The sequence below is a fragment of the Dermacentor variabilis genome, chromosome 8, assembly GCF_050947875.1.
Source record: "Dermacentor variabilis isolate Ectoservices chromosome 8, ASM5094787v1, whole genome shotgun sequence".
Lineage (NCBI taxonomy): Eukaryota > Metazoa > Arthropoda > Arachnida > Ixodida > Ixodidae > Dermacentor > Dermacentor variabilis.
Window position 1 is genome coordinate 72739597 of NC_134575.1, and position 144179 is coordinate 72883775.

General features: G+C 45.8%; 3 protein-coding genes across 4 annotated transcripts; all 3 read left to right on the forward strand.

Annotated features, from left to right (window-relative positions):
- Positions 1-844: 844 nt before the first annotated feature.
- Positions 845-24909, forward strand: LOC142591441 (arylsulfatase B-like). Its single transcript, XM_075703769.1, is given in 10 exon segments — positions 845-919; positions 1484-1692; positions 4031-4203; positions 5607-5719; positions 12264-12374; positions 15024-15143; positions 17158-17284; positions 21947-22240; positions 24433-24866; positions 24868-24909. Coding segments are annotated over 10 exon segments (1698 nt in total).
- A 21866-nt stretch (positions 24910-46775) lies between these two features.
- LOC142591101 (arylsulfatase B-like) lies at positions 46776-95520 on the forward strand. Its single transcript, XM_075703487.1, has 10 exons — positions 46776-46908; positions 61941-62052; positions 64815-64974; positions 70517-70629; positions 77940-78050; positions 82595-82714; positions 86314-86440; positions 89019-89312; positions 92988-93433; positions 95140-95520. The coding sequence occupies exons 1-10, from the start codon at positions 46868-46870 to the stop codon at positions 95272-95274; spliced, it is 1659 nt and encodes a 552-aa protein (XP_075559602.1). The 5' UTR covers positions 46776-46867; the 3' UTR covers positions 95275-95520.
- A 9433-nt stretch (positions 95521-104953) lies between these two features.
- Positions 104954-130910, forward strand: LOC142591102 (uncharacterized). Of its 2 annotated transcripts, XM_075703488.1 has the most exons (6): positions 104954-105262; positions 110780-110886; positions 113036-113098; positions 120781-120849; positions 126160-126213; positions 130741-130910. In XM_075703488.1, exons 1-6 carry the CDS (start codon positions 105130-105132, stop codon positions 130825-130827), a joined length of 513 nt encoding a protein of 170 aa, XP_075559603.1. In that variant the 5' UTR covers positions 104954-105129; the 3' UTR covers positions 130828-130910. The 2 variants fall into 2 exon arrangements, with proteins under 2 accessions (XP_075559603.1, XP_075559604.1); XM_075703489.1 differs by lacking the exon at positions 120781-120849.
- The last annotated feature ends 13269 nt before the right edge of the window (positions 130911-144179 follow it).

Genomic DNA, 144179 nt, shown 5'->3' on the forward strand with positions numbered 1-144179 from the left:
GCTTCCCAACCATCGAACTCCTCCTCTTAGAATATTGGCAGATTTCTGTCGATGACCTGTACGCCAAAAAGACCGCAATTGTTACACCCGACCATCCTTTCCAATATGAAGTTATGCCATTTGGCTTATATAATGATCGTGCCACGTTCGAAAGGATGATGGCCACTCTGCTTCGTGGCTACAAATGGTCGACGTACCTAGGTCATCTGGACGTTGTAATCGTTTTTAACAAGACAGCGTTGTGCGCCGGGGTACACCTTCAATTTCCGGTAACGGATGTGACGTCGGCGTGAACTCGTAAAATACGCTCTATCTTAACAAAGATGACACCGCCATCTAAGAGTGTTGAAACGAAGTACTGCATCATGATACTAACGAGCGCCGATAGTGAGCGCTTCGGTAGTCTCAGCGCGGCGGAGGCTTCAACGCGGCGTAGTCTAGTGCAGGAGGTGTCGGCTTTCTGTTGAGGTGACGACGCTTTCCGCACGTGGTTTGTCTTTCGCGTCAGATTAGTCAGTGACGCCTCGTCGGCTACGGAGCGCAGCTTTAACATGCATCAGCAGGGCTTACATGCCGCCTACTGCTTCGCTAGCTACGGCGCCAACTAGGAAACTGCTGCGCTAAGCCGCAGAGAAAGGCAACGACGTCGACGGGCGAATCTCGAACGCCAGCCTGAAACAGAATGCCTTCGCGCGTTCGCGGCGTACGCTGCGAACTCTAACACTCGCATTCGTGAAGCTGAGCGCGTCGCAAATCAGCCGGCTATCCAAGACAGTTACGGAGGCGGACCAAAATGCTCGTACTTTCGCCGAAGCGACTCAGCCGCAGGACGCCGCACGCCAACATGACGCCGCGCACTATGCAAAGCTGGAACACGGTCGCCGACTGGCAAATCATGTGCCTTTCGCTGCAGTGGATCGTGAGTTCACGAAGCGATTTACTAGCAACCCGTTCGGTTTCGCTCGTAGGATTAGCAAACGCCTGTAGTTTATGGCTGTCGTAAAATTCCTGCCCTGTGCCAACGTCTGAGTTCTCGTGCCGTCCAACTTGATCCCGAGAAAATTCGTGTCGTGAAACATTTTATTTCTCTTTACCGCATTGAAACAAATGCTTCCGCAGCTTTGTTTGCTTCTGTTCTTATTTCCGTCGTTTTGTCAAGAACTTCGCCAACATTGCCCGCTCACTAACACAGCTCCTGACAAAAGAAATCGCATTTTTATGATATCTTGAACAAGGCGATGCATTCCATACGCTCACCAGATTGCTTTCTACTCCTACCATGTTGGCTCACTTTGATGCCATAGCGCCTACACAAGCACGAACTGACGGCAGTGGACACGGCATAGGCGTTGTCCTCGCGCACCGGCAACAAGGCCGCGTCATCGCGTACGCCAGCCACCTCTCCTGCCCTTCAGAGTGAAAGTTCGTTATCACTGAACGCGAATGCCTTGCTCTAGTTTTGACTGTCTTAAAATTTCGACAGTACTTCTTTGGCCGCACCTTTTCAGTCATCACGGATCACCATGCGCTGTGCTGGCTGTCGTCCCTCAAAGACCCGACTGCATTACTTGGTCACTGGCTGCTAAAGCTTCAAGAATACATCTTTGATATCCTTCACAAGTTCGACGCCATGCTCCAGGGCGCCGACTGCCGGTCACGCCACCCCGTGGATTCCTGCCGATTCCACTACCAGTGATTCCGACAGCTGCGTCCTTGCCGTCTCTGACTTGAGTGATATACGCAAGCAACAGCTCAGCGATGCAAACATGTGATCCAACATCCACTGCCTTCGCTCTAACTACTCCCACGCCACCCTACACCTGTTCGTACTCCCTGGCAATATTTTATGCCGTGGCAATACCATCTCTGACGGTCCTGAGCTTCTGCTCATAGTACCTGTGACCCAGCTTTCTACTCTTCTCCGCGAGCTCCACGATGCCCCAACAGCCGGCCACCACGGAGTATCCCATGCTTACGACCGCGTGCGGCCTCAGTTCTTCTGCCAGGGCTTTACGTTTCAATGCGCCAGGGCGTTTCTGGTTGCGAGTCCTGCCAACGCAGCAAGTGTTTGTCCTTGCAGCCTGCCGGCACACTTCAGCCTATAGGCGTTCCAACTACTCCGTTCTTCATCATCGGCCTGGAAATCATTTGGCCATTTCCGGCTTTTCTTTCGGGGAACAAGTGGATTGCGGTAGCTACTGACTACGCGATATGACACGCCATCACAGGGGCACTGCCGACCAGTTGCAGCACGGACGTTGCAGACTTCCCGCTTCACGACGTCGTCCTCTACTGTGGGACTCACGGCAGCTACTGATAGATTGCGGTCGGTCTTTTCTTTAACAACTTGTCGACGCTATTCTACGCCCATGTTTCACACGTCGCAAGCTAACCACCGCCCACCATCCGCAAACTAACGGAATTACAGGACGCCTCAGCCGCACGCTCATCCCAACACTATTTATGTACGTTTCAGCAGATCACCGTGATTGGGACAAAAGTTTGCCTTATGTGACATTCGTACACAATTCGTGCCGCCACGATACTGCCCCCTTATTCCCCATTTATCTCCTATTTGTACGCCACCCCACGTTGCCCTTCGAGGCACTACTTCCATTATCTCCGCACGCTGCTACAGAATATGCCCGCGATGCTGTTGCTCGTGCTCAAATGACTCGTAGCATTCCACGGATCATCTCTCGGCCTTGCAGCTGACTCCAAAGGCGTTTTACTATAGCCGCCACAGAACCGCTCACTTAGAACCAGGCTCCTTGGTTCTTCTTTGGACCCCTTGCCACCATCACGTTGGCCTGTCTTCGAAACTTCTTTCCGGTTACTCTGGAGCCCTACAAGGTTTCCCGCCAGCTCACCGAGATCACCGAGCTGTATGGCGCTCGTCATCTTCAGTGCCCCCTAACAAAGTCATCCATGTGTCCCGTCTCAAACCATACGTTTCAGCCTACAGCACTTTCCTTGTACGGCGTTCCGACCACCGGAGATCACATGCCCCTCTTGAGTCAACATATGCCAATCAGTGTACCTTGTGAGGGGCATCGATTGGCATATCTCGTTGGCCAGATGCACAGAAAAATGCAAAACAACGCTGAGTAGCTAATTCAAAGGAAATCAAATAAGTCCAAGACCCAGGTAAATATAATTCGCCATTCCACTAACAAAGCAGTGTGCCTTAGAGAGGCCTGTGAGCCGACATTCTTTGTTCATGCTTTATGTGAGAAGGTAATATAATAACTATTCTATTATACCTGCATACTTGGTCAGCATACGAGGGTTGTTTAATTCCCATATCCTCGGCATACATGTCTCCAAATATTTCGGCAGAGACAGCGATAAACCCGTCAACACGGAGCAGTCACGCAGCCACACAGCCACACAGCTACGTGATCCTTGGAAACTAGGCAAGGAACGTTTGGTTTTAAAAAACCCCGCCACGTGACGTAGCTTATTGCGCAGAAAATTATAAAGTCATTTCTTTTCTTTATTTCGCTAACACAGAGCAGTCTCGCAATTATCTGGCTTAACTCGGCTTCCAGACTGGCGTGCTTTATGCAACAGCTTTGTCACATGAAGGAGTTTGTCTTTGCGTCCAGGCTTCCGCCTCTTAATGCGAAACTAGAGTTCTGGTTATCAAGCTTCTTTATTATCTCACGTCAAAACCACTCTAGGAGCATGAAACAGGATGAAGGTGTCTGCGAATGCGATTGTTTACGTTAGAGCGCAATGCATCCGTTACACCGTAGGTCTTAAATTACATCGCAATCAGGAAATAAAAAAAGCAAGTTTACGCTCACGATGTATTTTCGGGTTCTAGTTATATCAACGTTGTTTTCATTTCATTTTAAATTTTTATAAGTTTACGATTACTGCGCAAGAGCCGCTAACATGCGCTTTGCTAGACCCGTAGTAAATGAGATAACAAGGTTTCGAGAAGCAGCTCCCAAAGGCCTTATTGAGGGTTATGTAAACACGTATATTGTCGCTCGTCACTCATGTCATTATCAATTCTAAATAGGACATTTCCTCAGGGTTGGGATGACGTCAGCTTTCATGGGTCCTCGCAAATCCCCACATCCAACTTGGACGCCCTGGCGGCAGATGGCGTCATACTGAACAGCCTGTACGCCCAGCCCAGCTGCACGCCTTCGAGATCGGCTCTCATGTCTGGCCGTTATCCGATACGCACAGGTAATTCGTACTGAAATTATTTCAACGTTGCTCATACATTGGACAGAAACCATTGATGCGCCGCAGCGATATGCAAACATACGCGCGAGGACGCATTTCAATAGGAACTGGCGTACACCCGTGAGCAAAAGTATACGGACCAGGGATTGCACGATAAAACTCGATTTCTCCTCTGTCTGCGAATGCAGCTTGAAATTAAAGACTGCATTCAAAACTTGGCATTACGAATTGTCCAGCGCACTTGTCAGTTTCAGTTTATGCATGTTAATTACGATGAAATACAGTTTTTTTTCGGCGACCCTGTGGTCCGTATACTTTTGCTCACGGGTGTACGTTAGGAAGGACGTTTAGGCATGTTGGCTTTCTATATTTTGTTCAAAAGGGCAGAACCCTCGTGGTTTGTTTGTGTCGGTATGTTATTGTGCCGGTCTTTCCGTGCCTTACCTATATATGACACACGTATGAGCGAAGGGCTCACAGAAAACCTTAGAAAACACATAATTCAGACACAAAAGAAAGGAAAACAAAGAAAAAAGACATAATTTGCAAAATGAAATACTCTAAACCATGCACACGGATTTACTCTCTGCCGCTGTTTTTGACAAAGATATTTCAATATTGCTTTGTATGCGTGTTTTAAGGCGGTGAAATTAATGAGTGGTTGTGTTGTTGAAGCTTTTGTACAGGGACAATAATTTTTATTTTACTTTAGAAAATGCTGAAAGTTACGAAAATAGGTGCGGGCATAGACGACAGATTTCCCCTTAGGAGAGAAAACGGATCTTACGTTGGAAAAATGACTCTCGGCAGTATACGGAAAGTTGATAACAAAGCAAGACTTGATCGTGATTCAAGGAGTACAGCTCAGCACTGTGCAAGAACACCCACATTAGTTGTACGCACGGAATAGGCAAAAGGGCAAATAAAGAATGAATATTTGAAAAGGTTGTTGTGCCCATATAAGGGGCTAATTATTTAAAAAGAGCGGTTGAGATATATTTTCGAGAATATGAAATTTTGGAGTTTTTTGTGCCAGAACAACAATCTGAATATGGGGCACGCCATAGACTCCTAGTTAAATTTTAGTACCTTTGTCTTTTTTTTTACCATAAACACACGAGCGTTTTTCCACTTCGGCGCCATTGGAAAGCGGCCGCTACGGCGGCGGCCTATTCTTTGAACTCGAGTTGAGCAGCGCAGCGCCCTAGCCCCTAAGTCACTGCCGCACGTGATGGAAAACGTTCCACAAGATTCACAGCGACAGTCATGAATTTAGGACTGCTTGGCATTTAGTAACGAAAGCTTTCAGCGTAATGGACGGCGCCGTATAAATTAGTGAAACGTTTGAGAAAGGTGCTGTAAGAATGTCAAATGCCGTCTATCTTATTCTTTTTGTGCATCAGGCATGCAAGGGCTACCCCTCAATGCTGGAGAGCCGTGGGGCCTCCCCGAGGACGTGCGTATTCTGCCGCAGTACCTCAAACAACTCGGCTACGAAACTCACCTGGTTGGAAAGGTGCGTGTTGTCCATAGTCGTTGAAGGTGCACACAGTCACAGCCACTGACATTTATTTGAAATTGGGGCCACTATAGTGAGGCCACTTGTGACACCACGGGTGCTTTATAAAGTCTTGAGGCGCAGACGCAATCGAAGCAATTGCCGAAAAGCGTCGCGCGTCGTCTGCTATGGTTCCTACCCTTCGCCGCACGTGTTTGTATCTCGGTAACGCACACTCGCGGCTCTTAGTAATGAAGCGTGCAAGCAGGCGCACAAAATGGGGGGGGGGGGGGAACCGCAGCAGGTGACCAACCGGGCGCTCCGCCTACTCGCTGTGGATGGATGGATGGTATGAGCGTCTCCTTTGAAACGATGTGGTGGGCTGCGCCATCAAGACCTTGTTCTTATTTTGCCCAATATCCTACCTACCTTTCTTGGAAAAGATACATACAAAGAATTCTCAGTGTCAAACTTTCTTAATCACTATAGGGAAAATTGTTTCTGTATGCCTCCGTTCTTTGCGGTGTCCCTACTTTTCTGCCACCAAACCTTCAATCGCCCTCAATTGCTGAGGTGTTCACTTTCCCCCCTGCTATCTCTGAACCCAATGGCTTTAAGGAGGCCAGAGGATACTAGCTCCTTTCTACTGGTTCTCTTTCGTGCTCCTTTGTTTACTAGGAAGCTACCTCACGATTGCCCTTAATGGAATCGACTGTTATGTTTCGGATGCAATTTAATGCCGTGTTCCCTTCAAGTTTGCTTCCACCTTCGACTAAGATATGTCCTATTGTTTGAGGCTTCCTGCGTATTAAGGTAATGTGGTTCCAAAATATGGGTGCGGCCTTGTTTATTTCGCGTATTTCTGACAACCAACATTCACTTTCACCTTTAATCGTTGCTTGAACCAGCATTTCAACCACAGTTTCTTTCTCCCGGTATATTTTTCATTTTCTATTAACCTGATCCTAAGGCGACTGTGGATTTTTTTTGCCCCCCCCCCTTCATATGCTATCGTGATTCTTTCTGTCATTCGGTGATTGCTCCTCGTACTTTCACGTCCCACCAGCTTTTCGGTTTCCCTTTTCCATGTGAACAAGTGTGTTGTTTCTCTTTCCTCATTTATCTCGTCAGCAGTTGGCTCACTATATCCGCACTCATTGCTTGGCCATATTCCAAGTTCTTTTCGACTTTTGAGACTAAATTTGCTATTTGTTCAGCTTTCAAATTTGAACTGGTCATTCTTCACTCCTTTTTACATATTCTACATATTCCCTTTTCAAAATGATTCGTTCATGGTCACTATGTTGCTATAACCTTCCTCACCAATTAACATTTCTCACAATTTAACATAAATTCTTTCTGTCGTCAGAGAGTAATAACTAGTCGATTGCCTATTTTCGATTTTCGACTTCCCATGTGATCTAGCTATCACACTATTCACGATAACGAGGTTACATTGCTCACAAAGATCTAGCCTAACTTCCCCTTGCTGATATAAGTCTAGATCCGGTATGTGGGTATCCATCTTACCTAACAGGATAATTTCGGCATCATTCAAGAAATTGTTAATATTAGCGCTTAGGAATTCTACTCTTTCTTGATGCATTTATTTCCAGTTTTTCCCTTCCATAATTACGTTACGCCAGCCAAAGATGCTCTATACAATTTGGATTTACTCTGGCGCCATGATGTGTAAGCATTCCGACCCCCCTCCCTTTATTTTCGATTTATTTCTGTTTCACCCTCCTAAAACACAATTTTCAATCATTAGTAGCTCTTCCAAGTACTCAAGGTGTGTTTCTGTAACCGCATGCACACCTATTTGTTCTCCTCCATTTAACTTCTCCTCAATCTCTAACCAATTTTCCTATCTTCTACCGCTTTTCATGCTTAGTTATCCTGCTGCACGGCGAGCTCAATTTTTCTGCGTTTCCCCGTTTTTCTGTTAGTAACGGTGATGCTAGTCTGAGGTCCCCCTAAGGGGCATTTCTCTTCATGACTACTTACCCTGGCATCTACAGCACCTATGGAAGAGCAATCGTGCGACCAGCAAGTCGCCAGCCGACATCTAGGCCAACAGTGTGATTGAGCTACATTCCATCTTGTTGAAAACCACCATACCTTCTCACCTTCCTGTTTGCTTCGTCAACCTTGAAACCTTTCTCTCGGCTCACTCTCCATATAGCCTCATCCTTGGCCGCAACCGCTCTTTGTGCGTTAATTTGACGTACAGATACCTCCGGTAGCGTGCACACCACAATCTGTACCCGAGGGGATGTCTGGCGCAAGTAGTCTACTTTATTTAGCTTCTGAAAGCCCGACAGACGTTATCGCTTATATATTGTGAGGTGATACGATATACTGCAATTTTGTTTTAGTTAGCTTGCTCTTCTTTAATACATCTCTCCGTTGTTATTATGGACCGAGGGTCCCGTTGCAATCTTTGTCTTCGGGACCCTCATCTGTATATTGCATCTTACCAATGCATTGCATTTAAAGAATAATAAACTGAAAGTGAAACTGAATATGAGTCAAAGTGCGGAGTTGCCTTCGAAGGTTAAAAACAGTCAAGTATCGTACCTTACTGTCTGGTGCTTGTGCGTTGCGAGCACCTTTTCGGAGGCTCGCTACGCACAAGCACCTCCGCGTTTTGAACCTACGGCTTCCTTTGAAGGCTGATTATAGTAAAAAAAAAAAAAGGAATGATGCTGCTCCCAAGGCAAGCGCTGGATGTTTCAACGCATAGGGCCAAGATTTCCGTGTCAAATCCTTGATAGCGACAAAAATAAAGAAATCGGCAGCAAGGATTCTTTCGACTTTGACGAAACGCATCGATTCTACGCCACAAACGAGAAACTTGGGTACAGCACCAAGAGAAAGAGCCCCTGGGGGCCTAGATGTCGTAGCCGCCTGTGTTTATTTTGGACAGTGTTGCCAGCACAAGTAGCGGATTTGGAAGTTACCTATAGGCTGTTTCACGTACTTCGACTGGATAGAAAACATCGATGCAGCCGCACGCGGCACAGTGCGATATTTTGAGGGCCGATTTCATACGACTGCGATTTCAACAATGTGGCTGGCACCATGCACAGGGTTGCTTGCTGCCAGTTTTTGTGACACACGCCGCATGATTTTTTTTTCAGATCTAATAAGAATGCCTATGCGTTATGATGTAATTCATCTGTCTTTGATACGAGCAAATAATACGGGTGCTTTGCAATTTTACGATTTAATGTCTAAATTTGTTTCGGAGTGTGCAACAACGGTTTCGGAAGTTCAGTGCTAGAGGGCATGGCGGACGGTCACAGATGTTCGCAGCCGGTCGTTCGACGCAGCATGCTGTGTTATGTGCCTTCTATGTCCCGGTCCTTCTCCCTGCGCTGTAACTAATTACAAGATGACCTATCAACAAGCTCTTACTGCTACCCTCACCGCGTATGCATTATTCGGAATGACGCTGCAGCGAAGTCGTCGTGTCAGCGAAGCGAGATTCTCGCGCTACCCATGCTGACGTCAGGTGCCGAAGAAATGATATGTGTATATTGCTCGTAATTCCGCATGTCGGGGCCTGCTCCTAGTCATATTATTGCACTAAACGCTGCAGCAAGCACCAACCCGAAAGCTCTCGTCACGTCTGCCTCTAAAGGAAGCCGCAAATTAACTGTGCGATTACTGAATGTGGAATGGAAATTGTGCTGTGCACATCACACTTAGTGCTAAGCTGTTTCTTTCATCACAGTGCGTGCGGTTTAATTTTCTTTGCAAGCCCTCTCTGAATATTTTTAAAGGCGTAAACACAGACATCACAATCTGTTTAGGAGCTGCAGTCACTTCTAGCTTCGTAGCATGTTAACATACATGGGCGTTGTCCTCTTTCTCGTCTTCTGCCTCGCGCTGCTAGTATACTGTGAATCTGTACCAACAAGCCTAAGTCAAAGTTTGTAGCGTACAGCGGCGACGTAGCCTCATCATAAACATTAAATGCGTTCTTAGGGGTACATTAGTTTGTTTAATAACAACATAGCGCTCTAGAATATTGTACTTGTAGTGACAAGCGTAAAGTAGGAAGCTTTTGGAACTATCGACGAATCTCGTCGACATGCGTGTGTTTCTACCTTCTTCAGCAAAAAACCTATGCAACTGGAGCAGATGTTATGGCTCTTTCGCTAGAAATTAAAGCAAACAACCAAATTTGTTAATCTAGTCATGTACACAGCCCATATTAGACTAATGGGAGATCATGCCGATAGGTGCAATATACAGCTAGATTAATTGACCTAAGTAATAAAGTGCAAGGAAAGCCTCAAGGTACAATCTAATCTTATGTTCCGGTATTACGGTATTAGTAGTATTAGTATGGTATTATGTGACTCATTCAGAAAAAAATTCAAGGAGCACTGTTATCCCTACGTGGATGAATGTGAAACCATTGCTGCGGCGTCATCAGAAGCACGGTTACTTGGCACGGAGGCAGCAAACAGTGCGCACTCTGAACCGTACTGCTTATTTCCACAGGCCTTCTCGGAGCTATCGCTGGGCACCACCTCGGAATTTTCGTCACGGGCATCTTTGGCGCCTGCGTCCTGAGCGCAGCAGCACTGACAGTGCAGAAGCGGATCAGCGTACAACCACGTGACCCTGTCATCGTCGCTTGGATCCTGAATCAACGTACAACCCGTGACCTTGTCGTCACCACCTAGATCCCGTTAAAAGGACCGCCAGACGACCACCGCAGTCACTTGGCAGCGGAGGCAGCAAACAGTGCGCACTCTGAACCGTACTGCTTATTTCCACAGGCCTTCTCGGAGCTATCGCTGGGCACCACCTCGGAATTTTCGTCACGGGCATCTTTGGCGCCTGCGTCCTGAGCGCAGCAGCACTGACAGTGCAGAAGCGGATCAGCGTACAACCACGTGACCCTGTCATCGTCGCTTGGATCCTGAATCAACGTACAACCCGTGACCTTGTCGTCACCACCTAGATCCCGTTAAAAGGACCGCCAGACGACCACCGCAGTCACTTGGCAGCGGAGGCAGCAAACAGTGCGCACTCTGAACCGTACTGCTTATTTCCACAGGTTTGAAATTTTACGATTCTTTTCAAAGTGCATTATTACGTACCTTGCTGCCTCTGCTGCCTCGTTGTGTTGACTGTTTTTTGTCCTGATTTTGACATTTGCATTATGACCACTGAAATTGCTGACATGAAGCGCGAATTTCGCAAAGAATTAAGAGAGCTGAAGAACAGCATGGACTTTATAAACAAAGAATTCGAGGCTCTAAAGAAAGAATGCAGTAAAGTAAAAAACGAGAATGTGGCACTGAAAGAAACACAACAGGTGCTAGCGCAAGAAATTGAGGCGCTGAAAAAGAAAGTGCAGGAAAGCGCCGTGAAAATCATTGCACAAGATCAGTATGGCTGGAATCAGTATGGCTGGATCAGTATGGCTGGATCAGTCGGTCATGGCTGGAAGCGCGATACGGGTTCGAAGAGATGACGAAAAATCATTTTCACCGCCTTTGCCGGCTTTCTATGAAGACCTTTTGCGGACTACGCTAGGAATTACGAAGGTATGGCACTCACCTGCATGCCTTTTTTAAATGACATATTCTCTTTCCCTTTCATAGCGACTATTTATTTTTTATTTCCTCGTATCCGAATCCTGCGCTCTCGCACATCATATATCCGGATGTATATCCTACGGACAAATGCAAACCATGTGAATCCAGAGCCACTCTGGAGCATATGTTATGGGAATGCCGAGGGATAGATAAAAATAAAGAAAACGAGGCCTCTAGCAGCAGCCTTCGCACGCGCTGGGAAGCCGCGCTGCTCAGCCCCGCCCTCGAGGATCAACTATGGGCCGTCCAGCGGGCCGAGGATGCCGCCAGGACCCAGGAACTCCTGGCCGTCACCTAGGCGGGGCCTTTGGCCCTCCCCACCAACTCGCAGGGCACACCATAAAGCCACCCCGCTGTGTCTGACAGCCTCGGACGCAAGCAAAACTTTGGCCGATCACGTGAGGCCAAGGGAACGGATCGCCTGCCGAACCGTTATAATATTCGGCCCCAGTTGGTCGTAGTCGCAGAAGAGGAGGAGGAGAGCGGGGGGGGGGTTACGCCTGCTACTGCGATTTCCATAGCATGCGAACGAAGTCGCACTTCCGGCCTGATGACAACCCCGTCATGTGAAACAGGCTTATCGCTTCGATAGTGTCTGAGCCGCTAGAGTTCACAATGCATCGGTGGCCACACTCCAGGCAGCGCTACCACGGGCTCCCTTGTCTCCGCTAGAATTTCCGGCGCCTGTACATAATTCATAAGTGTAGTAACATATGTGCCGTACATATTTGTTCATGAACCTGCCATCACATTTCTTTCCTGCCAAAAGAGCTAGTTACATGGTTTGTAGCGTGGTTGTCCTTCGGTGTGCTTCTCCGCGTTCCATCATCCATCCAGTTGCAGTAAATGTTTGACATCATGCAGATGGGTGGTGCGAATAAAAGGAAGAACTTGCGTGCAATCGGATATTTGCAAGTGTCTCACTTCTATCCCTATTGCAGTGGCACCTCGGCTGCTACAAAACAAGCGTTACGCCGACTTACCGCGGTTTCGACAGCTTCTATGGCTACTACAACGGTGAGGAAGACTACTACACCCACAGCCTGACCTACGTAAGTGCACTCGATGCCACCATGTATTCCGTTCTGCCTCCACAGAAACTTCCATTAGTTGCTTCTTGTAGAGATGATTTTTCTCTACCTACACTTACCGAAGCAGGAGCCCTTTTTCGTAACTATTGCAAGAAATTGTCCCTGTAAAATGTTCCTAAGCTTAGTTCGTTACCTTTTGAGTGAAGAGGATAAAGGATTGAAATGAAATACACGGGCTTGGCTAGTACACTGTGCGCCAGGAGAATCAACTACTTCAATATTTATTGATAACGTCAGTAACTGGCTAGCTGAGTTCTTTTTTCTCTGTTTCTCTAATTTCCTATCCGTTTACGTCCCCCTTCTCCGGTTCGTAAGTGTAGGTTAGCAAAGTGAATGTTTCCTTCTTTTTAACCACCCTGCCTTTCTCACTCCTCCTCTCTCTATCGCATGAATTATGTCCGTTGTTGTGTAAAACAATCACCGCTGCGCATGCGAGCAATAGGGAATTTTCGTCCGAGCGGAGTACATCATTGTTAAAACAGATGGTAAGCTGACTCTGCAGCCTCCCACATCTTTAACTAAATTCTAAGAATTTTAAAGCGTGAACGAAGACGGGACGACAAGAAACACAGACAAGCGCTTACTTCGAACTGAGTTTAATGCGGAAAACGTGCTTTTGTTGGCAGTTTAGTAGTTTAGTAGTAGTTTAGCTTAGTTGGCTAGTTGGTATAGAATACCAACTAGCCAGAACTGCCACCTTTTTAACTATGTATCGCGCCAACATCGACCACTCCCTCAGCGCCTTATACGGCGGTGATCTGAGAGACTGACAGTACTACGCGCATGCGCACACAGCGCTTACCAGCGCAAGCGTCGCATATCACACTGTTTCCTTCAAGACGATGCATTCCTTTCCAAAGCAGAAGTTTCGTGACCTCACTACCTGTGACGACGCTTGCACTTGCAAGTACTTTGTGCGTCTACCCGCACTACTTCCAATGTGGCAGATTATCGCCGCCGTAAGGTGCTGATAAAGCGTCTGGTTGACGCTTGCGCTGTATAGTTAATTATGCGGGAATCTGTGCGTGCGTGTTACGCAAGTGAACCACCGAGACAGTTGACGGTTTTCACCCAACTTTTTGCGGCTCTATTTTTGCATCATACGCAGTTTGTTTTTCCTCTTGTGGGGCAGCGTGAAGTGGGAGTTCACATGAGTTTGGAACCCTCGCGCAACAGTTTTGAATGTTTTTTGAAGTCGCATTTCAATTTATAGCACACTTACATTTCTGGGAAGCGCTGGCGTCTATGGAAAACAACAAAGTGGTGTGAGAATTCCCCATTCCTACCGGGCCAATCGAAATTGCGCTCTCAAAAATTCACGTTAACCTTCATGTTTCCTTAAGACAGGCACGTAACGTCTGACACTATTCAGTAACACACGCAATACGCATCTGTCATCAGTGCATGTCCTGTAGCTGTTGTCTGTTAGCAATAAAAAGTTAGCAATAAAATTATGCTATCCTTCTGGACAAATCAGGATTTGTTTCACAAAAATTCGCTCAAAACTTGAGCTTTTTATTTGCAAGAACCACATGACTTTCCCGACATCACTCAGAAAAAGACGCATTATGCATGGGGCATATGTACATGTCCTGTAGCACTGGTGTTAGTAAAAAAAAGATAGCTATAAAATTCTCCATTCCTACTGTGCGAGTGAAATTCCTCTTGCCGAAATTCTCCTTTTAGCTTTTGCTATTTAAAAGTACCGAGAGCATTTTCAGACACCACTCGGTAAGAGACAAATTAGGCACCTGTCACATGCGCGTCTCCCATATAAACTAAGCGTTACATGTGATCGTGCTATCGATGCACATTGGTGAAAATCAAGCGAGACCATTACCGCGAACGCTGAGCTATTTGACAAATTGCCAGCCAATTGGTATAGAATAACTCCTCCTCAAAAACATGCACAGCATTTAATTTCAACGAAAAGTTCTTCAAATGCATAAAAAATCAACAGAAACTTAACTGAACTTTCATTCAATTTTTCGGGGACTGGAAGTAGTTATGACGCGTAGCAGCTTGACCCAAACTGTTTTTGACAGCTTTAGCATAACCTCATCTAACTGTCCAATAACACATGCCGATACTATAGCAACGACCACATCGGAACGTATTTTGAATCGGTACACACATAGTTGCGTGCTTCCGGATTCCGCATGACAATGACAAAAAGAACTGTTTTAACATCCCCATGGTTCTGAACTATTCAGCATATTTTTTTAGTCAACATCACCAATATCTGGAAGTATCAGCAACATATGAAGTAAACTCGTAGTAGTTCCTCGGAAAGAAAGCTTCGCAGCTGAAGGACAATTCTGGCATATCCTAGAATTTAACCAACCACTTTCCTAGGCCATCAGAAAGATATCCGATCTTTCGGGCCACGAAACTCCCTCCACCCTGCAGGTGTCAACCACGACATACGTGAATTTCTAGCATACTTCTTTCAATTTTCAGATGTTTAAACGTGCATCTCAATTTTGCAGTACATTATAACAGCCGCGTAATTACAAACTCCAGCAGGGTTTTTTTCACAGGCGTGCTAAGAGCATCTTAGACTCACTAACTTTTTGTCGCCTACATATCATGAATCAATTCGTGACGCAGCAAAACCACACCGGTCACGACTTCTGGTTCGGAACGGAGCCCCGGTGGTCGGATGATGGAAAATACTCCACAACGCTGTACACTCAACGGGCGCAGTACCTGATTCGCAACAGAAAAAAGGTGAGGCAACCTGAAGCTATAGGTGTTACTGGTGCTTCCTTTTTTGGTAGTTATATTTTAACCGATGGGCGGCAGCACTGTAGCAAGAAAAAACATTTAAAACCATGCTTAACAGGTACGTGTGTTCCAAGTGCAGAAGCTGCGACTTTGTTCTTGAGTTTGATGTGCACCCCACTTCTCCGAACGAGCTTAACCTTCAAGCCCCCAAGCCGGAGCTGTACTCGGTCGCTCCTAATAGGAGCTATATTTCGAATATGCAATGCAAAAAAGTGGGACACGGCGAGTGGCAAACATTAGAATCGGAGCTCTGCGTGCTTGTTTTCCACTCACCGAGTGACGTCTTTTGCACTGAACCCTTCAACAATGATGCCTGACCAAATAGATCGGATGCGGGCCTCAGCAGTTTGAACGAATATTACCAAGGCTCCGCTCGTCCACACCGCAGTTTCCATTGCTTTATAACCCATAGTGGAATCCACTGGCATGCCACATGTTTTTAACACCGTATTTCGAGTAAATTTTTTTATTAGGCGCTAGTTTAGACGTACGCTTGTCCTGTAGCGGCATTTTCAATGCATGTATGAGCCACCAAAGAATCAATGATGACGTCCCCACTTCTCGGCCTCTTTGAAATTTTGATCAAACCGATGGCTAGTAAAACGGCTACAAGTTGCAACGTCATTGAAGAGCAAGGATGGCCCAATCGATCGCGGTGCTGGCTAACTGCACAGAAAGCCTCTGTGGCAGAGAATAATATAAACGCTTTGAATCTCCAGACAAGGGTTAAACTGTTGGATATGGTATGGTATCGCAAAACTTTATTTAGGTCTTTCGGAACGCGCGTTAGCACGTATCGGGCCGCTCCCACGTCGTTCCAGAAAGGCCAGCCCCTCTGCTGCGTCGCGGGCCCAATGTACAGCCCACTACTGTGCTTCGAGATCGGGGCTGCTTAGGGCAGCCTCGTATCTGGACGGCGTGACGTCATCGCGGTCGCGTAACGCGGGGCACCGCCAGAGCATGTGTGCCAAGTTAGCTAGCTCGGAGCATAGTTCATGAATATTGGTCAGTTGTATCCCTGGATATATTCTGTGTAACAGTGCGTGGTTAGGGAATGCCCCGACTTGGAGTAACCTGAGTCTTATGAAATTAACAAATAGGTGAGCAAGTGCCCTCCCTCATAATCTCTGTCGTCAGTCATGTAGCAGAACATGCAAGGAAATGCAGCTGTGAACTTTCTTTAATATATGCAATACCTTAGAACGTTACAAAGAGGCGCGTCATTGGTAAATTAGTGCAACTTTTTGCCGCTGTGAAAAGAGCGAATCATATGTTACTGTGGCCTTCATTTCGAAGCACTGCAGTGGAGGTTGTGTGTGCAAACAGAGCAACAGCCTTTCCCCCCCTGTGAATTCTATGATACTATTTCGCTCATGCATTATGTTATATGAGTCGATGACCACATGCCGGTACACTTCTTCAAACTTAACAGGCTCGTCGTGTGCTTTTACAGGGAGAGCATTATATAGCATTCTACGCTCGTTATCTAAACATAAAAGCTCTCGGGAATGCCAACATTGCATATGCTGTCAGGTATTCAAGACATAATAGGTCTTTATTACGTCTGAGAAATGTTAGTGAAATATGTTTTTATCAAAGCTACCATGCACTCAAAAAAAGAAAATAGCTCGGCATGGCATCACTCGCTAAGTTTACCTGCACCAGAAAGGAACAATTTCCGTTGAAATTCCCCGAAAGTTGAAGCCGGGCGCAGATGTCATCGGTGCGAAGCTCCTGGCACGAAATCTTGGGGCATTTTTATTTTTGGCTTTACAAGTTAAAATAGACAACGAAATATTATTCGGTATAGATTAGCCCGATTCGGTAATTTTTTTTAACACTCCTTTAAACTGCCACGAAATGATCTTGATTGATTAGAGGAGACTACAACCGCATTATGCTGAACGTCTTCGACTGACGCCGGAGAGATGAGAAGTTCATTTATTTTCAATCGCAGCCACTCTTCCTTGTCCTGAGCCACCAGGCACCGCACGGGTCAGGAGGCCCTGAAGCCCTCCAGGCACCACAAGAAAACGTAGACAAGTTTTCCTACATTGGAGAGAAGAGGAGGACTCTCTTTGCTGGTAATTTAAAGGCCCAAAATATACACTTGCTTCTGCATTTCTTCTGTAGACAAAGTGCAACACAGAAAAATGCACGCCTGGATGACTATGAACGACTCATTGTTTAACGAGCCGAAGCCAAAGGAATCGTACATCAATAAACATAAAGCTTGATCATGCAAACACAATACTGAGGTGGAAACAGCCATGTCAGTAATATGTGCAAGCTGAGAGCAGTTTCACGCTTAGGCTATTAATTTTCGTGCCCCAATGTGACACTAGCTGATTTTTCGATAGAAATAGAATTTTGAAAAATTGTGGCGTCAACAATTGAAAGTGCGGAAGCATTTCTGAACTTTTTCGACGACGAGGTTCAACCAAGTCATAACGAATGATGTATAACTACTTCGGTTAAAAAGTTAGTATAATCGTTATAATTGCTCTTCTTATTAGTACCGCCACTCACCTTTAGATGCACATTGCTATGGCAAAATCATCTCCCAAAAGTAATCTCATCTCCCCAATCTTTAGCAAATTTGGAGCCCATTTGCGGCCTGAAGGAAAAATTGATTAGATGCGCCGTGGAATTAAATGACCAGCCCACGGATTACAAACAGATCGTTATGAACGATACGTCTGACCGGCCGCTCATGCAACTTCTTCACGAGCAAACACTGGTCACATTTCTTTAACAATAATATGGCCTATGACAAGCTGTGCTATTCAAAAAAAAAAAAACCTGAAAATGGTCACTGATACCTAGGGTGAGCAAGATGTATGTTGTTGGATTAAATGGCGCGAAAGAAGATTCGTGTACGTGATACGTGCACTTGGTCTCAGTATAGGCTGCAACACGGTGCCTTTGGTCGAAAGGGTTTCAAGGTTGTTAGGTGGCGCCGAAATGCAAGAAAATTCGTTTAAATAATAACAGTAACTTGAACGACGCATAAGTAAATTCGCCAATTTTACCATATCTCAGCGCACCATGTAGCCTTGGGGACTTTTCGACCACTCTCAACTGCGCCACTATATATAAAAATTTATTGTATTTCCTCTCATAAAGCTTAGGCAATATGACAATTACCTTCACCGCATGCCCGATCGGTTCTCCTTCGCAGCTATTGCCGGAATACATTATACCATGACAAATGCCATTAGCTGTGCAATGTAACTTAACACAAACACGTTTGATCTTGGCAAAAACCAAGCTCTCTACGTACTCTACCGAAACGGAGACAGTGCTAATGTTTCTTATATTGTCTGGCACTACATGACGTGTAGGCTAAATTCCTCCAAATTATTTCAGAGTTACTAGAAACTTTGTATGGCTACCTGCCAGCTGCTCTTTTATTTGGAATTTCATGTCCAGAAGCGTCTGTACTTAACTTCACAGGAGAGGTAATGACAAAGACGAGGCGCGCCTCAGGAGCGCCAACTGACAACTTAATTCTTCGTTCACAAACACGTTCACCAAGCATTCCATTCATGCATGCTCCGCCAGGACCGTCGCAGAACATAAAAAAAAGCATACGGCAGCTTTGTCATTCCAGTAAGTCATACATTGTATTTTGCCCACAAATTCATCTATACAGCGCAGAACGAAGAGTACTATCGCGCTCAATATGGTCTACTGTGCGCGGCCTGGTTGAAAGACGGTTTTGCCTCGTAGCTCATACTTGCGCGACTGTTAGCATAGATGAGGGGCCTGTCAAACGGCATTTTCGCAAGCATACGGGCGTCGACATCTCTGAGAAAGCGCACTGGTTCTGTGTTTCGGAAATTTGTTACGTGCTTGCGCCAGGCTAGTATTCCTGTCTGTTCTCTCGGCCGTATAGCTTCGACTTCTGCGTACTTTCTCTTTTGCATTGTTCATACGATTTTTGCATATAGATTTCCTGCACTTTCTTTTCTGTGGAAAATTGAGTTGCTGAGATTCAGAACTGGGTAATTTTCCCAAAACTTTCACACTCGTACTGCCTAAATTTCGTCTCATTTTTTAAATTTCTTTTCATCTTAACGATGGACAATAGTAAGTTCTAGTTATTTCTTAATTAGGTGTATGTGTACAAATTTGGAATGATCAAGTAAGGGCCTTGGTCGAGTCTGCGACTCATTTCACTAGAAGTAATCTTGCAACAGTTCTACCAAATCTGATTGATAGAATGACCGGTGATTAATAATTAGGTAACGTGTCAGTATAGTCATGCTTGTTTTACCTGATTGCAAGTTTTAGCGCCACTATAGAAACAAATGGCATTGCACAAATAAATGAAGACAAGCAATCACTTACGGCTGATACGTTTCGTGCCGAAAATGAACTGGAGTTTACGGTGAAATATAAGTGCTATTGATTGCCCTTTATTGTCGTTATATTAGTGCCGGCGTTCGTTTTTACCAGGTTATCGCTACTGTCATGTTGTCTCCAGAAGCAAGACGTGCCTACAGTATCCAGAATTTCTTAAGCATTGTCGAGAATTCTACGACAACAAGAAAGCGTGCTTAACCTGATTGTGGTGTGTCTCACCAATACTGTCGTATATATTCTAAGATGTACGCGATTGCTAGCGACAGCACTTTACTGTGCGGTGAGTAGTATAAGGGGTGATCTTTTTTTTTCAATATCGCCTGTGGCAGATGGCATAATAAGTAGTCCTTGAGCAATGGGTTCAGAAAGCTGGACATTACTTTCACGAGAAGCCGAAACACCGTTGACTCAGTGACAAGAAATCACTTACTTGTGAATATATTTATTTATTGCACGTATTGCAGTTTACGATTAGCAGCCAGTGAGCGTGGGGCACAAACTTTATAGATAGCATAAGTTTAAAAATACGCATAATCTAACTTCCGGCGAAAATGCACTGCTCCAGCTACTTTTTCAACTGAGCACTTTTCTAAACATTCAAGCCCAAAAGTGACTGGAACGCCCATGCATTTCGTTGCACCCTTTGACGATGAATACGTTCAAACTTATGTGATCCCAAAAAATGATTCTAGCCGATAAGCCTTACAAACTCACAGGCTACAATTCGTAAATGCAATATGGGCCATAAAGTAATCAATGAAGTGAATTAGTGAGCTTTTTTTTTGTTACTAGAATATGTGTTTTGATTTCTCGTGCAAGTATTGTCTGCTTCTTCGAATAATGCAGTTCGGGAACTATAATTATGCTATCTGCCACAGGCCTTCTTTAAAATTCTGTGAAGCCTAAAAATTATCATCTATAAGTATTGAACAAAGTTGACTTATAGGCCCATGCTTTGATGATTGCGCATGTCGCTCTCATATGGTTATAGCGCTGCTTTTCGGTTTCTATTGTCTGTGCGTGGTCACAAGATCACCTAACGAAGTATTAGATCTTTAACTTACGGTTATGATGGCGTTTCGCTCAAGTTTTTTTACTTAAATAATGGGGCTTGGGAAATTAAATTACGCGGTTTTACGTGCCAAGACCATAATCTGATTATGAAGCGCGCCTTAGAGGGGGGCTCCGGAATAATTTCGACTACCTGAGGTTCTTTAACGTGCGCTTATGACGTCATAATATACATTATGAAATACATCCAGAAGATGCAAACAATAAAATGACGAGTGCCAACAGCCGTTCAAGTAGCGGCATAAAAGTTATAATAGTAGCACACATCATCCCCATATAAATAAGTCTGTTTTTGTCAACAGCAGGACAAAGGCTCCTTTCGTCAATCTCGTTATCTGCGTCCTGAGTCACCTGACTAAACACTGAGCCTGAAAATATGGAAATGTCATGATTATGACTGTCTTCGATCCATTTCTCTTCAAACATGTAATTTTTGTACCTAATAAACGTCCTGTTATGTCATCTACTCATCACCAGAACTGCATTGCGGACTTTGTTTTTCTTAGTTTCAACTATTATATCGGATACTTACATTACCTCTTTAAAGGAAACTTTTAAAATTACCCTTGCCTTTGCCGTTCCATAACTCAAGGTACAGTTTCTAGCTGCTGCAAAGCTTTCTTGTAATTTAAATTTTACCTGCCGCACTGCCTGCTGCCTAACACGAAGTCATGGGCTCGAATACCAACCACGGCTACCGCATATCTATGGACAAGAAAAGCAAGAACGTCGGTGTTAAGTGCACGTCAAAGAACTCCGGAGCCTTGTACTATGCCGTCTCTGATAGACTCAGAATTTGCTTTGAGACGTTAATCCATGGAAATTATTCAATGAATCCTAAATTCTTATATTATTGTAGGTAGAATAAACTGACTCCTGCTCTTCACTTGACCGACATTCGTATGGTGGTGTTTATTTCTTTAGAATACATATCCTGTGCGCTTAACTTACTTGTATGGCGGTCAATTTTCTTTTTATGGTCCAGTCCAGCTCTGACTACTAGGCTTAGGCAGACGCACTCCTGAACAGCCTCAAGATGCTGACTACAAATTAGCAAATCCTGGTACCCTTGCTAGCCTACTGAACATTACATTACTTACCTGTATAATTGTTTTCGGTGTCTCACTTTGCGCGCGTTAAGTATAGTTTCAAGAATGATGGCAGATGCGTCGATGCCGCCGAGTATATAGCTATGCAGCCGCATGGCACCTAACTTCCTTCTATCAATCCGTCGGTGACGGAGATGGCACAGCCGTTTGCCTATAGAGCCTAACGGGCACACCGTACACGTCATCTGTTCGACGCAGGAATGATAGACGCGCTGGACCAGTCAGTCGGCGAAGTGTTCGAGACGCTCGGAGAAGCCGGCATGCTGGAGAACATCGTCGTGGTCTTCACCAGCGATAACGGGGGCACACCGTTCGGCGGCCATTCCAGCAGGAGCTTCAATTGGCCGCTGCGTGGAACCAAGACATCGGTTTGGGAAGGGTCGACCAGGGTACCCGCTTTTGTCTGGAGTCCTCTACTCAAGCGGAAACGTAGAGTGTCCAACCAACTGATGCACTTCACCGACTTGTTCACCACACTGTACAGTGTGGCAGGTTAGTTTTAGATTAGCGTTTTTTTCCACTTTCTCGAAACCCACAATGGTTATTACGACTGCGAAGCACGGTCTTCCAGAATAGTTCTGGTTTGTCGTACTGCTGATCGGTCAATCCCAATGTGACGTAATCTTCACTCGCTAATCCTCTACGTGAATGCTGAAGCCCCCTTTGATTTCGTTCCATCAAACAAGGCCGCCTTCAGGCAACCACGACAAAGCGCTTCGGCTGGAACCATCTGCGTGCAATAATCATGCATTCGAAATTCAATGCTTCTCACGGTAGTCATTGGAGCTGTAGCGCTCTTTAGCACGTGCTTATTTCTGAGTTCCTTAAGTTAAGATAAGGTGAAGCATTTCGCAGTGTGCCTTGTTGGCTAAAATTTCCAGCTTAAGGCGCTAAGCAGTTTAACGGCGAAGCTGTTGGCCTCTCGGTGGTAGGCATTGTTCGTGTCCGCGTCCATTAGCAAAGATGAAGGGCCAATCCCGGTGGTCGTGCTGGGAAGGAGCAGTGGCTCGTACCCCTGTAAGGCAGAGGATTCGAGCACTTACAAAAGTGAAGCGAAAAGTGCATACATTCTTTGGAATTTCGCCTACAACATGCCGAATGTCATTGGTTTTATTAAAGAACGAGCACAAAACAAGCATCCTAACCACATAATTGATAAGGTGCTCCTGATAACAATGCGAAGCAAGTAGCGCTCCCCGCATACGTTTCTCGGCAAAGATTACTGTTGCGTAAGCTTTCGCGGCGACGCCAGCTTGCGACATAAAGAGTGACGTCTCTAGCCTTTGGTATATAAAAGAACCAGCCTAGTAACTAATTTCATTGTTGTAGTAACGCTATGGGTATGCAACACATAGGACTGTCGAGAAGCAACGCGAATAAACGGAGCGGCAAAGGGAAAAAGCAACGGCAATACGACCAGCGGCGGCGTGCTGCCAAAATTACCATTACACTCATTGCTACCATTACTCTAAATTGCCATTACTATAGCATTACTCTAAAGCAATAAAGCATATTGCATACCCCTTTGAGCAGCTGTAGTGGTTGTTTTCAACAGCTTTGCTGACATCCACTTTCTGAGGGGCGGGATGCCGTGTCAATTTTTTCCATTGTCATACGAATGAGTCACCAAGAATAGAACAGAATGGCGTGTAGAGCTCAGAACACTAACTTATGCGCGGCAAACAGTTGCTAGAGACCAAAAAATTACGGATAACAAGCTGCAGCACTGCACAAATATAATGTACAGTGCAGACACTGTGAAAGTGCTCTGAAGATTCCCCTGAAATATCTACAAAGAGTAGAAGTAACTACGAGATTTTTCATGTTTAATGAGCTTTGTGACTTCGAGCAAAGAGTAGAGCGTCGAAGTTCCTCTTATTTCGCAATTGTTCTCAATTATTTGCTACAACAAAATATACATAGTTACTGCACTGGTTTTGTCATGTTTCTTGTGTAAACCTTGTATGCATAACATGGACCTCTGAGAGGTACAGCCATGAAATATTGCATATTCTGTCGCAAGCTATACTTAGCATTTCAACTGTTTTTTTATCATCTTGCTTCGCGCTTTTGTGCGCGTTTGTATAACCAAAGAAATGTGTGCACCAAGGTCTCGGAGGCAAGGGATGTCATTCATCGATTACGGGCACCATGGCGCCACAATACCTTCCAATGACAATGTTGCTCCCCAAGGCGTGTAATATGTGCGCCTTGGTGTCGGAAGTTCACCATTGACGCACATGAAGCAGACATTGATGTGCAAGGTCACGTAGGGCAGTGGCACAGGGGACAAGTGAGACTTGAACATGCTCTCGTCGGTCCTTTCAATCAATTTTGTATGCGACGAACCTCTAGTTTTTCGCTTTCGTTGTTTGTTTTGTTTCAATGCAGTAATTGGATGTTCCTTCATTCGTAACACAGAAATTACAAAATGCGCGTACACAGATGAGCATTCCAGAGTAGTGATACTGACAAGGAAAGCTTCGCTTAGAAGTTCTGCAAGGCAAATTACTATAGTAAGCAACGGAGCAGTGCACTAGCGGAATGAACTCGTGACGGAGAGAACACAATAATACCATAAGCGAGCGCAAATTAATTAACGAAGAACACTAACCCGCGAATTGTTAATCGCAAGCGCAACGCCTCTGTTTTCTCTATTTACATGGCGCACGTACTGGTTTCAGGCGGCGATGCCACTAGGCTAGGAGACATCGACGGAGTCGACATGTGGCAGCACCTCTCGTATGGATCGCATGCGCCACGTGGCGAGATGCTCTACAACATTGACCCCCTCTACCCGGCCGAGCTCTCGGTGGCGGCGATTCGCAACTCCCGGTATAAGTTGGTTGTCGACGCCACTGCTGTCAACAACGACCGCTACCAAACCCCGGGTGGCCGCCTTCCTTACGCGGACCTCTATCGACTTCTCGCCCAATCCAAAACTGCCCGCGTTCTGAGGAAGCTTTACAAGACGAAGAACTTGAGGTTTCCCCGACGATGGAGGCAGAGAGCGACACTTACGTGCGGGAGAGGAACTAAAAAGAACTTCTCGGCCAACGACACTGTCTTCCTGTTCGACATTGTGAAAGATCCGTGCGAGCTGAACAACTTGGCCAAAGAACTACCGGAAGTAAGTTTATCTGGGCAAGCACTTTTATTGATTAGAAATATAGCACCGCAGTTGTATCATAAACTTTTGTGAGAGCTGTATGCGTTAAAAGAAATTTTAGGAACATGACGGATTCAATTCCCAGCCCAATAGGAACGCGCCGGCAGTGAGCCAAGGCTGCTCGGCGGCTGGACTACGGCTTGATGAAGAAAATGGACGGGTGTTCACAGGAATGTTTTTTGCTAAATGTGTTCGTAAGAGCAATTGACAATCTAACGTAATACCGGACGTATTAGCGAAGCCGGCTCTGAAGACAAACGGCACTTACGAACCAAAGCAACACGCCGCGTTTGAAAACATCCCTTCAACAGTTTCTCAATCGCTACATTTTTGCGCAGATATCTTTTTTTCGTGGTTCTAAGTTGTGGTGCAAAACGGGAAATGTAATGCGAAGTGCACGTGGCGACCTTAGACAATCAAAGTTATTCCAGAGACCTACTTCGTTGCTCGTAACTCACTGTGCTCTTTTGGGACCTCAACATCCGCAAGTCAATTTATGTAAATATACTGCTAGCTTCTTTTCAGCGTTGTGATAGCTCTTAGCCATTTCCAACCGGAGCGCTCGCAAGAGTTACCCCTATCCGGAATCTTGTTCCAAGAAAAACGCCATAAGACATGGCAGGAATATTAAAAGCGAACAGCAAGGTGCAGAGTGATCCTCCCGACAGTGAACTAGTGACAACATTTTCTCTATGGTAGTGCTCACTGAAGGAGCGTAGCTTGCTTTCGTTAACTTTTTTCATTAAATCCTGAACAAAGACATCATGGTTCTTAGCATCATGCTTTATTTTACAGATCGTGTCTGCCTTCATGAAGCGTTTAGATGCATATCGCTCAGTCGCTGTGCCTGCCGGGAACATGCCGTTTGACCCAGCCAGCTCTCCTGAAAGCCACAACGGGACATGGTCTCCGTGGCTGGGCTGATCGTCAAAAAAAAAAAAAAAGAAAGCGTTGCTGGTATTTTTATCGTGACAATGATTAGAGCATCATGTTAACCTACGGTTCGAATAACGCGAATACATGGGCCCTATAACGTAAAACTATTCCAATATGTTTCTATTCGAATCTCCTGACGTCAAATTTGCGTAACCACCGGCGCAAGCACCGGGCGGTCACCCGCAAGGTTGTCTGAACAAACCAATCAAACGCTCTCCTCGCTCATAGGAGGTCACTTTTGTTTGCTTGAAAAATGAATAACATTGCCTAAACTGAGCGGCTTGTCGTATCTAATTGGCTGACAAGAGGCGAGGAGAACGCTCAAGTGGAAAGGGATTCACAGGGGCAGAGCCAGTGCACTGAAGGTCGATAACCGGATGAAGATGGTGGTGCCGGCGTCTGCGATTGGTCTGCTTTCCCTTACTTAGCTTGTGATGGCTGGTCGAAAATCATGGCGGCATGCAACGAAAGCTTAAAAATGACGCTAGAACTGACCCTCAGCAAGGAAGAGTTGGCAGAATGAGGTGGTAAACGTGCCGAAAGGGCTCGAAAACATTACACGGCAACGCAAGGAGTTTTATCACACGCAAATACCCCCATGCTCTCCGGCAGGTGCGAGTAGCCAGCGTCTTAGCGATCGGCGGCAGCCATCTTTTGTTCCTTTCGGAACGGGGCAGCCTGCGGCTATTCCGAAGAAAATTCAGTTTCATTCGGCATATTAATGCATCTTTATCGCGTACACGTCACTTTGACGAGGTGAGTTTGTGCAGTTTTGTGACGTCGCGTCACAGGCAGGTGTAGTGGGCGCAGCCCGGAAGCTTTTTACCAATAGCCGAGGGCTAATGGCGAAAAGGGGTCGAATCAGAAATAACTGTTTTTCTTTTTTCATTCAAATCATGCATAATCAGTGTGTACACATCATAGAAGATGGGGATGTGTCGCGGTTTTTGTGACGTCGCGTGACAGACAGAGGAAGTGGGCGTGGTCGAAAAAAGTTTTTGACCAATCGTGGAGGGCTGATAGCAGAATTGCAATAGAAAAGTTTGGAATAGTTTTACGTTATAGCGCTCCATGTCTCGTCTTCGTTGTCTCCTTGCCTTAACACACTGTTGTTTCAAGTGTGACCACATCGCTCGTAAGCCATATGTACTGTTTTAGTAGCATAGCCAGGAAATCCAGGAATTGTATGGTTTGGTCTGATGTATAGCTATAAACGGACTCACCGTAGTCCTACTAGAGAGGCTTGAGGCAGCACGCATTCGCATGTTCTATTTACCTGCAGAAAATTAATTTACTGAAGGAAATAAACGAGATCAATAAATATAGAAAATGACACTTCCGCAGGTCCAACATACATACCACAGAGAGCCCTAAGAACGACCCCCACAAGTCACTGTGCATAATAATGCCACAAATATTTTCAGCACATGCTGGTACTAATGAAGCCTTCCACTGCTATGAAAGCTGCCTTTTTCAAGTTTACTAACTGTATATCGTTGATGTGTTGCCACGACTGACAATGAAATGTTGCCCACCAGCCTAAAGCCATATTGTGTAACTGCTGCCTTTGTGCAGCGTTGAACACGTGCATCTAACGGTGTTGAAATCTTCGCATTCCAGTTCATGGGTTCTAGTCAAGCGATACAACATGGATCCCGTGTGGTAGGCCTAAAAGGAACGCATTTGCTTAGGAAACAGCGCGACAAATGCGGTGAAACATTTTCCCATTTCGTACTACGTTCATGAATATAAAAATTTTATATATTCTTCTGAGGAGTACATCGCATTTTTGGTGCGACTGAGTGCCATGAGTCGACACCTGCAAAGTATATACCAAGTACTTCTCACGAAAAGAATGTGTACGCGTTGCCACTGCCTGTGGTGTTCTAGTTATGTATTATTCCGAGTTTCGTTTTGGCGTCGTGCAGCGCTGGCTACTTTGGCTTTCTCACCTGCACGTTCTTCTGGCACATAATGACGTTTTTAGCAATGCCACCTTCAATGCCTGCATTTTCATTTGCTTACAGCATAGATACAAGCTGGTTCTGCCGAAAAGATAAAGGCGATATTTATGAAATGCCCAGTTATTTTGCCCTTTCTTTGCGTAGGTAAGAGGTTTACCTTGTAATTTGTGCTACAATATTTGCGGCGCCTTTTTTTTTACATTCATCCTTCCACGTGTGAACTGCCGCTCTGCAATTGCTTCACAGCGTACTTGTTACGATAACAATGCAGACGCTTAAATGGATGCAACCTCCTACTGCAGAGAGCCGTAACTCAGTACAATTTTGTATCTATAGCTTGTAGCAAGCCCATATATCAGCCCAGTGTTGAGCTGAGATCTAACATGTTGGGGCATACATGCTAAAAGGCCACGAGAAAACCATAAGACGCTGTGATGGAGGCAACAAATGATGAGTGGTTGAAACACGGTGAACCGGCTCGTACACGCCTGCAAATGTACTCTGGCATCTTGCCAATATTGCCACCACGACATCGTTACCTTGCACTGAGGTAGAAGCCAGCTGAACTTTGTCGCTATGTTTCGCGGGTGAACAAAAACAGCATTAGGAAAATTTCAAACTAGCTTCACGGCACGAGCATAGCGACAGCAGTTCCGAAGTGCACATAGACGCACACAATACATAAATACAAAAACATGTTCCTGAGCAGTTCAGGCCGCTTAAACGTTCATTGCATGCATGGGTTTTACGGTATTGTGATTTTCAGATTCTGTCGCGCGTACGAGGAGTCACTAGAAAATCTAGCGTTGTGTAGAGGGAACCAGCTTGATTTTACTGGCATTCAACGCATGGTTTTGGTTGAGTACACGAGGTTACATACACTTCGCTGTCGTTATTTCATGGGACAGTTAGGGCTTCATGCCGCAACGCGTTGTGGTTAATTTTTTGCCCTCTGTGGCGATCGCTGGAACTTGCGAGTGTGCGGGGCCTGATGTTCCGCCTCGCAACAATATGTTCTCAGCACTTGGTTCTCGTGCTTCTGCGCTATGATGATGCGCCATGATAGTGATGAAGCGCCGTAGAAACGATACCTCGTGTTTGTTGTTTACAGCTGAGATCCACTGAGCTAAAAAAGTTACCTGCGTAAGGAAATTCTTGCGAACAGGGCGATCGGCCGCACGAAATCCTGCTACCACAGGCTTTTGCACTACAGCGATGGTGACGCGCCGCATCGAGCATGACTTATACACGGAGTGTTCCATTATAATCTCATAGGATTGAATCAGTCGAGCGGAGAGCGCAGTAGAGCGAGGAAGAGCTTACAAAATGTGTTGAACAGGCATAATGAATGACCGGACATAGGTCCCTCAAGAACATGTTTTCAAAGCGCGCTCGTTACTCACTAAAAGAGGTATTGTGCTTGCCATCCTCGAACTGTTCGGAACTCGAATGTCATCGTACCCTGGGAGCCAGCTTGCACGTTAAAGTGGTCCGCACTATTTTCAGTGGCCTACCAGAACCGTATCCCGTCTAAAATCGTGGAGCAAGTGATGGACGAAATGCTGGCATGTGCGTCCTCCTATCGTTCAAATTCATTTAAATCATCGCTTCTTACGTGTACTCAGTGTATCACAGGTACCATGGCATGATAGTCTATTTTCATTGTAATATTGTACCTGATAGCGAACCGGAAAATATGGTTATACACACACCAAAAAGAAACTGGGCTCTTAACGCACGCTAAAACCAGGCATATAAATATGAAATGGCTACCCGCAAGTCTCTCCCACCGACTGCGACCACTTTTTAGCTTAGCTTGTGTAATGTCAAGGAGTGCTTACACACATGCGAGACTCTTCTTAGTCCGTGCGCTTTGGCCCACAGCGGCGAAGCCAGGGCGTCGCAGCTGCACTGCGCCCACAAGTTCTTCACTAGGGCAATAAAAACAGCAGGAACGAGAGAACCCTTACAATAATTACATCGGCCTAAGCACCGCTAAGCAGATTGGAAAACGTAACCACGCGTAGACCGCTCACAGTGACCATGATACCAACGCGCTTCGCTATGTCACCCGTAAGTTTTGCCTGAACGATGTAGGGTTCACGCACTATCTAAAAATATTGAAATGAAAATTTTCCCCCGCACCGCTGAAATTCAAGATCAAAATTTGGTGCCACAGCGTTGGTACGTGCGGAAACGCCTACATTTGTTTTGAGTTGTCAACAAGCCTGGTTCCTGTGCCATCCACGGAAAAGTGATCTGCAAATCACTAGTAAGTGCAAAAAGAAGTGTCACAATGTTCACTGAAGAACCATGTGGTCATGTATGTAACGCAAGTATATCTTGTCATGTGCGGTAAATTAGCAGTGTGCGAACAATCGATATTTCGAGAGCAACCTTGATCAGCCAAGGTGGAATGTAGTTTGTTTGCCCTGCGTCCATTAAGTCACAGTTGAAATTCAATGCTTATCTAGAGGGCACGTATTGCATTCGATGTTCTTTTAATAACTGGTTAAAGCAGCTCGCTTTCATCATCATCATCATCAGCCTAGTTACGCCCACAGCAGGGCAAAGGCCTCTCCCATACTTCTCCAACTACCCCGGTCATGTACTAATTGTGGCCATGTTGTCCCTGCAAACGTCTTAATTTCATCCGCCCACCTAACTTTCTGCCGCCCCCTGCTACGCTTCCCTTCCCTTGGAATCCAGTCCGTAACCCTTAATGACCATCGGTTATCTTCCCTCCTCATTACATGTCCTGCCCATGCCCATTTCTTTTTCTTGATTTCAACTAAGATGTCGTTTACCCGCGTTTGTTGCCTCACCCAATCTGCTCTTTTCTTATCCCTTAACGTTACACCCATCATTCTTCTTTCCATAGCTCGTTGCGTCGTCCTCAATTTCAGCAGAACCCTTTTCGTAAGCCTCCAGGTTTCTGCCCCATATGTGAGTACTGGTAACACACAGCTGTTATACACTTTCCTTTTGAGGGATAGTGGCAACCTGCTGTTCATGATTTGAGAATGCCTGCCAAACGCACCCCAGCCCATTCTTATTCTTCTGGTTATTTCAGTCTCATGATCCGGATCCGTGGTCACTACCTGCCCTAAGTAGATATATTCCCTTACCACTTCCAGTGCTTCGCTACCTATCGTAAACTGCTGTTCTCTTCCGAGACTGTTAACCAATACTTTAGTTTTCTGCAGATTAATTTTCAGACCCACCCTTCTGCTTTGCCTCTCCAGGTCAGTGAGCATGCATTGCAATTGGTCTCCTGAGTTACTAAGCAAGGCAATATCATCAGCGAATCGCAAGTTGCTAAGGTATTCTCCATCAACTTTTATCCCCAATTCTTCCCACTCCAGGCCTCTGAATACCTCCTGTAAACATGCTGTGAATAGCATTGGAGATATCGTATCTCCCTGTCTGACGCCTTTCTTTATAGGGATTTTGTTGCTTTCTTTGTGGAGGACTACGGTGGCTGTGGAGCCGCTATAGATATCTTCCAGTATTTTTAAATATGGCTCATCTACACCCTGATTCCGTAATGCCTCCATGACTGCTGAGGTTTCGACTGAATCAAACGCTTTCTCGTAATCAATGAAAGCTATATATAAGGGTTGGTTATATTCTGCACATTTCTCAATCACTTCATTGACAGTGTGAATATGGTCTATTGTTGAGTAGCCTTTACGGAATCATGCCTGGTCCTTTGGTTGACAGAAGTCTAAGGTGTTCCTGATTCTATTTGCGATTACCTTAGTAAATACTTTGTAGGCAACGGACAGTAAGCTGATCGGTCTATAATTTTTCAAGTCTTTGGCGTCCCCTTTCTTATGGATTAGGATTATGTTAGCGTTCTTCCAAGATTCCGGTACGCTCGAGGTTATGAGGCATTGCGTATACAGGGTGGCCAGTTTCTCTAGAACAATCTGACCACCATCCTTCAACAAATCTGCATTTACCTGATCCTTCCCAGCTGCCTTCCCCCTTTGCCTAGCTCCTACGGCTTTCTTTACTTCTTCTGGCGTTACCTGTGGGATTTCAAATTCCTCTAGGCTATTCTCTCTTCCACTATCGTCGTGGGTGCCACTGGTACTGTATAAATCTCTAAAGAACTCCTCAGCTACTTGAACTATCTCATCCATATTAGTAACGATATTGCCGGCTTTGTCTCTTAACGCACACATCTGATTCTTGCCTATTCCTAGTTTCTTCTTCACTGTTTTTAGGCTTCCTCCGTTCCTGAGAGCCTGTTCAATTCTATCCATATTATAGTTTCTGATGTCCGCTGTCTTACGCTTGTTGATTAACTTAGAAAGTTCTGCCAGTTCTATTCTAGCTGTAGGGTTAGAGGCTTTCATACATTGGCGTTTCTTGATCAGATCTTTCGTCTCCTGCGATAGCTTACTGGTTTCCTGTATAACTGCGTTACCACCGACTTCTATTGCGCACTCCTTAATGATGCCCATGAGATTGTCGTTCATTGCTGCAACACTAAGGTCCTCTTCCTGTTCCTGTTCCTCTTCCTGTTCTGTAGCTTGATCCGGAATTCCTCTAGTTTCCCTCTTACTGCTAACTCATTGATTGGCTTCTTGTGTACCAGTTTCTTCCGTTCCCTCCTCAAGTCTAGGCTAATTCGAGTTCTTACCATCCTATGGTCACTGCAGCGTACCTTGCCGAGCACGTCTACATCTTGTATGATGCCAGGGTTCGCGCAGAGTATGAAATCGATTTCATTTCTAGTCTCACCATTCGGGCTCCTCCACGTCCACTTTCGACTAGCCCGCTTGCGGAAAAAGGTGTTCATTATCCGCATATTATTTTGTTCTGCAAACTCTACTAATAATTCTCCTCTGCTATTCCTAGAGTCTATGCCGTATTCCCCCACTGACTTGTCTCCAGCCTGCTTCTTGCCTACCCTGGCATTGAAGTCGCCCATCAGTATAGTGTATTTTGTTTTGACTTTACCCATCGCCGATTCCACGTCTTCATAAAAGCTTTCGACTTCCTGGAAATCATGACTGCATGTAGGGGCATAGACTTGTACCACCTTCAATTTGTACCTCTTATTAAGTTTCACAACAAGACCTGCCACCCTCTCGTTAATGCTATAGAATTCCTGTATGTTACCAGCTATTTCCTTATTAATCAGGAATCCGACTCCTAGTTCTCGTCTCTCTGCTAAGCCCCGGTAACACAGTACATGCCCGCTTTTTAGCACTGTATATGCTTCTTTTGTCCTCCTAACCTCACTGAGCCCTATTATATCCCATTTACTACCCTCTAATTCCTCCAATAACGCTGCTAGACTCGCCTCACTAGATAGCGTTCTAACGTTAAACGTTGCCAGGTTCAGATTCCAATGGCGGCCTGTCCGGAGCCAGGTATTCTTAGCACCCTCTGCAGCGTCACAGATCTGACCGCCGCCGTGGTCAGTTGCTTCGCGGCTGCTGGGGACTGAGGGCCGGGGTTTGATTGTTGTATTCATATAGGAGGTTGTGGCCAAGTACTGCACCAGGGTGGCCAATCCTGCTCTGGTGAGAGAGTGCGTCACCGGTTCTGGTCACCGGGATCAGGCCGCACTCCAGGCCTGTTTGTGCAATTTTCTCAACACACGTTTTTTTTAATTTTCCGGTGGAGAATTGCGCGGCACCGGGATTTGAATCACGGTCCTCTTGCACTGGAGACGGATACTCTACCGTCCCCGCAGGAGTTAAATTAAAAATTGGATTATGGGGTTTTGCTTGACAAAACCACTTTCTGATTATGCACGCCGTAGTGGAGGACTCCGAAAATTTCGACCACCTGGGGTTCTTTAACGTGCACCAAATTCTAAGTACCCGGGTGTTTTCGCATTTCGCCCCCATCGAAATGCGGCCGCCGTGGCCGGGGTCCGATCCCGCGACCTCGTGCTCAGCAGTCTAACACCATAACCACTGAGCAACCACTGCGGGTCCCGCAGGAGTTGTACGCCTCATTTAACCTACAGTGGTGCCCTATTTGATCAGTCAAGGTGGGCCAATCTGAGCTCGGTTATACCGCATGGATGGCACTCGGCTAGAGAACCTGGTATTTATGACCTGCACATGTGTGGCCACACATAATTGAGGATGAATAATTTTTTTTAGGAGGGTTTCCGTACAGTGATAAAATGAAGGAAAAGACATTAAAAAGAAAGAAAAAAAAGGAACTTGTGATTTGAACTCTTGATCCTTCAATGTTGCCCGGAAAGGTAGCTCAGGCGGTTGGTTCGTCAAGCCAGCGGTTACTTTCAAGCGCCATAGCTCCGGCTCCGAGCCTCATACTTATGTGGAAAGGGACTGATGTTGTCCGCGGCAGTCGATTTTGCCGCGGTTGGAAGGCATAATTTCTTGGAAAAATGGCCGCCAGAGGAGCAGCGTGAACTCGAGCGGCTTTAGAGACTAGGAAAACTGCCTTAAAATATTTAGACTTGAGGGGAAGCTTCGTTACCAAACTATAACACTGCAATCAGCACTCGAATACGACGAGGGAAATTATTGAGACGTGGAAAATTCCCTTGAAATAAATCTGGTTTGCGAGACAAATGCTTGTATGTATTGAATCTCTTAAAAGATGAGGGGGGAAATATGCGCTCACTGAGAGGGCATCGTCAGCACGAGACCACCACCAGGCACCTTACTGAGATGTGGAGAGCTTCGCGGCCGGAACGAAGCCTCCCCTCTCCGCCGGCCAAGCGTGGAAAACGCGCTTTCCGATCGCTCAAGGTTGCGCAGGCATAGTGTAGCTCTAGCGTCTAGGAAAAGCTTAAACAGGTGCGAGGGCGGCACGCATAGCGTGGGAAGCTAGCCGCCGGAATAGCTATCTCAAGTACTGCTGCTGGCGAGGGCGAAATACCTTCGTGTAATTATAATAACCCTAATAGGACTTCTTTCAAAGAAAAAAAAAAGGAAACGGCTCAGAAGGCTATACTTCGAGAGCTGTGACTGATGCTTTTCTATATATATGTATTCATCTCATCTATGGGATCGCATGCGCGCGCTCTTGCTTTGTCTCTGCGTGTATTAGTTAAGAGGGCCAGTTTAAGGGCGGAGAAGAAGGAAGGAGAGGAAAGCAATATTGCAGCACCGTGGTTTTAAAGCGCACCGTGGTAGGGAAACGGAATGCGATATAGGCATGCGTGTCTCTGAAACGCACACAACAAACTGCCTTACAATATTCAGACTTGAGGGGAAGCTTCGTTAACAAACTATAACACGGCAATCAGCACTCGAATATAATTATAACCCTAATAATAATTGTAAATATTCATCTCATCTATAGGATCTAAAGCGCGCGCTGTTTTTTTTTTGTCTCTGCGTGTAGTAGTTAAGAGAGCCAGTTTAAGGGCGGAGAAGAGGGAAGGAAAGGAAAGTCTCTGAAGCAAACTTGCAGCGCCGTGGTTTTAAAGCGCAACCGTGGTACAGCACTTTAAATTTTTTATCTTGTCATCTAAACAAGTACTAGCCAGTCAATCAAGCAAAAACTGAGCTTCATATCAAATAAACCAATTCAAGAAATGCCTACAAAATATATTTAACAATACTACATGCGGCTTGAACTAGTGGAATACCTAAAATACGTAAAGGTAGTTTGGGATGTGATGATGGTAGTCGGGGGTCCGAGGCAGCGCCCCTCGATGGTTCCGGTTCACGAAGGCGCTACGAAGAATGAGCCAACGTCAGGTAGAAAATAGCGTTTATTTCTCCAATAGTAAAATCATCTGTGGTGTTGCGCCTACACAACTGCCCCGTTCTCTACTCGAGCACCCGTTTTTAAAGGCTTGGGACCCTATAACGTAAAACTATTCTAATATGTTTTTATTCCAATCTCCTGACGTCGAATTTGCGTAACCGCAGACGCAAGGATGGGGAGGTCACCCGCAGGGTTGTAGGAACAGACCAATCAAATGCTCTCCTCTTTCATAAAAGGTCAATTTTGTTTGCCTGAAAAACGAACAACATTGCCTACACTGGGCGGCTTGTCTTATCTAATTGGCTCACAAGAGGCGAGGAGAATGCCCAAGTGGACAAGATTCGATGGGGCCGAGCCACTGCACTGAAAATAGATAACCGGATGTGAAGCGGGCGGTACCGGCGTCTGCGATTGGTCCGCTTTCTCTTACATTGCTTACGGTGGCTCGTCGACAACTGCGGTGGCATGCAACAGAACCTTAAGAATGACGCTAAACGGGATTCTCAGCAAAGAAGAGTTGGCAGAACAAGGTCGTAAACGGGCCGAAACTGCTCGAAAATGTTACACGGCCACGCAAAAAGCTTTATTACATGCAAGAAAAAAACCATTATCTCCGGCAGGTGCGAGTATAGCCGGTGCCTGAGCGATGGGTGGCAGCCATCTTTTATTCTTTTCGGAACGGGGCAGCCTGCGGCTGTTCAGAAGAAAATTAAGTTTTATTCGGCATATAATGCATCTTTAATGCGTACACGTCACTTCGACGAGGTGCGTTTCTGCGGTTTTGTGACGCTGCGTGACAGGCAGGTGAAGTGGGTGCAGCCCGAAAACCAATAGCCGAGGGCTAATGGCGAAAAGGCGTCGAATCGGAAATAACTATTTTTCTTTTGCTCCCACAGATCATGCATGGTCAGTGTGTACACGTTGTATCAGATGGGGAGCAATCGGGGTTTTCGTGACGTCGCGGGACAGACAGGTGAAGTGGGCGTGGTCGAAAAAAGTTTTTGACCAATCGTAGAGGGCTGATAGCAGAAGTGGAATAGAAAAGTTTGGAATAGTTTTACGTTATAGGGCTCTTGGTCTGATTCCCCTGAGTCAATGACCACACCCTTCAGCAGAATTACAGAACAACCGCAGCAAAACAACTAAGCATGTGTCCTTTGACCATGCTTGTTTTCCCCGTAACGATAGGAGTCACACAACATTTCGCCACACATCGCAAGCATTTCTAGTTGTGCATTTCAAGTTGCGCGAGCTCAAGCTTTGCCTTGCTAGTAGTAACCGTTCATCATGCGCCTGCTCAATCAATTCTGCACCGTCAATCCTCTGCAGCAGCACAGAGTGAAACGTGGCACCCAACGGGAATTCATTTCCCCCTGAACAGCACCCCTTGGCCGTGGTTCACCTCTACCAAGCACACTAGTGACGAGTGTTCGGTGCTGTATATGTAGAGTGTCTTAGGAAGTGCGGTCACGGCCTGTAACGCCATTTGCTTGACAACGCCTGTGCACGTTTCTGAATGACTTCGGCGTCGCTGCAGCTGCACCCAGAGCAACGAACCTTCTTCCACAACAGGAAAACATGGCGAACCGTCTAAACTGGCCCTTCCCTTAAGCTCTCAAGCAGACTGAGAAGGAGTTATGACATTCAATTGGACAATTAGAAGCCTTTACTTTCAAGGTCACAGTTCCTAGTAACTTCAATTTCGGCAATCACAGCGCTCTAAGCTACAACCCCAAAGATCTAAAGTAATCGCTCACGGTACGCATTACTGCCTACGGAACATTTAGGTTACCGTTATTTGCCGGCCTAAAGTTCCCTTGTAAGAAGATAAAGAAAATGTTTGGAAAAGGTAGGTTTGTGTTCAGTACATTTTCAGTACAGTTCAGAATACACAAGCGATCGTTGACGAATGTGCGGGAAGATCATGGAACAGAGCGCTACGGAGGTAATAAATGAAGAACATTCTTTTTATTCGTAAGACAAGCTTTTCCAACAGCCACTCAGATGGTAAATATGTTTTATATGCTAGCTCCCATATTTCATAACAGCAACCCGTTTGCTACAAAATAAATATAAATATGAGCACTGAAGCAAACCACGAGAAAAACGTATGAGGGCACTGGCAAGTGTGTAGCAGCGAAAATCCAGTTTCCTTTAAGCAATATTAATTGATGCTCGCCAGTGCAATTGACAGCCTAAAGCAACCATTGAATATTTAAATGTGCACCAACCCGATCCAGGGTTGACATCTCTGGAGGTTTTTATATTTGTTTCGTTTTATCAGTACTTAGTGCAAATGTCTTTTCCTGCAACCATTTAGCTACCATTAGCAATTCACCAGTAATGAGGTCCTGCAGTAATGAGCGTGAATCGCCTAAGTAAACAAGGGCTGCATATCAGCATAACTCAAGATATTTCAAAACGCAAGTGCATGCAGCAAATTATTTTTAACGAGTGTTTCCTTTTTTGCACTCTACAGAATGTTTTAAATTTCATTGGGGCAGATTGCGTAACTTTAATCTTTGAACTTGATTAGTCGAACAGGAGGACATTTCCACAAGCCAAATATATAATAGAAGAATGACAAATATAGCGATAAACGAGTTTTCACTACTTGGCTTCATGGCACATATTGCAATTTACGAATTCTAGCTCGCGAGTTCGTAAGACGTATCGAGTTGGAACAAATTCTCATGGACCGCGCCAATTCTAGGATAATATTTTTTATGTGTGTGACAAAAATCATTGCCGTTGCGGTTACTTTCGTGCCTTCAGGCAAAAAGATTTGTTTTCTTAACAAATGTAAGTGGAACAACAGTGCATTTTTACCGCAAGAATGAGGGGTCGTATCACTAAAATGGTGTCGTCCTCAGAGTTCGTTTCCAGTTCATATGCCTTATCACCTCACCGACTACAATTCGTAAATTGTCACATGTACGACGAAGTAATTAGCAAAGAAGTTAATTAGTTATTTTTATTACTCGATTAAGCAATCAGATTTGTTGTCCTGTCTACTTTCGCAGCTAATGCACTTGAAACATTAAAATCGTGATATCTCAACACGCAGTCTTTTTTTCATAATTCTGTATAACCCAACAATACATCTTTACAGAGTTAAAACTGTAAACGGAGTTTCGAGATAAGCGAAACCGGTGAAAATAGAAACCCTCTGGTCGGACGAAGGCCTAAAACAAAGCCTTGTGGTACACCGCATATCATGTTGGTAAACATGGTTTTTGATTAGTAGTTGCCTTGTGCGTGAACGTAGCTGTAGATTATGTTAAACGGATTTCAAACATCACTCAGAAATTGTACCTCTTATAATGGCATTGTGTGGCAAATTGTTTGGAACGCCTTTTTTATAAGGAAAATGGACACAACAATATTGTGCTTGTTAAGCACGAGGTTCAGTAACTGCGAAACTGTAAAAACTACTGTGGATAAGGATCTCCCTGTGACAATGTTAGATTGTTTTATCATGCTAATATTAACAAAACATGAGGTCCGTTGCAGTAAAATTAGCTTTTGAAATAGTGCGTTTTGAAAAAGATAGAAATTTGTCTGTAACTTCTCAGGTTACTCGGGTCACCAGTTTTGTGCACGTAGATGACCTTTGCTACTTTCACTGCTTTAGGGTAAAGGTTATCGTTTAATGCATCGTAAAACACGTGACAAAAGGGTAATAATAAGACATCGTTATTGGTTTTATTTTGAATACATCAAGACCAAATGCCATCTTAGCCGATAATTGATCCCCGATAGATTCCGTTTCATGAAGTACTGATTCGTGAAAACAATAAAAAACATCTCTCCAGATTTCTCTGTTCTCTGGTAGCGGTAGCTTTAAATACACTCTGTTTTTGCATACTTTCGCTAGCTTTTGAGAAGTAATCGTTAATGTTCTTGACTGACTGATGTTAAAGATAAAACGGAGTAACGCATTTATTTTGTTTTATCCCTACTACTTCTCTTCATGTTATCACATTTGCCTTCCATCGCAGTTTGGCCGAATAATAAGTTAGTACAATAGGCTGTGCTAGATTTCCCAATTTATATAGTTGGTTTGCCATAGAAAACTTTAGAGCGGCTTTTGAAGTTGTTAGTAGTTTCGCTCTGCTTTAGCATATTATATCACTAGTATTTCCTTTTTGTTAGAGGAAGAATAATCTCATCTATCCACGGTCATAAGGTGTTGACATCGTATTGCCGACAATCATATCGCTATTTTTCACGCGCATAGGTGATGCAATCAGCAATGTTTACATTCCGCCTGAACGAAATAGTCGACATTTGCTAGAACATCAACATATTCTTTCTAGCAGAGACCTAAGAGAACTTCAATGAATGGCATGGGTCACATGAGAACATGCACAGTGAAGCGGAATGGCGGCCTCGTGTGGCAAATTATTCGGAGCTGCAGGTTGCTTTTATACTTGTCTCGCGAGTCAGTTGCTACTTTTGCGGCTGTGATGTTTGATGGACAGGTGCACATGTGACCCTGTCTCTTGTAGAGGCTCCGTATAGCTCATTTATTTGTTTAATTAACAAATTCGGTCATTAGATAACATGACGAAGGCTGCATTTTTCATCCACACAATAGCAACTGAGTGCATCTTTCTCATCGCCCCACGTGATAACGTTTTTGCACACTTACCCAAGAGATTTAAGTTATAGCTTGCAAAAGGAAGAGTTGATTCAACGAAGATATGCTCAGTGATGCGAATTTAATATTTAGGCCGCCGCTGATTATTCGATCCATGAAACTGTCCAGAGAAATGTTGCCAGTTCTCTGACTAGAGGCATGTAATTTACTACAACAAAGAAATCCCCAAAGATACTTGCTCCCAAAGAATCAGTTTCGCTTCCTTACAGTAAATTAGCATCACTGTGAGGTGTCATCAAATAAATCTAAACGGACAACTAATTTGAGTGCCAAACACCCCGTTCTGAGAATGCTGTCATGAGAGGAATTCACCGTGTATTCATGTTGTTGTGCCTCAAGTACACTGCACCAAACTCGACCTGCATTCAAACCGCAAGAATACTACCACGACAGAATTTTACCCTCAATTAATGTTGCCCTGTCTTATATGCACTCTACAAAGCTGGAGCCAGAAAAGGAAAAAAAAAAACTGATTATACGATCTGCTCAGGTCACTTCAGCCTAAACATTTCATAAAGGCTTTATAACGTTGGGAAGTGGTATGGGGGTGTGTGAAAAATAATAGCCGTCATATCACTGGCGAGAAAGCACCCCATTTGTTGCTGTCGCAGGTGAGCAGCGTTCCCTTTACGTTCTTTCCTTCCAGTAAATTGGAGCTCTGCACAAATGAGGTCTGCGCAGCACCTGTTCTCTGAAAGGTGTCAGTATTCTTCACAGGAAGGCCCTCACATGTTATTTCCAAATAAGGCAGAGCTCCGTCACTGCGTCTATGAAGAGGTCCTTGTTCCTATGCTGGTCGACGAGTCTGAAAGGACCCATTCACAACAGAAGAGCATGCAAAGCTTAGTTGAAATGATATAGACTGCTCAAAGCCACTGAACAAGCGGTCAGTCGTATGATCAAAGATTTTGTGTTGTGTAAACTGAAGGGATGTGAGAAACTCCAAATTTTCAACCAATATAAGTGACGCAAACATTGATAGGTTACCAGCTTTTCGTAGTCTTGGACAACCTTCCTGTCCATTTACAGCACTTTTCCCCTGTATTAGGTGAGCGCATAAATGAATGAACGAATGACTTAATACATAATCAAAGAATAGTTAACTAATGAAAGGACGAATTGGTTCATAAGGTTTTAAAGTTCTTTTGGAAGCCGAGTGTAGGGACGGCTATAAATGGAACCATAGCAACTGAGTGCCTGTCACGTGAAACATTTCTATAGTGTCACGAATGACCTGCATCTATTATTTAAGAGAAGACTGCTGTTTCCGAAATGTTTAATAAAACTGGCGGGAGGGGACGTGGTCGATTCCAAGCTATCTTCATTTCTATTTCACTACACCGAATTTGTCATAATTGAGGAACAGTTACACTGACATATACATTTTGGGCATTTCATGTTTGTTTATTAACTTCCAGTACTGCCAGAATCTTAAGGTACGTAGCATATGAAGGGCGGGTAAATACACGAAACCACTTTTGTTTTGAACGGTACGATCCATTGCATCCATTGAAGGTGGTATGATTCATTGAACTTTTTGCCTGCTTACTTAATACACAATTATTAGGCGAAATATTTCCCGAAGCCTCGGCTTCATTCACTTTTACGCGATGCGGTAGCGTAGCAGACTTAGAACATATGCTCTGGAAGTGCTCCGAGTTACGGAGCCACAAGGACAACACCAAAGAGCGTTGGGACACGGCTCTCCGTAGTCCCGAACTAGAAGAACGGGCATGGCCAGTCCATCGAGCCCGCGATGCGGCCGAGAACACTGGGCCCTTCGGTCACGACGTGGGAGTGGCCCGCTTCGGGCTAGGAAACTAGGGCAACCTGAACGGCTTGAATAAAATTTTTCATACGATACCATGTGGGAGTATGAGCCATAGTTTACGCGGGTGTCAGTTATGACATTCTTGCTTGCTTGAGGGGGTATGTGCCGTTGCTGAGGATGACAGATGTTTGTTTTGAGCTTGTCCTGTAATGAAACGTACGTTGCTCTGCACTTCGTATACATGATTCCAATGAATGTATGCACTGTTCGCTTCACTTTGCTGAGTGTTTGCAGCCTCTGCATTATGAGGGGTATGAGCCATTGAAGTTTTTCTTGCTTAAGGGCAAACCTTATCGCAATAAAAAAAAAAAAAAAAAAAGTACGAGCGATTGCTGCTGATGATAATTTTACACGCATAATTTTTTAAGGAATGCATGCTAATACATACTTCACGGACATACTTTAAACGAATGAGATGACACAAGAAATACCACTATATACAAAAGTTTGCGGCTTGTGTGTCATATATCGTTCTTTCTTGTGTATGCGTCCTTTATGCACAGCTCTGCACATACTTAATGCAAGAGTGAGGTGACTTAGGACGCAGTGCTTGTCAGCTGTTTTCAGCATCGTCCAATTAGAGCAAGATTTGCCCATAAACAGATGCGAATGTGTAAACTATCTTTCTTGGTATCCACTTGAAACACTAGGTTTACTGCATTAAAAAGGTAAAATAGGAACATTTTAGGACATTTTTAACACTGCATAAATTATCTTTAAAAGTTACCGACGGTCAGAAAATTATTGAAAACCGAACTCGGCAATATAACGTAACGCGCGCAATACTGAAAAGTGCATTGCTTGAGACATCAAAACTTCAGGAAGTTTGCCAGCGATGCATTTCTCACAATTATACAAATGTTTTTGACGAGGCCGTTTTCAAAAGTTATGCAAGAAATGTAGCGAGCCACATATGTTTTAAACTAATAAATTATGTAACACCTCTTTTGCTGATCTAAACAGTAGCATACAGAATTGTGATAACGGCTTTTGAAACAAGTTACGCTTCGTGGTACATTTTTTGTTGAAACCGACAAATTATTCAGCTGTCCTAGCGTTAAGTACATTGATAAGTGAAATCAACCTTAAGCTCCTGCAGTCAGCAAAGCTAATATTTCTTCCCTAAAGCAACAACATTCATTTGAAGTGTTTAAGCGTTTTTGTGATGGCAGGATTACTACATTTGTTATGTGTTCGAATAGGATAATCGCAAATAAACCTTAACTATAGCTTCTTACTCATTAGCTACCGCTGTAACCTAACAGACAGAGCCACTCTGCAATCGAAAGCAAAAACAAAACAAACATTATACGATATTTATCTTGCTCGTGCATGCAAGAAGAATATGCATGCACTTGTGCCACCAGTCGCAAATACATTAAAAAGAAATTTACTCCGTATAATCACGTATGAAACGATTGTGCTTTAACTCCTAAGCAAAAACACATCATTCAACGGAAGAAAAAAAAAACATATTGTCCGCCCTCATTTTCGTCCACGGAGAGCACGTGCGTACAAAAAAGGAAACGAAATGTTTTTGAGCTAGAGCCGAACTTGTAGAGCAAATAACTAATTAGTAATTGAATATGAGCCATCCACAACTGGGTAAAAGTTCTCTCCAGCTTGTCAATGGTGCTACATTATGTTTACGCTAGCTTGCCGTACTTCAATGATAATTTCGAGGTATAAATTCCGCGTATCAGGAATGAGACATTGAGATCTGTGGGGTTTCATCGGTACGAAAGCTTCGCATGAGGTTCCCTGGGTCTAGGCGAGAGCGTCGTAGTCCCCGGCGTGCACAAGAAGGTTGCTGAGGGCATCATCACCCCATTGATATGAATATGCTTCTGCGCAAAGTCCAAAGCTGTTGCGCACCTATTTCGCTAACACGGATAAACGTTTGAGTCACATGTGTCGTTTCAGTGCCCAGTTCATGCCCATAGAAGAGCCTGTGGTTGTGCTCCCGTTCCCATTGACCCACAAAGACACCCATCAATGAGCAACTGTTCCTAGTGCATCGGGTAGCTGTGCAGTAGCTAAAACCAGGACGCCCTTTGCAGGCCATCATTTAGACTGAAATGTCACGGAGGAAGCAGGAACTTCAAACGCTCACGCGATTTGATGAGCTTGACATCGGACGTGGAAGCTCCTAGCGCGCACCACAGCTAAAGCTTAAACATACGCGTTACACACCAGGAATTATCGTGTAACACCGAACACATATTTTCCACCAAAGACATAGATTGGCATGCAATAGGATAGGCATGGCCTTTCTGTTTATGTTCGAATTCAACATACAATGGCTACAGGTCGTTACCTTTTGACTGTGATAGTAAACTGTATTGTTTATTGTAATTTGGTACTGTGATAGCGAAATGTCACACGTGTACTCACTGTAGTATATATCGAAGCATGGCGATACCGCAGCGTGCCTCAGCACTAAGCCCATGCTTGGCGACGTTTATGTGGGTCGCGGGATCTAATCCCGGCCACGGCGGCCGCATTTCGATGGAGGTGAAATACGAAAACACCCTTGTACTGGCACGTTAAAGAACCCCAGGTCGTCAAAATTTCCGCTGTTCCCCACTACGGCGCACCTCAAAATCACATCGTGGTTTTTCGCACGCAAACCCAATAATGTTCTTTCTTAATTTAGCGTTGACGTGTGCGGACGTAGAGTGGTCACGCAATTCGTGATCGCTCGCAGTACTGTAGGCCCTGCCTGCGCCTAAAATTGTTTTTAAATTGATGACGTTACTCAACTAGCAAGAAAATAGAAAAATAAAGTGCGATGACAGAGCACGAAGCTGTAACATAACGTGTTGATTTAAGCGACGCGTGCACTTATACTCGGGACATGCGCATGTCACTTTGAATTCACTATCACGAGGTATTCTTTAAAGATGACCGCTAAAAAAGATCCGAGGACACCGTGAATGCGAAAGCATTATTGTCCAATGTAACGCCGCGGAGCGGTATTTCGAGTTCTGCTCATCGAGTAATGTGCCATAGCAGCACGCAGCAAGCAGGAACAGCCGGGTATCATCGAGTAATGTGCCGAGCCAGCAAGCAGGAACAGCCTGCGGACCCAAAGCCGCATGCCACCGACGCCCTGCGCGATGAGAGACCGAGGAAGCAGCAGCGGCCACCAAGACTGGCAGGCGCGCGCAGCAGCTATAAGCACAGCGGCGGTGAGAGAGAGAGAGATAGAGAGAGATACGGACCGCGCGCCGGCTTCCGAGAGCGACACGTGACCATCGCTCTCGTAATAGCCCGCCGTGGTACGGAGTACGTCAGTGGCTGTCTGGTTATGCACTCCGCTGCTGAGCGAGAGATCGCGGGGGCGATTCCGGCTGCGGTGAGCGCATTGCGATGGGGAGGCATTGAAAAAAAAAAGCGTCTCGTACTGCGTATTCGATGATTGGTAATTGAATTCTGGAGTATCACGTGCCGAAACCACCATTTGAATATGAGGCACGCCATAGTAGGGGGACTCCGGCTTAGTTTTGACCGCTGGCCGATATTTAACGTGCCACTAATGCACGTGACACGGGCGTTTTTCTTGCATTTCGCCCCCATCGAAAAGCGGCCGCCGTGGCCTCGACGTCTGATCCGCAACATCGTGTTTAGCAGCGTAACGCCGTACCCGCTAAGCCACCACGGAAGGCCGATGCTTGGTAAAGAGCTACAAGAAGTGAAACTTAATTCAGAGCAACCCAGTACTCCGTGCCTCATAATCAGACTGTGGTTCTGTAACTTCATGCCTCAGACTTAATTTTTGCTTTTATTTTCAGCGTAATTAATACAGATTGCGTTCATTTGAGTGCAAGTGACGCATGTGAGTGAGTGAGTGAGTGAGTGAGTGAGTGAGTGAGTGAGTGAGTGAGTGAGTGAGTGAGTGAGTGAGTGAGTGAGTGAGTGAGTGAGTGAGTGAGCGAGTGAGTGAGTGAGTGAGTGAGTAAACATTTGTTGGGTCCAGCAAGCCGTGATAAAATGTGCACCCGGCTAATACCATGACGGGACTGACAGATCTAGCCTGCCGGCCCGATCGCAGGCGCGCTGGACGGCTAGGATTTGGCCCTCCAAGACCGGACTTCGCAGGAGCGGGTCCCTCACATTTAGAAGAACTTCCTGCTGGGCGAGTTGGTGCATAGGTACGTTAGGAAGAGTTGCGCCTAAGAAAGAAAGAAAAATGGGAAAATAACAAGGCAGGCGGCACGCATAGACCTTCTTGAACGAGCAGTCAAAGGGTTATCCCTCTTCTGGCATACTAGTTGATCTATGCGCGCGCACCTGCGCGCAAAGTGTACGCGGTTTGAATGACAGGAAACGTTTCGTTCTGTTCAGTGTAACCGGATGTAGAAGGGAATTTCACTCAGGGTTGCTTTAATTGAATTCTTCGGGACACCGTAACTAATAACGTTAGGATGCATTTCACCCCCGAAGCCCACAGCTGCTGTAACGTGGCCTCCCAGATAAGGAAATGTCGCCAACGCTTGTTGCCTGAGATTAATTTAATTCCGCACCAGCGATAAGTTTCCTGGCCGTCCCTTCACAACAGCGGAATAGCAGCGACGCTTGCGGAGTTTGACGTCCTGCTCCATTTACGGGGCAATTTAAAGACATATGAGCGCGAGGGCACGTAGGTTTTTTTGTTTTTCGATTAGCAAAATGCCAAATCTCAGTGATAAATAGAAGCGTTCGCACTCGCAGAGATGCCAAGCGAGTCGACGAAGGTGCTGCTGCTACGTAGTCAGGCTTACATCGTTTAGTGACGACCGTTCGTATTACGGGGTTTTTTGTGCGAGTGGACGCCGACGCCGGTAGTGGGAACGTGACTATGTGCAATCATGCTTTGGTAGCAGCCTTCAGTTCAAAACGGTGAGTGGTGCGTTGGGAAAATGTTGCCGTTTCGCCCGTAATGAGAAGCAGTGAGGCAGTAGCTGGTGCAATACTACGCGCAGTGTGGCGCGCACACTTTATTGCGGTATCCGCAGGAAAAACATTTGCAATGCGTGAGAAATCTTCTTTCGAGAAGTTTAAGGAATATTTCGGTAGATTTACTGATTGGTCATTCAATGATTACCGCCTGTGTGAGATACGTAAAACTACTCAACATTGTTTCATAATGCCATTTCAGTTTGCCATGTACTTCAACGAACCCTTCAGGACGACTTTGGTGCTCATTCCGTGCAATATGTGGTGCCAACTAGGGGTGACTTTGTACCATGTTACAGGTTTGCAGTTACAGAATGCATACCCCATGGAAGAAAGGAAAGCTGGAGCAAAACGCCGGACCCATAACTTATCCTGCAAGAAACGTCAGTCAAATGATCCTCGAAGCAAATATGTCGCCATGTATCATTTATCGGACCCTTATGGAGCATTACATAACCGGGGGGTGTTGTACACAAAATATAACAAGTTTATGTGAGCGAACGAAACAAATCACAGCACGCAGGCCATTACTGTAAAATTAAAAATGAAGCATACATGACAATGTAGATGATGTATATATATATATATATATATATATATATATATATATATATATATATATATATATATATATATATATACTAGGACACATAAATACCCAAGAAAGTGGATGGGGAAACAGCGCCGCGGTAGCTCAATTGATAGAGCATCGCACGCGAAATGCGAAGGTTGTGGGTTCGGTTGCCACAGGCGGCAAGTTGTTAGCACATGACTCCGGTCATGTGCTAATTGTGGCCATGTTGTTCCTGTGAACTTCTTCATCTCATCCGCCCACCGAACGTCCTGCCGTCGTCCGCTGCTACGCATCCCTTCCCTTGGGATCCAGTCCGTAACCCTTAATGACCATTGGTTATCTTCCCTCCTCATTACATGTCCTGCCCATGCTCATTTCTTTTTCTTGATTTCAACTAAGATGTCATTAACTCGCGTTTGTTCCCTCACCCAATCTGCTCTTTTCTTATCCCTTAACGTTACACCTATCATTCTTCTTTCCATAGCTCGTTGCGTAGTAGAACCTTTTTCGTAAGCCTCCAAGTTTCTTCCCCCTACGTGAGTACTGGTAAGACAGCTGTTATAAACATTTCTCTTGGGGGATAAAGGCAACCTGCTGTTCATGATCTGAGAATGCCTGCCAAACGCACCCCAGCCCATTCTTATTCTTCTGACTATTTCAGTCTCATGATCCGGATCCGCGGTCGCTACCTGTCCTAAGTATATGTATTCCCTTACCACTTCCAGTGCCTCGCTACCTATCGTAATCTGCAGTTCTCTTCCGAGACTGTTAAAGATTACCTTAGATTTCTGCAGATTAATTTTTAGACCCACCCTTCTGCTCTGCCTCTCCAGGTCAGTGAGCATGCATTGCAATTGGTCCCCTGAGGTACTAAGCAAGGCAATATCATCAGCCAATCGCAAGCTACTGAAGTATTCTCCATTAACTCTTAGCCCCAATTCTTCCCAATCCAGGTCTCTGAATACCTCCTGTAGACACGCCGTGAATAGCACCGGAGATATCGCATCTCCCTAAGTATGGACAGCTGGGCTAGTTGGTTATGATTATAATGCTCATAATGCTAATCATAAACCGGCGTTCGTGTTGTCTTTATCTTCCCGTCCGTGTTCAATTGTGCGCTGGAACGATGTTTCATAACGCATCTCCCTGCTCGACGCCTTTCTTTATGGAGGACTACGGTGGCTGTGGAGCCGCTATAGATATCTTTCAGTATTTTTACATACGGCTCGTCTACACCCTGATTCGGTAATGCCTCTATGACTGCTGAGGTTTCGACTGAATCAAACGCTTTCTCGTAATCAATGAAAACTATACATAAGGGTTGGTTATATTCCGCACATTTCTCTATCACCTGATTAATAGTGTGAATATGGTCTAGTGTTGAGTAGCCTTTACGGAATCCTGTCTGGTCCTTTGCTTGACAGAAATCTAAGGTGTTCCTGATTCTATTTGCAATTACCTTAGTAAATACTTTGTAGGCAACGAACAGTAAACTGATCGGTCTATAATTTTTCAATTCTGTGGCGTCCCCTTTCTTATGGATTAGGATTATGTTAGTGTTCTTCCAAGATTCCGGTACGCTCGAAGTAATGAGGCATTGCGTATACAGGGTGGCCAGTTTTTCGAGAACAATCTGGCAACCATCGTTCAACAAATCTACTGTTATCTGGTCCTCCCCAGCTGCCTTCCCCCTTCGCATAGCTCCCAAGGCTTTCTTTATTTCTTCCGGCGTTACTTGTGGGATGCCAAATTCCTCTAGACTATTCTCTCTTCCATTATCGTAGTGGGTGCCCCTGGTACTGTATAAATCTCGATAGAACTCCTCAGCCACTTATACTATCTCATCCATATTAGTAATTATATTGTCCGCTTTGTCTTTTAACACATACGTGTGATTCTTGCCTATTCCTAGTTTTTTCTTCACTGTTTTTAGGCTTCCTGCGTTCCTAAAGCATGTTCAAGTCTATCCATATTATACTTCCTTTTGTCACCTGTCTTACGCTTGTTGATTAACTGCAAAGTTCTGCCAGTTCTATTGTAACAATTTTTTCAATTATCGGGTTTAACGTGCCAAAACCACTTTCTGATTATGAGGCACGACGTAGTGAAGGACTCCGGAAATTTCGACCACCTGGGGTTCTTTAACGTGCACTTAAATCTGAGTACACGGGTGTTTTCGCATTTCGCCCCCATCGAAATCCAGTTCTATTCTAGCTGTAGGGTTAGAGGCATTCGTAAATTGGAGTTTCTTGATCAGATCTTTGGTCTCCTGCGATAGCTTTCTGTTACCCTGTCTAACGGAATTACCGCCGACCTCTATTGTACATTCCTTAATGATGCCCATAAGATTATCGTTCGTATCTTCAACACTAAGGTCCACATCCTGAGTTAAAGCCGAATACCCGTTCTGTAGCTTGATCCGTAATTCCTCTATTTTCCTTCTTACCGCTCATTGATCCGCTTCTTATGTATCAGTTTCTTCCGTTCCCTCCTGAAGTCTAGGCTAATTCGAGTTCTGATCCTATGGTCACTGCAGCGCACTTTGCCGAGCACGTCCACATCTTGTACGTTGCCAGGGTTAGCGCAAAGTATAAAGTCTATTTCATTTCTAGTCTCGCCATTCGGACTCCTCCACCTCCAGTTTCGGCTATCCCGCTTGCGGAAGAAGGTATTCATTATTCGTATAATATTCTGTTCCGCAAAGTCTACTAATAACTCTCCCCGGCTATTCCTAGTGCCTATGCCATATTCTCCCACTAACTTGTGTCCAGCCTGCTTCTTGCCTACCTTGGCATTGAAGTCGCCCATCAGTATAGTGTATTTTGTTTTGGACTTTACACATCGCCGATTCCACGTCTTCATAGATGCTTTCGACTTCCTGGTCATCATGACTGCTTGTAGTGGCGTTGACCTGTACGACCTGCAATTTGTACCTCTTATTTATAAGCGGTACAAATTATTATAGGTTATACAAAAAACGTGCTCTTGACTTCACGCATTGCAGAAAGAAGATAAGCAACCATTTTAGTGCATAGAACTATTTACCGAACGAACTTAGCACTACCTTTTTTTAAATATAAAAGTCGCAGGTGCGCCCAGAAGGCGAAACTCGCTGTCAGAACCTGGAGAGAGGAATCGCGGCAGCACCAGCGAGCGTACTGACCTTCGTTCTGCGTTTCGCTTCAAGGCGAACGAAGACAGGATAAACAGGGCGCGGAGGATTACGTTCTGTCTTCCTCGCAAATGGCTTTCAAGGCCCAGCGGCCAGCTCAGAATTAAACGAGCCCCCCTCCCTACCCTCCTCCCGGAGTGCTCCACGCGACAGAAGCCGGCGCGCTTCGTCCCCACTTCCCTCCCTTGGCTTCGCGAGATTGAACCGCGATCGACGACTCACCTTGGACCTACGGAACCTCACGACGACTGCTACGGCGACAGCAGAAATGCGCCTGGAGTGTCCATCAAATTGCAATCCCAATGATATAGCCCATTGATAATCAGAACTGCAGGCATGAGCTTATTGAGTTATCAGTTTTTTGTGAATATTGTTCTTTATATGGAAATGTAAGCACTTCGTGGACGTCTACCAACCTTCAGCAAAATACCACATTCATTCACTTTATTAATGTTAGCAGCAACGGCGAAAATAGTGCTGCTGCCTTGCGGTGACTGCATTTCGACACTTCAACCATTTTTATTCACCATCTTGCTGCTTTTTAATGATGCTATAAGTAGTATAAACTTTATTTTTCTTAGTCGTTTTAAGCATTGGGTGGCTTCTTCAATCCAAGTCTCCACTGGTATATGCGGTTAGCTGGGCTTTACCGGGAAGAGCTCTCTGGCTCTCTAGATCTTCCCTAGCAAACCAAACCTCCCACTGCCTGCTACTTGGCACTTGCGCTGTAAAGGGTGAATTGGAGTTTGGAGGGTGTAATTTACACATCCACGTAACGTGGGCAAGAGTCGGCCGCTGCGCGCGTGTATCAAATGCATGCAATAAATTGGCCAGCATTCGGGTTAAAGCTGCTGGCGCTAAAATTAAACATGCTGGCACGTGAATACAATTTGCGGCCGAATGGCCTACTGGCGCTGGAGCCGTGAATAAATGCGATGTGACTGAATATTTCCCACTAGAATTAGATAGTCTCGCCCTCAGACGATTCCTGTGGCGGCCGAATTACCACGGCTGGCACTTGGTTCAAAGTGAAACGGAAAACATGCAGTTTTCCTTTAAACGATCCCTCTGCCTCTCAAATTTTCGTAGCTGACATTACATCTACAATAACTTTATCAGCCACTCAGAAGATAGCTGCGTTTAAATTTTTCTATATGAAATATTTCTACATTTTTTCCATGTATAAGTACTTTTTAAGGAGCTAAAGCAACAGCATAACGGAGGCAGCTGTAAAAGCAAAATATATTAGTAACCTGTCCCTTTTCACTTACTGCCACACCTGGCACGAATGGAAGATTGCAGAACAAAATTTGCATTCATTTACAGTTATTTCCTTGAAGCAGCTTGACGGAAGTAACAAAAAAAAAGGTGGCACTCTGACCATGTGGTTCGGAAGGATTACCGGGGTGGGAGTAAGTTGTAATTTATTTCGTTTTCTCTTGGTGGAAGCATTGTTGCAGAAAATAGCCAAGAACACTTGCGGCCGTCACTGATTATGCATGTCATCAGTTAACCCATGCCATCGTGCGTGTTATCTGTGCAATTATTTTCTCAATCTTATCATATATGTGCGCTTTCTAATTGACATTTGCAAGGGTCACAGCTAAGGAAGTTGGTTTATGCAGTGAGCCGTCGGAAGTCTACTTCTGATATCATTTAAGTCCCCACAACAAAGCCTTTTTCTCTGCCGCCTTGAAGCTGAAAAAAATTTAATGAATTGCAATTTCTGTGGACGGACTAATGTGTGATAAAAGCCCACTGGAATGCATCAAATGCATTACACAAAACTAAGGCAGCGGCAGGCCTTTGTATTTTTATGAAGGGCCATAACCAGTAGTGAACCTGGTTGCTCAACATATCTACTTGAACCCTCCGGAATCATTTAAATTCCCATTTCCACATTCTCCAGGTTTGTGTCTTATATACTTGAATATTCGTAGTCTGTATTGCCATTACGAAACTTCTCTCGCCAAAGTGCCACCCTGCAGCATTCATTTGACATCATTGGTTTACTTGAAACTTGGCTTAGATTTTCGTCATCTGAGAACTGCAATATCCCAGGGCACAACCTTCAGTTAGAAAATCGGCGATCCCATACAACCGCTGCTTTACACGAAGGGGTACCTCTACACATTAAAGATAGCATCAGGTATAAGGTACAACTGGACATATGTTTTACTATGGAGTGGTGTGAATCACTACTTACAGAAATTCCTCATATTGCCGCGTAAATTCGCAGGTTACCACAGTAAGCACAAAAACAGGCTTTTTGGAGTAACATGCAGGCGCCCCCCGAACGGGAGGGAAGATTAGTTTCAAGCACTAGAAAAGTGTTTCACAAAACATGTAACTAATGAAACTAGCATTTTTATCACAGGTGACCTCAGTATTTGTACCTCTGGCAAAAATTAGCATGACTTCCGAGTACTCTGATGTTTTGGCCTATTATGGATCAACTAGTAAATGTGCCAACTCGATAGATTAGTAACAAATACACAACACCAGACCAAATATTAACTAATTGTCCATGTTCTGCTTTTGTGAGCGCTACAATGTCTGCTGACAGAACAGATCATATGAGCATCTTTACTTTGTTTATGTCGTCATTCTGCGCTAAGAATGAAACATATACCAGTAAACCTGATCACACAGCTGATCACATGGAACGTGCAGTACATGAAAAGAATGAATTATCGCTACTTCCCCTAGCGGCAAATGATGCGCGATATCTATTGACCAAACTATGCGGTAGAGTGTACAAGGAAACTTGCTCTATAAATTATGCGCCGAACTCTCAATTATATAATGTCGATTCTGAAATAGATACAATACAACGCTTAAACTTAGTCGGTCTGTTGAAACTACAGTTCATAGGGTTCCGCTAGCTTTTCTATATGGTATAAGAACAACCAACAGTGTTACATGTTCATGTAAAGAGGCTGGAGAAAACAAAAAAACGCCTTCTTTTATACTGCAAAAGTCACGATGCTACCCGCTAGAATCATTAAAAAAACTATATGGTTTGTACAGATGGCCACTATCCTTAAGAAAAATTTCAGGTCCATGGCACACAGAAAACTTAAAAACATCGCTGCGCGCACCTTGGTACACTTTCCGGAGGTATAAAAATTATCACAAAAAACAGTTTTTGGGATATTTGTGATGTTTTGTAACTGCGTGAGTTATTGTTCGCATTGTTACTATTAACAGGCACCCTTATGACATGTTCATTGTGTCATCGTGTTCATGTACTATTTGCATTGTAGTTAGAGTGCGGCATTCAAGAGGGACTTCATTCGCAAGTCCCTTAGGTCTTCTGCGCGGGCATCTTGGTTTTGTGAACTTTTGTGCTCTGTGAAGTCACGTGTTGCGTGTGAACACTCCCATTTTTTGTGAGTATTTATGCTATGTGAACTCTTCTGTTGCGCGAACATTGATTTTTATAGCAGTACTGAGACTTAGTACGTGAATGTTCGTTCGTGTGTCTATTAGTTTAGTTTTGTGATCGTTGACAAGTTTCCGACGATAACTATCAGGTAAAAGAAGAGGAGCATGCGACGCCACAAATAGGCACCAACCTCTTCTTAAATGCGTCTAATAAAACAATTTATGGCACACATATCCAGTTATAGAGCGAACGCTGTGGTGAAAAAGATAATTAAACTAAAAGCGCCGTGCGTGATACCGACTCTCAATATCACATGGGCTGCCAGACTTGACCGCATTGTGTCTTCTACAACACGTGAAAGTGTCGCCATTGCAGCAATCTTGCGCAAACTGAATTTGTAGCATCCTCAGCCTGTGTTGCTGCTTTCAGAGAGCAAGGCAGGCTGAAACTGTCACTGTGTGCGTTTCAGCTTTGCAAGTTCATTCAGCGTGAATTACATCCTTTTAGAAAATTACAAAAACCCACATGTACCGCGCTGTTCCAGTGAGTGCCTTCCCATTCAAGCCAACGAAGAAGGCTCCCTGGGACGCAAGAAAGGGACATGAAGAATGTTATCTTAAGCCATTTCAGCTCATTATGGTCTCCACCGCATCAACCTCGTGTGACTGAAGCACTTAACAGAAGTGATACCACCCTCGTCTATCGCCTCAGTACAGAGTGAGCACAAACTCCAACAGGGTGCTGTAAGACAGGACTTTGCCCATCATCGTCGTGTGTGCATTGTAGAATTCTTGGTTAATTGAACATTACATGCTGAAGTGAACTAAATTTGAAGCAGGTCGTGAGGTAATAATAGATGAACTCAAGCGCAAGATGGCACCACCCTCATGTGCAACAGATATTTCGTTCCCGCGATTATATTCGGTATTAGGAGGGAAGTACTTCGGCTCCTCTTCAAGTTGATACATAATAGAGTTTTGGGAAGTAAACAGTGAACCATATGGGTTGTCGCGGTATGGAAAATGTGCAGCGTATTCGGCTCTGGCTGGTGTTGGTAGCTGGACTGCTTTCAAACTGTTTCAGGCCGTACCGACGTTCAGTGATGGCCTTCTGGCTAGGTGCGCCTGCAGCAAGCAACACCACTCTTTCTTTCCTGCTAATATTGCGAGGAATTACTACGGCTCTGCGATCCTTCAGCCACCATAGGAATGGACGTTCGTACGCGGATTATCTATCTTCATGGTTGTGGCTACAAAGGTCCTTTTGGCTTCCTTTAGTGCGCTCTATCTTTTTTCTTGGCCTATACTTCAATTGTATTCTCCATTTCTAAATTCAGGAGGCAATAACGGTTCTGCTCAAGTCCATTACGTACCATTACGAAGTTACATGTCATAGTACTTGTCATTGCTTCGGAGCAAGGCGAAAGAACGCGGTAGAATGCAATCAGCCGGGAACTTGCTTAGGATCATCAGAAGGGCACAACAAAACGAGCAGAAGAAGTCGAGCAGAGCAATCAATCAATACTGAGTGCGCTGATAGAAAATCGGGACCCAAAATGACGTCGTGGGGATATTCTTGAAGAACAGAAACAGGAACAGAGGTCTGACGGCCGATGGCACTGACACGAGCAGCGCGCGTTCATATGACGACCATTGTCCTTCATTGTCGACCAGGGGTGAAGAGTTTAGTCAAGCGTCTACGAATATTACTCATGACTGAAATATGCTCACCGATATCAATTTAAACCCTTAGAGGGACACCATCCAATCCATACACACCTCAGGTACATTTCCATCCGCCGGCAGTGTCCGTGTCGTACGGACAATGCCGGCGGATTTCAGTCCGTGTCGTTGTAGGAACGTCCCCACTCAGAGCTGCACCCGTCAGTTTTCTGAGGAGTGCTGAGCATGGGCGACGAAAAACGCCGAACCGAAAGTGGACGAGACAGGAAGCGTCGTGATGAAGGTGATCGACTCTGTCATGTAGGTAACGAGGCCTCAATATGGTCATATGGCTCAGTAGGTTCTCTTAGCAGCAGAATACTTTCTGGTGAGCGAGGATAAGGTTAGAAGGCAGATCGAAGTGAGAATGTCCAGGTGCTGTAGCAGTGGCGAGAAATGTGACCAACCCGTTGGGAGTTGAAACAAATAGGCCCGTCATCTTGCGTTTGCCTGTTCATTGGGCTACGAAACGGGTCCGAGGAATACTGTTTCCGCGAAGCAGGGACAGTAGCAACGGTGTTGGATAGGCTGACGCAGCAAACCGAGTGAATACGCACTTCCACCAGGGCTTCGCGAACGACCGACGGTATGAGGAAAGCCATCGGTCGACAGTCATTAAGGGCATACGTCTGGGAGCTAACTGGCTACACTGCCTCTACGTCTTGGCGGACAATGAACACAGTGCTCTCTGACCTGGTCGGCTGAGAAGCGGAATGGTGTTCGCACCGTGATTTAGCGGCTGTATTTGGAAGACGGGTATACTGATGCACTATTCGACGGCCCGTAGCTTCTCCGAAACTTCGGCATTCAGTTATGCTGTCATTGATGCTGATAACGATTTTTTTACTCGTTTTCTTCGGGGATTCAGTCGTACACCTTGCGGCGAAAGGTAACAACGTCTTGAATATATGTCACATATGACTCGGTCGACGTCTGGACATGAAAACCAAGTTGCGTCTTCGCGGCTAGTTTACGTCTAACAGTCTTCCTGAAAAGGCCGCCGAGCTTTTTCTTTGATTGCTCACAACTTCTTAGCTCCTCATCATGAGTCTTAAACCGGGCGTTACGTGCCTATCAGGTAGAAGATCACATTGGTTAGCATAAGTGCGTGAACGCACCTGTTGTTTTCGCTCACGAGCTGGTGCATCTGGAGTCAATCATTGATGTCGAGATCTTTTGGCACCCGCAAACGTGATAGGGTCGCGGTGCTCAGACAAGAAGCCGGTTGGCATGGTGGTCACCATCGTGGCCGCCGTTGCTGCAGCTTCTTCGTCAGTCGGCATGACGGTAGCGGCCAAGCTACGACTGCTTCAGAGCTGCGTCTTGCGTCAGATGTGCCCGGTAGTTCCACCAAAATTTGGCACAAGGAGTAAGGAAACAGGCAAATCTATATAGATATTATGTACGAGAGAATGCCAGACCACGCGTATGTTTTACGTCTTCATTTCCAGCCCTAAGCTCTTCCTTTGCTTTTTCAGCCTCGCGCTCAGCGTTTTATTAATATTGACGATGACTGTGCATTGTTTATATGTTTTCCAGTGACCATTTTTCACAATCTGGTAGAGCTAAAAAGTTCAGCTGTACTGTCTAACCATTGCTACAAAGGCGTGTTACACGGTCTGACCAGTGGTAAATAGCTCGTAATTTACAGTGGGGCACTTAAAACACTCAGGTGTTTTACGCGCCAACAACCTTGTTATGATTAAACGCCATGCTGTAGTGGGAGCCTCCGGAATAATCTTTATCATCTGGGGTTCCTTAACGCGCAGCTAAATCTGAGTACACGAGAGTTCTTGCATTTCACCCCCATCGGAATGCGGCCACCGCGGCCAAGATCGAACCAGCTACCTAGAGCTCTGCAGCACAACGCCACAGCCACTCGAGTCCCACGGCGGGTATACTTGCTCTTTAGCGTCCCGTGAACATGGCCATAGTCTTTCCTTTTTTCGCTTACGATCGTATCAGGCAAACAATTAAGCCAGAGAAAGTATGAGGAAAGTAACCTGTTATGTTTTAAATGAAATAGAGAAATATTAGGGGCGAGGAAAAAATTCATGAGCCATTCAACTCTGTGAAGGTTCATGATCATTGAAGCCGTTTAGCGCAAGAGACAGAGGTGACATAGTGTTTCAACAAAGGTACGAATATATTTATTGTCCTGATCGCTGGTCATCGTGACGATAGGTATACACACGCAAACATTCTCGTATCACCTCTGTCAATATATGAGTGCGTCACGTAAGAAAATGAATGGCTCATACACCTTTCAGAAATGGTTCACACCGTAAATAAAACTTAGCACGGCCGCCCCATTACGGTGATAGAAGAGAAATGACATTCTACGCAGGAATGATGAACGGCCACAAAGGCCGGCGTTGAAGATTACGATGCTCGAGACATTGCTGATGATGATAGTTGATGATAATGATGATCACGACAGTTTTCTCTTGCGAATGAATGGCTCATGCCCCCTTAAGCAACGAGCGGCAACGGAGCCAGGAGAAAGAGGAAAAACTTTATTTGCTCTAATTGGTTAGAAATTAGCGGTGGCAGATGTGGTCGGCCGTCTTCACGGTCTTCTTGCCCATCTGCGCAGAGTCGACGCCCCTATTCCAGGGCACCACTGAGGGTGGCTACTCGGTGAGCGTGCCTTACTAGTCCATGCTGGACTTTCGGGTCGCTGCTGAAGAGCACCCTCTCCCACTGCTCCGCACTCGGGTCTTTCATTTGAAGGAATTGTTGATTTTGAACGCATCCCTATGTAATGGGATATAAGGTGGGCTTGGCGCCACACCAGGGGCAAATGTCTCTAACTGGGTGGGAAACATCTTGCTTAGTGTGTTTAGATTTGGGTACGTTCCTGTTTGCAGCCTCCTCCAAGAGGTTGCTTCATGCTGATGTACGCTGTTGTGGGGTGGAGGGTATTTGATTCGGACACCCTTATAGTAATTCAGAATGTCTGAGTAGCTTGGGTTGACTGGTATGGGTTCCTCAGCGTCGGTGCTGGTGGCCGCTCGGTTTGTGTGCTCTCGAGCTGTCTTGTCCGCCCTCAGGTTCCCTTCTATTCCAGGGTGTCCCGCTACCTAGAAAATTCTATGCCTGACTTTGTTGTTAGCCCTGCAGGAACGGAGGATGTGAAGCGCTCTGCGTCCTATTCTGCCTTTCATGTAATTCCGAGACGTAGCTTGCGAGTCGGTGAGTATTGTTAAGGACCTTTCGGATCGGTAGCCCTCCACTGCCGCTAGAGCTATGGCTACTTCCTCAGCTTCCGTTACCGAGTAGTCCTTCATTGACGCGCTGCTGCTTAGTCCTGGCTTATTACTATCGCAGCTGTCTTTACTATGTTTCTGCCTCTTTGCATGGCGTATACTGCAGCATCTGTGTATACTGTTGTATTTTTTGTGGCCAGGTACTTTTCGACGTATTTCGCCCTTGCGTCCCTTCGCGCCGTGTGGAGGTTTGGGTCCATGTTTTTGGGTAGGGAGCTAACAGTGTATGTTTTCCGATATTCATCAGGAATTCCCTCCGTTCTTTGGGTTACTTTGATTGATTCCGCGAAGCCTAGCCTTATTAGGAGTTCCCTTCCCGTCTAGGTCTGCTGGAGTCTCATGAGTTGTGCGATACTTCGGTCTTCTTTTAGTTCTTCGAAGGTGTTGCTAAAACCGAGTGCCATTAGTTTATCTGTCGATGTATTGTTAGGCAGGTGAAGTGCTTTTTTGTAGGCTTTGCGTAAAATGGTGCCTGCTTTTTGTATTTCCTGTTTGGTGCAGTTGAAGTACAGGAGTGAGTATGCGACCCTGCTGACCACCAGGTTGCCAACTAGTTTAAGTGTGTCTCCTTCTTTCATCCCGTATCTCTTTTGTGACACCCGCGTGATCATGCGCGCTATTTGGGTTGTTGACTGCTTGAGTGTTCTTAGCGTGTGGGTGCAGCGCTGGTTGGATTGCACCCACATTCCACTGATCCTGATTTGTTGGCGTTCCGGTATCAGCTGCCTCTTTAGCCGCATGTTAAAGCTTTCTTTGCTTTTCTTGCCCCGTGTAATTCTCAGTAGCTCGGATTTCTCCGTTGAGCACTCAAGGCCTCTTTCCCCGACGTATTCTTCCACGCAAGTGGCTGCCTCTTGCAGATAGCTTTCTTTTTGGCACAGAGAGCCTTTAGTGGCCCAGGTGGTGACATCATCTGCATACATGGCGTGTTGTATGCCTTCGATTTTGCTTACTTTATGCCCTAGGCCAATCATTGCGATGCTAAAGAGTAGCTGTGGAAAGAGACGACGGCGTGGCACGAACGCGTTTGGCGGCTGCGCCGAGCGGCGCCAAAGAGCTAGTTTGTGCGTTGTTCGTGGACGACTGAAATTCCTCAGCCATGTACAGCTTCTCCGTAAAATTACTTAACTTACCCCAGGTGGGAGCTGAGCTTACATTTTAACGCGATAGCGTTAAAGGGCCCCGTGTCGCAGAAAATCCGGCGTCGGCGTCGGAGGTCGTTTCAGCGAAAAGATTTTCTAACCACCCATAACCAGGTTCTCCATATGTCGCGACGAAATTAGGTAAACTTGAACTGAATAAATTTGTCGCTCTAGAATACGTAGAAAAATTGTATAGCATTACTTGCACAACATACAGACACGATAGCGTCGGATTATAATTTTACTATACGAGAAAGCATAGTTCCGTTACGCGAAAACTCGAAGAAACCCTTTTCCGGCGTTTCTACCATTTATAGACCGGCCACGGCGTCCGCCATTTGCGGGTGCCGGCACCTGAATGTCTTGGGGGCCACGGAGCGGCGCGCCCGGTTCCTTGCAATACCTCCCGCTGGCGCTCGGCTCCGCCGCATCGTGGCCGATTCGAAAGGCCGCGTTTCTACCGAAGAGCCAGCCTTCGTGCTTGGCGTTAGCAACCAGCGTTGCCGGATAAACATTAGGGTTACATACGCATCCAGTTGCTGGGAAGTGTGAAAAGCAGTCAGAGATCTTTAAATGCTATCGGGCGTTTCACTCTATAGGCGAAGCTTAAGCATGTTTTGGTATACCGTGTTCGGTGCATTGCCTTTGGGTTACAGCGGCGCCTGTGGTCCCGTCTACTTGCTAGGGTTTCCCACGGAATGTATTTTACATCCAGATCTCCTTATTCCAACTTGCCAGCAGGGGGAACTACAGGCGGCCTGCAGAATCAATTTTACGCATGTACACACTTTTGCAGGGGTATAAAACGTGATGGAATGCTGGACGAATTAATTGGGATCCCCATTTGACGTACGCTCCACGAATCACGGTACAGTGAAGCGGGACGATGCTCATGCTGCTGACTCACAACTAAGCACATTTAGGAAAGAGCGAGCAATCAGTGTTTTTGAAACAAATATCGCGCAGTGAAAGCGACGGAGGGAGGGGGGAGGGGCAGAAAAAGTAGATATGATGGCTCAGACGAGTAGTGGACACACGCACCTGTAGCGCTGGCTGCCAGCACCGTTCAGTATCCCAGTTCCCCGCTTGTAAAGAGGCACAGACAACAGTTCAAGCAACCGCGTACACATACACTGCGATCAATTGCACTGTGTGCGCTAAGGGGTGTTATTTTCCCAATTAAGAACTGTCCCGGAGTCCTACTACATCTGACACGCTCCGTATTTTGTCAATGACATGGCCATAACAGAAAAAAAAGTTGGATAGAAAAAGCGATAATTGTATTGCACGCGCTCGCAGTGGGTCGAAAAGTTGCCTGTGGCAATGAAATACGAGTCACTGGATAATAAGCTTGGTTGGAACCAGTCCTTGATCTGAGCTTAGGTTTGCCACATGCCGGTCCCACGTTGTGCTATTGTCCGTTCGAGTATGTTTGGGTACGTCAGTACAAGGAAATTCAATGAGTTCTAGGGTTTTGCGTATCAAAGTCACGATGAGATCATGAGGCGCAATAGTAGATGGCTGCAAAATAATTTTTACCCATTTGAATTCTCCACCACGCACCTAATTCTACTTAAACAAGCGCTTTTGCATTTGGGGCCCGTCAGTGCGTAAGAGGCTTGAGCTTCTAGTAAAGCGACACGGCCTTATTATTAGCAGAAATTGTGTCAAACTCGGCGGCTGATGGCCTTTCTTTTTTTTTTTCATAGGGATGCAGCAGCGGTTGTCCTTCTTCTTCCGGCGTTACTACTTCCGACCCTTCCGGTAGTGTTCTCCAGTAACCCACCTCCCGACATCGTGGTCTTCTTTGCAGATGACATGGTAAGCGGCGAAATCTTATTCGGTACCAATTTATGCGTAAAAGCGTTCCTTTTTCGAAAGGGACATTGTCCGCTTACTTGCACAGTTACTATGGTTGCTGCTAGGAACAGCACAATCCTCAATTTCGCAATTTAGGACATTGCTGTATGAAACGGCATCATGTTCGCACACACACAAAAAAAAAACGTGAAAACTTTCTGATATGTATGTTTGTTCATGTAGTTATGTATCAGTCGAAGCCGCTGCCTCTTGCTTTCGAGGACATTGAACGTACTAGAAGAGACAAAGACAATGAAAATTGATTAGAAGAAAGGCAGAGAGGTAGGCCTGGGCTACCTCTCTGCCTACAACACTTAGGATACGACGCTGCCTAGGAAATACGACACTTAGGACATAACGGAAGGTTGCATAAGATCCCGTAGAGCTTGTGAAAAAGTGAACTTCTTAATATCTTGAGTAAAACCTGGTGCTTTTTCTTCGAGTAATCCATAACAGCGTTTCTAGCTCTTGTTGCTAGTGTGTGTTGATAAATTGCGGACGAAATAATAACTGCAGATATAGTTTGCCTTCCGATGCTTTCCAATAACTTCCAATGCAAAACACACGTTGCTAAAGACTCACATACTTGGCAGCGTGTACAAAAAGTCGAAATGTCCCCCAAAAGCCGAAGCCTCGACTGCGATAGAAAATTTTTAGGCAGGTATATGAAGTAAGCATAGCTGTTTTATCCGTTTTATAAGCGTGTAGACATTCGCTTACTAATTAAATTAACACGAATACTGTCACGCGCACTGGCAAATATCAACGCATCTCACTGGATGACCGCGAACACTGGCTGTCAAAACGCCGGCGCGAGGAAACGTCGCAGCAGCAGCCAGCGAATTGACCTTCGTGCTGCCTTTCGCTTCAACGCGAACTAAGCGGCTAGAACACGACGCACATGAACTTACAAGATGTCGGCGCGCCTAGACACTATACGCATCGCAGCTCGCTTTTAAGATAGGACCCGTGGGGCTACGCGATACGTAGCCGGCGCGGGAGTAGAGGCCTCCTCTCCCCCCCCCCCCCTTGCTCCTGTGCCTTGCGCACGACAAAAGACTGCGCTTCCTGCCCGCCTTCCTCCCTTGCGCGCGCGAGATCGAGCCACCATCATCGGCTCACCCTAACACGTTTCCACGCATACCATCGTGGCCGCGCGACGATGGTGCTCAATGGTAAGATCAAAGGCCATAACATCGCGGCCGCGCGCCTTAGGTGCGCGGCCACGATGTTATGGTTCTTGAACTTTATACGGATCGTCAAGACGACGCCGATGACTACGACGACACCGCCGGCGACGACGAGAACGGAGATTATATTACAATACTGCTGACTGCAGGGAGTCGCTGCAGAGTGGGTTGCAGACGACGATTACATCATGACAAGTCTCTCAAAATGAGAGCAGTAGATAAAATGAAAGAAGAAGGAAAGCACATCATGATTACATGTATACAAATATGTGCACGTAAAAACATTTAAGAACATAAATATATGCACACATAAATATATGCACACATATGCATTCGCCTGTACTGTCCACATAATTGTTATCGCTATGGAAAGGCCAATAACATTACTTACCTTACTTACAGTATCCGCGTATGACGGGCCTTCACATGAACGACCAACTTCATGATTCCTCAGGAAAAGCTGTCCAAACATATGTATGGCGACTTTGTAATTAATTGTTCGTGTCTCGTGAGTGATGCTAATGCTGTAGAGCCGAGAATATTCCGGAACTTTGTGGCGTTTACAGTCTCATAGCATTCCTATGATAGGTTGGCGACCACCGTCATATCGAAGACTCAAGCAAGCGCGTGCTGAACGAAGGTCGGCTTCGACATGAGCATCTGGCGCACCTCTTCAGTGATACTACAGTGAAAGAAATCACCCTGAAGCCCACATAGCAAGAACTATGTGTCTTTCTTCTCTTCCTTCCAGGTTACGTTCTTTCTCTAGCATACCTATTGAAGTCGCAGAACTTATAACCACTGCCACCTGGTACGCTTACACTCGAACAGAATATCGGTAATGTAAAACCGCCTCCTTATAACCGCTGGTGATAAAGCATACCCGCGTCGTCACAATGGATGCATACATTTCCAACTTTGGATATGGGTGACAACTGGCGCTGTGCTTCACGAATGATGATATAATGACCACATAAAATCTTGGAATAAATCAAAGTTTAATTGATCATAATTAATGTCAATAGAAACGATCCATCAGGCACGGCTCCGGAAGTACTTTAGGAGTTGTGTTAAGGGTCAATAGTTTATGGAAAACATTCACATTTCGAACGATTTACATTTGAGAACTACCGCAAAGCGCTAATTAAAAACTGAATATTTCTCCTTATATGTATCCAAGGCTTCCCTGGTAGCTTTGCAAAGTTTAACTACCAACAAAAAGTACGTTCAGCAGCAAATAATCGTCATGTTTAAAAGTAACATTCCATATCCTCCACTGTCCTGCCCTTTTTACAATGTCTACCCCGAACATGGACTATATAGGAGTATAGCGAGCCTTGCAATTATCACCTGGATTTTTTGTCAAAATAAAAGCGTTCAAATTGCCAACCGAAGTCCGGGCTTCGGTACGTGGCTATTGATGGTCTCTGTCATGAGATCCTAAAAAGGTTCCAGTTAAAGAACGCGTGTTATAAAAATAATGTGTGCCGTTTTTCTCGCGCCTGGCAGGTAAATAGTATTGCCTTTCTGCAGGGATGGGATGACACAAGCTTCCATGGGTCTTCCCAAATTCCTACACCGAACCTGGACGCCTTAGCGGCAGATGGCATCATACTCAACAACTTCTACGTCCAGCCAGCCTGCACACCTTCGAGATCGGCTTTCATGACCGGCCGCTACCCGATACGTACTGGTAAATTAGTTAAACTGCTTGCTGTAAGTGCACAATTATGAGTAACACAACGACGGTCGTATCCAGGAGTTCGGGACATTGCCCCTTCTACTAGGTGTCAAACCAGTCTCCAGCATATAATTAAAGCTTGTTTCTCTCTCTCTTCACCGCAATGCACAAGCACTACTGAGAGGCCAGCTTTTTCCCGAACTAATATTTCAAAAGATATTCCGAATTTCGACACCATTGTGTTAGCAACCCGGACAGAGCACGTCCCTCAGATAACATACGTATTTACCGAACTTAGTCGTAACCTCCCTGCTGCGTTATAGAGATTGTTTGTTCAAGAATTGGAGCACTGCTATAGCGCAGCAGCGAGTCTACGGCTAATTGCCCTAAATACGCATGCTATAGCAGGACGTAGCCTGTCGACATTTCAAACTGAAAGTTGTTGAAAGTGGGGTGGCCTTTTGAAATATCTTGCTTTTTTATTCTTGCTGTTGAGTTACTCTGCTGCATAGCGGTGGAGTTCAACCGATAATCCAGGGGCCAATGTCGAGAATTCATGGACGTGTGGAAAATTTAAGCAAATGTCACAGCACTGGCATGCCTCGAATGCAGCCTGTTTTCTGAGCCGATAATCTCGCAATGGCCTGCTTGACCAGTCCTCACATCAGAAGGCGACGAGGGCTCTAATTAGGTTCCTCCGCACAAGGAACATGGTAAAACGATTCTAACATTCCCACGCTCTTTTTTATATATCTGCGTGCCTATGTCTCTCTCTCTCTCTCTCTCTCTCTGTGCTTTTCTTTTTTCATCTTTCTGCCACTCCATGCCCTTTCTCCAGTGCAGGGTAGCTAACTGGATGTTTATCTTTCGCTTAGCCTCCCCACGTTACGCGTCTATTTTATTGTACTCTCAAGAAAATGTTTCAGCAGCCACTGATTATCTTTTTAAAAGACAAACAATGCCGTCAAGGACCGAAGAAGTAACAACTGAATGAACTAATTTGCTATGCATTGCTTAAAAAGGGAAGCACCGAACTTCATTTTATACAAGCCGAACGCAGTCATTTGAAGAGGCTAGTTACAAGAGTCAAACCGTGTCGAGAAGTGTAACTGCGAAGGTTTACTGCTTTCATTGAGACAGTTTTGCAAAATATATTTCCGCCAATAGGTTTCAGACAGGCCTTGAGCTCGGTGTCTTGCGCGGCGAGTGTGGTGCACTTTTCTGTTGCTATACTGCGCGTCATTCAGTTAAGTACTAACAATCAACCCTAGATGCGTACGACGACACTAAAACATCATAAAAGAGCTGAACGAAACAACGATACAAACTCAACATTTTTTCGATAGCTAAGCCATAAGCGCCGACACCGGGGAAAAAAGGGGGGTTTTGCCGGGCTCGAGCCCGCACAGAAGCTTTCGAGACGTAGGGGAAGGGGCAGAGCTCCCTCGGGCGATGCTTAGGCCTACCTCCCGACCCCCCTTATAGGCCGATTACCAGAGTTCTGTTAGCCACATTACTTGAGGTTTCTATTGAGTTGCCTCTACTTTTTCGCTTGAAATAGTTTTGTGCCTAAAAGCTTACTGCACCATTGTTGGCGCGGACGTGCACGATTTTAATCCTGCTTTCGCCTTACTTCTGCAATTCCATACAATAAAAGCCCACGCGCATGAGAAGCACCAGCGACGGTTACCTCGTCCCCATTATTTCTCTTCAGCAATATTTCTTTTTCAAGTTTTAACTCTGAACCCCATGTACAGACGCATTATATTTATTATATACACAGGAGGAAGTTTGTTACATTATTTCAAAGAGAAGGAGGTAGCCAACTCACAATTGTTTCTAAAGGTATGGATAGCCTATGCCTGGAGAACGAAAATGTTGTTGTTTGTTCACCTTGCTTCAAATTGCTTTGAGTGCTTTAACATTGAAAAAGACTTACAGACTTCAGTGACCCCTTCGGTGGAGTATTTTATTTGCGGCATGTGAAATCCAGATGAATGATATAAGTCTCTGTATTGCTCCTTTTTTTTAGCAGGCAACGCTAATGGCTCATAAAAAAACTCTTACAATTTACAACATTTATTATGGATGGAAACATCGCCACTGCACCCAGATGTCATAAATATTTATAATTATTTTTAGAATTAAAAACAAAAAAGGCAGGAACAGCACAACACTCTGTCCTGTGCTCTTTCCTCGCTCGTCTTGTGTTGCGCTGTTTCTGCTCTTTTTATTTTAAAAATGAACCAACCGACCCCTTTGAACACACTGCTAATCTATAATTCACTGAGTAGCCGAAATGAGGCCAAGCCAGATATCAATAGCAATACTGTGCAGCAACGCTTCTACTCAGCTCACGTGTTCCGATCAGAGAAAGACGCGTACCGCTAGAGGTACAAAGAAGTACTTAACACAGTGTTGTCTTTCTTACGCAACGGGTATCCACCTGAGATGTCGCAGTATATGTCACAGATTGAGTATTTTTCCATAAGGAATGAAGGCGAAGCATTTGCAAGGTGTCCCAACTATCATGTGCCAAAACTGAAAAATATTCAAATACCACGTAGCTGGACAGAACCAAGTTATTGTTGTTTTCCGTCGTTTGGAGGTACTAAGATTATTTCTTCCACTTCGCCTTATTACATAATTAGTCTCAATTGAAAATCAACTTGTAAAATATTGTAATTAGATGAAAGCTGTCAATGAGAAAATTGTAACACAGCGTGACTCACAATATAGGTTTCTGTTGCGCAATACTTGCTACATAAAATTTTTCCGAGCGTGAAAGAGGCCCTCGAATACGAGCAGAATTTCTGGGCTATTGGCCGGTCGATGCACATTGCGCGTATTCACGGGCTTCTTTCACGCTCGGAGAAACATATTTATGCAGCCCTTATTGAGCAACAGAAAGCTGTATCCGCAGTTTTTCATAGTGCTCTACAATTTTCTCATTGACACTTTTCATCTAGTTGCCATATTTTAGAAGTTGATTAATTGAATAAGACGAATTATCTGAGAATCTGCAAGCCAAAGAAGAGAACATTACCTTGGTTTTGTCCAGCTAGGTCGCATTTGCATGTTTTTTACACTTGGTGCATGATAGTTGGGACACCCTGTATAACAAATTTCTGCGGTGAGAGCTTTGAACGAGGACGTCCGATTTCGTACAGGCGTCTTCTGGTTGGCATTGCAAGCCAGCAAAACTCGGCACCGTTGCACACATTCGAGCTCGTCGTGCGCGCGCTTTCGGGGTACGAGGGCAAACACCCGGGAAACGTCTTTTTCCGGAAATGACCAAGCTAAGAAGAATTCCGTTGACACAGTCTCGTCCAGCAGGCCCGAGAGGTCTTTACATTATCTTCGACGACTAAAAAATTACTTGCGGTCGACGACTGGACGGTCCCGTGTGAGCCATCTGTCAGTTTTGCACGTTCACAAACAACGGTCCCGCAAAATCAATTTGAATAAGATTGCCGACCACTTCGTTGCCAGATCAAGCGCTCGAATGAACACGTTTTTTCACTTATGGAGAATTCGCCGCATAAGGCGACGAATTGATGTCTTTAATAGAAAACAGAACTCCGCCAACTTACAAGTCAGTGCAAACCACCTCGCTTAGAAAACAGCGCAGAAAGTTATACAAAAGAAAGAGTACGGGGTACATAATTGTGCAAGCAGGGCGAGGCCTCTTTGGTACGCTAAGATGCTTGGTTGCTCTATTTGTAAAACACCCTTGTCTATGCTCTGCATTTTCCGTACTAATTTTTAATCGTCGTATGCTGTGTTAGCTGCATCATAACGCAATCCACGGTGTTACTACTGGCTCTCGTGTCCTTTCACGCTGTAGAGATATCGTTGCGTCTTATTTATTGATTAATATGGTTGTTTATTTGTGCACCTGTAACTTAGTTGTCTATAATCCTTCTTTACACCACCGGGAAATAAATGAAACCAATGGCATAACGCATGCTTTGACAAGGAATTAAACTATTGCATTGCCGTGTCAGATTGCTTTATGCTAGTCCTTCTAGTCATAGGTTGTGATGAGAAATTTTTATACTTTGTGTAATCTTTATGTAGAATATGTATTATGTCTTCTCAACTGACGTTTCGTCAGAAAAAGATGCCTTGATTGTAACTTTGTGTATTAAAATTCACGATGGGCCACTTGGCTTTTTTTCATCATAGTGTATTTCTGCGACCTAATATGTACAATGGCCATATATGTCACTACCGTGTTTGACTGAATCGGCTTGTCGCACGGCTCAGCCGAGAAACACCAGTCTATCGGTGGTGCAAGGACACTCAGGCTGTGAAACAGAACTGTTTCTTACTACGAACTCTTGTAAATGCTCATATGAGGCCGTCACTTCCGTTAACCATTCTTCGAGGCACGCGAAGTTTTTTCAAGTGCGGCTGTGCAAGTATATATATATATATATATATATATATATATATATATATATATATATATATATATATATATATATATATATATATATATATATATATATATGTATATATATATATATGTATTGCCACGTGGTGGTGACGTTGAAGAACACAGTAGCAATATTGTGAAAGACGAAACTAACTTTTATTGGGCGGTCCTGTGCCCACAAAAACAGGCTACACTTATAGCACAACGATAGCGGCGAACACGGTCGGCGATTGTCGAAAATCTGATCAGCGGGTCAAGCGCGTCGGCTTTTATACAGCAGTCATCGAATGTTCCAGACTAATCGTTGGGACCCGCATGCCTTCCACAAAGTTTTACACCATTTGAGTCACGCGATGAATTCAGATAACACAAGGTTCGGCGACAACAGACAGCGGATAGAAGCATCAATAACTTTCCAGAAACTTCGGATACATGCCGGCGCGTCAAGCGCTGTGCGATAACATTTGTTAGGCGGTGAAACGTGACAAATATAAATACAAGTGTCAATATATATGGGATTGGGACAGCTGGTCCGGCCTCAGCCATCCGCCCCCTCCACGCCCCGGCGAAATGAAAACCCTCTGCCTATGAGGAGCCGAGTTAAAGGAGGTTACACAGTGATAAGTGCGTAACGTATGTCTTTTAAGAGATCCATAGAGACTCCATTTTTGTTTAATACAACCATATAAACAAAACAGGTGCTTCAGCCAGGCGAAGCATGGGAAAATGCTTTTTTTTAATGTTCCGTCGAAAGTTAGAAACAATGAGGTAACCGGAAGTTAAATTGGATGAAAACACAACTAGGTTCTGGTGGGCGACTAACGCACATCTTCCGCAATTCGTCTGGGGTGGCTTACCGATTAAGCTACGATGGCGGCTCTCTTGCATCACACTTTCCGGGGTATTGGTGTATGGGACAAGACGAGCCTGATGAGTGTTAGCCTGTGGCGCTGGAAGCCCTTGCTGCGAACGTGTAACGTCGTTCCAACCACCAGTGTCACGTAGAGTATGTGAGCCCTGGAGCAGGGCTAGTGTTCAATAACCCCGTAAACTGTACGTGTTCGGTAATCTGTGTCTCAATGTATTATGTCTGTGCATTGTATGCCTCATTAGGTACTCAAGGCTACCCGCTTGAAGTAGGCGAGCCATGGGGACTGCCCTCAGACGTGAAAATCCTGCCGGAGTACCTCCGGGAGCTGGGCTACGAAACTCACCTAGTTGGAAAGGTAGTCGTTCATTGGCACTTGAACCAAATGCCTGCCACTGCATTACTTCTTGTGCAGATGCGCCAACATATAGGTTGTATACCGGGACATGTCCACAGCAAGCAGACTTACGCCACATTTTGTGGACAGGCCCCTCGTTGTCTTTATCACACCCAGCCACTGCCTTCCTGCTCCTTTCATCCCAAACTATCGTTGCCTTCTCGCTGTTTTCATCCCAACTGGCCGTTGCCTTCCCTTTGTCTTCATTACAACCGACCATTGTCTCATTGTCTTCACACTGTCTTCCATTCCCCAACGGCTATACACTTCCCGTTCTTTTAATTCCCACCAGCCATTGTCTCACTGTCTTCCTCACATTCGGTTATTGTCTTCCAGCTGTATTATACCCAACAAGCCAATACATTTTTTTAATCCCAAATGGCCATTGTCACCTCATCGGCTCCATCCCAACTAAGCACACGGATCATATTTTTCCTCATCTTTAAAGCTTTGTAAGAGACACAGGGCACTTAGACACTTCGCTAGAATGCGGGCAAACCTTACTTTAAAGAATGTGCGATATTCTGAAGAGTTTATTTCGACTCAGTGCAGTTATAGCAGTGTCTGTAACGTAGATGTAAAACTCCATTGTCAAAATGAGAGACCACGCGTGGTAGCACATGAGTGGTAATGCAGACACAAAGACGCGCCAGAATCTGTGACATGTTAAGGTCACGAAGACGAACAAACCAAGCCTTCTACCTTTTCCGTGTTTTCATGTTATTGGTCAGGCACTGTAACTTATGCCCTTCACAAATGAAAGCGCCCTCATAGAATCGACGAAAGAAAGAAAAAACTGTACGCCGCGAATGTTTGCCATCCATTAAGGCTTTCACCGCTGTCGCTGCGTGTTCGTTTGGCTTCTTTACAAACTCTGGGAGCTGCCGCTCCCTCGTTGCTGCAAGGGATTAACAGACCTCTTAGGATCTCACTGGTGCGCAGCAGTCGGGTCGGCTTACGTCCAGCAAATGTGTGAGCGAGTAAAGCGACACGAACAGTGGGGCGACTAAGTTGTACTCGGACAGCTACGACTCGTCGGACGACGATTTCAAGCTCATCATGAACCGAACCGCAAAAAAGAGGACTGATGTGTGGCGTCACTGCTGGAAAGTGTTGTGAAAAATACATCACAGCGCTGGCTGCACTCTGTGCATTTCTTGCCCGTGGACCTTACAACAAATTTGCGGCTCCTGAAAAGGTTATCGTCGTTACTCGAGACAATCGCACCCAATGGGAGTAAAGATGCCAGAATAAACTCGCGAAAGAATGTCCTGGCTGCAGATACTTCGCAATGTAGCGCACTACGAAGGCTTAATGAAGCCCAGCTGGTCCAAATTATTCCAGATTTCCCTACTTCGAATGCCTCATAATCATATCGGGATTTTGGCGCGTAATAACCCGCAATTTAGTTGTTTTTTCAGAATGTCACGGAAATCGACATATTAGGAGTGCAGGAAATGATCCCCGCAGGCCCCGTGAACGTCATTTATGACGTCGATGTTTCCATTTCGACTAACTACTTGTCACTATTACTAATCAACGACAGCAGGCACTCTCATCATGCACTTCACCAGACTTGCAAACAGACGCTGGGACAGTCTATCCTCTTGTGTAAAAGTTGGCCAAGTCCGCCATCCGTTTCGATCAAACATACCGAAGCCCCTATAGGGCCACAAGTGTTTCAAGATTCACACCGAAGGCACCTATTATAATAATGTCGTGTGGTCGCGCGGCTCTCAATCCCATTCAGAAGAAGCCTGCGGCGCGGCTGTCTAAGGTACTCCAATTGCCGTGGATCCCACGAATCCTCATCGAAGGACTGCCTTTGGTACCGGAAGGAATTGGCCGTTCTAAAACGTGTTGCTCAGGCTCATTCAACATACAAGGAGGCTGCCGCTATACTAGGGCGGCGACAGCACGGCAACCGAATATTGCACTGAAAAGCTGCACCAAGTGTTATGTCAACTTCTGCCAAAGCGGCGGCTGCATCAGCGCGGAGCACCGCCGTGAAAAATACAGTGCAAACGAAAAGAAATGGCCAGACTCGATCACCCTGCGAAGTGGTCCGCACTTCCAAGCCCTCAACCTGCCCCAGAATCACCTCGAATGTCGCCGCCATCGGTATCCTCACCAACATCTGATGCAACGATATCTAATGCTCGCCAGTCATAATCATGTAGCAGTGACAGATGGGCGTTAGGCGTGCTCTACTAAGCAACGTGAAAACCCCATAGGCGCAGATCCCGCTGAAGGTGCTTGCGGCTCAAGAGTAAAGCAATGACTCACCAGCTTCCATAGTTTCGAGAGGAGGTGCAGAATACATGTCTTTCAAAGGAACTCCAGCAGACTTAAGTCGCGCATGTCCGGCTTTCGACAGTCTGTATTCGCGAATCAGTTTCGCATTGGTGTCGTTTGTGAGCCAACCTTGTCATCTCCTATCAGACTGTCCGGGTATGAATGCTATATGTCGTACACCCACGGGCAATGCAACAAAATTATTGATATCATACCACGTGTAAACTGACTATGATAACCGATAGGTATGGTTAACTTTGCAGAAGAGCAAGGTAACTTTAACAATTCTGGGATCCTACTTACCGCCATCAAGTCCTCTAAACTGCGAGCGCTTAGAGGGAATTTTGACGGCTCCATAGCCGTGGGTAATAGTTCGGAATTTCAATGCACACCATTATCTATGGGCCTATATTAACTCGAGGGACTAGATTGGTGTCCATTACCTCTGAACGAGAACATCCTTTGTTAAATAATGGAAGCCGCTCCTATCGGCGAGCAACGGCGTATCGCATCTGCCTAGACCTTGTGTTTGTTTTACACTCCTTTAACAAAATGTTTTAATGGTTTTCGGACTTGAGAACGCGGGGAAATCACCAGGTATGTTTTTATCAAACGATTTACGTGCCGACTCGCTCCAAGTTCTCCGGAGCTGTCCAATGCGTCAACTGGCCGAAATATAGATCCGTCCTGCAGGACTGCTGTTGAGACGACTTATCCTCCAGCCTAGGGGACGCAATAACAGATGCCTTACTGTTGCTGCACGTTCGCCTTTGATGATATTTGTACGCACCGACTTCGGCATCACCCAATTAGCCGTCGTGCGGAACAAAAATATACAGGCACGAAGACCATTCATGATATGAGCTTGGCCAGGCGCAGACAGAAAAAGCACAACGTCGTATGAATAGCCTGGCTTCGCAATGATGGCAGTCTTTCTGCGAGTCTCTCCATCCCTGAAAGCCTTTGTCTTTTATATGGGGAACTCTTCGTGGCCTTCGTACAACACCTGAACAGCCCAAGCCGCTGAAGTCCCTGGTTCTTTATCTACAATGCTGAGAGGTCAAAGTCACAGAATCTTTCTGTAGGAAGATTGCCGGCGAAGAAAGTTACACTGGAATGCCGACTTCAAACCACTTACCATTCCAAGGTGATCGCCACTTGAAGTGCCCTGTTTCTTTGGGCGAACCTGATGCTGCGCTTTATGTATGCAGGCGTTCCTCACCAACAGAGCCTATGGCATTGCATGCCACGCTCTGTGTTACCTTGGCGAACAAGTTCTTAAGACACTCATGCTCCTGTACAGTGACGCCTGGCAGACTGGCATGTTTCCTCGGGAAAGGAAGTCAAGTTGCCTGATCCCGCTCGTCAAAGATGGCAAGTCGCCTTTGGACCTTGCGTCGTACTACCTTATCGCGTTTGCTGGTTGTGTCGGGAAAATAATGGAACCGATGGTTGTAACGCGTCCGGAGCCGTATCTCGACCCCTGTGGAGTTTATCCAGACTCGATCACTGGCTTAAAAGGCGCGGCCGTTCATCTACAGAAACGTTGTAGACTCGGTGACGTACGTGGAATAGCATAAGACCTGTAAACGATATTCTGCTGTCCTTTTTTCCAGGCGTTAAAGGGGCGTGCGATAATGTTACCCATTAAACCATGCTTAAGGCATTCGAAGTAATAGGAATTCGTGGAAAAATATATTTCTTGGTTTTCAGTTACTTACAGATCAGTTCATTCTAAGTGCTCACCGGGGTTGGTCCAACACCCCAGTATTACAGCAACGGCGGAGTCCCTGAGAGCGGAATGCTAAGACCAAAGCTTTCTAATTTGGCCCTACCTACCAAGCACCATTCGACTCTCTATGCCGACGACATCTGTATCTGGACGTGGGGGATGACATGGCATCAGCTTCGCGCTCGGCGTTAGAGGACAGCGTCACCAACCCCATGCCACCTTCGTAAACAAGGACTGGAGGCGTTGTGGGGGATGTACGCAGGGGTGGCATTCATCGAGAAGGCAATGTCTGCATACGGCATATTAATCAATGGACAAGTGATATCGTAGAGCAGAAGTTAGAGGTTCTTCGAGGCTGTGATTGACAGACCTCTCTTGGACTCGTCACGTGAACCACACCAAAAGGGACTGATTGCTATTCATCATCTATTCTATTTCCCTGCAGGAAAGAAGTGGGGATTGTTTACACAATCGATGTTACAGCTGTACAGGGTGTTTGTTGAATTGCTACGGTATAGCCTGCCTCTTATATCCGGCGCCTGCATAACTAACTTGCGTACAACTGAGCATGCAGGCCCAAATTCTTAGGGTACGCCTTGAAATGCTACGCAGTGATTCAGCGGCTGAAACTGTTCCCATTGCACAGGACTTTGCTATCATGACACACATCGCCGTCGAGACAATGCGTGCACACGTCCGGCACTTCGCCCGAACCCCTTCCCACCAATTCGTCAGCCTCACCGTAGAAAAGCCCGGCACGTCACATAGTGCGACTATCAGTGCATATCGTGCATCACTTACATCAGGGTACACACCAGCGGCCCGGCCGCTGTCTCCTCCATGGTGTTCGTGCCATATTGAAGTACACCGCATGATTCCAGGACGTCAAAAAAGTCAAATCTGCTACCCTCTGCAATAAAGCAACTCTGCCTGCTCCTGCTGCATGAGAATTACAGTAGTCATGTACACGTCTATATGGATCAACTGCATAGACCAGTTCTGGCAGGGATGTGTTTAAACGTACTAAAGGAGTAATATCGAAATTCAAGACGTCCCTTTTTGCGACGTCTACACCTGCAAAAAACTCGGCTCTGCGTAGAGCAGTCCTATTTATTGACACATAGTCCTTGTATATGGACGGTGTTTACTTAATCAATACCGGCTTCACATTGTATGCACTCAGTTCTCCGACGCAGAGCTCAGAACAAATAACGTACAAAATTGCCATACGTCACCACGCCGTCAGACAAAAAGGCCATGAAATTATTTTTCAGTTGCTACCTGGTCATTGTGGGATCGGTGGAGATGGTCACACACACAAAGCTGCCGAAGAGCCGCATGAAGAAGAATGCAGTGCTTCTATTCCTCCTTCCAGGACAGACGCCACAAAGGCAGCTTCGTCACCTTGCATGCAAGCTCTCTTCAACACAGGGGAGCACCTCAAATATAAGGCGCAACAAGCTACACGAAGTGAACCCTTCGGCCCAGCTCTGACCTCCATCCGGGCTTCATACATGTGCGACATCGGTTCTACACCGGCTGTGTTTGGGGGTGGCCTTCACGAATGCATACACTACATTGATCGGAATGACCGGCAGTGCTGCATGCGATATCTGCGGCAACGCAGAATGCATAACATTTATTGCGCCACTTTCGGCAATTGCAGTCGCAAAGACAAACATGATTTATCGTATTGCGACGACTGGACAATCGGCCGTTGTCCGTACAGGCGCTACTGGAAGACCCCTATTGCCCGTCGGCCCTCAAGGATTGTGAAGGCACTTTTGTCTTTCTTCAGGGTGATTGGCCTCTGTGAATGCCTTTGACTTGACGGCGCTCCCCGCGCGCGTCTGCGACCTTAACGTGCCTTTCCTCCTCCTCCTCACTTTACCTCATCTTTCTATTCCTTCTTTCCCACCCTGGAGTATAGGATAGCCAACCAGACTAATTTATGGTTAACATCCCTGCCTTCTCCCATCCTGTCCTCATAAGTTGGGTATAAAGGACTAATATTCAAGCAATGAAGAATTACTCGCTACCTATTTACAAACAATGTCGGCGGCGTAATAGCATTCATTTGTGCTCTCTATAATATTGTAGCGCTATTTTGAAAGTTATTGTCATAGAGTCTTTTTTTTCACTAAGACTACCACGCAATTGCTCTATGTTTATAAAAAGCTTCCTCTGCCAATCAATCGTGCTGCCACTTTTTCAACAGACATCGAAACAGCATTGTAAAAGGATCTCCGATTGGGCTGGTTGGTAAAACATTGCTTTGGCAAGGAAGATCCATTTTAGTGCGCAAATCGTAGGAAGGAACGAAGAAGGCGCGCCTCTGTCCTGTCGCCTTCTTCGTTCCTTCTTATGATTTGCGCACAAAAAGGATTTTTCCTTGTCTAAACAGCATGGCGAACATGATAACCTATATGGGCGTGCCTTTTTGGAAATAATAATAGTAATAATAATTAACACTATAGCTGATTTAATTTGTGCAGGAAAAACACTGCGCACTGTGTACTGGTGCATAGAAAAACAGAGGCAAAAGAGGTGAAAATATAAAACGCTTTGTAATAAAAAAATAGAATAAGAAAACAACAACAAAAAAGACTATATAAAGAGCTGCGTGATGAAGAAAAATGCAGCAATAACACAAAATTGAGACACTGAATTCACTATGTAATTTGAAAATATTATTTCATTTGAGAATGTTCATTCAAAATTCTTATTTTCGTAGAAGGGTAGTCCCTGTCTCAATTATATTTGCAACTGTTGATATGCATAAAGATCAGAATGAGCCCGATGATTTTTTAAGAATAATTGATGTTGCAATTTTGATCGGACAAGTCCGGTGAAAGCTTAGTCTAATTTTTGGCGTTCCTCTGTGACAGCAAAAGCGGTAAAAAGACAAGACGCCTCGATGGCGTGCTAAGTTTTTTACACACTGGCACACACATAATGGGGATGATATTTGCAGTCTTTAACCTTTGGCAATGGAGCCCTTCTTGTATGAACTTGGATGGAAGATAGAAACACGCAGCTGGATTTGAGCTCATTGCACAGTCCATAACATAAAACCACCCACTGCAAACATTGCTACGCAGCCATATAGTTATAACAAGCTTTCATCAAACCCTGTGTACATAAAAAAGTATTGGAAGATGTTCACTTTTTGCAGGCTTATAGCCCTAGAAAACATGGCTTACTAAACTTTCCGTTTAGTGTCGTCTTTTCTTACTCACTGCAGTGGCACCTTGGCTGTTACATGGAGAGTCTTACGCCAACATATCGGGGCTTCGACAGTTTTTATGGATTCTACTATGGAGAAGAGGACTACTACAGCCACAATGCAACTTATGTAAGTGTGCAAAAATGTCAGGGCGGCCTTCGGGGTTCCAGGAATCGTGAGCATGGCTGTGTAGAATGCACGAACCGCACTTTTAACATTCTTGTCGCGGTAGTTGATTTGATATATTGGGAGCTTGGTTTAGCAGAGGCAAGAAATACATGTTTCGACAGCTTGAGAACAGAGAGTTGGCTGGCTTTATTCAAAAGTAAAAGCAGGTTTGCCTCGTGGCTGTGGTGGCGTCCCAGATGGGCAATCACGGGGCAATGACCCTCATGGCGAGGCAAACTGGATTTCCGAGGAGCGGGGGCAAGGACGCGACGGACGGTTGCTACAAGGGCCCCCCTCTTCTGGAATGCCCAAACCTTAGGTGGGATATAGCGGAAGGAACAAAGTGCTAACGTTCAAAACAAGCTGGCTACACGCGGTCGCACGACACTGTCTCTTCTTTGCCGCGAACGTCACTATTCAAGGTCTTTTCTAAATGCGAAACCACACGAAAGGGGTCTCCATAGGAAGGAGTCAGTGATGGCTTGATAGAGTCGCGTCACAAAAATACGTGTGTGACTGCGTTCATTGTCGGAAAATTAAACGCAGGCTGCCTGCGGGCGATGTGTGGGGCTGTAGGTCGAAGGTGGTCGAGTCAGGATCGTAGCCTAAGTGCTGGGCGGACATTGGCGGAGGGCCTTACTGGGTGCGGATATACGGATTGCTGACCTATCGATCTCGGCGGCGCTGACTCTGAGATCCCCCAGCAGCCTCAGTAGTACTAGGTGTAGCCTTTCCATGCAGTGCTGTCTGCCGAGAGTGGCGCTCAGTGACACCTTCAGTTGTCGGTGGACACGCTCGACCATGCAGTTGCTCTGTGGGTGGTGAGCGGTGGTGTTAGGAAGGCGCGTGCGAGAAGTCTCGCCAGGGCACGAAAAAGCGAGCATTGGAATTGTCGGCCGCGGTCACTAGTTATGCGCAATGGGCACCCGTGCTGCGACATCCACGTAACAACAAATCCTTCCGCCACAGTTTCGACCGTGAGATCTAGTACAGGCGCCGCCTCAGGCCACCTTGAGTAACATTCGACACACGTGAGGAGGTACCTGAAACCTTGGGAGGTCGGTAGAGGCCCCAACAAGTCCAAATGCACAGGAGCTAAACTGCTCCCTGGTGGTCTAAAGCGCTGCACTGCTGAGCGCGTGTGCCGGGTCACTTTCACGGCTGGACAGGCTTGGCAACTTCTTGCCCAACTTCTAACATCTTTGTTGAACCCTGGCCAGACGAGGCGGTCTGTGATAAACACTTGTGTCGTACTGATGTCGGGATGACTTATCCCGCGCTGTTTGGCCGCCGAAACTGATGGCGCACGAACGGGGGAGGAGCTGCTTGCAATGTGTCGCACATGACCGATGTTGTTGTCTAGGGAAGCATAACCTCCGCAAGCTGAAGCGACGAGTCTGTTTCCTGCAATCGGTGCAGCTCGTGGTCATTTTGCTGGACGGAGGCTAGAGCTTGAAAATTCACAGAGCCTGCAGTCACAGCGCTGATCCGTGACAGTGCGTCAGCTGCACGATTTTCACTCCCAGAGGTGTGGCGGATTTCCGTAGAAAATTCGGAGACAAAGGAAAGTTGCCGAAGCTCACGTTCCTAGTACGAGGATCTGTTGTTCTTGAAAACGAATGTTAATGACATGTGGCCGGTCAGAATGTAAAAGCGACAGCCTTCAAGAAAAAACGGAAGTGCTTGACAGCGCAATAGATGGCAAGCATCTCCTTCCCGAAGGTGCTGTAGCGAGCTTCTGTAGGTCTGAAACACTTTGAGGGGAAGCCCAGTGGCCTCCGGCCTGTACCATCATGCTGCCGCCATACGGGACCCACTGCCGTGGTCGACGCGTCTGGAGAGATTATATAGAAGGAGCATAGTTCTGGGCGCACGTTTAAAGGTTCGCACCGAGTCTACGCAAGAACACCAAAGGCTGTCAGTTTGAGGCAGTGCAACAACGCTCTTGTGGCTTTCTGTGCCATCAACGCGTATGGCCATGGTCCAAGGATCTTCATTTCCGAAAGTGGTCTAGAGTCCACCAGTTCAACGTTGTCCGGAGAGCTTCGCGCTCGACGTCGTACTGTGTACAGAGACGCAGGATGTGTTCAATCGTTACTATAGTTCTACAAAAGTCGCACATGGACAAATGCCCCATTCCAATGTGGAACGAGTACACCTTCGTCAATGCCACCCCGTGCCAGAGGCGGAAAAATACTGTCGCCTTAGAGCGGGAAACTTTCGACGGTACTTGTAGCATTAGCAATGGATCCAGTGTATGAAGACGACACTTCGGGACGTTGGGCGAAGACCAGCATTTGTGTGTCATAGCTTTAGCCATAATATGAAGCTTTCTTGCAGCATCGGTTCTGGATAAAGGGATTGGAACTTGTCGGGCTTCCAGCTGGGCAGACAGGGCGGCGTCCAGGTGGCCAGGTGGCCACTGGAATAATAACTGCATTCCCATTAGCGATAGCTTGATGGTGGTCTTTGATATTATAAACCATAGGAAGGCGAACAACGGGACAAAGAGGCTATGCTGGTGTGCATCTGGCGAGCAGAAAGAAAAAAAGAAGATTCGAATAACTATAGAAAAAATTCGACCAATAGCGAAATAACACGCGGAGAAGCAAAAAATAAACATAAATGCTGGGAGAAGCTCGAGCGGGCCAATCCCACAGAGTGGGTATCTCCTCTAAAAGCTAGGCTCTACATCTGCAGCAGCACCGAAGCGAAGAGTGTCACGATCAGCTTTACCGCTTACTTACGGAGCAAGGACAAGCATTGCCACAAAACAGAAGCTAAAACAGATAGTGAAGTGAAAGCCGAGTATGTGGTGCATCCTTGGGGGTAGGGTACGTTGACGTGTGTTGCTCATGTGCACTATAGACGCAGTATGAGCGGAAGCAATGTGCCCACACAAGGTGCTTTTCCGCTAACATATTTCGCACACGGTGTCCATCCCCCGCATGTTTTGAAGGTGAGTCGTCTAAGCCTGCTGAACATAGAAAGCTAAGTAGGAATTTCAGGGCACGTTGGGCGGGGCCGACCCGTCTCCATGGGCCCAAAATCTTCTCTGAAAAGGAACAGGAGTCCAAACATCCAGCAGTTAAATTGAGTGTCCTTTGCTCAGCCGCATATGTAGGGCACCCGCAATGTATGTGGTATACGGTATATGAAGTGTACCTGACTCAGCAGTCAACGTCCCATCGTTTCCGTCTGATCTTGTGAAATGTATCACCTTGTGTGCAGAGCGCCGAACCTTAATCACTGATGCAGTGTTTCCTAGCGGCTCCGCAGCTGAAGTGGTAGCCAGAATTGGAAACATGAGTCACGTATACAGATGTGCTCTTGCTTATGGTCGGTGTCGTCGCATAATCGTGTAATTGAGGTCTTGATGGAGTCAAACAGCAAGGCGTTGATGTCATTCCGGAAAAAGTCGATAGCGTTAATGTGACCATCAATGTGCGCGATTATTTCTCGGCGCCAGCCTTCTCATTTCGATCTGTTCCACAATGACCAGGAATCCACTGTAACAAAATTTTGTACACATACTGAAACGCGAATAGGCATAGTCATGAAGCCGTAAACCACAAAACTGTACCTTATTTCTTGCTTCATATAATTGATTATCAATTGCAGTGCTGATTTGGAGTGAAAAATACTCTCCATTGCACGAGGCTTTGTTAGAGTACGTTGCGTGATGTGTCTGAGACAAATCTGAATTCAGCCGCAGTGGAGATATGGTGCCATGAAAGCTGCCGCACTCAAGGTCTATGTTAAAGCGCCATCTGCAATAACAGGTTCAGTACGTCTGTAGATGTAAGAAATGTACGACAAGAGAACTGTTCTGCAGGCGATGTTTTCGATTTCTTCGTTATTCCGACATCGCCTTTGCCACTGTCCAGAGTGCAATTTCCAGAATGCCATTGTCTGCATGGCCCCCGACGACAGCACCTTTTGATGCGACATGGTTGCTTCCGAGCAGGCGGTGTCAGGCAGTATGTCAGTAACGTTTGTCATTGGAAGGTCTGTGTGCCTTGTCAGTAGTCTCAAATACACTCGCACTGGCTCATCTTGAAGAGGAACGCGATCGGAGCAGTCGCTGCAATGGCACTAGCTTCAAGCTACTGTTAGAATATACCAACACAATGAAGGACGAAATATCCTTGTTCTTTGCGCTTCTGTTCATAACGCAAAGGTAGAGCCTTGCAAAAAATGTTTCTTCCTTTTTACTTTCTTTCCATTAAGGAAATTTTATGCGATGGAACGCAGCTTAAGCGATTTAATTGACGGATTGCATCGGAGCTTCTGCAGCCACATACTGTTCTTAACAATTGCGTGTGCATCTTTATGGCGCCTCTTAGTGACGCTACGTTTTGGTTACATTATCAAATATTTTCACATCCCTACTACTGTTGCTTTTTAAAGTAAGTCTAAGAAAAAGTACCGCCACCACATGCGCAGCGTTTCGTGTCGTTGGATGGAAGACTGGGACATCGCACCTTAATTATTCGGCTTTGCAGAAAAACCACACTGGTCTCGACTTCTGGTTCAACACGGAGCCCAGGTGGAGAGACAGTGGAAGGTATTCCACAACACTATTCACGGAAAGAGCACAGGAGATCATACGGAACAGGCGGAAGGTGAGGAAGCTCGACGCTAGCTTTAAGAGCACCTTAAGTTGAGCGCTTCGCGCATATCTGTCTGTCTGTCTGTCCGTCCGTCCGTCCGTCCGTCCGTCTGTCTGTCTGTCTGTCTGTCTGTCTGTCTGTCTGTCTGTCTGTCTGTCTGTCTGTCTGTCTGTCTGTCTGTCTGTCTGTCTGTCCGTCCGTCTGTCTGTCTGTCCGTCCGTCCGTCCGTCTGTCTGTCTGTCTGTCTGTCTGTCTGTCTGTCTGTCTGTCTGTCTGTCTGTCTGTCTGTCTGTCTGTCTGTCTGTCTGTCTGTCTGTCTGTCTGTCTGTCTGTCTTAAACCAAACTTAAAAGGTAGAGTGGCACGTAAGCCTCAGAATAATGAGACCAGTGGTTCGCAGTTGTCGAGACTTGCTCAAACTATTTTCTGAAGTGTGATTACATTGCTAATTATTTAATCATGATAATTTCTAAACATTTCTTTTATGGTATACGTTGCACTGCAAAAGTTGTAAAGCCTACAAAAACCCCTGTGGGCGCTCCAAGGCCTTGCTTGTTGAGATATAAACAAGTTAGGGTGGCTACCCACTCAATCCGTGCACGCACTTGAAGCTGAGTAACCACAGAAGACCAAAGACAAATGTCCTCAGCGTATATTGATAGTTAAACTGCTTTGGGTTAAACTTCAGCGAGGCTGACCATAGTAAGGCTCAAGAGAGCATGGCTCAACACCTCGCCTCAGAAAATGGTGCGCTGTCTAATCAGTGTGACACACTCCCTAGTAGGCTTTCTCCTCATTGCTTATTGCAGTATCAGGCGCACCTATCTCTGACTGATGCAAGTTTGAAGAAACGATTGGGCAAATGTTGTGTTTTTGTGATCGTCATGACATCTAAAGTGACGCTCTTCTGAGCGTGTTAAACAGATTACACAGCAGACAATTTTCAGAGACAAGGAGTCGCAGGCTTAAAAGGCGACGGGGGCACTGCTATCTCCACGTGTTTACATCGATAGCAAATTTCTCTCTCATTCTCCTTTCTTTTCATTCCTTAACCTCTATTCTTCAGCGTAGGGCAGCAAGCCACACGCGCATCTGGCTGATGTCCCTACATTTTCTTTGTTCTTTTTCTCCTCCACCTCTTCGTTAAGCGTGCTCGGAAATGCGTAATGCAGTCTCCATGTCACTGCGTTCACGTGGTCTTTGTTCCCCGTTCCTGAAGAAATGCCGAGAAGTGTAAAAAAATTGTTTGGGGTGTGCATAATAAAAAAATTACAACACTGCGCGTCTGGAATACAGACAAGTCGCATTTTCCATAAACGAATCCCGCATGCTTCTCATAAATTTACGTTTGCTCTCCACTGTGCTTAAAACAGAGGGCCTCAGAAATTCTTATACGTACACATCTATTGCAGCATGTATACCGTGACGACAACACATTTCTTTAATTGCCTGCTTTTCAGTTCACCGCTTGTTCGAAAGCCCAGAATCAATATAGCAGCAACTTTGCATACAGAACCCCATTAGAAGGGAGATATTGCGCATGACTCGTCTTTATAAAAAATGAAAAAACCTGCCGAACTCCTTATGCAAGAGCCTTCGCTCAGCTCGATTAAGCGTAGCACGACGGAGCTTCTGTCTGGCTTAGTCGCTTTTGCAGCCAGACACGCTGCGCGTCTTTGTCGACCTTTTACGTAGAAGCCGCGCCTGCGTGTCCAAAGTGTGACATCACGATGGCGGTGTGCTCTTTCGCTCTACTGTTGCAAGTATTCTGCGCCGCTTGTCCGCCGTTGACGTGGCGCCGAGGATATGTGTACTGGTGATGCGATTCTCGTCCGGCAATCGTCATCACACAGGCTATATTGTACAGCCCTCGCCACGCTATTGTCATCGTATACTCGTCGTCATCCCATTTTCCTCATGCAGTTGTCAGGCAATCATCGTCATTGCGTCACCGTCGTACAGTGGTCGTCATGCTTCTGTTCTCATACAATTTTAGCATTGTAAACTCGACATCCGCATGTGGTCATGCTTTCGTCATCACGCCACCGTCGTCACACAGTCGTCGTCACGATTTCGTCGCCATACTGTAATCAGCTCTGGAGCCCCTTAAATTCCTAATGGAAGAAAGCTCTTACAGAGTATTGGCTCTTCAGACTGCCGAGCTGTACACTCTAGCGGAAGAGAACGGCCACCACGTTACATTTCAGCGGGTTCCCAGTCACTGTGGTGTACACGGCAACGAACTGGCCCATGCCGAAGCGAAGAAGGCGCTCAAAGAAGCAGAGCCAATACTTGCGATTCCTTCTTCAAGAGTGGACGCTGATTGCCTTCCCTCAAGCCTTCCCTCAAGCGGGTCCAATCTTTGGAGAAGACTCCAAAGATTGGACCCTACAATTAAACTTAGGCTACCGCACAAAATGCAACGTAGCTGTGCCAGTCTCCAGCCCAGACTTGGGCTGGGGGTGCCGTTTACGCGCGGGCACGTGTTCCTCATGCGACGCACCGAGCCTCCAGACTGTGAGCTGTGCAATGTGCAAGAGACTGTAGGCCATCTGCTGTGTGACTGCGCTCACTACGTGGAATGGCGCCAAAAGTTGGACAATGTCCTTACGCACCTCGGCAGCCTGCCGCTGTTGGAAGACGTTATTTTAGGCCCCTGGCCAGACGCTAAATCGAGCTTTAAGGCCATATAGGCCTGCTTGATTTTTATAATAAGTACGGGCCTGAACTGTAGGCTATAAGTACTCCAAACTACTTACTATTTGCTTTACATCTTTCTCCTCTCATCATCATCGCCCATCATGCACCTTTTTTTCACCTCTTTCTTCCCCTTTTCCCCTTCCGCAACCCAGAGTATCTGATTGGACAAATGTACTTCAGGCCGACTTTTCTGCATTTCGTATCATTAAACCTTTATTTCTCTCTCTCTCCCTTTTACATGTGTCAATAACGCACAATGATTCTGCTGTGTTCAAGAGGAGGAGGAGCAGGAGAAAATAAATAAAGGAAACAGGAATGTTAACCCGAAATGCCCTCCCCCCCATCTGGTTGTCTTCATTATTATTTTAATGCTATTGAGGCGCATTTTCATGTGACTCTTTTTGGCCACGGCCCCAATTATTTCTTTAAAATGAACGGTCTACGATATAGTGTCATTAAAAATTACTTCAGTCGGCCATGTACTACGTAGGGTAGATAACCGGTAGGCCGTTAGAGTTACAGAATGGTTGCCAAGGGAAGAGAAGCACAGTCGAGAACAGCAGAAAATTAGGTGGGGTGATGGAATTAGCAATCAGCTAGCACATGACAGGGGAGATTGGCCATCGCTGGGAAAGGCCTTCGTACTGAAGTGGACATAAAGACAGGCTGATGATGATGACGACGATGAAATCAACTTGTTGGTGTGCCACCAGCTCATGATGTGGGAATTGAGGAATTGAGGTAACATCTGTGCTCGTCAACATAGCCACAAACGCGCTGAGGAAATTTAGTGCGGTCAATTCTGTGTAAGTTATTGTTTCTATTTAGTACCCCTTTTAAGGTAAGGCCATTGAGGCAAAGTACCTAGAGAGTTTCGTGGGATTTCAAAGAGTGTTTTCTTTCCCTCCACAGCCCCTATTTCTTTACGTGAGCTACCAAGCGCCACACGGTTCGGGAGGCCCTGAACCTCTGCAAGCGCCTGCCCAGAATGTAATAAAGTTTCCCTACATTGGAGAAACCCAAAGGACTCTCTACGCAGGTAACATTGAAAAATAATATTTACCTCTTTGTTTCTCTAACTAAGAAGTGCCCTCACTCGAAACCTAAAGAAAGGGTTTCCTTCCATCGGCGTACACAGCACGGCTACGACAGCTGGGGCATATTCATGAATGGGCTAATGGACAAGTTTTTATATTCTTCGTAATGAATATCAAATTGAGAAATCAAAGCGTATCACAAAAAAGCAAGAAGTGCAAAACAAGCGGACTCATGCAGAAAACACACGGCACGACGCACGACACCGGGCATCCAGCACACAGCCGCTGAGAATCATCTTGAACATTCTACCTCTTTTTCCATTGACGATTTGCGCGCCAAGTTTCGCACTGCATTTGATTTTGCACTGTACAAAGTTTCGATTGATTGTGCGGAAACGCAAAGCAAGTAATTCCTTGCTTTCACTTTGCTTTCGCGAACGCGCTACTTCCGCCTGTTAATAGTTGCATTTAATCCAGCTCTGCGCAGCGACGCCTGTATTTTTTGGAATCCTGGGGAGCTAGTAACATTAGAGAGAAGTTTCTAGAAGTACCGCCTGAAACGCCAATGAATTCACTGCATAAAGTTTTAGTTGCATCGCATTTTGTCAATATTCGTAATCGCGAAAAGAAAAAATGGCCGCTTCATAAAGAATTGAAGTTTTTGAATTTCTAAGTGAGTTTTGACAAGTTTACACATGTGTACTCCATATGAGGACTTTCTGCAGGAACCCCAAATATGAGAGCACAAACTAATACTCTCTAGAGTACTCGGAAGCCACTTATCTAGACACTTGGATAATACGTCTGAGTAACAACGTTGTGACAGACAAAAAAAAAGATATTACCAGCTGCATGACGACATACTTATACCGAGACGAAACACCGAGCCGTCTACATTCCAACTTGTTTTACTGAAACACATAACATACATCAACCTTACAAAATAGATCCAATCACTGGGAGAGAATGAAGTTCAGCAATCATGGTGGCTCCGTGATTTAAACAGGGGTGAAGGTCTATGGTGGCGAGCGGAAAATTATTTATCAATGGAATATGGTCACCTATAGGCCGAGGACAAAGGTTACCAAAATAGCCGTTGCCTGCATTAATGGAGGACCACAGTGCCGGCATTGCGCACTACTTCCGGTGGTGTGAAAGCCAATGCTTGGATAATATTAAAAAATATATATAACACGATCATAACCATCTCGTCAAGCCTGCCTCGCGCACGAACATCCGTAGAGAGTATTGTAGAGCACCAGTTTGTGTAGTTCACGTAGACCATGCCTGCAGTGAGGCAATGCGACGTACATTTCACTTATTACAGCGGAGCTGTCCATGGATACCGTACCGGAAAATCGTGATGGCGAGCAGAAAACGTCTTGCGGCAAAGCCAACTTTCTCGCGAATGCGCTGTAGCTCTCAGTCTAATGTAGGTATCTTCAAAAAATTGTACTGATATTCGTCGCTAAGACGACCCTATCATTACGGCGAGTTTCATTTGCTTGTAATAATTAGTTCCCAGTGAATTTGCAAACATTACAGAATTCTCGGCTGGTGTCAATACGTGACAATCTACGGATCGAGTATCGTTGCAGAAAACGGCGGTACCTTTTTTTTGTCAAAGCCATCCCAAAAGAAATTATATGACAATTAGCCGCTAAGACGACTCTACTATTACGCCTAGTTTTATTGCATTTTAACTATTACGTAGATCACAGTGAAGTTGTGAATATTGTGGCATTCCCGTCTGCTGTCAATGTATGGGCGGACAGCCCATTGTTTGTCCACTTGAATACAACTCTAGTCCTCCCAAGTTTTGTCCTGCTAGTTAGCTACGAAATATCCTATATCGCAAATTGCAAACGAACGTGTTCTGTTTCGTGCACTTCTTTGGACTGCGCCCCGGTCAACGCATATCGCCGCTCGCGTCGAGGCTCGGTTTAACGGCCACCTGCGTCCAAACGGAGCTCCGTCGCAGCTGCGTCGACACCTGCGTCTTCAGAGAGGCGTCGTAGAAGCCCTTCGGCGGTAGCTGCGTCTATGTATGACGTAGTGCGCGCCTCATATTCCTTCATATTTCGCATAAAGGACATGTACACAAATATATGTATACTTATACAGACCAACAAAACTCCATACCAACACAATTTATACCACAATAGCAGCTTCTTTGGTCAACCACCTTCATAGGGTGGAATGGCTCCTAAACTTTTTCTTACTGCCGCGAGACCGAGTTTATCCACAATAGGCGACTGATTCTCGGACAAGCACCGGTGTTGCACGTGCTACAAGTCCCTCAGGAGTGTCTCGACATGCAACACGTTTTGTGTATTTTTATTTTCATAACTGCTTCTTCTTATTTATTTAGGCTCCCTAAGTCGTCATACATATTTGTGCACGCGGTGCCGGAATGAAGTAAGAAAAGCACTAAGGCGGTGTCATGCAAATGCGCCTTCCAAGCAAGTAGTAGTAGGCTCTGCTCTCTTGAGACCGCAATTTAAACGCAAAAGCTCTCGCAAATACAGTTATTTCGCCTCATAAACTTGGTAGGCTCTGAACTTAATGTCACTTTCGCAGGTATGGTGGACACGGTGGACCAGTCTGTAGGCCAGGTGTTCCAGACGCTTCAGGAAGTCGGCATGCTCGATAACGTTGTCGTACTATTCAGCAGTGACAACGGCGGCACCCCGTACGGCGATCACTCGACCCGCAGCTTCAATTGGCCACTGCGCGGTTTGAAGATGTCGGTCTGGGAAGGTTCGACCAGGGTTCCCGCCTTCGTCTGGAGTACCCTGCTCAAGCAGAGGCAAGGAGTGTCGAACCAGCTGATGCATCTCACAGACTGGTTCACAACATTCTACAGAGTCGCTGGTCAGTGTCCAAGCTATTCCTAAACCATTGACCTTGATCATTGAAACCAGAAATATGGCTGACAAAGATGCATAGTATACAGCGCTTTGAGCACTTCACCGAAGGCAACAAATTATACATGTAAATATCACATACATTCTTCGAACGTTTTATGCCACAGGGAAAGCTTTCGCTTAAAAAAGAGAGAGAGAAAGAGGCAGGGCAAGAGAGTTACCTGAAAAAGAGTCCGGCTTTTGGCCCTGCGCGGTGGGAAGGAACTACTTTGGAATGTAAAGAGATAGGAAAGCAGGTCAAATATGTAGGGTACTTCTATGTCACGCGCAAAAAGAGGGTCGGCATGCATCTCGGAGGCTATACGTGCCACAGTAATTTAACGTCTTTGACCATCAATGCATGGTGGCCAGCGATTGTTTTCCGAAATATACACCATCAGGTGCTGTGAGATAATAGACATGCATGAGTCCCTATTTATATATATATTCATCGATATTCTCGTCGATGACGAACACGGCTGCATGTTGCCAGCTTATTCTAGCGATGGCGACTTCCAAAGAGTTACCCAGTGTAACCGTGTTATCGGGCCGACGTAGTGGTGTCTCCAAAACGAGATCTAGAGAGGGCTAGAAGTCCCTGTGAAGAGCAGAGCATCTTACCTAACTGGTTCCTTCTCGCCTAGCTAGTTCTTTGTAACCTAACCTAACTTCTCGAAGGAACAGCAGCATATAGAGTTTTCTGATTTGTTAATCATGTTTTATTTTTGCTTGAGGGCACCTGAGCTTTCAAAAGCAATGTCAAATTGTTATACATGTCATTTGTATAGATAAGTAATACGTATGTAAATAGCTTTCCTCCTTTAAATATAACTTCCAGATGCCACGGGATGGAACCATCCGATTCCTCAATGTGAAATTTGTTTCCTGAAAATCACACAAGATGCTAAAAACGCTCTATATACCAATGGTGTCTTCAACTCTTTCCAAACTTGTTAAAGGTAACACGTTATAATGTATCTTAGAATTGCACTAGAAAAGTGTTGCCTTCGTTTATATAAAGGCGCCTTGAAACACTTTTATTCGCTAATAATCGAATTATCTCTCCAATAAAATACGTCGCTTCAGAAATTTAAGGCGTGAAAATATTTTTCCCAACTACAAGCGGAGTTAAATTTAGTTATCGCGTCAATTAGCGACTTTCTCTCTGTTTTCGTCCCCACTAGGGCGCTGCAAGTTACATAGGGGTAGAGTTAGTGCACGTGGCTGCTGTATACAGTAACTATACACAGAGGAGTAACCAAAGAGGCAAACCCCCGAACAAGTTGAGGGTGTAGTCGACGAGAAGGCTCGTCGTGGCATCGCGTGGCGGTTGCGTTAGGCTAAGCTATGCAGCACGCCACTGCTCTCTCGGAGGCCACGTGAAGCAGACGCATCTAAGCGCAAATGCCCCGTTTAGACCGGCTGTGCTAACACGGAATTATTTTTCTGTGTCTCTTTAGATCAGACACAAATGTCTTTCATTTATTTAACTCGACTTAGCAATAATATTGCTTATGAGAATGTGCTTGCGATCACGTAATAAGTCAATACCTATTGGTTCGTATCGCTGCTTGCAATGACTCTGCATGACGACATTACGAAGGCGAGAGCAAGCGACCTTTTTCTGTTTTGGACACGAGAGTGAATGCTCTTTGCTGCACGCAGTGCGATAGTATTTGGTTTACATGTTCATAGAGCCTCTTCTAGAGATTGGCGATGTAATGGTGTCGGTTGCTTAAGGGCTCCTCGGGTAAGCACAATCGGGAGGGGCTCTATCCTCGACGGCAGCAAGCATAGAGTCTGGAAAAAAAAAACTTTTATTCTGTACGCCCACCCCTTGTGCCATAACGTGAGAAAAATACGCCTTCTGAGAAAAGTGAATGCATTTTTTTTTCACTGTGGACAAGCTAGTCAGTGTATGTGTACGAATAAAACCAGATAAGGCAATAAGAAGCGCATGTAAAAAGAATAACCAAGGTAATTTTGTTAATTTTCCAACGGAAACAAGTGTGTTGATTGTTATATCGAACACCGTTACCTAGTGCATAGGTGTGCCCACGAGGGGGCAGAGAGGAGGCAATTGACCTCCTTTTGCTGGTGAGCAGGGACGAATTTGGACCACTAGCAAAATTCTTAAAGTACGCTGCCGTACTAGGTTAATCTTTTTTTAATCTTTTATACTGGCTACCTGGATACATTTCCGCTACAGGTGCGGTGCAACTGATAGAAAGCGTAGAGAGTGTGTCAGTTCAATGAGCCTCCGTGCGCCTTTTTAAGTTTTTTTTTCTTCTTTCGGGAGGGTTGGGGTGGGAAGCTATATAATAACTACGGTGGCCTTGCCCACACCCTAGACTGTAACTTGTGCACGCTTATGTTTGTGGGCGAAAATACATAGGGCAAACTGGCAGATGAATGAATGAGCGACTGAGGGAGGCAATCTAACGAAAGAAATGAATCACCACGGGATGTTTTTTTTTTCTCCATCACTGTCACGAGTGTGGTTGAGCATCCAGCTTTCAATATACAGTTGCCCTTTGAAAAAAATAACAAATTTGGATAGAACCACCTTAGTGCTGAAATTATTCACACTCAGGCATTTGGTGAAGCGTGTGTGAGCAAGACGCCAAGGTCACTGTGAAAGAAGGACATGAATTTCCTGTGCATACGTTAGCGATGCTAGTGACTGTTTGGTTTGCTTAGCGGTACTGTAATTATTAGCGCTCAGTTATGGATACTGTAATAGGACACCTGTCTGTGACGTATTTGCGCGATGCATAAGTGTCATTCTTTCCCAAAATTTTATTGTTGGAAGTTTGTGCTGTGTGTGTGTTGCCTTTTCTTTCTGTCTGTGCAGTAGCTGTGCTACAATCGAAAATCCTTCATGCGAAACCACCTGAGTCGAGAACATGTCAAGCCATTGCGATTCTTGCTTTTCGCATAGCGTTTCAGACCTACGAAAAGCCAACGTATTCTAAGCATTACAGATTTGGTTCTTCAGGCACTGTTTCTACAGTTTGTTTATACAACCATAAGGTCGCTGTAATCGTGCTATACTAATGCAAACCGGGTGAATGTACCAGCTCCGGGACTGGTGGGAACTGCAAAGCGTCAGCTAGTCCTGACAGCCTAATCTCTGGTGCTCTTTTGATCAAACTCCCTTAAAACTCCCTATTACGGATCTCGCCGTTAGAAGCACTTTGCCCGTGCAACGTGAACAGAATGCACTGTGTGACTTCTTAGCGCTGGTGGCGGTCTGTACGACCCATGGCTAATGCAAGGAAAGCACTACCGCAAACGTTAGCTGGCACTTCTCTTGCTTCGGGAGATCTGAAGTTTTGCTGCCCCCCCCCCCCTCATTTGGTATACCGCCTTTGCAGCGCGGCAGGTATCTCAGCAGCAACGGCGGCCAGCTACACAATGACGTAGTACTTTTTTTCCGAACACGGGTCACGCCTCATGTGGTGTTGTGGTACGTTGCCAGCTGGCTCTTTCTATCTCCTCCTTGCGATCGTTTCCGGGTGCGCAACCTAACAATAACTGTCACATAATAACTTCCTGCTTGTGATTCACCTTATTTTAGTGGCACGCATGTATACGTTCTTGTGCTTTACGTTGAACTGCTCCCTTTGCATTTGCTATTCAGGCGGCAACGTATCGAATCTGGAAAACATGGACGGACTGGACATGTGGGACTACCTGTCGAACGGAACGGGTTCCGCTCGTACCGAACTCGTCTACAATATCGAACCCTTGGAGCCGCAGGAATCGTCTGTGGCAGCGATCCGTGACACGCAGTACAAGCTGGTACTCGACCCCACGGGGGCTGACAACGACCGATACCGAACGACAGGGGGACGTCGTCCTTTCAACGACCTCGACGAGCTGCTCGCCCGCTCAAAGGCAGCCGAGGCACTGAGGAGGTTCTACAACACGGATAGCTTGACCTTCCCTAAAGACTGGAGGCAGAGGGCGACGCTAACCTGCGGCGACAACACCACTGAGAACTTCTCCCCCGATGACAAAGTGTTCCTGTTTGATATCGCCAAGGATCCGTGCGAGCTGAACAATCTCGCAGAAGAACACCCAGACGTGAGTGTCACAAATTTACCGCTTTGACCTAATTATGAGTAAGTTTTTGTGAGCCCCGACAAAGTATGTAACGCACTGAAGCATACGGGGATACCGGAGAAAAAGAAAATGAAATAGCAGAGGCAAGCAGGTTGACCTGAAGAGAAGCATCCAGCCTGTCAGCCTACGATAGGGGACACATGCCAAAGAAGTATTGCAGCGCATATTTTGAAACACTCCTTCCTTCACTCTGCATGCTTTCGCATGCGTACGCTAAGTATTTTCAACGAATTTCAGTTTGCACTTATTAATCGTGATCTGTAATTGTACAGGTAATGTGGGGCATAGCGGACTGCAGTGTACTAAAATTACTGCGTTCATTAATAGCCCCATATACTTACGTCCACCGTTCTGCGTACATTGACTTACACTATTCAGAAATCAATATCACAACCACGGCTCTAACCAGCGGCCGTGTCCCAACCATGCAGCTACCACGTGGTTTCAAATCAACTAAGACAAAAACTACTACCGAGTTTCGATAAACAGTTTATGGACCAGGGCTGAACACAGAATTTCCACGAGGAGACATGCCTTCGGCAGTGCTGATCTCATCAACTCTGTTTCTCCCTGTAAACCGTCCGTCTTGTTTTAGTTAAGAACGTTCGACAAACTTTGGCTTTCTTTTACAATTGATGACCAAAGCTTGTCATCAGGGCTACTCAATAGCCACGCTCCTCAATTGGCATTCACGATTATACCTGCCTTACCTTACACAGACGCTCATTGTGCGTCCTCGATTTGAGGAAAAACAAAAGTATGCAGTTACGTCGGGAGGCTGATTGTTGAAAGCGATAGCAACGCACAGCGTTACCCTGAAAGATTCTCAGAACGCTTGCAGGATGGGGTGCGTCGTCGGCGGTGTCGCAGGCGTCACCCATTGCACGTCAACGGAGCACGAGATGAGACAGAAAAATAAACACTCTACGTTTACCAGCGCTGAAGAAAAGGATTAGATAGATATAGCTTGATGTTTACTATTCATTCTGCTCAGATGAGTGCGTGCACCACGGTGTGATATACAGTGATCTGCTCAGCAGGAACGATAACGCGCGCGCGCCCACAACACTCAACCCAGCAGCGGAGGTGAGGACGCCGCCCCTGCTCGAGCACAGCGGTTAGAACGAAGTGTCATGGTGTATCCTCTTGGATGCGTCGCTTTTGCAGCCAAACTCACTGCGCGTCTCTGAAGACTTCCTAATCCACCATGTGTGAGCTGCGTGGGCCCCGCGGGCATGTCGATAACTTCGCAGTGTGGCAGCGGCAGTGGCAATGGTAGCGCCGTCAGCTCGAACGTGCTTCGAGTGCGCGTATGTAATTGCTATCGTAATAAAATTGGGGTCCAGGCAAGAGTAGCACGAAGCAACTAAACACGAACTACGGAGGAAGCTTCTCATCTGGTCAAAAAAAACTTATCTAGGTCTCGGTATCGAACCCTGAAGCCACTTCTCTCTCACCTGGCGCGCTATCGCGACAATCGCGCTAACGAGAAGGCTACCAGATTCGCGGAGCTAAGCGGAATTAACGGGGAGTTCCAAGCGTAACTCGTAACTCAAACTTCACTGTCGGGTCTAGGGCAATTTTTTCTTTTCCTTGCGCACAGCGTCCTCCCCTCTGAGAAATTTCGCGGAACTGAGTTGCTGTCGTACTTTCTTTTTATTTTGCAGATTGTATCTACTTTGAAGAAACGTTTAGATTATTACCGATCTGTTGCCACTCCTAGTTTGAACAAACCCGTTGATCCTGCAAGCTTTCCGGAGAACCACAACGGAACATGGGCACCTTGGGTTGAGTCATCTTAAGAGGCGTGTACACGTTGACAGTACGGGCGCGCTATACTTATTCAATAAAAAATAAAGTTCTGTGGAGAAGGGCATCCTGATTTAACAGCATCTGAATGCAACAAAATCTGAAAAAAAGCGAGTAAAAGCTCAAAGAACGGGACATGCAGACAGAGACAGCCGAAGCGCTTCTTCTGTCTTAGTCTGCACGTCTCGTTCTTTGCACAGTTACCCGTTTTTTTTTTCTTTCAGACATGTACCAACCGACCCAAGTTTGCACTTTATGTCAATAAATCACCTGCTCGTGGAACGTCATTGTCAAATATATACTTAACGAGACAGCGAACGTTGTTCAGTCCGTGTGTAGTTTCTTCGCGCTGTAAAGTGACCTATGAAACCAAGTTCATATCCACTGTATGCTAGTATCTGTTGCCGCATATTAAATTCATTGCATTTAACTTCTCTTGCGCATAGTAAAGTCGATCACGCCTTTCTTGTTTTCTGTTCACTTCTATGGTGTATCGTGCTTTGGAAGTACCTACGTGCAGCGTACGTGGGTTAGTACGTTTGTATGTAAGTTCGCAAAAAATATTAAAAACACATTTTAGCACTGGTGGCAGCCGCTACAACAGATCTTTATTCATTTATTCCGATACCTCAAAGGCCCCCGGAGGGGTTCTAGCTGGGGAGTGGGCGCGTAGATTTTTCCCCATACGTTTGTTCTTCAATGATGCGTTTAAAATGAAGAGGGTTCTCATGAAACAGAGTTGAAGCGGGAAGTTCATTCGTGTCACTTGAGGTACGAACAAAAAATAAAGATAGATGAGTGGCGGTTCGGGCTGGTGGAGGATACATGGCTTTGTTGTGGTTGCTCTTGTTCGAATGGCGGCAAACTGGACAAATGTTGGAGGACCGGGGAGATGCATGGAAGAACTTGTGGAACAGCGAGAAACTGCCAGCTTTTCAGCGGAGTACAAGGTTAGGTAGGTTAGCCCATGACTGAAGTTCTGTAGTACTGGAAGTGAAAGAACAATCACAGGAAATAAACGACGCCACGTGATTTTGAATTCTTCCTAACATGTTAATATGGTTAGCTTGGCAAGGGTCCCATATGGCACATGCGTATTCGACTTTAGGTCTGACGAAAGTACAATATGCTAGATGTTTTCACAGGGACGGGAGCAAATGAGAGGTTACGGCGCAAGTAGCCAAGCATGTGGTTGGCATCGTTAGGTATCTTGTTAATGTGTGTGAACCATGACATATTCGAGCGAAGACTGATACCAAGGTATTTGTAAGTGTAATTGGTGCACTGAACAGTCCCGAGGGTAACGTCTCTTCGTAACCGAGGAGGCAGGTGACGCAGAGCAGGAACAGCTGGTTGCCGGAACGGCTCACACTCGTGCCAAGCACTGGCGATCCGGCTGGCCCACTGGTTGCACAGAAGGCGTGGAAGAGACGATCTGGCTGGGCTTGTTCTTGTGATATTCTTCTTCATTACAATTACCCCCGGTGCAAAAGCGGAGCCATCCTGGCGACTTACGAAGTGGAGATGAGCGGGTCATAGAATTGTTTCAGGCGGCGCACGTGAACAACATCCCGTCCACGGATGTCGATGGCGCTTGTCGGATGTCTATGTAAGCGGCTCTATGACATAGTTGACCGGAGAGGTCCGTTCGACGATGCGGTATGGTCCATCATACTGCGAAAGAAGTTTTGTCGAAAGTCCAGGCGTGGTAGAAGGCACGGACAAAAAGACAAGGGTGCCGGGAGCGAAGTTCGGATTTGTAGCGTCGCCATCACGATTGGCTTTTTGTCGTTGTTGGTCGGCGGAGATGAACTTCCGGGCTAATTGACGGCATTCCTCGGCGTATCGGGCGACAGCTGAAACTGGAGCACATTCTGACGCGTCTGGTGTATATGGCAAAACCGTATCGATGGTATGGGAAGGATCGCGACCATAGAGAAGGAAGTATGGAGAAAATCCTGTGGTACTTTGTGTAGCCATATTATATACGTACGTGACAAATTGGAGAATGATGCCCCAGTTTGTATGCTCCGATGAAATGTACATGGCAAGCATATCACCAAGGGTGCGATTGAAACGCTCTGTAAGTCCGTTAGTTTGAGGATGGTACGCCGTGGTGATCCGGTGAACTATGCGGCATTGCGCAAGCAGAGCTTCAACAACCTGCGACAGAAACACACGGCCTCTATCACTCAGCAGCTCCCAAGGTGGGCCATGACGAAGAATGAAACGATGGAGCAGAAAGGATGCATCGTCACGGGCGGTCGCTGCAGGTAGAGCAACGGTTTCGGCATAGTGTGTAAGGTGATCAACTGCGACAATAATCCATCGTTTTCCAGCGGGTGTTAGTGGTAGCGGCCCGTATAGGTCAATTCCCCCTCGGTTGAAGGCACGAGCAGGGCACGGAAGCGGCTGTAATAATCCGTGGGCCGGATGAGGCGGAGATTTGCGGCGTTGGCATTGTGGGCACGAGCGGACAAACTTTTGTACAAAAGTAAACATTCCTCGTCAGTAGTAACGTTGCCGCAGGCGCTCATAAGTCTTCAAAACGCCTGCGTGTGCCCATTGTGGGTGAGTATAGAAAGACGCGCAAATGTCGGAACGCAAAGTCCTAGGGATAACCAGGAGCCATTGGCGACCATCGGGCTGGTAGTTCCGTCGATACAAGAGTTTATTCCGGACCGCAAAATGGACAGCCTGGCGACGCAGGGAGCGGGAGATGGGAGATGCAGGCGAGCCAGAAAGGCGATCCAAAAGAGAGGCCACCCAAGGATCCTTGCGCTGTTCTGATGCGAAGGTGTCGATGTCGACCGAGGATACCGCCTTAATGGTGGAGAGGGAGGCCGTGTCGGCTGGCAGCGGAGAGCGGGACAGAGCGTCAGCGTCAGTGTGCTTGCGACCGGAGCGGTATATGACGTGTATGTCGTATTCTTGAAAGCGCAGAGCCCAGCGGGCAAGGCGTCCAGACGGGTCTTTTAAACAGGATAACCAACAATGGGCGTGATGGTCAGTAACCACATTGAAAGGCCTGCCGTATAAATAGGGGCGAAACTTCCCCAGTGCCCAAACGATGGCCAGGCATTCTTTCTCTGTGACGCTGTAATTGCGTTCCTCTTTGGTCATCGCACGACCGGCGTAAGCAACGACGTACTCGGAGTAGCCAGACTTGCGCTACGCAAGGACAGCGCCAAGGCCAATACCACGGGCATCGGTATGCACTTCAGTTGGGGCGGTGGGGTCGTAGTGTCGCAGTATAGGCGGATTCGTCAGGAGACGGCGTAAGGTCACGAACACGGTGTCGCATGCAGGAGACCAGGAGGATAAGTCACTTAAGAGTTGTGTCAGAGGTGATCTCATCGAGGAAAAATTGCGGTCAGAGCATCTGAAGTAAGAACAGAGGCCGATGAAGGCGCGGAATTCTTTGAGTGTCTTACGTTTAGGAAACTCTGCCACAGCGCAAAGTTTTGATGTGTCGGGGCAAATGCCGTCTTGTGATACGACCTGACCTAGAATCATGAGCTTGCGCGTGGCGAACTGGCACTTTTTTCAGGTTCAGTTGCAGGCCTGCGTTGGTCAAGGACGTCAACATTTGCCTATGGCGAAGAAGATGCGTGCTGAAATCAGGGGCTAACATAACGATGTCGTCGAGATAGCACAAACACGTGCTCCATTTTAGGCCGCGCAAGATATTGTCCATCATTCGTTCAAAGGTAGCAGGGGCATTGCATAGGCCAAATGGCATCACATTAAATTCGTATAAACCATCTGGCGTGACGAATGCAGTTTTAGGGCGATCAACTGCTGACATCGGGACCTGCCAGTAGCCCGAGCGTAAGTCCAATGAAGAGAAGAATTTAGCGCCTTGCAAGCAGTCCAGAGCGTCGTCAATTCGCGGTAGCGGGTAGACGTCCTTGTGCGTTATCTTGTTGAGACGGCGATAATCGACGCAGAACCGAATGGAACCATCTTTTTTTGTGACGAGAACCACCGGTGATGCCCACGGGCTATTGGAAGGTCGAATGACGCCACGCTGAAGCATGTCGTCCACGTGCTCACTGATCACCTGACGCTCCTTGGCGGATACGTGGTACGGGCGCTGCCGCAATGGCGCGTTGGAGCCAGTGTCGATGTAGTGGTTGACGGTTGACGAGCGACTCAGAGTAGGCTGAGCGACATCAAAAGAAGAGCGGAACTGGGCAAGCAGGTGAAGGAGCTGGGAGCGCTGCTCGGAAGTAAGGTAATCGGCAATGAAAGGTGTGAATAAGTTAGGTGATCGCGGAGCAGAAGTGGAAAGTGCACAGAAGTCGGTGAGCTCTGCATACGAAGCATCCGGCACGTCGGTTATAAACATGTCATCAATAGGCTGAACATGGCCAAGTGCTTCGCCGCGAAGAGCCATCAGGGCTGTAGGAAGCGGATTGCAGACAACGATGGCGCTGAAACCGGCTGAAATGTCAAGCGCGGCGAAAGGCAGGGGAACGTCTTTGCAGGTCATGAAGAGTTCTGAAGGAGTGAAGAGGACAGCGCCTTCAGAGACAGCGCCACTGAAGACGGGAACAACGACAGACGAGTACGGCGGTATGGCGATGTTTTCTCGAAGAACAAGATTAGCGGGAAGAGAAGTGGCGCCGACGAGGGGCACGTCACACAGAGGCGATAAGTCGACTTCAGCACGTGCACAATTGATGACGGCGTTATTTCGCGAAAGAAAGTCCCACCCAAGTATCACGTCGTGAGAACAGGACTGGTGAACCACAAAATCCACAATATAGAGGACACCCTGAATAACAACTCTAGCTGTGCATGCTGCTGAAGGTTGAACTGGCTGGGCGCTTGCTGTGCGAAGAGAAAACCCAGAAAGTGGCATCGTAACTTTTCGTAAAGCGCGAGAGAGACGTTCGTTTAGGACAGACACGGCTGCTCCAGTATCAATTAGCGCAACGGTAGGGACGCCGTCAACAGTAAGATCGACAACGTTCGAAGGCGACAATGGAGGACTTGTACAGATCGATGGCGACGCAGTTCTTGCCTCCTGAACTGCGGCGCTTAGTTTTCCTCTTGCGTGGGTGAAGGGCGCCGACGCATGGGGGACAACGAGCGGCGACGCGGGGAAGGCGAACGACGTGTAAGGACCGGGCGCTCGGCTGGTGGCCTGTTCGACTGCCGACTAAAATAAATGTCGTGGAAAGGCTGCACGTTGGCGTAGGGAGGCGACTGCAGAAACTCATCAGAGTGCAGCATGCGGTGGTGGTAGAGTCGTGAAACGTGGCCGGGAATACCGCAGGCATAACATATGGGCCCGTTGTCTTGCGTGCGCCAAGGATGAGATTGAGTAAAGGCAGGAGCAGGTCGATGAACGGGACTATGAACGGGTGGTGGCGGCCGAGGATGTAGCGCAACGAGTGGTTGACGAGGGGGCTGCGCGGCGACGGATGCGTAAGTAAGTGGCGCGGCGGCAGGGTACAGCTGATGCTGCATTGGTAGAGCCTCAGTAACTTGGTCTTCAATAACCCGCCGGAGCGTAGGAGCGAGCTGTGTAGGAGGCTGTTGCGGCAGCGGCTGCTGTAGCTCAGCGAAGGGTAGCAGAGAAAGCTAACGTGCAACTTCCTCCCGCACGAAAGCTTGGATTTGTGTGAGCAAGGAGGAACGATCAGAGAAGGCTGTCATGGAAGAGAGGGCCTCGTCAGCCACTGAGGGGCGCCTAGTCAACTCGCGCTGCCTCCTCAACTCGTCGTAGCTTTGGCACAAGTTTGAGCTCTGCTACGGTGCTCGGGCTCTTGGCGATCAACATTTGGAAAATGTCATCGGCGATGCCCTTCAAAATGTGCTTCAATTTGTCATTTTCGAGCATAGACGCATCCGCACGTTTGCATAGGTCGAGAACCTCTTCAATATAATAGGCGAATGTTTCACCGGGTTGTTGCGCTCGCTCTCGTAACCGCTGCTCGGCGCGCAACTTGTGGACGGCAGGGCTACCGAAAACTGCAGCGAAACTGGTCTTGAACGCGGACCAGGACTGAAAGTCGGCTTCGTGATTTTTAAACCACAGGTGAGCCACTCCCGCTAGGTAGAATATGACGGCATTTAACTTGGCGGTATCATCCCATCGATTGTGCAAGCTCACCCGTTCGTACGTGGCCAACCAGTCATTGACATCCTGTTCATCCGTACCGCTGAAAACCGCTGGATGGGGTTGCGGGACAGTGCCAGAGCAGGCAACGGGGGGTGGCGGTGGCGTCGGCTGGGGAGAGTCAGGCATGACGGGAGGCAGAGTCCGAGACCGGAGTTCCAGGGTGTAGATGTTCTTGAGTACCCCGCATGAAACGGCATGCTTCCAAACTTTCCACCAATTGTAATGGGTGCACTGAACAGTTCCGAGGGTAACGTCTCTTCGTAACCGAAGAGGCAGGTGACGCAGAGCAGGAACAGCTGCTTGCCCGAACGGCTTACACTCGTGCCAAGCACTGGCGATCCGGCTGGCCCACTGGTTGCACAGTAGGACTGGAAGAGACGATCTGGCTGACCTTGTTCTTGTGCGCTTCTTCTTCATTACAGTAAGCACTAACTAAGGAAATAATGGAACCATTGATTACATATTCACGGACGGGATAGGAGGGCCTGCGGTGGGAAGATAAAAGGGATGACTTGTTAGTATTCAAGCTGATTAAGCATATTTTGCACCAAGTTTCGATGACAAAAAGATCGGCTTGAGGAGCTAGTACGTCGTCATAATTATTTATTTGCCGATAGAGCACGCAATCATCACCAAATAAGCGTATTTCTGATGAAATGTTAGTCAGCAAGTCGTTAATATATACAAGGAAAAGCAGGAATCCGAGTACAGTTCCCTGATGAACGCCAGCATCTACAGGGCAAAAACGCAGAAGAGTGAACATTAGCATATACAAATTTTTATCGGTTAGTTAAAAAGCTACGTATCCAATCAAATGCGCGTGGTTTAAGATTTAGTATGGAAAGTATTTGAAATAATCGGTAGTGAGGTACTTTATTGAAAACCTTTTCGAAGTGAAGAAAGAATGCATCAACGGGAGTGTTAGTGTCAAGACTAGAACTGATATCGTTAATAAAGGGTGTAAGTTGGGTGTCGCACGAGAAACCGTTTTAGAAACCGTGCTGGTCTCTAAAGAATTACTTACTTATCACTTGTTGACAGGCAGAACCCCCTAGCTTGCTTGAAAATACTTTATTGATGATAGTTATAATGCTGTATATTTTCATGTGTTTTTTTTATATTTGCTTGAACTTCTAATATGGGCTAACTTGCTTGCTAGGCTCTTGGACGCTTTGGCTCCACAGACGTCGACAAAATTTTCAATCCTTTTTGTCACCCGCCGTGGTTGCTCAATGGCTATGGTGTTGGGATGCTGAGCACGAGGTCGCGGGATCGAATCCCGGCCACGGCGGCCGCATTTCGATGGGGGCCGAATGCGAAAACGCCCATGTGCTTAGATTTAGGTGCACAATAAAGAACCCCGGGTGGTCAAAATTTCCGGAGTCCTTCACTACGGCGTGCTTCAAAACCAGAAAGTGGGTTTGGCACGTAAAACCCCATAATTAATTAATTAATCATTTTTGTTCTACTACAACACTGGGTACTTTCGGTTTAGCGTTGTTACACAAAAGGTAAGTGTTGAGACATGTGGGCCTGTTTATCTTTTTCGGGTGAGCGCTCTTCACCGTCTAACAAATGTTATCGCTCAGCACGGGACGCGCCTGCAGGTCTCGGCAGTTTCTGGAATGTTATCGATGGTTCTCTCCGCTGTCATCACCGAACCTTGCGTAATCTGATCGCATGTGTGCGCGACATGAATGGTGTAGAACTTTATGGAAGACACGTGTGCACCAGCGATTACTCTGGAACGTCCGATGGCTCATGTATGAAAGCCGACGCGCTGGACGGCCAAGTCATGTTTAGACGATCGCCGACTGTGTTCCATGCTATCGCTGTACTTTAAGTGTAACCTGGTTTTGTAGGCACAGGTTCGCCCAATAAAAGTTAGTTTCGTCATTCACAGTATTGCTACTGCATTCTTTACCTTCCCTACTACGTGACAGTCAATGTCAAGCCAGTCAACGAGCCTACGTCATGTGTTTCTATTCTGCGAAAGGCACACGACGCCCCACAAATGCGACCAAAACCAGTCTCCTAATTCCACATAGCGCATATGGATGAGTTCTCCGCAAGTCTTCATGACTCTGCCGTTGATCCTTCGTAGATATGGTGACTTCCATTGCCATAGATCATATGTGGATGCTTTATGGGTTGGCCAGGAGGTAATCCTACTGATGAGAAATTAGCGCAACAAGCCGCGCACTTGAACACGCAGTATACTTGTGTTTTGATGCTTTCAATATTGCAGCAGTGAGAACTTGTATTGACAGCCTATGTTTGAGCGCGACTGCATGTACATTCGCCCTCTTTTCAAGACAAGCGTAGGTGTTTCTTTAGCAGAGGTCTTCGTCAGTTTCTCTGCTGCAATACGTCTGTAAGGCCACCTAACTTGTAATTGACTCGCTTGAGGTGGTCAAGAAGTGGGTGTTCAAGGACAGGAAAATGCCAACATCTGCAAGACGATTGGCCGCCGCTATAGTTGCCAGCGCCACCCTAGACCTACACGCCCGAGAGTATAGGGTAAGCGGATTCTTGCTATACTTGCCAATATTTGTGGCTTCATCGATGCTGGCAAGAAAGTGAGCGTTACACAAGGGTAATTGTCTGGATAAGTACGTCACCAATGATCCGTTGTACAGAAACATCTCTGAAAGCTGATTAAGGGGGCGGTTTTACAAGGGCACATGGCATGTTTGGCAGCAGCTCGAGCGAGTTATCCATGGCTTAGGTATGTAAAGTTTCACCCCTTCCACCTTTTACTGCTGCCATAACTATAGTCTCTAAACAAGCGATGATCGAAGCTAAGCAAGCATAAACATCACTTGGTAGCTAAATAACTTATTATGCAGTAAAAAGTGGCATATAGGTGGTGAAGGGTGTTAGTTACCTATGCCAGAAGCAATGCCGCCGCTGCAATGGAGCTAGTTAGTGAAACATAGCTAGACGTGCTGCTTAGTAACAATAACGGGACACATCAGTAAGCAGGTAACAAAAAACAGCGAGTGTAAACAGGATGTGCGGGAAGATTCATTAGGTAAAGAAAAACTCTGCAGTCTCGCACTAAAGAATATTTAAAGTGTACAAATACGGATTGTAAAACACGCAGCGCATCAAAACTAAACCAATTGTAATATCGCATCTGCGGACACATGTTGCAACTAACACGGAAAAGCAAGTGGGCAGCGACATATCCCAGGAGCGGCCAGACCCCGTTACACAATTGCCGTTGTAACATTTCTTCTACCCTTGCAAGTTAACGCAGGACCACCTCGATCCAAACCGCAGAGGAAATTAGCGACCTAGCTATAACAAGACGCGCCGCAAGCAAAAGCACAAGTTCAAGTGAATAAAAAAATATGAAGAGAAACCTGAAAGAAAGTGTCATCCAAAAGCGGTATTGTATGATAGTTGATTCATTCAGAACTAAATGGCACGACTAGGATACAAGAGTCGGATACAAGCGCCATATAAAAGCGTCTGAGTATTCAGCTGCTCAGCAATGCGTCGCAGTAGCGGCCTGCGTCGGCAGGTTTGGATAGTCTACTACGTGCTTTTCTGCCTTCGTGGTAGCAAGCTGTGCAAATTGTGCCGCGCACTTACGCGGATATAGAACCGGGGAAGAAAATGTTTACATGAGCGCGCTCTCCCAGGAACTTCACAATATGTGCGGACACTGTTTACCAATGATGGATCACATATATTCGACAAGTGACCGATGGGAATGCTCCACAAGCTTAGAAACGGAGAAGACATGCGAATGTATGCTCTCTACGGAATTGTTGTTATTTTGCTGACATTAACCGATCAAGCAGTCTTGAAGAGGACAGACCCTTGTGGCGGCAAATCGGGTGAGCCTGGAATTTTGCGATTTGCTAACAATTTAAAAAACGGAGAGTAATGAAGGCTACCTTGATATCTTGGAGTTGGTTGTTGCTATGCTGAATTGTTTCAATATGAATATGTATAATGTGTTTTAGTGCGTGTGTGATCGATCGAATATTATAAACAGTTCGCGCGATTACTAGGTTCTGTAAGCTTCCGTAATCTATGTATGTCACCTTACACTGTGATGAAAGGGAAGAGTGGATCATCAATACTGTTAAAAACAATATTATGCAAGTTTATTATCATAGCGTTTTTCGCCGCCGCCAGTGCCATGCCCCTTTCTAAAAACCCTTCACTACCCCACTTGCATGCGCTGCTGCACCTGTGCCACTTTTTGGAGCTAAGTCACAAGTATTCACCAAGTGGGCAAACTACGCGGGGCACCTAAGAATGCGAGGAACGTTACTCGAGACATGGGGCTTTCTTGTTCCAAGTTCTACGGAAGAGTTAACTGTTAAGCTTTCTGTGTCAATGTACGTGACCTGTCACAAAGCTCAGAAATTGGGCATTTATTTCTTCACAATTATTTTAAGCATGTTAGCCCCGTTTAGCACTTGTTTATGTACATATGGAAGTGTACTAGCAAAGTTCGTCTGCTCTGAGCATGCAACCTAATCTGAGGAAGATGATACCCGTTCGTGGAGTAAAAAAAAAAAAGAGAACTCCCCCTCCTTCTACATCTTATCACTCGTTATGATTCGACCGCAATTTTGGCTCATAAAAATACAAGGGTTTGTCAACTAGTGTGACTCGGAAAGTTCTGCAAACTGCCTGAAGGTTTTGTACAAGATTACCTGATTTCGTCGAAAGTCACGCATCACATTTGATACAGCTTGAAGTTACAATGTGTCAAGCTAAAAAACATGCCCAGATTTTACACATAAACAACCAAGATTGAAAATTAACACAAGCCGCATTGGGGGACTCTCGATTATATTTGAACGCTTCGAGTTCTTCGCAATGCATGATACACGGGTATTTCTTGCGCTTTACTCTCGCCAAAACGCGCCCGCCAATGCCACCATTACGCCACTTTGGCTGGTTGCAATGAGTGCAGCTAGCAAGAAGTGGCACATTGTTTCCTAATATAAAGCGTTTTATGATTACCCAGCAGTTTTGAAATGTGTTGTTCACTGTCAGTTTGTTACCATACAAGGGAAAGGGATGAGAACGTTATACCAACCTCACCATAAAATGCTGACGCTCTCTTGACAACAGCAAAATTACGAGAACGAGCACATTTATTAAAACACAGTTCCATGCAGTGTCCCTGCTTACTGTACACAGTCTACAAAAATCACTGCGCATTTATTGAGCAGATATAAGATCATAGAAATAATAAACGAGCAATTCTAATATGGGACACGTTGGTTGGTGCACATCAAGTACAATGCCTCACACCCGCGTGAGTGCCCGCTACTAATAAAAACTTGAAAGCATTCATAAGGGAGAAAAACGTTCTGGTTATTTTTGGATACGCCCACTGTGTAGTACTTTGCAATCAGAGTATTCTTGTCCATAATATTCTTTCCCTACAGCTCCGTAAGTTCATAGGTCGGCGTACTCACTCACAAGTACACTGACTCAAATCACTCCACGCTCACTTCACAGATGTACAATAAAGCACTGATGAGTGACGAAGGACAAGAGTCATTAGGGAAAATTGAACAGCGGTGAGCGCCGGTTAACCTGATTATGGATGAGAGTCACTATCAGCGAGTGTGAGAGAACGTAAGTACATATATGAGTGGGAATGCGTGGACACGAGTGTGAGCGTAACTTGGTGTCCATAGGTTTGAATGCAAGTGACTATGAACGAACATATGTGAATGAGTGAACCTACGTGGAATATTTGCCAGCCTCGTACAAAGGACAAGTCATGACAACAGCGAATGCATACGGGCCAACTTTCGCGTCATCCTAAAATTCCCAATGTTTAGAGCTTGTTTGCAATTTTCGTGTCAATGCCAATAGGTTTAAGATTTATTGACCGCGTCTAGTTGAGGGTGAGACTGCTTTCAAAAGGACACAAATGCAGGGAGCCACCAATTTTTTTAGACACTGATTTTTCCTAACAGTCGGATACTCTGGAGTTACCCAAAGTGGTGCCACCCACTCAGAATCAATACATACCGATAACAAAATTCCAGCCATGACATTAGGTGAAGGTTTCATCAATGAACTTCCAAAACACATTCATTTGTCTGTGGTGCAGATCATTCTTGCTGCAACAGAGCAGAGTGAATGAGCGAGTGAGTGAGTGATTGAGTGAGTGAGTGAGTGAGTGAGTGAGTGAATGAGTGAGTGAGTGAGTGAGTGAGTGAGTGAGTGAGTGAGTGAGTGAGTGAGTGAGTGAGTGAGTGAGTGAGTGAGTGAGTGAGTGAGTGAGTGAGTGAGTGAGTGAGTGAGTGAGTGAGTGAGCGAGCTCCGAACATGACCTTGGCAATGAGGTAATGGTCGGAGCTGAGCAACACGGCCTCCCACTGCTCAGTATTACTTATTTCGTGATCTGTGTGATTTTCCGCTAGGCACGACCACATAATATGGAACAGATCCGCTTTTTTCTTGCAATAGTTACAAGTATTAGGGTATTGCTCCGGGTAGTAGTAGTGATAGGCTACGGGGTTGGGGTAGGTTTTTGTCCGAAGTCGTCTCCAAGCTCCTTCATGTCGCTTGCTAAGCGATTTGTGTGCTGGCAGGTACACTGCCCTGGCTAACCTGTAGTGCTGAGTTATTTCCTGGTAACTGACCATGCGATCCTTCTCGTATACTAGCGTGAGCCGTCCGGGTACTCGGTTGGCGAGTCCTCGAGCGGTGGTGTGGGCGGCATCGTTGCCGGGTAGGGAGGAGTGTGCTGATGCCCGAATGATCTGGATTGGTCGTGGGTGTTGGTTGGTGTCTAGTATGTGTTTTACGGGAGCCGATACACGACCTTTCGCAAAATGGCGCACAGCTGCTCTGGAATCACTACTAATGTAATGACAATGCGTGAAGGCTAGTGCCAGAGCGATAGCCGCCTCTTCCGCTGTTTCAGAGCTTCTGGTACGGATTGAACCACCAGCGCGCATTTCATCTGACGAGTCCACCACTGCAAGGGACATACAGTTGTGTTCCGTGTTCTGGTGCGTCGACATAGACTACGTCTTTGAAGGCATGGAATTTCTTATGTAGGGCTTTAGACCGCTCGGCCCTCCTTTCCTTGTGGAATTCGCGGTGCATGTTTTTAGGGAGGGGATAAATTTTGAGATAGCGCCTCTGATCGTGAATAATGTCTAATTAGTGCTTTGCATCGACTCATAGTTGCAATGATGCTTAGATTCTGGAGGGTGTTTCGCCTGGCAGCACTCTGAGCTAGCCTTTCGTATTGAGATATAAGGTGCGCTTCCACAAGTTCCTCAAGGGTGTTGTGCACACCGAGAGCTAGCAATTTAGCGTTGGCCGTTCTTATAGGTAGCCCAAGAGCCTGTTTATAGGCCCTCCGGATAATTCCCTCTATTTTCTCTCTCTCAGCCGTTTTGAGGCAGAGGTACGGGGTGATGTACGTGAAGCGGCTGAGCACGCAGGCTTGTACAAACCTTATGAGGTTGGCTTCTTTCATGCCAGAGCGTCAGTTGGCCATTCTTGAGATGAGTCGCATCGCCTGCTGAACGCACGCTTCTAGTTTATGAATTGTGTTGCCGTTGCGTCCGTGAGCTTGCATGAAGAGGCCGAGTACACAGATGGTGGCCACCACCGGGATAGCGCCTCCTCCGGCTCGGACAGTCATTTCTGGGGGTGGTGCAGTGTCGGATTTGCGGTTTGTAGGGGCTCTGAGTAGGAAGAGTTCTGATTTTTGCGGGGAGCAGGCGAGGTCTCTGTCGATCACGTACTTTTCAAACATGTCTACAGCTTGTTGTAGCGTGGTTTCTATATCTCCATCGCTACCTTTAACCACCCACAATGTTATGTCATCGGCGTACAGACTGTGGTGTAGATCTGCAATCTGAATAAAATTTTCCGGTAATCGGATCATTCCTAAATTAAACTTGAAGGGGGACAAGACTGATCCCTGCGGTGTGCCACGACGTCCAAGAGGGATCTTGTCCGATTGCAGCTCTCCTATTTTTAGCTCCGCTGTGCGGTGGTTGAGGAAATCTTTGATGTACTTGTAGGTCCTCTGGCCTACACCTAGGTTCTGCAGATTTTCCAGTATAGCATGATGCGCTATGTTGTCAAAGGCCTTTGTAAGATCAAGGCCCAGGACCACTCTTGGATATGTGGTCCGGAACCTGACGTTTAAGCTGAAGCATGATATCTTGCGTGGAAAGTTTTGACGAAAGCCAATTATAGAGTTCGCTAATAAGTTCTTGTCCTCCGCAAAATTGTGGAGCGGTTAAGTATAACGTGCTCCATCAGTTTTCCTGCGCATGAGGTCAGAGAGATCGGGCGTAAGTTCTCGAGCTGTAGTCGCTTACCATGTTTAGGTATGAATATTATTTCTGCATGCTTCCATTGCGAGGGGACAGAACCAGTTTCCCAACAGCGGTTTAAGTACTCTGTTAGGGCAGTGATAGATGCGTCGTCTAAATTTCGTTGGGTCTTATTTGTTATGCCATCGGGGCCTGCGCAGATTTAGTTCGCAGTTTCAGCAACACGGCTCGTACTTCAGCCTCTAGAATGGGTGCGTCTAGGTTAACATTCTCCGGATCAGCGTATGGTTTCTGGGGGATATGTGCATTTTTGCCTATGTACCGGGTTCTGAGCTCTTTTAGGAGCTCGTCGTTCATGCCCTGGTATTGGTGACTGATCTAATTGAGGTCTTTCCTCTGCTCGGATTGACTCTTATCCGGGTCCATAAGATATCGGAGGAGATTCCACCTTTTGGCTAGACCGAGTTGTACCTGAATGCTGTCGCATACCTTCTCCCAAGAGTGTTTGGTTAATTGTTTAGCGTATCTTCAATTCCATTGGTGATTTGCGCGATGCGCAAGCGGAGTGGACGGTTTAGTTTATTATTCTTCCAGCGGGTTTGCATGCACTTTTTGGCTTCCCACAAGTGTAGGAGGCAGCTATCCACCTCGACCAGACGAGAACAGAGCAGAGAAATTGTTCAAAGTGACTTCGCAGAACTTCCTATAAATTTTCAATAAATATTCAATTTTTTAAACAGTGTATATTATGTTAGTATTTTTCACTAAGATTTAGTACCTTGATTGTTGACTGCAGTATATTTATCCACTTAAGCTTTGCTGACCGGAGAAATGTGGAAACCCTGACTATGCTGTTGATGTGGAGAGCTCATAGGTAGCCACTGAATGGTAAATTGCCACATTTACGCTGCTGGGAGCAGCCATAAGATCCAGCCACACATTCCTTCCCGCACCTTTTACTTGTCACAGGAGTCTTTGCCACTCGAAAACTTATCGAATTTGTTCCAACTGTGCACCTCAGGTCAGCTACACCTCTTTAATACCACTACTTCAACGAAACCTGTGTTTCAGGTGTGGTGACCACTTCCAAAAGTGCCGCAACAGCAGCCAGAATTCTGGCCAAGTGCGGAAACAGACTGGCCTTGAAATTCAACATATCTGCTGACGCCGTCCTCAAGGTACCCAACAAAACAGTCCATCACTGGCTATATATTATTGACATTATGAAAGAAAACGTGAGGCGTGCAGACTGGACGCAAGAGAAGAGAAGTGGACAACACCAAGAAGTGAACTGCACGCCTACCTTTTCTTGCAGAATGAATCCTTACCAATTAGATCAGCTTTCTGTCGTTTTATTATTGGCAGTGAACGTTTGGTCATATCAGTGTAGATTTTCTGAAAGTACGCACGTAAACAGCATCGCAGAAAAATGACATCTTGCTTTTCTATCACTTTACGATACACTTTTCTCTTACATTCGCGTTTTTTTATTATAGCCTACTTTACTTGTCTGTACATATTTGTTAGGTTCTTTCATTTACAGCCCACAGGTAACCAGGTCATCAATCCAGCCCATCGTTTTTCCCGCCACACACATTCTAATGGCTTGTATCTACCACGCGCCCATTCCACTACGTATCAACGTTCTTTTTTTTTCAATACACAGCCCGTGAATGAAATACTCTTCCTTCTGACATCGCCCTCATCACTGACATTTCTCGTTTCAAAGCTGCCATCAAAGACCATCTTTCAAGTCATATTGCCTAACCTGACACGCCGTTTTTTCAATGTGCCCACCCCTCATGCAATGTCCTGTTCAGGGGCCTTTGAGGTAGAATTAATAAATAAATGAATATGTTTTCTAACAGTCAGTGTGATTCACTGTTAAAGAGAACACGAAATTATCATTTCGGAACTGGCTACAGCTCAGTTTTGACACCCAAGGCATCGGCAACAGCGTTTCTTTACCAATATAGCTCTACCAAACGTGTCGCATTAAGCACTTCATTTCATATGAAGAAGGAAGCTGGGCTAACAAATGGGCACAGGAGCATAAGATTCCGATTAGCGACAGTGAGGACACACAATGAAGTGAACACGTGCCAATGAACGATGCCGAAAATCCCCGCTCCGCACCGATGTTTTCACGCCAGAGAATTCCCTTCCTCGAAGGTTGCCTGCGTTCATTCCAAAGTGATGAGCAGTTGCGGGCTGCTAATGTTACGACAACTTTGAACGTATGCTTCAAGCTCGCTTGTTAATTGTTATGCGTAACAAATACGCGGAACAGCTGTGCTCGTGCATTGAACGCCGACGCTCTTCTTCTTATAGCCATCTTGTTTTCCTGCTTGACCATGTATAAGTCACGCCCTACAAAAAGAATACAAAGTAAGAAACTTCATTTCCTTGACTTCTGCTGCTATTCTTGTGCGGTCGCCGTGGTCGATAGAGAATTATGAAAGCTAGGACTCTTTCCAACTCTTGCAGCTGTTCTTTTTGACATGCACACGTGTTGCAATTGAAATGCCGCTTTCGAGTGAAAAGACTGTCTTTCCTCTGTTTTGCTGTGTATGTAGTGCTTGTTGGTTTATAATCGCAAAAGCTTTTCACATAGCTGTTGGCGTACATCGTAACTTTCTCATGCTGATTCAAAACGCGCGAGATAACGGCACAGTGCACCCTAATAAGCTGCCTTGAAGCGAATACCATTGCACTTTGTATCCTGGTATGATGTGGGGACCACGAAAAATTCCAGCAAAGGGCGTGACAGTCAACAAAAACTGTCAATCTAATCTGTCACAATCTAGACTGTCAACTAACCAGCAAAGCAACACGATATGCCGCACGAAGGAATCTCTTTAAACTATATTGTCAGTACCACGAGCGCTTTGTAAAATGTTTCGAGATAAGCATGTCTGCATCTCCAAAGACGAACTGCGCGGCAGCTTACGCCGTGTCTTCTATTTAAAGCGGTAATCCCACTTATTACCATGTCAGGTATTCTACTCCATGTACTGAAGCCTAGAATTCGCTTTCTCGGTGAGTTCTCCAAAATGCACGCGCATAAAAAAGATGCCAGCGCGATGATCCAGGTTATCGTATTTAGTCAATAACGGCAATTCACCGTAACTTGAAGTAGTTCCTGACTGCAAAAGAACCCTAGCACGAAAGACAATATTCCTCACCTATATTCCTTGTTTTTTTCGCACTTCAATTAGATGAGTGTACGGCTAATCTACAGCGTGATTTTCGCACCTGAAATTGACAGAATTTTAGTTTGACGCCTTTGTTTTAACACGGGCTCCCCCCCCCCCCCCCCATGTGCAGATTCTACCAAAATGCTGCATCATTGTTCATCTCTGCTACTCTCAAGTTCAGGGCACTGTCAAGGTGAGATATGACCTCCATTTTGTTATTGGTGGAAGGCAACTGACTTAATACTACACCCGTCTGATAAAGCTTCGAGCTTTGATATGTAAACTGGAAGATAATTTTAAAAATCCGACGACACCGAAGCACTCTTTATGGAATTGTGAATGCGAAACATTAATGTCTATTTGAACGCCGATGAGCAGCCCTCCGAGTTATGAACTCCCACGGTCAAGCGAACGCGTTGAGAGAGAGAGAGAGAGAGAGAGAGAAAGGCAAAGGAAAGACAGGGAGGTTAACCAGAGATTGTCTCCGGTTGGCTACCCAGTACTGGGGGAGGGACAAGGGGATGCGATAGGAGAGAGAGAGAAGGATAAAAAAATTAAAAAGAAATTAAACAAAAATCAAACTACACACACATGCACGTGCACACAAACTGTTTCTGTGGGTACTGTCACGCAGCCCGCAAAGGCGTTCCTAGGGTTATACAGTGCCACCGCACAATCCTGCGTCACACAGTGAAGTCACAATCTGTCAGAAAGTCCGGTGTCTTTTAAATACCGCAGCAGCGCCTTCATAGCCGATCGCGCTGATGTTCGCGTAGGCCAGCTTCCAAGGATCTTGTTTTCTGTCATTGGGCGCTTGTCCAGTTTGTCAAGGGTGGCTGAGATGACTGCTCTTTGCGGGTTGAAACGAGAGCACTGACAAAGAAGGTGCGCGATTGTTTCATTGCACCCGCATAAGTCACAAAGTGGGCTGTTGGACGCGTTGAGACGCTTGGCGAACGCCTCCCAGATAGCACAAGATCGCTGCGCTTCTATCTGCGACGACATGCTACCTTGTCCGACTGCCATAGAATCTAATGGGGGCGCTAACGGTAAATTTGATCTCCCCGCTGTCGTCACGTCGGGCTCAGTAATACAAATTTCGGTCCAAGTACCATATGTTGTCATAAAGCAGAGTGCACAAGTCTGCCGTCAATGAAGCGCTGGCTTATCCAAGTAAGTAAGGTGCTCGGGATCTGGGCGCGGGGTCGTAAGGTCAAAACTGACTATCACGAACGTTATTTCTTTGGAATTTATTCTGTTTTTATACATTAATTTCCTTATAGCGATTACCGAGGCGAAGAGTGACCGCAGGAGAGAGCTTTCACGGGCTAGGAACGAGCGAGTAACACAGGCTTAGGCGAGTGAGAGAGAGGGTGACGGGGCGTCACATTGATGCCCTCTCACCTTACGCGCCACCTGGCACGCCAGCGCGGCCACAGCTGTTTCCTTTCACCAACTCTGCTCCGTCGAGGTGCGCACGTGGCATGGCGTCGCAGCCAATGAGAATTTAGGTAACGTTTCGCTGCTACAGACGCCGCCCTTTTCGCTCAATGGGCCATTTGATGCTTTCGCATAAAAAAACAGGCTCTCATCAGTTTCATTAACGATAGATACATCCAACCGTCATCACAACGAAGTCTGCGGGACGGGAAGTAGATTTTGTTATAAGCGGCACGTAGTTCATTAAAATTGGAGAGCCTCTAAATGAACTGTTGTGACGACGAACGCGCACTCCCTCACCGCTCGTAACGTATACTGAAGCAGTCACATTCGGAAGTGGTGACGTGATACTGGCGAAATGATGCTGGTGCCCGTGAGCAACCTTGTCGTATGTCAGAAATCATCACGGGATGCACTTAGACCCGAAACAAAAGGCTGCCGCCACATGGCGGAGAGGCTTTCGTAACGCCCTTTGCCTCTCCACAGTGATACAAAGAAAATGAAGAGGCCGGCACTTCTGCTGCACAAAGTACTCCCGCGCGGATTTTCCTTGTGTTTCGCACCTCACATGAAGTGGAGTCCGACTCCATTACCATTCCAATAATGTCACCTTAAAAGCACGCACCTTGCTCACGATTACAATACGCTTTGAATAAACAGATATTTCAAATATAGCGCTTTCATTATATCCAGGATTTGTTCCGAAAGCATCGCATGTTATGAAGCATTCTAGTGTTTCAATCGTAAAGAAACACTAAATGAGTATACTAAACTAGATGCACAAATAAATATTCTAGGACCGCGAGAACAGTAGGTTTACTACTCAAAGAGAGTTCAGGTACAAAAACACACAAACGAAAGAAGGATGACGACGTCATGGACTTCTCGGTAACGCGGAAAACTGGTAACGCGGAAAACGCCGTTTATTTTTCGATCTGCAGTGTAGATGTTAGTTGAACGATGTAAATATGTTTGAAACATTAATAGGTGAGCGCGATCGCAATTTATACGACGGCATTTGGTGGTAAACAGGCCACAAGTGGGGTTTAGCAGGGAAGAAGTTTGGGAGTGTTGGTGGGATGCATTCAGACCGGGATACATAGCGCAAAAATTACACAGGGACAAGCAGAACACAGGACGAGCGCTAACTTTCAACAATTCATTTATTGCAGCTGGTGAGTATATATATACTCACTGGGACGCCACTACAATAGAACACACTGAAGGGAAGGGGGAAAAGACAGTCATGTGACTATTATGCCCAAAAATTCAAGCTCTTTCCTTGATAAAAATATGGACGGCGTGCTAACGCACTCGTCACCTGCTCTGGCTATCTCAGCTGCTTCCACAATTTCCCTCGTAATCTTATTCTTGTGGCGATAGACAACAACAGTTCGTTCATGAACGAACTGTTGTTGTCTATCGTCAAGTCAAGTCAAGGCTTTTTTTCTCTTTATTTGGCCACACCAAGATAAGTGGTAAGATATGACATCAGTGATGATATTGAGCTCTGTTCGAGAAAAAACCAAGGTTCTTTGCGCATTTCGCCCTGATTTACCGTGCGCTGCAGCTATAGGTCCTCGATTGTCCGAGCTGCAGCGGCGCGTCCTACACTCCCGTCATCGAGTGCACGGGTTGCAAGGCGAGCCGTTGTTGTGGCGCAGTGCACCTTGCCGGTATAAGGGTTCAAGTCGGTGCGGCCCGGCAACGCAACACAACCGGCACCGCCTGCACCTCTTCAGTGATGATGCCGTGCACCCTGTCTGAATCGAACAAACCTATTGTAGTGTTCGCACCCATATACGGCATAGTTATATAGTCAATGGCGTTTTGTATATCTCACACGGAGGCCACAGGACTCGGCGTGATGCAAACTCGAGCGCGTACAAACGCATTCATGTGCACCGCCGTGCAACGAGCTACGCCACTTGGGGCCCTATAACGTGAAACTATTCTAATATGTTTAATAATATTTGGGGTTTTACGTGCCAAAACCACTTTCTGATTATGAGGCACGCCGTAGTGGAGGACTCCGGAAATTTTGACCACCTGGGGTTCTTTAACGTGCACCTAAATCTAAGCACACGGGTGTTTTCGCATTTCGCCCCTATCGAAATGCGGCCGCCGTAGCCGGGATTCGATCCCGCGACCTCGTGCTCAGCAGCCCAACACCATAGCCACTGAGCAACCACGGCGGGTAAAATTCGTCCTGGTCCGGGACTCTAATATGTTTCTATTGCAAAATCCTGACGTCAAATTTGCGTAACCGCAGACGGAAGGATGGGACGGTCACCGCAGGGTTGTCGTAACAGACCAATCAAACGCTCTCCTCGTTCATAGGAAGCCCCTTGTGTTTTCTTGATAAACGAATAACATTGCCTACAATGAACGGGTTGTCTTATCTAATTGGCTGACAAGAGGTGAGTAGCAGGCTCAAGTGCAGAGGGATTCTATGGGGCCGAGCCACTGCACTGAAAATCGATAACCGAATGAAGAGGGTGGTGCCGGCCTCTGCGGTTGGCCCGCTCGTCGAAAATCGCGGCGGCATGTAACGGAAGCTTAAGAGTGACGCTGAAACGGATTCTCAGCAAAGAATATTTGGCAGAACAAGGTTGTAAACGTGCCGAAAGTGCTCGAAAACATCACACGGCCACGCAAGAAGATTTATTCATCATCATCATCATCTGCCTGGTTACGCCCGCTCCAGGGCAAAGGCCTCTCCCATACGTCTCCAACAACCCCGGTCATGTACTAATTGTGGCCATGCCGTCCCTGCAAACTCCTTAATCTCATCCGCCCACCTAACTTTCTGCCGCCCCCTGCTACGCTTCCCTTCCCTTGGGATCCAGTCCGTAACCCTTAATGACCATCGGTAATCTTCCCTCCTCATTACATGCCCTGCCCATGCCCATTTCTTTTTCTTGATTGCAACTAAGATGTCATTAACTCGCGTTTGTTCCCTCACCCAATCTGCTCTTTTCTTATCCCTTAACGTTACACCTATCATTCTTCTTTCCATAGCTCGTTGTGTCGTCCTCAATTTGAGTAGAACCCTTTTAGTAAGCCTCCAGGTTTCTGCCCCGTAGGTGAGTACTGGTAAGACACAGCTATTATATACTTTTCTCTTGAGAAATAATGGCAACCTGCTGTTCATGATTTGGGAATGCCTGCCAAACGCGCCCCAGCCCATTCTTATTCTTCTGATTATTTCCGTCTCATGATCCGGATCCGCCGTAACTACCTGCCCTAAGTAGATGTATTCCCTTACGACTTCCAGTGCCTCGCTGCCTATTGTAAATTGCTGTTCTCTCCCGAGACTGTTAAGCATTACTTTAGTTTTCTGCAGATTAATTTTTAGACCCACTCTTCTGCTTTGCCTCTCCAGGTCAGTGAGCATGCATTGCAATTGGTCCCCTGAGTTACTAAGCAAGGCAATATCATCAGCGAATCGCAAGTTACTAAGGTATTCTCCATTAACTTTTATTCCCAATTCTTCCCAATCCAGGTCTCTGAATACCTCCTGTAAACACGCTGTGAATAGCATTGGAGATATCGTATCTCCCTGCCTGACGCCTTTCTTTATTGGGATTTTGTTGCTTGCTTTATGGAGGACTACGGTGGCTGTGGAGCCGCTATAGATATCTTCCAGTATTTTTACATATGGCTCATCTACACCCTGATTCCGTAATGCCTCCATGACTGCTGAGGTTTCGACTGAATCAAACGCTTTATCATAATCAATGAAAGCTATATACAAGGGTTGGTTATATTCTGCACATTTCTCTATCACTTGATTGATAGTGTGAATATGGTCTATTGTTGAGTAGCCTTTACGGAATCCTGCCTGGTCCTTTGGTTGACAGAAGTCTAAGGTGTTCCTGATTCTATTTGCAATTACCTTAGTAAATACTTTGTAGGCAACGGACAGTAAGCTGATCGGTCTATAATTTTTCAAGTCTTTGTCGTCCCCTTTCTTATGGATTAGGATTATGTTAGCATTCTTCCAAGATTCCGGTATGCTCGAGGTCATGAGGCATTGCGTATACAGGGTGGCCAGTTTCTCTAGAACAATCTGTCCACCATCCTTCAACAAATCTGCTGTTACCTGATCCTCCCCAGCTGCCTTCCCCCTTTGCATATCTCTTAAGGCTTTCTTTACTTCTTCCGGCGTTACCTTCGGGATTTCGAATTCCTCTAGGCTATTTTCTCTTCCATTATCGTCGTGGATGCCACTTGTACTGTATAAATCTCTATAGAACTCCTCAGCCACTTGAACTATCTCATCCATATTAGTAATGATATTGCCGGCTTTGTCTCTTAACGCATGCATCTGATTCTTGCCAATTCCTAGTTTCTTCTTCACTGTTTTTAGGCTTCCTCCGTTCCTGAGAGCATGTTCAATTTTATCCATATTATACTTCCTTATGTCAGCTGTCTTACGCTTGTTGATTAACTTCGAAAGTTCTGCAAGTTCTATTCTAGCTGTAGGGTTAGATGCTTTCATACATTGGCGAAGATTTATTATACGGAATTAAATCCATGCTCTCCGGCAGGTGCGAGCCGCCAGTGCCTGAGGAATCGGTGGCAGCCATCTTTTATTCCTTTCGGAACGGGGCAGCCTACGGCTATTTAGGAGAAAATTCAATTTTGTTCGGCATATTAATACATCTTTATCGCGTACACGTCACTTTGATGCGCGAGCTTTTGCGGTTTTGTGATGTCGCGTGACAGGCAGGCGAAGCGGGTGCAGCCCGAAAACTTTTGACCAACAGCCGAGGGCTAATGGCGAGAAGAAGGGGTCGAATCAGAAATAACTGTTTTTCTTTTGTTTGACCAAATCATGCATAATCAGTGTGCACACGCCATATCAGATGGGAACCTATCACGGTTTTCGTGATGTCGCATTACAAACAGGTTAAGTGAGGGTGGTCCAAAAAAGTTTTGACCAATCGTGTAGCATAATCGGACATGGACCAATCATGGACCAATCGTGAATTGCATAATTGGAATCGAAATGTTTGGAATAGCTTTACGTTATAGCGCCTTTGGATACATGAATTCTCTCTTCCTCGCCATCGCATTCAGCAATGGAGAGGGAGAGCATGCAGTTACCCGGACGCCACGGTTCTACCACTGCACTCGTTGTCGCGAAGGCAGTGCCCAGCATGCAGCACCTCGGCACTGCAACTCGTTAGCGTGAACACTTTATTTTTTTTTACTTCGTAATACGTATATGTAGCAAAGCGCAAACGCATGTGTTATATAATAACTGCGATTTTAAACAAGTATGTGGCACTTTGTAACAGCCGACCTACGTAGAGTAGTAATCTCATAGACTACATCTTAAGTGCCAAGGTCTCTCAGCTAGTTCGCGGCAATTCCCTTTCTTGTGGCTTTCTGTGCCAATCTGCCTGTTTAAAATCGTAATTCTTGCTTCAGCTGCGAACAGTATGCTCTATTCTGTAACTACATCGTGGCATTTTCATTTCGACCAAGATCTAACGACACGTTCTAGGCGGTTGGCGGTCTCTCGCTCCAAACCACATCACAACAAATCACGGACACCAAATCCAGCGTCCCGAGCTGGTCACCTGCAATCTGCTCCCCCATGCACGCAATCGTTTTTCGCACTCTCCCCATTGCTCGAAAACGCCACCAGGTCAAGAGAGGGTCGGGAAAGCCCACTGTCCAACGTGTTGCCGCTCGCGTCATGCCAATGTGAAATTCAGGGGCATAGTAGCGAAGGTTATAGAAGCAAACGGGGCTAGAAAAGGCACACAAAACCCGCTGGCACAGGACTCTGAACTGACCGCTCAGTGTCCCGTTTGCAGTGCGGTTTGTTTCCATACCATATACCGAATAGTTCACGTAGTCGCGTTATGAACGATTACGAAATTCGAGAGCCTAACCCACCTATGAGGAGCGCAACATGCGTCTTGTTCCGTACTGCGTGATGTTGCAGGGCTCCGGCGACAGTGACTTCCCAACAGTGCGGACAGTGATCCGGTCGCATTCCCCTATTCCGCAAAACCTGCAAATTCGCGTGTCGGCAGGGTGAGAGGCGGGCCCGGCCGCTTAGCTGCTTTCAACTCCCCCGCCTCCCTTCGCCTTCTTTGACATTCATTATGGCTAACGGTTAGGATTCTCATCTGGTCGCAATACTGACGCGATCATTTTTCTGAAGAAACATAGTCGGTCGTTCACTTTTGGGGATACATGTCACGAGATGGCACGAAACTGTAGCACCAGATGCGCAGGCGTCCACGGGCGACAGCGTTCTTGGCGCTGTGCTTGGCCCTGTGCCAGAGATACGATGCAATTTGTCGAATCCTATACTATACCCGAAAATGAACGCCTGAGAATGCCGGCCCTGAATATATTGAAATTGAGTTAAGACGCCTTCTTACTGGTCCTAATGCGTTTTTTTCAGAACAGAAGACGATGCAAACGGACCTCGTTAAGTGCGGAAGGGCTTATTCACTTTTCATGGCTTCAGCTTTTCCGGTAAGCTACCTTGTCGCAAACAACAGGCTGTGTTGTGCGTGGGCGCTCGTGTGCGCGTGCGTGTGTGTGCGAATGTGGATGTGGATGCACCGTCACCATAAACCTAAACGCGAACTGCGAAAGGTTCAATCCATTTCGTCAAGTGCTCTGTGACAGCCTGGAGAAAATAACGGCACAAATATGCTCACGATGTCTGCCGATGGTAATGCGATTAGCATTCGAGCAATATAGTGACTTACAGTATTTCCGAAGAGAAGTTTACCTAGTATCGGTTGTTATTTTGAGACTTCCGTTACTTTCGCTATGGTTCACCTATTCCAGTATCCTCCCATGTTGCTATGGCACTCGCTTGACAAGGTCGCCCATGAGAATGGTGGCGCGACGACGGTTGTACAAGAGCGACGCACTGACAACTGAGGAATTATGTGCACGGAACGACAAAGTTGGTATGACAACAGCGGCATGAGAACATGGAGATGACCATACTTTAATGATGACGCTGACTTAACGACGACAGCTTCACGACGGCGACGAGAGAGCAATTGGATTACGACAAGTGTGTGATGACGATGGCGTGACGACGACGGTATGACGTCAAACGAATGACAAAGCTGGTATGACGACAATGACACAACGGCGACATGGCGACGGTGGCCCAACAATGAATGCATCGTAGCGGCTTTGAGAAAGACGCAATGATGACCATGCCATAAAAACGGTGCCCTACTGAAGATTGAATGACGACAGCGTGATTGCAATAGAATGATGAAGAATAAATGAAGTTGATGGATTGAAGAAAGCGGCGTGACGACGAACGGAATGACGACAATGGGATGGCGCTTCCGAAGGGATGGCGGTGGCAAAACGACAGAGACGATGATGGCATAATAATGGCATGACAAGTTTGTACGACGACAGGATATTGACGAAGCTGGAATAACGAACAACGATTGCACGATGGTGGCTGTCAGATGACGATGCAATGAAGACGACGACATAACGATGACAGAGTAATCACGATCGAATGGCGACAGCATAATTACTTAGTAGGATGAAGATTTATCGACGTCGATGGAAATGAGAAGGAGCTATGACGACGACGACACGACGAAAATGGGATGTCGTAACTGATGAGGATGGTAGAACGACAGCGTGACGACAACGACGTGACGACAATGGTGTGACAACGATGGCATGACGACGACACCATGACGAGAGTAGGATGCAAAAGTTAGAAAGACCACGATAGAATGAACGCGATGGAATTAGAACCACGGTATGACATCGATTGAATGATGACGACTGTGCGACGAATACACAACGACTATGCAAACATGACAATGACATAAGTAAATCGGATGACGGCCACTGCATGACAGTCCATGGCGTAACAGCGACTGCATCACGCAGCCTGTATGACGACGAGGCGTTGACAACCGCATGACGAGCGGTAAGTGACAGGACAGGAATGACGAAGGTGCAACGAGTGCATCACCATTAGGAGCATGTACAGTCGCCCACAAAACTTTACCGACAAAGGAATATGAGAAAAAAAAGTCGCAGTTCTGCCTGAGAGGCGAATCATCGTTTGCGATAGCAAATTAACGGACAGCTATACGAAGTAAGGATAGTAGTATTATCAGCCGTATAAACTTGTAAACATAAGCGTATTAACTAAATTAACGAGCACGTTGTCACGTGCGCAAGAGCAAACATGAACACATCGATGACCGCGGAAACTCGCTGTCAAAACGCTGGAGTGAGGAAGCGCGGCAGCAGCAGCGAGCGAATTGACCTTCCTGCAGCGTCTCTCATCAACGCGAAGTGAGCCGAGAAAACGCCGCGCGCAGCGGACTCAGTACCCGCCGTAGATGGATTTCAAGATACAGTGTCCCGGGCAGCCGCGCACTGCCACCCGGGCCGCCTGGAGTAGAAGACGCGCCCCCTCCTACCCCTCCCTCCGGAGCCTTGAGCGCTAGTGAAGACGGCGCGCTTCCTCCCCGCTTCTCCTTCTTGCGAGCGGAAAATTAAAGGGACATTAAAGGCAAATACTAAGTGGAGGTAGACTGTTTGAATACCATTTCAGAAAACTCGCAACGCTTCTTTCGTGGAAAAAAAGGCTTAGTTTACGAGAAAGTAGCGTCTGAAAGGTCCAAATACCTTTTTCGATATTCAAATCTCCCGCCACCCAACCGGGGGTGTGGTGACGTTGCATACGCCATCGCCACCCTTTGCTGCGGTCCGTGAGTAAAACGGCACCCCACAGACGGCGTTACAGAGCCAACGCAGAGTGGTGTATTCGCCGCTGCAGCTGCTTTTTGTTCAAGTGGCGTAGACCGTTCAGGAATCCCACGACATCACATGGAAGTTGAATGCTCTGCTACTTGCAGTTTATGCGAGTTCCGCGAGCGAGCAAAAGCAGCACTACGCGATAAAGAAACTACTGCAAAGCGAAAGTGTGGGCAGCGCGGAGTCGAGTGAAACCGAAACCTTTCGACCGCCGGCGTTGTCGTCAAGCCAAATTTCAGTAAGTTATTTGAAAAAAAAAATGAAAAAGATCTATAGGAGTAGCATTTTATTACGTCTTATAATACATATAAGGAAGGTTTTTGCAATGGGTGGTTGATTATTGTATAGTGACAGAACCTGAGGAGTGCTTTCGTCGTCGGACAAGTATACTTGAGTGTCCCAGCGGATTCTCTAAACGTGTTCTGCATTTGCCTCAAGTTTTCGATTATTAAGGCACTGTTCGCTGTAATACTGACGCGCTAGAGATTCTCGAGCACTAATCCATCACTTTAGTTTGACTTAATATTCGCCTTTAGTGTCCCTTTAAGCGGCGATCGCCGGCTCACCATCGCACGCTTTTACTCGCACATACAGCATACGGTGTGCGGCGACGATTTTATCACCCTCGGACTTCATACGGAACCTCACGGGGACGGCGACGGCGAGGGCGACGACGGAAATGCGCCTGTAGTGTCCATACAACAGCTGTAGCAATAAAATCTTAAGGTCCCAGCAGCCTCACAGCGGAGCCTGGTGTACGGATTTCCAGTCGCTGCTAGTATATGTGAACAACGTGGTGATGTCCGGTTTTACTAGCTACATTTACAGACTGCTCGGAAATTGAACGTTTTACAGGAGCCCATAGTCTGTAAACTTTTGTGGTGACGATATCTAGCAGCCCAAGCTATTACACAACTTGGCCCACTGGGTCGGCGTAGAAGGCGGGACCACCACGGTATGAAGAAAGGCCGGTGACAAGGCTGAATTGTGTGAATGGATTGATAGACGAAAGGATGGATTCAAAACACTTGAAGTAGGCAAACAATGCTAATCGCATTAATAACTGATCAGAACTCATTTTACGCGTAATTACGTGGAAGTGCGACATGTGATCACTCTGCGGCCCGTATGCAAGCATGGAGTAGTCTAAAGCGTACGTTTTGAAGACTTGAGCCACAGTTACGCATGCAGGTCAACCTTGAAACGAATCAATTAATTAGAGTAGTTACTCAATCATTCGCGTTTGAATTTATTGTCATAGTAGATGCGTCTTTGTGTGTTTGTGTGTTTGCGTGCGTGCTTGCGTATGTGCATGTAAAGGCAAGAGAGAAAGAGGCAGATAAGGATATTGGTGCAACCACGAGACCTTGCTAATAGACCGAAGTGTTCTTGTTACACCACTGGCACTGAAGGAGACTGCATAATTTCACTGAAATCTTAGTCATGAAAAAGCGTCTGGGTAGGGCTGCTGAAATTTTAAAGCTTATTATTCAACTGCCTTTGTCTAATCACTTTTTCTAAAGACGCCTCTAAGGCGAGCACAGCGTAATTATATCAATTTCATGCTCGCATTTCTCTTGGTACATCCATCCATATTTTGATTCGCATTCAAGTACATTAAATAACTTTAGACGCTCGAATGGTACACGCTACCAGAACTACTTACAGACTGAATTGCCAAAACTAGTCTGCCTAAAGTACACTAAATCCCTAGCACTAGGTGTGCAGCTTGGGCCCTATAACGTAAAACTATTCCAATATATTTCTATTCCAATCTCCTGACGTCACATTTGCGTAACCGCCAACGCAAGCACCGGGCGGTCACCCGCAGGGTTGTCTGAACAGACCAATCAAACGCTCTCCTCGTTCATAGGAGGTCACTTTTGTTTGCTTATAAAACGAATAACATTGCCTACACTGAGCGGCTTGTCGTATCTAATTGGCTGACAAGAGGCGAGGAGAACACTCAAGTGGAGAGGGATTCGATGGGGCGTGCCACTGCACTGAAAGTCGATAACCGGACGAAGAGGGTGGTGCCGGCGTCTACGATTGGTCGGCTTTCCCTTACTTAGCTTACGGTGGCTGGTCGAAAATCGCGATGGCACGCAACTCAAGCTCAAGAATGACGCTAAAACGGACCCTCAGCAAAGAAGAGTTCGCAGAATGAGCTCGTAAACGTGCCGATAGTGCTCGCAAACGTTACACGGCCACGCAAAAAGTTTTCTTACACGCAAATAAGCCCATGCCCTCCGCCACGTGCCAGTAGCCTGCGCCTGAGCGATCGGCGGAAGCCATCTTTTATTCCTTTCGGAACGGGGCAGCCTGCGGCTATTCCAAAGAAAATTCAGTTTTGTTCGGCATATTAATGCATCTTTATCGCGTACACGTCACTTTGACGCAGTGAGTTCTTGCGGTTTTGTGACGTCGCGTGACAGGCAGGAGAAGTGGGTGGAGCCCGAAAACTTTTTACCAATAGCCGAGGGCTAATGGCGAAAAGGGGTCGAATCAGAAATAACTGTTTCTTTTTTCTGTCAAATCATGCATAATGAGTGTGTACACAACATATCAGATGGGGAGCTATCGCGGTTTTCGTGACGTCGCGTGACAGACAGGTGAAATGGGGGTGGTCGAAAAAAGTTTTTGACCAATCGTTGAGGGCTGATAGCAGAATTAGAATAGAAAAGTTTGGAATAGTTTTACGTTGTAGCGCCCCTTATTACGTGTAGCAGCACTTTGCAAGCGTGTATGGAACGAAGTAGTTGCAAAAGGACGCCATCTGACAGGGACGTGCGCTAACTGTGAAAACCAGAAAGAACTACTACGGTGGTTCGTTCAGGTTCTCAATTAACAGCGTACGTGTCCTCTTAAAATATGCATATCCCTGCGTGTCCTAAGATAAGGATGGCAGCGTCAACATATCTTTCTTTTTGTAAGTTTACCTGTGTGATTACAATCATAGTCTTGCTAGTAATAGCTACGTGTACTTTAATACCGCCAGCCTCGATGCGTTTCTATATGCAGGAGGTGCTAAAAGTTTCCGTAGAAGATGTGGAAAGAATGGGTAAGCAGATTCAGGTGAGCATTCTGATTTCATTGTAGCTTTTCCCGTAAAGAATAATTTGTTTCCTCAAAGCGCATTAAGTAATGCTTACGCTGCGTCAGTGCTTTGTCAGTCAGTCAATAGATGCAATAATGTTACTTCGTTTTCTGTATTACGCCTGCTAGCACCGACACTGGTGTTCCTGTATATACTCCCGCAGGGAGCAGAGTTGCGCATAACTTTTCCGGCGCCGCTCGCACCGCTATTCGCCGAGAGCGATCGCGTGGTACAAAAGGACGTCAGACAATCAAATGCGCGCTCCGAAGCCAACTTTACGGAAACGGCGCCGACTCGTTTCTGCCAGTGCCATCGAAATTGCAATCAGCAGAGCGTCGAGCGTGCGTAGCAACGATCGGCTCGGGATTGCAGGTACGGTATTCGAGGATATTAAGTTAATGACTTTGGTGAAGTGCTGCGAAGCAGACCATTTTGACACTTGTATTCCGGTATGATGAGTTGCAGCGCACCAAACTGCGCAAATCGCACGGAAAGTGACAAAGCTTTTTACGCGCTGCCGTGCGGACGGACGAGACCGGCCGGCTCCAGAAGGGACCAGGATATGCGAGGTCCGTTCGCCTTGTTTACATAGGTGAGTTCGGCTTGTTTACACTAAAGCGGCATTTATCTCGAGTAACACGCCTGTACACGCTGAAATGCGTACGCGTGCCATGAGAGGTTGCTCACTTCTGCAATTTTTGGTGTATATCTGCGGCGCGACACCGTCGCGGTACAGAGAAAGGACGATACGTCTATGTCGCGCTGCACACATACGCCAAGAATGTTAACTTACCAACTCGCTCAATTCGCTCTGTTGCTTGTACGATTGTTCTGACTATGCAGCTCCAAAAAAGTGTGGTCAGAATAGAGTAAATACTTGCAGGTACAATTTGCCCGCTGCACCCTGGCTTTTTTCTGCTCCGTTTTGTTTTTGTCGGCGTTCTGATTTTTCATGTCAAGTCTATTGATGTGCTGATGTTCATTGTTTTGTACTAAGCGAAAACACCGTGTGCTCCCGCTTATGAGACTGCTGCGATAGCGTCACCATTTGCCATCATCAATATGTTTCATGTTCGATCAGCCTTAGTCGACGTGAGGAATGAGAAATTATTTTTGTGCGTTTATTAAGCGCTGTGTTAAAATAAATTAACCTGAGTAGTATGAAAAGATAAAGAATAATGTACTGTCATAATACAGTCTGCAATGTGTGAATAATTACTTTGCCAGTTTATCATCTTATGTCATTAGTCCAATAAAAATAACCGGTTGTTACTCTTAATAACTTGTTGCCTTTCCAGTGGCATAGAATGCTGCACCCCCCCCCCCCCAAGACTCCGAGAACCAGCACTCATTACCTTCTGCCACCAGCCATTGCTCATTCATTCCATTGTACGAAATAAATTTGATCTAGAAACTCGTGCATATTGAATCTTTTTCCACTTGCAGATTTGCTGCTGCGAAGGAGCTGTTAATTTTGCGGTATCGTTCGTAAAAATAAGCTTTGCATTAGATGTGCACATGTGAACATTTGGAATGTGTTTAAATTTACGTGTCTGCACCACATATATCGGAAATGTGCAGCTGCTGTGAACGACGTGTACTGATGAATGACGGTCAACGGTCACTGGCATAATATTGCAGGCACGATAGTTCTGTTGGCGATATTCATTATTCGTCTCGTTTCGGCAGCTAAAATGTGCTCACATAATTGTCTACCACACGTGTGTGAAGTTTTATTTACACACCCGTTAAAACATTTCTTGCCTCCTCGAGAAAACTTCATATGCATGTTGAGAAACATTGCACCGCTTTTTGTTGCTAGGTAATGCGCGTTTGACCGCGAACTTTTGAGCTGTTCGAGTCACGGGCGTCGTCAGGATTTTATATCGAGGGATCGAGGGGCGTCCTATCCTTTATATGTACGTTCGTGCGTGTGTTTGTATATGTGCGTGTATATATGTGCACGCAAACTAAAAATTTCGAAGGGTTGGCACCTCTCCGGCTACGCCAATCGTTCGAGCTTAGCCTGCATTGAAACGTGTAATCTTGCTCAGCGCTTGCGTATAGTTGCCGCACGTGGCTCGCAACCAGCGCACATAAAATTGGAGGACGCTTGAGCGTCGCCTTCAAGAGTGGAGCGCGATAGCGTTATCGCACCGCGTTCGCACCACCTACCCAAACGGTCTACGCGAGCCAAGCGTCGCGATGGGCACGCGACGGGCCGAGACGCGACGCGCCATGAAGGCGGACGCGATCATGGGGCGAGTGGTGCGCCACGTGTCGGGGCAGCGCCGTACATTGCGAGGAGGGGGTCTTGTGTGTTTGCCGCGAGATGGCTCTGCGTGTGCACATGGTGCACAAGAAATGTAGCGGAAACGTACTTCGCTACTCGTGAAACTGCGACTTCTGTAACTTACATGGTCATAATTACCGATATACACCGTGGTATAACTTTCTACGGCGCGTTTCTAAGCCAACACCGCATTCACTAGAGGCGATTTTGTCCAGTTTTGAACGATCGAACTTGTGGTTGAGCACAATAAAGAAAAAGAAGCTCGCGGTTGAGTGGTATCGTCTCACACTCCGGAGACCCTGGTTCGATTCCCACCAGCCGATCTTGCAAGACGTTTTGTTATGTATGAAGTGCCGTCTGGGATTTATCGCTCACGGCCAACGCCGCTGACGCCGACACCAACGACACCGGCTTTTCTGCGACACGAGCTCCTTAACGATGTCGCGTTAAAAAATAACCGGAACACCGCGCGGCATTTGCCTCCTGCGCGCGTGGGGAGTGTTTCCACTGCAGAGCTGGATCGTAAACGGACCTATGCGCAACTCTGCTCCCTGCGGGAGCATATACAGGACTAGCCGAGACCTTTGAGTGGCGCCCTCTCGCGTGTGACGTCAGAGGGGGGACATCGTTGCCGCTCCACGCGCGCGCTCGCTACGTTAACGCAACTAGGCGCAATTCTTGCTCGAGTTCTTGGATATAGGATAAAGGTACAAAGGCACAATAAAATGTTCACAGGCGTTCTCGCGTTTTCCTTTTTTTTTGTTAGAATAACGATATTTATATTTCTACGCTGATAAAATTCTGTCATCTGAGGTCCTGCGGTACTCTGAAAGTGTGTCGAACAGAAATGGTCCTTTGCTAACTTAACCAAATAATATTTTTGCGTTAGAAAGTGATAACGAGATTTACTTGCAAGAAAATATTGTAAAGCGTGCTTGCGATTGCGAAACATGATAAACCCTGGGGCAACTAATGTGTGGGATAAATAGCCTGTCATTATAAAATTATACTTTCCTGGTCGAAAAAAGTTTGACATATGCAACACCAAGCGACTAGAGTTGTGAGCAAAATTTAAAATTTGTATTCAGGTACAGTGCCACTTAATCAGCGCTAAATTTCGTGAATGAGTCCTGCTATCGTGCTTAATTTCAAAAACCGCGTGGAATATTATTTACTCCCTCGGCGCTTTGTTTTATGACTGAGTCACGAGATGTCGCTACCCGTGAGGGCTGTGGTTATATGAAAAAAATTATAAAACAAAAGACATTCTGCCATTCTATGTGCCAAAACCACCATATGATTATGACTCGCGCCATAATGGAGGACTCCGGATTCATTTTGACCACCTGTGGTTCCTTAACGAGCACTTAAATTTAATCATAGGCGGGCGTTTTCGCATTTCGCCTCCAGCTAAATGTAGCGGCCGGGGTTGAATCAGCGACCTCGAGCTTAGCTGTGCAACGCCATAGCAATTGGGCGGGTGGCGATATAGCTGATACATAAATTATACAGCGTTTGTTGCCTTCCTGATGCTACAATTTATAGAACTCATTCTAGAAAAACAATATAGACGGTAATTGGTGAGCACCATGCTGCGCCAGACGCAGTTAGAGCGCGAGAAAACGCATGAAGAGGAAGCCGGCGCGTAGCAGACGACAAAAATGGATCCCCCATCTGACGTCACCGGAGCGCCGTTCGCAGCACTGGCATCGATCGCGCACGAGGCTAACAGCCACACGACAAGAAATGCCCATGCACAGGTCTGGCAACATGAAGTCGGCGGTCGTCTTTCTCAACTGTTCGTTCCGGTGGTCGCGATTCATGTAGTGGGCAGTGGTAGTCCTCTTGCCACAAACGATTGTGATTATCCCACTACTGGCAATTTTGCAGTGGTCAGCCAAATAATACTAATCAAAGTGTACGTTGCACTTTAAGGGCAATGCAGCTATACTTCCAGTGATGTCTTAAGAACACTTCTAAAGGTGTGTGTAAGGTTCGCGGAGTGCCAAGACTCACACTCGTGTATAGCAGTACCCTTATGGAACCCTGCACCGCAATAGCTTTTGCAGCTCCTGCGTAGCCTTAGGCTGTATGACCATACATATCGATCAGGCGATGAGTTGGTCAATCAACCAATCAAGTGGCGATAAAGGTTTTCAAGGGCTTGACTATTGATATTCGTTGTCTTACTCTCTCACCCGCATGACCACAGCGTTGTATCGGAGCGGACATTCCACTGGACAAGCACATCATGTTGGGCATGATCCGTTACGTCAGAGGCATCTTCTTCGTTACCTGAAGACGCTCCTATTCTGGGGACTTTTCATGGCAGCAAAAATGAAACAACGGTGGTGGGCACGAAAACGGTCTTCATGACAGAAATTAAACTGGCTCCAATTTTGAATCGCCTTGACTTGCATGTAGAAAATATTACGTCTTCCCATTCCGCAGACGTGAAATTTATCAATCTACTCATGATCGCGGCTAAAAGCGGCTAAAACACATGCATCTAATGGTGTTGTAGTCGTTTTATTCCAGCTCATGGGTTCCTGTCAAGCGATACAACATGGATCCCGTGTGGTAGGCCTAAAAGGAACGCATTTGCTTAGCAGACAGCGCGACAAATGCGGTGAAACATTTTCACACTTCGTACTACGTTCATGAATATAAAAATTTTCTATATTCTTCTGAGGAGTACATCACGTCTTTGATGCGACTGAGTGCCATTAGTGGGCACCTGCGAAGTATATACCAAGTACTTCTCACGAAAAGAATGTGTACGCGTTGCCACTGCCCAAGGTGTGCCAGTTATGTAATATTCCGTGTTTCGTTTTGGCTTCGTGCAGCGCTGGCTACTTTGGCTTTCTCACCTGCACGTTCTTCTGGCACATAATGACGTTTTTAGCAATGACACCTTCAATGCCTGCATTTTCATTTGCCTACAGCATAGATAGGAGCTGGTTTTGCCGAAAAGATAAAGGCGGTATTTGTGAAATGCGCAGTTATTTTGCCCTTCTTTTGCTTAGGTAAGAGGTTTACCTTGCAATTTGTGCTACAATATTTCCGACGCCTTCTTTTTTACATTCATCCTACCATATGTAAACTGCCGCTCTGCAATTTCTTCACAGCGTACTTGGTACGATAACAATGCAGACGCTTACATTGATGCAACCTCCCACTTCAGAGAGCCGTAACTCAGTACAATTTTGTACCTATAACTTGTAGCAAGCCCATATATCAGCCCAGTGTTGAGCTAAGATCTGACATTTTGGGGCATACGTGCTAAAAGGCCACGAGAAAACCATAAGACGCTGCGATGGAGGCAACAAATGATGAGTGGTTGAAATAGGGTAAACCGGCTTGTACACGTCTGCAAATTTACTCTGCCATCTTGCCAATATTGTCACCACGACATCGCTATCTTGCACTGAGGTAGAATCCAGCTGAACATTGTCGCTATGTTTCGCGGGTGAACAAAAACAGCATCAGGAAAATTTCAAACCAGCTTCACGGCAAGAGCATAGCGACAACAGTTGCGAAATGCACATAGATGCACACAATACATAAATACAAAAACATGTTGCTGAGCAGTTCAGGCCGCTTAAACGTTCATATGCAAGTACAAGTGACATTCGTTCTTGTTGGTAGACACAGAATTCGAGAACACGTGCCTAGGAGCCACGGAGCACGTTAGGAAAGGTTATTACAGAAATATTAATATGTAAAAATTTGGAAAAGATGGATTACTTCCAAACATACAACTCTTGAACTTGACGAAAGTTAGAAATCAGAAATTCAGTAACTTTTAGGTATTCCTTATTCTGCAAGAACCTACTAACGGGCTCTGCGGCCTGCATTGCAGTGTATCTGATGGCCATTCACCCCATGTTTGATTTATAGTGATAATTGCTTTCTATAGAGCATCGAAGTTGGTGCATAGCAATAAACCAGCCAATCATTTGTCTTTGTTCGGCCTTGCTGTGACGCTATGGGAACAAGTTTGCCGCGTGACCATACAAGGACCGGAGGTGAAGGTGGAACACGAACGCTCTTTTTGCGGACGCATGGTGGCTCTTGCAATTTCACCTTCCTATGCGTGCCCGCCCTATTTGCTTCCAAATCCTGTCACTACAAACAGGTACGGTTGCATTTCCCTCGTTCCCTAACACCCCTTTTACTGAGACACATCGTCAGTGGACGATGTCGGCAAATGCCATAACTACGACCGCGGTATCGTTTCAGAGAATGAGTGAATGGGAACTTCCACATGTCTAGCATACGCCAAAGCTACGGACAGCACCGCCTCATAATTGGGGCGTCAGGCATTGCCTTACTTAACTTCAGATACTTGCAATGCCTCGTTCTGCCTTGTTTGATCAAATAAGTAGGATCAATTCATCCGTGAGTCCTCATGCGATTCGGAGGGTATAGGTGTACATGCGTGCTCATACTAAAAAAGGAATCTTTACCTCTGTGTAAGCATAGAGGGGAATAAATGGGTCATCACATTCTTATTACGCTTTGAATATTAGAGAAAACGAAATTCAGGACACGTGGGAGACAAATAGTAGTTCGGAGCTGGCGCCGAAACTTGCAAAAATTTTTCCTGGCATTCCTAAATTGGCGTACCCACCAAATTTTTCCAGGCATTCGTAAATTCACGTACCAACCATTTCTTTCCAGGAAGTTGAACATCGCCTGGCCACCATAGCCAAACCATAAAAATTACATCACATGCATCACAGAATCAATATCGAATGACAAGTTGAGTATAGTGCAACTAAAAAAAAGAAGGAATTCCTCTCAAGACGTTAAAACTTGTTGTTGTCGTTATCCTAGTCGCCTTTAGCTTGGAGCATCAGGAAATATTCGTCTTTTTATAGAGATGTTTATGCCGCTGGATCCCAATTACTGTACCTTCAAAATTTCACGCAGGTTTCATGTCGGCTTCATTATCAAAGCTTCATGCGTATATTCGTAAGCGCACCAGCCATTAAAGAATCACCAGTGTCCGGGGACATATCACTCTGGAAGGGATTTCCCGACTTCATCTCATCTCGCTTCGATCAAGTCATGATGCCTTTGGTAATTACCTGCATACCACCTTTGCTAACACTGCACCATGACTTATTGCACTACAGTATTTGTTAACCTCTACTATATTGCCGCGTTTTAATATTTTCCTGCCTGAGGTTACGATACAGCGAAAAACTTTGCGTACATTTTGTATGCACGTTTTCTTCTTTGTACGTATAAAAGTATCGTTGTTGCTTGTTCTGCAACAATATGAGCATGTAGCACCACTTGTGAAGCTCTCTTCAAGGGTTCGCAAAGCTACTGCAGATATATAAATAATAGAGGCACCACTGTTCTACGAAACAGTGCGTATGGCTTGGGAAATTACTTTATTCTTTCATCTGTATCATCGCCTGTAATTTCTAGATGCGCACACTGTGAAGCGGTTGAAGCGATTTAAGTACGCACGAATATGAACATCTTCACGCTTGGAAACGGCGTGACGTCACGACAATTGTTTGCCAAGTCAGTCTACCAAATAGCGGGCGATATTAGGCTGAAAACAACCAACTGTTCGGGTATACCTTGATAAAAGTCGTTCTGGTATATACCTCTCTGTGGTCGGGTTCTACGGTATTGTGATTTTCAGAATCTGTCGCGCGTACGAGTAGTCATTACAAAATCTAGCGTTGTGAAGAGGGAACCAGGTTGGTTTTACTGGCATTCAGCGCACGGTTTTCGTTGAGTACACAAGGTTACATAAACTTCGCTGCCCGCTATTTCACAGGACACTTAAGGGCTTCATGTCAAAACGCGTTGCGGTTGATTTTTCGCCCTCTGTGGCGATCGCTGGAACTTGCGAGTGTACGGGGCCTGATGTTCCGCCTCGCAACAATATGTTCTCAGCACTTTGTACTCGTGCTTCTGCGCTATGATGATGCGCCATGATAATGATGAAGCGCCGTACAAACGATACCTCGTGTTTTGTTGAGCTAAAAAAAATTACCTGCGTAAGGAAATTCTTGCGAACAGGGCGATCGGCCCCACGAAATTCTGCTACGACAGGCTTTTGCACTACAGAGATGGTGACGCGTCGCATCGAGCATGACGTATACACGGAGTGTTCCATTTTAATCTCATAGGACTGAATCAGTCGAGGGGAGAGCGCAATAGAGCGAGGAAGAGTTATGGCTAACAAAATGTGTTGAACAGGCAAAATGAATGACCGGACATAGGTCCCTCAAGAACAAGCTTTCAAAGCGCGCTCGTTACTCACTAAAAAAGGTATTGTGCTTACCATCCTCACATTGTTTGTAACTCGGATGTCATCTTACCCTGGGAGCCAGCTTGCACGTTAAAGTCGTCCACACTATTTTCAGTGGTCTACCAGAACCGTATCCCGTCTAAAATCGTCGAACAAGTGATGGATGAAATGCTGGCATGTGCGTCCTCCTATCGTTCAAATTCATTGAGAATCATCGCTTCTTAAGTGTACTCAGTGTATCAAAGGTACCATGGCATGATAGTCTATTTTCATTGTAACATTGTATCTGATAGCGGAGCGGAAAATATGGTTATACACACACCAAAAAGAAACTGGGCTCTCAACGCACGCTAAAACCAGGCATATCAATGTGAAATGGCTGCCTCCAAGTCTCTCCCACCGACTGCGACCACTTTTTAGCTTAGCTTTTTGCTTAGCGGCGGAGCCAGGGCTTCGAAGCTGCGCTGCGCCCGCAAGTTCTTCTCTAGGGCAATAAAAACAGCAGGAACGAGAGAACCCCTACAATAATTACCTCGGCCTGAGCACCGCTAAGCAGATTGGAAAACGTTACCACGCGTACACCACTCACTCTGACCATGCAGCCAACGCGCTTCGCTATGTCACCCGTCATTGTTGCTTGAATGATGTAGGGTTCACGCATTATATCAAAATACTGAAATGAAAATTTTCGTCCACGCCGAATGCGCTCAAATCTTGATAGTTTGTGGTGGTACGCATACAATTTCAAATTCATTGCGCAGTTCAAGCTGAAAATTTGGTGCCACAGCGTTGGTACGTGCGGGAACGCCTACATTTGTTTTCAATCGTGAACAAGCCTGGTTCATGTGCCATCCACAGAAAAGTGATCTGCAAATCACTAGTGAGCGCAAAAAGAAGTGTCACAATGTTCACTGAAGGACCATGTGGTCATGTATGTAACGCAAGTATATCTTGTAATGTGCGCTAAATTAGCAGGACCCTCAGTGTGCGAACAATCGATATTTCGAGAGCAACCTTGATCAGCCAAGGTGGGATGTAGTTTGTTTGCCATGCATCCATAAAGTCACAGTTGAAATTCAACGCTTATCTAGAGGGCACGTATTGCCTTCGATGTTCTCTTTTAATAGCTGGTTAAAGCAGCTCGCTTTGCAGCGCTTTCAATTTCAAGAGCACTAGCCAGTCAATCAAGCAAAAACGAAGCTTCATATTAAATAAACCAATTGAAGGAATGCCTACAAAATATTTTTATGAATACGACATGCGGCTAGAACTATTGGAATACCTCAAATACATAAAGGTAGTTTGGGATGTGATGGTGGTAGGCGGGGGTCCGAGACAGTCCCCCTCGATGGTTCGGGTTCACGAAGGCGGTACGAAGAATGAGCCAACGTTAGGTAGAAAATAGCGTTTATTTCTCCAATAGTAAAAGTTCTGTGGTATTGCGCCTACGCAACTGCCCCCTTCTCTACTCGAGCAACCGTTTTTAAGGCTTGGGGCCCTATAACGTAAAACTATTCCAATATACTTTTAGTCCTATCTCCTGACGTCGAATTTGCGTAACCGACGACTCAAGGATGGGGCGGTCACTCGCAGGGTTGTAGGAACAGACCAATCAAATGCTCTCCTCGTTCATAAAAGGTCAATTTTGTTTGCTTGAAAAACGAACAACATTGCCTACACTGGGCGGCTTGTCTTATTTAATTGGCTCACAAGAGGCGAGGAGCACGCAAAAGTGGAGAGGGATTCGATGGGGCCGAGCCACTACACTGAAGATAGATAACCGGATGAAGCGGGCGGTGCCGGCGTCTGCGATTGGTCCGCTTTCTCTTACATTGCTCACGGTGGCTCGTCGACAACTGCGGTGGCATGCAACAGAAACTTAAGAATGACGCTAATAGGGATCCTCAGCAAAGAAGAGTTGGCAGAACAAGGTCGTGAACGGGCCGGAACTGCTCGAAAATGTTACACGGTCACGCAAAAAGATTTATTACATGCAAAAAAAAATCAAAACATTCTCTCCGGCAGGCGCGAGTTTAGCCGGTGCCTGAGCGATCGGTGGCAGCCATCTTTTGTTCTTTTCGGAACGGGGCGGCCTGCGGCTGTTCGGCATATTCAGTTTTGTTCGGCATATTAATGCATATTTAACGCGTACACGTCCCTTCGACGCGGTGAGTTTCTGCGGCATTGTGACGTCGCGTGACAGGCAGGTGTAGTGGGTGCAGCCCGAAAACTTTTGACCAATAGCCGAGGGCTAATGGCGAAAAGGCGTCGAATCGGAAATAACTATGATTCTTTTGTTTGGTCAAATGATGTATAATAAGCGTTTACACGTAATATCAAAAGGGGGACTATCGCGGTTTTCGTGAAGTCGCGTGACAGACAGGTGAAGTGGGGGTGGTCCAAAATATTTTTCACCAATCGTGGAAGGCTGACTGCAGAATAGGAATAGAAAAGCTTGGAATAGTTTTACGTTATAGCGCTCTTGTTCTAATTCCCCTGAGTCAATGAAACCACCCTCCAGCAGAACTATAGAATAACCGCAACAAAACAGATATGCATAGATTCTTTGACTATGCTTATTTTTGCCGTAACGACAGGACTGGCACAACATTTCGTCACACGTAACAAGCATTTCTAGTTGTGCGTTTCAAGTTGCGGAAGTTCAAGTTCTGCCTTGCTAGTAGACGCCGTTCATCATACGCCTGCTCCATCAATTCTGCAACGTCAATCCTCTGCAGCAACACAGATTGAAACGCTGCACCCAATGGCAATTCATTTCCCCCTGAACAAGATCCCCTGGCCGCAGTTGGCCTCTACCAAGCACACTACTCACGAGTGTTCTGTACTGCATGTGTAGAGTATCTTAGGAAGTGCCGTCACGGCCTGTAACGTCATTTGCTTGACAATGCTCGTGCGCATTTCTGAGTGACTTCGGCATCACTACAGCTGCACCCAGAACGACGAACCTTCTTCCATAACGACCACTTAGGAAAGCAAGGTGAACCGCCTGAACAGGCCCTACCCTTAAGCTTTAAAACTGACTGAGAAGGAGTTATGAAGTTATGACATTCAATTATACCAGTAGAAGCCTTCACCTTCAAGGTCACTGTTCCAGGTAAGTTTTGTTTGCGCTATCACAGCGCTCCAAGTTACAGCGGCAAAGATCTAAAATAATGGCCCTCCATACGCATTGTTCCCTAGGGCACATTTAGGTTCGCGGTAATTGCCTGCCTAAAGTTCGCTTGTGAGAAGATAAAGAAAATGTTTGGAAAGGGTAACTTTGTGTTCAGTACATTCTGTAATACACAAGTGATCGTTGATGAAAGTACGGGAAGATCATGGAACAGAGTGCTACGGAGGACATTCTTGTTATTCATAAGACAACCTTCTGCAACAGCAGCTCAGATGTTGAATAGGTTTTATATGCTAGCTCCAATATTTCAAAACAATCCCGTTTGCAACAAAATAAATATATATATAAGCAATGAAGGAAACAACGAGGAAAACGTATCAGGGCACTGGGACGTGTGAACAGCGAAAATGCAGTTCCCTATAAACCATATGAATTTGTTCTGTCCAGTGCAAAGGACATCCTAAAGCAAACCTTGAATATTTAAATGTCTACCAACCCGATCCAGGGTTGACTTCGCTGGAGGTTTATATATTTATTTAGTTTTATCAATATTTAGTGCAAATGCCTTTTCCTGCAACCATTTAGCTACCATTAGCAGTTCACCAGTAATGAGGTCCTAAGTAAGGAGTGTGAATCGCCTAAGGAAACAAGGGCTGCATATCAGCATAACTCAAAATATTTCAAAACCTAAGTGCAGCAGCAAATTATGTTTAACGGGTGTTTCCTTTTTTACACTCTACAGAATGTTTCAAATTTTCTTGGGGCAGATTGCATAATTTTAATCTTTGAACTTGATTAGTCGAACAGGACGACATCATTTGCACAACAAGCCAAATATATAATTGAAAAATTACCAATATTACGATGGACGAATTTTCACTACTTGGCTTCATGGCAAATATTGCAATTTACGAATTCTAGCTCACGAGTTCGTAAGACGTATCGAGTTGGAACAAATTCTCATCGACGGCGCCAATTCTAGGATAATATTTTTTTGATGTGTGTGACAAAAATCATTGGCGTTGCGGTTACTTTCGTGCCTTCAGGCAAAAAGAGGTGCTGTCTTAACAATTGGAAGTGGAACAACAGTGCATTTTTAGCGCAAGAATGAGGGGTCGTATCACTAAAATGGTGTCATCATCAGGGTTCCTTTCCGGTTCGCATGCATTAAAACCTCACCGACTACAATTCGTAAATTGTCATATTTACGGCCGAGTAATTAGCAAAGAGGTTAATTAGTTATTTTTTTATTACTCGATTAAGCAATCAGATTTATCGTCATGTCTACTTTCGCAGCTAATGCACTTGAAACATTAAAATCGTGATATCTCAACACGCAGTCTTATTTTCATAATTCTGTATAAACCAACAAAACATCTTTACAGATTTAAAACTGCAAACGGAGTTTCTAGATAAGCGAAACCTCGAAAATAGAAACCCCTCTGGCCGGAAGAAGACCTAAAACACGGCCTTGTGGTACACCGCATATCATGTTGGTAAACATGGTTTATGATTAGCAGTTGTTGCCTTTGTGCGTGAATATAGCTGTAGATTATGTTAAACGTATTTCCGTCATCGCTCAGAAATTGTACCTGTTATAATGGCATTGTGTGGCAAATTGTTTTGAACGCTTTTTTATAACGAAAATGGATAGAACAATATTGTGCTTGTTAAGCGCGAGGTTCACTAACTACGAAAGTGTAAAAACTGCTATAGATGAGGATCTCCCTGTGACTATGTTATATTGTTGTTATCACGCTAATATAAACAAAACATGAGGTCAGTTGCAGTAAAATTAGCTTTGGAAATAGTGCGTTAACGGCGCTAAATATAGACATTTGTCTGTAACTTCTCAGGTTACTCGGGTCACCAGTTTTGTACACGTAGATGACCTTTGGTACTTTCACTACTTTAGGGTAAATGTTATCGTTAATGCATCGTAAAACACGTGACAAAAGGGTAATAATAAGACATCATTATTGGTTTTATCTTGAATACATCAAGACCAAATGCCATCTTAGCCGATAATGTATCCCCGATAGATTCCATTTCATGAAGTGTTAATTCGTGAAAACAAGAAAAAAATATCTCTCCAGATTTCTCTGTTCCCTGGTATCGGTAGCTTTAAGTACACTCTGTTTTTACATATTTTCGCTGGCTTTTGAGAAGTAATCATTAATGTTGTTCGCTGACTGATGTTAAAGATTAAAGGGAGTAATGCATTTATTTTGTTTTATCCCTACTACTTCTCTTCATGTTGTCACATTTTCCTTCCATCGCAGTTTGGCCGAATAATAAGTTAGTACAATAGGCTTTGCTAGATTTCCCAATTTACATAGTTCATTTGCCATAGAAAACTTTAGAGTGGCTTTTGAAGTTAGTAGTTTCGCTCTGCTTGAGCTTATGATATCACTAGTATTTCCTTTTTATTAGAGAAAGTATAATCTCATCCATCCATGGTCATAAGGTGTAATAAGGTGCAATCAGCAATATTTTGACATTCCGCGTGAACGAAATAGTCTACAATTCTTAGAACATCAATATATTATTTCTAGCAGAGAGCTAAGAGAACTTTAATGAATGGCAAGGGTCACATGAGAACACGCACAGTGAAGCGGAATGGCGGCCGCGTGTGGCAAATTATTCGGGCCTGTAGGTTGCTTTTATACTTGTCTCGCATGTCAGTTGCTACTTTTGTGGCTGTGATGTTTTATGGACAGGTGGACATGCGACCCTGTCTCTTGTAGAGTCTACGTGTAGCTCATTTATTTGTTTAATTCACAAATTCGTCATTAGATAACATGACGAAGGCTGCATTTTTCATCCACATAAAAGCAACTGAGTGCATCTTTCTCATCGCCCCACGTGACAACGTTTTTGCACACTTACCCAAGAGATTTAAGTTATAGCTTGCAAAAGGAGGAGCTGATTCAGCGAAGATATGCTCAGTGATGCGAATTTAATATTTAGGCCACCGCTCATTAATTGTCGCATGAAATTGTCCAGAGAAATGTTGCCTGTTCTCTGACTTGAGGCATGCAATTTACTGCATGTAATCCTGACGGCCAGGATTTTGTCCTCTAAAATGGGACTTCGCAGGAGCGTGTCGCTCTCGTTTAGAAGAACTTTCTGCTGGGCGAGTTGGTGCATAGGTACGTTAGGAAGAGTTGCGCCTAAGAAAGAAAGAAAAATAAGAAAAAAAAGCAAGGTAGGCGGCACGCATAGACCTTCTTAAACGTGCAGTCAAAGGGTCATCCCTCTTCTGGCATGCTAGTTGATCTATGCGAGTGCACCTGCGCGCAAAGTGTACGCGGTTTGAATGACAGGAAACATTTTGTTCTGTTCAGTGTAACCAGACGTAGAAAGGAATTTCACTCGGGGATGCTTTAATTGAATTCATCGGGAGACCGTAACTAATAACGTTCGGATGCATTTCGCCCCCGAAGCCCGCAGCTGCTGTAACGCGGCTTCCCAGATAAGAAAATGTCGCCAACGCTTGCTTCCCGAGATGAATTTAATTCCGCGCCTGCGATACGTTTCCTGGCCCTCCCTTCACAACAGCGGAATAGCAGCGACGCTTGCGAAGTTTGACGTCCTGCTCCATTTACGGGGCAATTTAAAGACATATGAGCGCGAGGGCACGTAGGTTTTTTTGTTTTTCGATTAGCAAAATGCCAAATCTCAGTAATAAATAGAAGCGTTCGCGCTCGCAGAGATGCCAAGCGAGTCGACGAAGGTGCTGCTGCTACGTAGTCAGGCTTACATCGTTTAGTGACGACCGTTCGTATTGCGGGGTTCTTTGTGCAAGTGGACGCCGACGCCGGTGTGTGGGAACGTGACTATGCGCAATCATGCTTTGGTAGCAGCCTTCTGTTCAAAACGGTGAGTGGTGCGTTGGGAAAAAAGTTGCCGTTTCGCCCGTAATGCGAAGCAGTGAGCTAGTAGCTGGTGCAATACTACGCGGAGTGAGGCGCGCACATGTTATTGCGGTATCCGTAAGAAAAACATTAGCAATGTGTGAGAAATCTTGTTTCGAGAAGTTAAAGGATAATTTCGGTTGATTTACTGATTGGTCATTCAATGACTGCCGCCTGTGTGAGACACGTAAAACTACTCAACATTGTTTCATAATGCCATTTTAGTTTGGCATGTACTTCAACGAATCCTTCAAGACGACTTTCGTGCTCATTCCGTGCAATATGTGGTGCCAACTAGGGGTGACTTAGTACCGTGTTACAGGTTTCCAGTTACAGAATGCATACCCCATGGAAGAAAGGAAAGCTGGAGCAAAACGCCGGACCCATAACTTATCCTGCAAGAAATGTCAGTCAAATGATCCTCGAAGCAAATATGTCGCCATGTATCATTTATCGGACCCTTATGGAGCATTACATAACCGGGGGGGTGTTGTACACAAAATATAACAAGTTTATGTGAGCGAACGAAACAAATCAGAGCACACAGGCCATTACTGTAAAATTAAAAATGAAGCAGCCATGACAATCTAGATGATGTAGCAATTATATATATATATATATATATATATATATATATATATATATATACTAGGACACATACATACCCAAGAAAGTGGATGGGGAAACAGCGCCGCGGTAGCTCAATTGATAGAGCATAGCACGCGAAATGCGAAGCTTGTGGCTTCGGTTCCCACCTGCGGCAAGTTGTTTTCTTATCCACTTCAATTTGCATTAATTTATCGTTTCTTTATTTAATTCATTAAGCACAAGCAATTTCCCCTATGTTGTCCTTGGTATCAGTGTTTGTTGGATTGTTATGATATGACTAATAAAAATCGGGCCGCTCGATTAACCCCCTTTCTTCTCGTTTATATATATATATATATATATATATATATATATATATATATATATATATATATATATATATATATATATATATATATATATATATTATCAGCCTGGCTACGCCAACTGCTGGGCGAAGGCCTCTCCCATACTTCTCCAACTACTCCGGTCATTTGCTAATTGTGGCCATGGTGTTCCTGTAAACTTATTAATCTTATCCGCCAACCGAACTTTCTGCCGTCGTCCGCTGCTACGCTTCCCTTCCCTTGGAATCCAGTCCGTAACCCTAATGACCATCGGTTTCTTCCCTCCTCATTACATGTCCTGCCCATTTCTTTTTCTTGATTTCAAGTAAGATGTCATTAACTCGCGTTCGTTCCCTCACCCAAACTGCTCTTTTCTTATCCCTTAACGTTACACCTATCATTCTTCTTTCCATAGCTCGTTGCGTAGTAGAACCTTTTTCGTAAGCCTCCAAGTTTCTTCCCCCTACGTGAGTACTTGTAAGACAGCTGTTATACACATTTCTCTTGGGGGATAAAGGCAACCTGCTGTTCATGATCTGAGAATGCCTGCCAAACGCACCCCAGCCCATTCTTATTCTGACTATTTCAGTCTCATGATCCGGATCCGCGGTCACTACCTGTCCTAAGTAGATGTATTCCCTTACCACTTCCTGTGCCTCGCTACCTATCGTAAACTGCTGTTCTCTTCTGAGACTGTTAAAGATTATTTTAGTTTTTTGCAGATTAATTTTTAGACCCACCCTTCGGCTCTGCCTCTCCAGGTCAGTGAGCATGCATTGCAATTGGTCCCCTGAGGTACTAAGCAAGGCAATATCATCAGCCAATCGCAAGCTACTAAAGCATTCTCCATTAACTCTTAGCCCCAATTCTTTCCAATCCAGGTCTCTGAATAACTCCTGTAGACACGCCGTGAATAGCATCGCAGAGATCGCATCTCCCTAAGTCTGGACAGCTAGGCTAGTTGGTTATGATTATAATGCTCATAATGCTAATCCTAAACTGGCGTTCGTGTTGTCTTTCTCTTCCCGTCCGTGTTCAATGGTGCGCTGGAACGATGTTTCATAACGCATCTCCCTGCCCGACGCCTTTCTTCATGGAGGACTACGGTGGCTGTGGAGCCGCTATAGATATCTTTCAGTATTTTTACATATGGCTCGTCTACACCCTGATTCGGTAATGCCTCTATGACTGCTGAGGTTTCGATTGACTCAAACGCTTTCTCGTAATCAATGAAAACTATACATAAGGGTTGGTTTTATTTCGCACATTTCTCTATCACCTGATTGATAGTGTGAATATGGTCTATTGTTGAGTAGCCTTTACGGGATCCTGCCTGCTCCTTAGGTTTGCAGAAGTCTAAGGTGTTCCTGTTTCTATTGACGATTG

What these genes read in the sequence shown, in the direction of transcription:
- LOC142591102 (XM_075703488.1), top strand. Translation starts at nt 105,130, where the DNA reads ATGGGAATGCTCCACAAGCTTAGAAACGGAGAAGACATGCGAATGTAT. An exon ending in CTGCTGACGCCGTCCTCAAG is followed by an intron (nt 110,887 to 113,035) that starts GTACCCAACAAA and finishes CCCCATGTGCAG; the next exon opens with ATTCTACCAAAATGCTGCAT. An exon ending in AAGTTCAGGGCACTGTCAAG is followed by an intron (nt 113,099 to 120,780) that starts GTGAGATATGAC and finishes TTTTCAGAACAG; the next exon opens with AAGACGATGCAAACGGACCT.
- LOC142591101 (XM_075703487.1), top strand. Translation starts at nt 46,868, where the DNA reads ATGTGCAATCATGCTTTGGTAGCAGCCTTCAGTTCAAAACG. An exon ending in AAACTCACCTAGTTGGAAAG is followed by an intron (nt 70,630 to 77,939) that starts GTAGTCGTTCAT and finishes TACTCACTGCAG; the next exon opens with TGGCACCTTGGCTGTTACAT. An exon ending in CCAAAGGACTCTCTACGCAG is followed by an intron (nt 86,441 to 89,018) that starts GTAACATTGAAA and finishes TCACTTTCGCAG; the next exon opens with GTATGGTGGACACGGTGGAC.